Here is a 144,179-nt window from a genome sequence, read left to right on the forward strand (position 1 = left end):
TTCAAGCTGCTCCACTTGTGCTGTAGCTTGTAACCATCAGCTGCAGCTGTAAGACTTTACTTAACAAATGACAGGGCTGAAACAGTTTGGCCTACAAGGTGGAGGAAGAGGAGGAAATAAGGATTGGACAGTAACGGCAAAGAAGTGAGGGAAGGCAGTAAAAACACTTGACCGGAGCAAAGGTTAGAATAGAAGAAATGTATAGGTGATGTGATAAGTAGCTCCTCAGTTTAAAATGCAGCCATGATACATGTAGAAAGGCACTTTGAAGAAAGGAGGTTATTCTCCACATGTACCTGGAAATGTAGTAAACTGAAGGAAATACTGAAATCTTGCTCAAGCATGAGAAAGGTACAGAGTTGGGTTCAGGACCACTCCTCTGCCTGTGCCACTTGGCTGCAGTGCAAGAGTGGCTCCATCTTAAACCTAGGCGGGCTACTTCACCTGCCAATGCCGGTCCCTAACTAAAGACGGTCTATAATCCAGCTCTTCTGATATTTAAACATATTCTTCTAATTAACAGCCTGAATTTATTAATGGTCTGTTTATACCCATTTGTTCTTCTTTCAGCATTGTCCCTTTGATTTAATAGCTCTTTTTCTTCCCCGCTGTTATGCCCCAATCTACTTATATGCAACAATCGCCTCCTCTTTTTCAGCCTTCAGTTTTGCTTGGCTAAAAAAGCTAAGCTCCTTAGTCGTCTCTTGTAAGAAAGGATCTTCATTCCCAGACCATAATTTAGTATTCTGTTGTTTGAAAAACGCCTGTCAAAAGTTCATTATTTTGTCCTCCTTTTCCTTGGCAAAAATTCAACATTTTGAGCAAAATCAGACGTAGGACTTTTTCTGTCTACCGTTACCACCAGCAGCACAAAGACTGACTCAAGTTACTATAAGGAACAGCACAGGCAAACTGTGCAAGCAATTCAGTCATCAGGGGACTTCAATTCTACCAACCCACCTGAAACCTTTTTAATTTGCTTTTCAAACATATTTTAAAGAAGTAAATCCTGCCTGTGACAAAAACACACAGGTATTATTTGCAAGAAAGAGTGTTTATTCATCAAAGTCGATAGGAATTTCTCTGGTTTATATAGATCAGGTCCTATTCATTTACAGATGGTGCAGTTCAGAGAATATCCAGCCACAGATAAATACTGGACTTTGTTGATATGATATCTTGTGTCTCTTTCTACTTAAGGGCTTTAGAAATTGATTAACTGAAACCCTTATCAGGAAGGTAACGATTATAATACTCATTTTACTGAGGAGGAGAGCAGAGCACAGAAAAAGCTTAGCGACAGACACAAGGTTACACAGTGATTTAGTGCCAGGAATACTGATCCTATCTCCATCTCCCTGGTTTGACCATTAGATACACTCCCTTAATCAGAACCTGTCTTCCCCCGAACCCTCTGCCTAATTTTACTTGCCTTTTTTTTTTTTAAATACATTTTCCCCTGCTTTTCAACATTTTCTACTCTGGCTGGAAGCTATGGGAAAACCACTGCCTATAGACAAAAAGTTGGCCTCAGCAATATTTTAAGTATGACAAGAAAAAAAAAAGCCTCACTGAAAGTGCATATCCTCATAAGATTTTCAGGCTGAATTCGCAGCTTCAGAGAATTGAGCTAAGCCACTGAACGGCTGGGTGCTTTATATGAAGCAAACCTCTTAAGGCTTTGCATTCATGCATTATTAGTAGCTTCATTCTATATCTAAGTTACTTATATGGCTCCTAATTACACCAGTATCCTAATGCCTCATCTTAATGTATTTATCCTTACTGCAGCCCAGTGGTGCAAGACTCTGCTGAGACTCCTGCTCCATGGACAATTTTTATGTTGCAGAAGACTCCAGAAAATGCAGTCTTCGGAGTGATTATAAGCTGAGTCTGCCTCTACTTCCCCTGCTAAAGGCAGACATCAGGTTACACCTGGTAATGCTTCCATGAGCTTGGCTTTTGGGGATCTGTGTGCTCTGGCCACGCAGAGAACAGCCAGGCTGGTGTGGAGAGGTCCTTACAACGTGCAGGTTGGATAGATCAAGGTGTCTATATAAATTTTTGAGAGTTCAGGCTTAAGCACTTGCCTGAGGTCACTCAAGAAGTGGGTGGCAGAGATAATTCACCAGGGTCCTGTGAGGGCTTTCCTAGTTTAGCAACAGTGACAAATTCTGACTGAAATTAGAGTTAAATATGCAGGAAGAGGTGAAAACACCAGCACCAGGACTCCATTTCAGGGCTGTAATGCAGGAAAACTTAAAGCAAAAGTTGTAAGATAACAAACAATAGCTACGATTTTTCATCAGCCTGAGAAAAGTTCCTTCTTGGTCTCGTCTCCTAACTCCAGTTTAATGATTAAAATGGGTGTATGAGCAATTGGTGTTCAAGATTGATTGAGACCATTTCATTGTAAATCTAGAGATTGCACCCCAGTGCCAAGAAGTGTCCTCCAGGGCTTTTGGATACCTAAAATGTTGCTAAAATCTTGATCTAGCCCTTTTGCCCGGGGGCAAATTCTACCTGTAATTATTAGGACCAGGAATGCTCACCTAGTCTACGAGTCTGACTACTTGAACATTTATCTCCATAAGCTTTACACTTTAATAAATAATTTACCCCCCAAATGCACTTAAATTAGATCTATAATTCCACCATGAGGCTCTAGTGGTGTGAAGAGACCTCCTGACTTTGCTCCGATCATTTATAATGCCACCATAAGCCATCAGTGGAATTGCAGCATTATTATTTATAACACCGCTTATATTGTTCCTCATATCGTTTATTATATTCAATTGGAGTGGCCCCAGCTAGCCAGTATGAAAAGATGCTGCACAGTTACCAGCTTAGGTTATTTCTTAGCACAGAAATGCTACCTTCTTAAGGAAGCAGAGATGTTATCAGTGTGAGGATGGATATAAATTGCCTGGACGTCCTGTCCTCGTTTCTGCTAGTCCTTCCATTCAGTTTGGGTAGTATTGGGGATGGCACAGAGGCTGAATCTTTTGGTGGTTGCTTCTACTTTCCATCTTGAGGGGGACAGACTGCACCCCCGACACTACATGAACTTGTGCAGGAACCTGTACAGGAAAGGGGACAAGAAATGGTGACATATAACGACGCAGTTTTGCCCCATCTCCTCTCGTGCACTGACACACGCTATTCAGATCGGAGCCAGACCTCTGCAAATACGAATCATGTCCTCATTACTGTTAGAAACAGGTTAAAATTACTAAATCAGGGATTAAAAAAAAAAGTGTCAGATTTAAGATCACCTAGGTATCCCCAGTGGTTTTTCTTTCCAGATGCATTATGATAATTCTTAATGACATCATCTCACACTATTTTTATCACAGGTTTTCTTTCTTTTTAGTGGGTAGAACATGAGAACAATCTCCAAGGTGGTGGTGGGGGAGCAGTACTCTGCTTCACTTTATCTAAAACTGCTCTTGCAAAACCTAACTTGCAACAGACGTTCCGCATGACAAACCAGAGCCAAGGTAATTAAAAGCAGTTAAAAGCAGAGTATTTCAATGGGAGATGTTGCAAGCATAACCCATAACAAGCCATTGCATTGCCACCGCCCTGCCTTGCCCAGGGCAGTCCTAGATGAGTAGGATAAACTCTCTTAAATGCTTAGCAAAATTCTGCCTGTTTTATTCTCCCCTCCTTAAGTTGCCTGATTTTATTCCAGTGACCAATTCGCTTCCCTGCATCTCTATCTCAGTGCCGACAGGTTTCACGCTCCCCAGTTTAGCCATTAGCTGTAGGGTTTGGCCTAGACAACTTGTTCCCATAAAATACAGCACTGACAGTCGTGAGGGTACAGAGGTGCCCCTGCAGACACTCCTCTCCGGAGCCAGCGCCAACTTTGCGGCCACGCGCCCGGCTCCCATGGCCTGCGTTTTGGGGGCTGCCCTGGCTGCTGCGTGTGCCGCAGCCCCTATGGACGCGCTGCCGGAGGGAGCAGCCGCCCTGTCCCTCGGCTGCCAAAGGGACCTGTCCTACCTGCGATGTCTGCTGGCCCCGTGTGACAGGCACAAGCACCCGCTGCTCTCCCATCTTAGCAATCACACCTACAAAAAAAAACAAAACAGAAAGGAGGGAAGAGAGAGGCAGGTAAAGGATCAGCACAGCTAAAAGTGGGAATGCAGAAAATAAGGAGGAAGATTTCATATCCCTGTAGTTTATATTCCTGCACAGCCAAGCAAGGCAATAATAATGCAGCACATAGTTGGTGAATATGTCATGAACATCAGTCTGGATTTTAGGGCATAGCAGAATCCCACCAGGAAAGAGGGTTTAAATCTTGCAGCAGGAACACAGGAAATAAGGCCTTTTGTAACCCCCTCCCTTAAGAAAACATATCAAGACATTGGAGCCAGAAGGCCTTTCCAGGTTAAGGTTGGGTTGGTTTTTTTTCTGGAGCTTGAGAACACCAGAGTTTGATTAAGCAGAGCAACCACCCACCCCCCTGAAAGCAGCAGACAGGCAGACAGACTTTGGGGATTTCATTTTTCTTGTAGGAAAGAAAAAAGCCAAGGAAGGAGGGGGATATGACTGCGCTGCCATGTGGAATCATTCATTTTACACTGATCCCCGTCAGCCATCTGAAGCTTTGCTTAAATAAATGTAGGGATTGAGGCTTTCAGAGGCAGTTCCTGCTCATCCTCCCGTGCAGGCAGAGCCCAGCAGCAGGATACAGGATGCACACAGAGGGCTTGGCACAGGGTGGCGGAGAATCAGCCCCTCTGTTTCTCAGGTTCATTTCTTAATTCACTCTTTCGGTTTTCTTCTGTGTATTTCTGGAGAATTAGGAGTCAAACCAGGGACGTTAGTTAGGTAATGAGCCTGGCTCAGGGGAAAGACCAACTGTCAGAGCCCCTGAGTTTCGTCTGTGCCCCTTGTAACAACCTGGTACAAATCTGCAACACTTCAAGCTGGCTGGTATGTGTGTGCTGCTCCGCAAAGCAGGATGGAGTGGTTTAAGAGGCAAAACATGCTTTTCTTCATTAGGAAAGCATTGCAAGAAAACAAATTGTAGTGCTGGTGTCTCAATTTTATAGCTGGAGAAACTAAAGCTTGGGAAGATGGTTGTAGCCAAGGTTATAGAGAAAGGTCAGTGTCACAGTCAGCCAAATGGCTGAGGCGTCTCAGCTGTCACACTGGCTGCTGAGCAAGGGAGAAGGTTTTGCATCCTTCCTTCTTCTAGCTACCCCTGGGGAGGTCTGCCCAGGCAGCGCTTGTGCTGCCCTCAGCTTACAGCAGGATGGACCACGGACACCAGTGCCAGATGAACCGTGCGCTGCCTCCATCCCCGGCTCAGTGTCCTCTGACCAGCAAGATTATTTCCCAGCTGCTTAGTACACTGATGCTAATAGGGCTGTCTGCAGGCCCAGCTTGCTTTTAACAGGGCAAAACCCTTCTGGGCAAATGGTGCATTGTCCGAAATGTCAGAGCATCAGCTTGTGGCGGATGGAGTGGTACAGCAGAACAAACTCAGGACCTGTGCACTATGGGGGGGAAAGAAGGGCTCTGCATTCACCTGTGGGGACACCAGTGTCTGAATAGCTGAGGCGATCTGGCCAGAGAGAGCTTCAAATGATGGGGGGTGCTTTTTTCCCTCTGTAGTTATCTGCTGAATATTGTAAATTCAGTGGACTGAGAAAATGACCATCTGGGATTTTAATGTAAAGATATATGTCATTAAAGAGTTATTCAGTTCAGCCCTAAAGTTAGCTGTGTGTCACACTTTTGATGTCTTTTCTTCTCCTACTAAAAAGTAGATATATTAAGAATAAAAGATCTTGAAAATAAAAAAAAATAAATAGTGAAAAATAATCCCTTTCAGTCTCCTGTATATCAAAGGGTTTGTTTTGGCCACTTACCTTGGCTTTTTGTCATTGACATTTGCTGTGTCTGGTGTGCAGCATAGCAGACAGAGAGGGGTGTGCAAGTTCCAGTAGAAGCCATTAAGGCCTGTGAAATTGGACAATTGGCTATGCAGACATCCCTTAGAAGTATTTCTAGCACTTTTGGTTCCTGGCTGGGTACTGAAAATGGGAATGGAAGAAAGAAAATCTCTCTATATATGTATCAGAGCTTTGAAAGAAAACAAAAAGCATTGAATGTGGGACATGGAAACATGAAACTTTCAGTTTCTGACAGACTCTGCTAAGCCTTTATCCCCTCTCTTCTTCTCACCATTCAGAAGCCCAAGTAATTTTCCAGGCATGGAAAATACAACACCCCTCAGCACATGCACCTCATGAAATAGGGGCATGAGGCACTTAATGGAAAGTCAGCCACCTGCATCTACAAACCCGAATTAATTCACCCTCAGTTGACCTGGATTTAGGCAGTCCTGGCTACTCTTATACTTAACCAAGTGCATAGCAAAGTTTCACATTATGTTGGCATCAGGTATAAGGACTTTTTTTACAGAACTGTAAAACCAATGTTTCCATACATCCTTCTTTCCTCAAAACTGAGAAAGCTTGTTCCGTTTTATGAACAATCCCTGTTTGGCAAGACAAGAAAGGAGAAGCAGTTATTACTTTGCTCCTTTGCTGTCACTGAACCTTCCATGAATTTCAGTCTTTTCCTCCTGTTGATGTATCACTCCTCTTGAGATTTCAGCCCAGCCCAGGAAGGGACTGTTTGTACAATCTGTGTCCTCTATATATAAAAGGAATGGACTAGATTCATCAGCACTTTAGTGCTTTTACTCCATAGCCCTAGTCACTTCAGTGTTTTTCAGATTATGCTATAGCTGTTTAGACCCTGCCCTTGCTTTGCAGGTGAACTTTGCTGTCAGGTAGATGGAAATGACTGAAAAGTTCTGGTTATTTCTCAAGAATTGCAGGCTCTTTTTGTCTGTTCATCTGTCGATAGGTACATTTTCTCTCTTGCTAACATGGTATATTCAGACAGGATGACATTTTTTCCCCTGAAACATTACCCAGCCAAATCCTCCAATACACGGCTATATCTTCAGAAGATTTCGAGATACTGATTGCAGAACTCCTGAAAATCTCTCTGGAAGGAGCAAAGGGTTTGAAATCACCACTGTGATTAAGCAACTGACATCTGCTCTCTGCTTTGGAGTGCAAAGGTACACAAAAAAAGTACCGTACCTTGTAATAAAAGCTATTCAGTGATTAGACCTTTGCAGGTTTTTTTTAAATTACCTGAATTCATATTTAAATTCATTAAACTTCACTCACAAGATCAGAGAGTAAAGGGGTGCCTGCAGTACAGGGAGGCCATACAATTGGCATGGACGCAAATACAGCTGCATGATGTGCCCTTCAGGCCACAGTGATGAGTTTGGGGCAGACGACTACAGCCCAGAGCATGTGGTTTCTGGTGGAATCGTGATTGAGGGGCTTGAAAGGCTTCCTTGTGAGTACTGAGGGTCTGATCTCACTCAAACCGTTGCCTATTCTGGAGTGAAATTTCAGGTGACAAGAGGGCACATTTTCCCTGGAACATCTGTATTACCCTGTAGTCAGCAGGAATGAAATTGTCTGACTATGTCCTCCCCTTGGGGACCCCGCTGAAAATGAGATGTATCTCTCATGAGGACCTCCCAGCAAGCACAATTGAAATATCTTTGTGACTGCAGTAGCTCAGTAATGAATGAATTAATTGGTTTCACCCTCAGCTTCTTCTTCATCGACCCTGCTGGCCCCACAGAGGGGAAGGAGCTTTGTTCCAGTTCCAGTTTCCCTCAAAGCCCTGTTCTATTTAAAGGCAGGTGAAATGGCTTCAGAGCTCGGGGTGGGAATCCCAAAACTTCAGCTTTGGGTGCCAGCCAGATGGGTCATCGAACTCCACACTGAGTCTGGCTGGAAGGATGAGAACTCTCACCTTTCAGCCATCCCCGAGGTCTCCGTTAACAGACAGACAGAGAGTGGGTCTGGCAAGTCTGACATCCTAACAGCGCATCTACCTATATCTGCATATTGCCTGCATGACTGCCTAAGGAGCTTGTGTGGACGTCTCTGGGTCTCCAGGCAGCCCTGGTTCTCCCCTTGCTGCTTAATCTGAATTATCTTGTGGGAAAACAGCCTGGGACTCACGCATCTAACAAACTCCTCCCCACCTTCAAAAGTGTGATGTGTCCAGCTCTTCCAACCCCTGTGACCAGCAAGGTGACCATAGGCACCACACAGACGGGGCAGACTCTGACATCTGACCTGGTAAATGGCAGGACTGTGCATAACAATTCTGAAAAAAAAAAGGTGAAATGATTCAGCAGTGCCTGAAAAGAATGAGTGCTATTCTCATTTACAGGCAAACAGCTCCCCCTCGAGTCAATGCCTGAGGGTATCACCTCAGGGTACTTCGCACAGGCTGCTCGGGCTGGGATAACCAAGCAAATAAATAGCTACAGAAAAATGAGCCCATGGGACTCAGGACACTGCGGGGCTGTTAAAAACCTGAGATTTTTCTTCATACCCTGGAAAGCAAGTCACACAGTGCTGAAGGTCTTGTACAGGGCATCAGATACAACAGGTTCTACTTGGTGTGTTCCAGTCAGCAGAGAGCAGCTCTGAAAGTTACGGCCTCATGAATTTTAACCGCGGCTCTGAAGTCACTCTTCTATGTCTTTGAGCAAGTCCTGTGGCTTCTGCTGTGCCTCAGTTTCCCTGTTGTGTTCTCAAGTTCTAACCAGATTTTCTGTCAATTGCAAAATATGCGGTCTCAAATACTGCCTCTCTTCCAGAAAATATTGCTACTATTATATCTCCAATTTAAATTTTTTAATGGAATATTTTAATTAGCTTTTCAAGGAAACATTTCAAACATTTGAATGTTCAGAATGTTGTTGTTCCACCTTTAATGAAAGGGTTGAGTCTCTTGATTTTGTCAAGTGGACGTAGACATTTTGCAGAGTTTCATGTTTTGTGGAAGTTAAAATATTTCTTCTCAATTCGGGGATGAAAACAGATATTGAAAAGTGGATTTTTTTTCTCCTGGGTAAAGTCTGCCTTATGGAAATCTGAGATATTAATTTCTGAGTAGCCGTAAATGTCACTAGCAGCATCATGAAAGGGTTAAGTATGATTGCACAAGATCTTGAATGCCTCTTAAGCAATGCTCCTATTATGTAGGACTTCTGGGTGAGCCAGTAACAAAGGATTAAATCCATCTTTTATTAGTAGATGCCACCTGCCTCAGGACATAATGTTTAAAGCACACAGCTGTATTGTAATCATTTTTACCATGGTGACATCTGAGAACTGCAGGTGTGGATGAGATTCCACTGGTATTGCTCATTGTGAGAAGACAAAGCAAGAAGTCAAAGCGCTTGTAGTGCAGATACAGCGTGAGTGGACACAAGGGTGGATTTACACAGGTCAGGGAAGGACACTGCAAAGTACGCTTGGTCCAGCTCATGGATTTGCCCTCAGCCTCTTCCATTGGTTTAAGGACCCAACAAGTCCCCGCAGCAGAGGCTGTGGGCAGGAGGCTAATGGGGCACCCAGAAGCAAGGTTTAGGTGGAGGAAGGTGTCCCACCTGCAAACATTCTGCACACAGAGGAGGAGTCAAGCCCCAGACTACTGCCACTGGAGGAATGGATGAATCTTAGGGAGAAAGTTTTAAGGAAGCTTCAGCGTCTTCAGACGCTCACTACGTCTCAGGCCTGCCTTCACTCACGTTTTTCCCTTGTCCCACCTGAAGGGCTGCGTTGCAAGGCGTGTTGCTAAAGCTGCTATAGAGGAAAAAGACTTTGTGCCAGTATTAAACAGGAACTAAGAAAACAGTAAATGAGATGTCCGTGTGAAGGAGGGAGAGGGGATGCCAGAGCCACCACTAGGTTGCCCGTGTCCCCTCTGAACTCTGTTTCCTGATCCATTTCCAGCTGCGCCATCCTCAGACGTGGTTCAGATTCAGGATCCAGACCTGAGCGCCCAGGGCCAGCTTGGCACCTGAGGCGGCCCTGGGCAGACATCCACCTCAAAACAGGAAAGAGCTGCTCCTCAGCACAGCTGAAATACTGCCCAGTCTCCTCTCACTCTTTCTTTTCACTTCTTTTTCTGCCGTGTTTCACTTTGATAGAAGGGAATTGTTTTGACTGTATCTTCCTTGTAGACATTAAATACCTTTCAAAGCAAGGTCATAGTCCCTGGAGCTACGACAGCACACATGAAGATAACGGTTCAGGCTGGGTTTGCTACCCTCGTTGCAGGCAGGGAGCTGCCACTCTGTGTCACGGGGGTTTCTCTCAACAGACAGCATCACAGCTCAGCATTCTGCGCTTCCACGGGGAAGAACAGCTCTTGTGAGCCCTCTTTTCCATCCACGTGCACACCTGCGGTAATAGACATGTCACATCTCCCAGGTAATTCAGGAGCTGGACGTCTCCACAGTTCTGGGGTTTTTAGTATGCACCGTCAAATTATTGTGTCCAAGGAGAAATAATGCATCCGTTGCATTGAGACAGCACGGAGAGGTAGAGCCTCGAAACAGGAACACGTAATGATCTGTGGCAGACAGGCAGGGCCTGGACAAACCGCTGCACAGCATCATACCTGCCAAGCGGGTTCCTGGCAGCTGGTTCATCTTTCCATGTCACATCTGATGTTTGAATAGAGGAAAAACACATGAGTTTATTTCCAGTGCCTCTCCCTGTTAGACAGGTGACCTTTTCATACCTCTGGAGGGCGAGGGAGAAGGCAGCCTACGAAGTGTTCAGAGGGTGCTTGACAAATGATGATATGTAAACGAGGTGAGGGACAACAGCCGAGCGAGGAAGGGCCAAGCACCCTCAGGCGCGGGGAAGCCTGTCTCACAAGCGGGGGAAGCGTTTGCTTTGGCTCCCATGTTGAGGAATGGCGGCGGGGGCTAATAGCTGGGATCAGACAGCGCACGGGTTTGGATGGAGCACTGCGGATGGCTTACCCCGACTGGGGAAAGGAAGCCAGCCTGGCAGCTCTCCCTCTCACTGGAGCACAGCTCTGCTTACAAAGCACTCAGGAGAGCACAGAGGGTCTCGCATTGCTTCATGCTGCCCCCTGCCAAACAAGGAGCAATTTTTCCCCCACCAACACCACCCAGCACGCTCTGAGATCCCACCTGTTATCACCCGTGCACGATACCCACCACAGACACACGCAACAGCCAGGTCCCAGAGCTAACTCTGCGCTGGCATTCGGTGTTGTGGAGCCTGTAGAGAGCCTGTGGAGGTCACAGTTGCCTGGTTTGGTGTCTTCTGGTCCCTTCAGTCATCACTTCAGAAAAGACTGTTAAACCTGTAAGGGCAGAACGGTTCCCCCTTATGTCTGTAATGTCAGTTTTGCGCCAGTGTACGCAACCCACACGTATGCCTTAATCTCTGCTTCAGAGCATTTCAGTCTCCGCCTCCCTTTGCAGCTCCTTTGCCCAGAGCAAGCAGAAGATCCCAGCTGGCCCCTTTCAGACTTTCCCTGTTGGCTGCTCATAGGCACCAGCCTCCTCAGCCAGCTTCTGCATTGCTCCCACTGTGCCGTGTTGCTGCTGATACGGGACTCTGGGCTAGGAAAGGGCTTCCTGAAGCCAACAATAACTGTCTAACCCCCTACTAACTCTGAGAGGGAACCATTCGGTTCTGGACTCCATCTCATCTGATCCATCTGAAAGCAGAAAGAGTTTGTAATCTGTCTGATCCTGACCATAACCCCTCAGCAAGGCTTGAATGTGGTAGATACAAACAAGACTTTCTGCTGGGTGAGCTAAAAGAGCTGGAAGCGATGACTGCTTGGATTACACTACACAACAGCTTTCTGATTTGTACACAGTGACAAAATTGGACTGGGCTTGGATTTGCAGCTATAGGTAGCTCAGATTATTCTGCATCACTCACTTCTGGGAATGGTGAGACAAGGTGAGTTTTGGTTGAGTAGTTCATGTTTTCTAAAAGTTTTCTTGATGCGATACATAGGTTGTGGATTTTCTGACTAGATAAAAATTTTGCAAACAGATCTGTTCTCCTAGAAATCTCTTCCTGGATTGCTTTTGTTTTAAAATAAAAATCAATACAATGTTCAACCCAAGCTGCAAGGCACTTTTTCATCAAAACTCCCTCTGCCCTCCCCAATCCAAGCACTTTTGATGACAGATTGGGGATGTTGTTCCTTTAAACTAAGAAAAAAAACCCAAAACAAAACCACCAACAACAACAAAAATAAAAAAGGGTTTCTATGTTGGTTTTCCACAGAGGATGGGCAACCAACAAGTTTTTCTAGGTAGCTCTAAATACAATACCCCTCTAAACACAATACCCCTTAATTTCCACATGTGAACAGGTGGGTAGATATCGTCCCTTACGCACACTTCCCATGTTCAACCCTTGCAGCTTGGGTTGAACATTGTATTGAATTTTATTTTAAAACAAATACAATCCAAATTTAAGGACCCACGGATTCTTTCCTCAACAGTGAAAGACTCATTTGATTTCCTCCTCCTATCCCTTTCATTGTCTCTCTGCCTTTTGGGGTATAGCCAGCACCAGAAGGAGAATGAAATAGAGTGAAAAAAGCTATTTTGTCTCTTGCCAGCTCAGTTGGAAACAGGAAGTACTGGAAACCTCCCAACTAAGCCCAGCTTTGGAAGACCTCCAGCCCACTTTGTCAAGGCCTGAGGCTCCAGGGGTTCTGCAAAGTGGCTGAACTTCTGGGAAATGTCACATACAGCTCACAGACTTCAGCTGTGCCGGTGAAGAGGTGTTGATGGGGACTGCGAGAGAGAGTACCCCTGCCTGGAAAAAAATTTAGTCCGGAAGCTCTGAATTTTATATGTTCCCCTAGGTTCATGCTCATTTACATGAATGCTGATAAACTTCATTGCAGGTTTGCTCATGAGTAATTTGGGGGAAGTCATGGAATAGTAATTTTGGGGAATAATAACTTTGGGGCAGTCTGCTCTGAATCTATTGGTAAGGATGAGGAGCAACAGGATGCAGGAGGATTGGTAGACTGATCTATGCACCAACACAGTGTATTAGACATATATACATCCTGGATCTAGATATCCACAGACCTTTAAACACAGGACTACATAGAACTACAATTAGCTCAAAATATTAGACCATGAAGGCTTTTGTAGACACCAGCGCTCCAAGCTCTAACCCCACTGCTGTTCCAAATAACAAACCACTTTCTGACATAAAGCCCTCAGCAGCCGCAGACTTTGTGCTGGTGCCAGGTGCACAGCGGCACAGCAAACACAGACCCTTGAGAGATACTGAAAAGGCTGCAACTAGTTTTTATTCTCTGGCAGTGTAATCTAGATTGGGGAATTAACAGAAATTTCGGTTTTTGGCTTCTTTTTTGTTGTTTTTGTTTTTTTTTTTCTTCTGCTGGCAGCTCCTGCTGTCTTTCTAATCATGGCCCCAATCCTTGCCCAGGCCAGCCAGGAAGGCTCTGAAGCTGCCTCCAGTTTGCAGTCAGATAGGTCTTGAACACACGGCCACTGTTTGGATTCAGAGCCTGGAGGTGACAAGGAATGGACAGCACATGCACCTGGTGGGAGTTTTCCATCCTGTTGCAGTGTCACCAGAAAGCCAGGTCATGCTCCCATCCCCAGCCTCTGCAGCTGAACTGTCTTTTAATGCCAGGATAACTCATTATAGCGATGATTGCACATGGCATTATCTCAGCATGACAAATGCAGGCCACGTGTGCAATGCATCTGCAGCCCTGGACTGCAATCTCTGATGCAGTTAACACTTCGTTGCAATCAGGATAACCGTTTCCCGAGGTTGGCTCAGCAGAGACACGTGGCTCCAAGTTCCTACCCTCCACTTCTGTGGAAGACTTGCTCCCGGTCCCTACCTGTGGCCATGGTAACAAACAAAAGTTCTCCTCACCAGGAACTCTCCATCTTATCGATTCCTTGGGAGATTTATGGCAGAGACCTGATCTCATTGAAGGAGCTAAATCCAATTCACTAAGGAATTACAAGCCTGTCCGATCAATAATCTATTTATCTCCTTCACTTTGCCATCTTTAAACACTCCAGCCCTGTCAAAATAAATTGAAAGCTTTTTAAAAATGAAATTATTGAACTCTGGAATGGTTCTGCTAAGGGTTCTGGAAAGGATCTTGAGACTAGGATGGATCCAGCTCAGATCCAGCACTTAGGAGAGGTCTGTCATAGCTCCAGTAACTTGACAGCAATCCAGCATGCAGGCTGGGATGGCAGGGGATGCTGACACACAAAGAATCCAGCCCAGGAGATCACAGGTAGCATGGATACACAGCTTGCAGGAGATCTCACTTCGACATTAGTGCCAAGAAGCAATATGCGTGTGGGGGGAACGCAGCAGAGTGACTCCTGCATTCCCTTTAGCCAGCTGAAACTGAGGAAGGATCGTGCATCCTCTGCTGCACTGGCAGAGCCTAGGAAAGGCTCGTGTACCTACATAGAGGTACTAGGAGCTAAGAGAAAACTGAGGTGTGAAGTGCTAACCCCACCTGAAAATGCATTACCGAGGGCCCTGGAAGCTGCAAGCCGCATTCGTTCATGAGCATGAACGTGAATTAAACTTCATGATCATGAAGTTTAATTTAACGAGCACACGACTTCAGAAGCAGTCATTATGTCTCCCAAGGGCAGAGGTGTGCTGCATCCCAGAAATAATGTTATTTTTCAGCTCTCATGCAGCACTTCTAATTAATAGATTATAAAGTAGTTTGCATGGAAGAAAACCCAGGCTCAGAGAGGAAGCAGGGCTAGCTGAAAGCCAGCCAGTGTCAGAACCAAGAGCAGAATCATAGTCTCTTTGAAGAACAGTTTCCACCCTTCTCCAAATTTCGTAGCTATTTTTATCTAACAGATGCAGGTCTTTACAAACACAAGGGAGGCTGCGGGATCAGTTCACAGATGTGAACTGCCTTCATAGTAAAGCTCCTTGTCAAAGAAATATTTACGCACCTGTTTAAGCCTATCTTTCTTCATACTAACTCTTAAACCGAACATTATTTGCAGTCCCAGTGGGACTGAGCCGTATATTCTGCTGGCCAAAAGACAGGGTATTTTCTTGGTTGTGTAGAACTGGGGAATCACAGCCACAGTTGCTCTATGGGAACAACCGTGCTGGAGAGCAAGCATGATGTTCAGACCTGAAGTCATAGACGTTTGGGTAAGTCAGAAGTTCTGCTGACATTAATGGTGTTGCACCGGTGCCTGTGTGAGATTTCCACCATACTTATGACATTGCCTGCCGGGTATTTGCTCCCCAGATTGCCCCATTTTTAACAGATTCATGTACCTAGTTTTCTGCACCTGGAAATCCAGCACTGAAGCTGGAAGGGGCTAAATTTCTCTGGAGATGAAGAGGGGCCAGTTCCTCTCACTTCAGAGGTTAATGAATGGAGTCATTAGGATAATTAATGTTTTACTGATGAATTAATCACCCTCTCAAGCAGTTTCTGCCTTTAGCTGTGCAGAGAGGCAGGGCCCTCTTGAGATCTAACACATCCCTTGCTAAGGTAGCTACCTTGTCCTGACAGCTGCCTGTTTTTGGAACAGGTTACCGTGCATCTGCCTTTTCAGCAGGGGAGTTGCTTTCCTGTGGGAGGGAAAACCTCAAAGCCAAAAGCTGTGCTGGAGCTTGAGAGACTCCAGGCTGCCAGCTGCTAGGATTAAGCTTTTTTCCAAACTGTACTAACACTTCCAGTTCTGACCTGGGGCCACCTTGTCCGTCCTCATCCTGAGCCCATTTCACTCACCACCCATCCAGCCCTGCCAATAAGCCTCACTTTTCCTCTGAAGAACCATCTATCCTTGTCCTTCAGTTCCTTCTCCTTTATGCTTTTCCCGTCTTCTCCACCCCCCCCCATGCTACCCTAGCCCTGACCCCAGGTTTGCGTATTGATCCCAAGCCTGACTTGAATCACACTCTTTTTTCAGGTTCTCTTTCTGAAGATTGTTACTGAAGCACTTCACTAAAGAGCAAATGCCCTTGTTGTTTTCTTGTTATTGGAAGTGTGAGAAAGCGCGTGGTGACCATGCCAAAAAAAAAATCACTAACCTTTCTGTGGCAGTCTATACAGCGCAATGAAACACTGAAAAGAGCTGCTGTCACACAAGAACTTTCTCCCTTGGCTGCAGGCACATTTGAACTGTGATTTCCAGGGGATGGAAAGCTGAGAGTGATTTCACAACATTGCTCCTGTAATAATCCCAGTAAAGTCAACAGGGCTTCTTGAGCAGAGCCCTCAGAGACACAGCAGCATCTCCAGGCAGAGTCCCACATACAGGCCAAGGCAAAGCAAAGACACCCCTCCTCTTTAGGGTAAATTGGCACCCTTCAAGATCACAGACTGTCATTCTGTGTTAACATGAGTTAAGGAACTTCATCACTGAATGTCTTTGGCAAAGAGTATTTCAGGCAAAGGATTTTGTAAAGACACCTTGGATAGGATGAAGATATCCCGTAGAAAATATGTAAGGTCTTGGATTTTCTGGTTGGTTCTTATCAGAAGGAGAAGGCAGAATCGAAAACTTGACCTTTTTAGTGAAAAATGAATACTACAACAATTTGCTGCTTCACAAGGGAAAAAAAGGTAAAAGTAATTTAGAAATGTTGAAGTGTGGCAAAACGGGATTGCCATCCCACGGCCTGTACTTCTCAAAACCCATACCTTTTCAGGTCAGCTTCTCCTCTTACTTACCCTGCGAGCATTCGGCTCTGCCCTCAATGCTCAGACTTCAATTCTCAAATCCTATTTCCTCCTCCCACTCCGGCTGCTTCGTCTCCTGACTTGTTTATGATTGCCCCTCGGACAGTCCCCTCGCTGGACATCCATCCATCTCTATGTGGCCTTTCTTCTTGTCGGTTTAAATGCTGCCTGTGATTTATGGCCCAGCAGCTCCCCAAACACATCTCGGGCATGTTATATGGCACTGGCGTAATGCTAACTCTCTTAAACCACGGAGGAAGCAAACAGCGCTAATTTATGCCTGGCTTTTTTTATTCCCTAGCATAATTCTGATTATAATGTTCCATCTACACCACATCAATATCCTTTCACTGCTAGCAAGTAAAAACAAAAAGTAAATATTTCATTTCTCATTCTTTCCCTCTTAAAAGGTTTTGCCTAAACCAGCTCACCCGCCATGCCCTGAGGTTAGACAAATAGGAAGCGACTGTGGTCTGCCACAGGGGTGCTTTATGGGAAGGGCACTGCCCACAAGTGTCAGCTTTCTGGGATAGTTGCTATCTATTCGTGCATGAATATAACAAATGCAAGCATCTCCGGCATCAGGTTAAATTACTAGCCTGAGCAAATACAAGGCTCTAATACATCGCTAATTTATCAGCCTGGTATTACCATTTACTTCATGCAGCTATATTCAGAAAGCACAAAGTGCTTCAGGAAAGCAGAATTAAAAAAAAGGAGACACAGAGAGAGGTAGAGAGGAAGAAGGATAACAAAACATTATGCAAAAATATTAAAAGGCTAAAATAAATCTCTGGCCAAAGGCACTGACAAAATGACTTGGCGGCTGAAGGGATTCGTATCCTGCTGGATCCAGGATATCTGCCACAAGTCTTTGCCTGACTGAGGAGCATCTAGATTCCCACTGGTGTTCCAGCAGCCCCACAGGGTTCTCCACACTAAAATGCAAGCCCTGTAGTCCTCGGTGCTCTTCACATCTCCCTAAAATTTTGGGTCAGGGAAAAACCATACCCATATTTTCAGGGAAAGGACAGAAAGACAATGATCTTGCTAAAATCCCAGTTGAACCCAGGTCTCCAGAGCACTCTGGCTCCTCATCTTGAAACACAGAAGAACATTTCACTGATCCAGCCACCCCAGAGTCTCTACCAAATCTTGGTCTGGGAAGAGATTCACTAGGTAGACACTCTACAGATGAGACCTTTATGCACACATAGCCTATAGGTTATGAAACTTCAGTGACTCAAAAAGTAGTATCTCTAAGGGGCACTTCTGGTCTTCTGCTGCCTGTTTGCTCCCTAGAGAGCCTATCTTCTAGATGGCCACCGTGCAGACTCCCACTGGAAAGCTGGCCCAGGCAAGGCTCAAGGAGCACATGAGGGAGGAGATGTGCAGAGGGTCTTCCCTCTAGCATTGCCTGAATGCAGTTACACTCACCAGGTGCATGAAAAACACACCTAACGCTTGTGTTCAGCACCCTGCAACGCCTTTACCTCACTTTGCTCTTCCTGGTGACATGAAATGTCACTGCAATGGGATTATATCAGGGCCAGAGACTTCCTACACCCCAGTGTGTGTCACCACGGTGCTGAGCAATGCTGAAGGGGGGTCACAGCCCCCCATGCCAGGATAGGTCTCGAGACTCCTCCCTTCCCTGCTGAACACAGAGCAACAGCCAGAGTCTCCACTGGAAATCAGGTTCCTACCCTGGAGCTACTTAAGATCATAGTTTGTTTTCCTCCAAAATGAACTGTTGCAAGACAAATACCTCTCAAGACGATTGAAGTAGGTCACATTAGATGGTGCTCTGGAGAGTCTGCCTGACACTTTCCCATCAGCAGCAAGCACTGCTCTGTTCCTTTCTTTTTTTCTCCCTCTCTCCCCCATCCTTTCTCTCCTTCCGTTGCTAAAAGTCCGTGAAAAGGGAACTCTGTGAAGGGGAAACATCTCAAGCAAAATCTGTGTTCTGGTTTGGCAGCTGGAAGAATCAACACTAACATGGCCCATGACTGCAGACAGCAGCTTACACTCATGAAGAAGCACCAGATGGGCAAAAACATGATGGAGATGAACGGAGCAAGTCAGCACTGTGCAGGGAGGGAGCCCTGCGGGTCTGCAGGGAACAGGACAATAGTATAAGGACTATAGTATAAGGTCAAACGTAATTTAAATGAAAGGCATCAGGCACTGGAATAGCCTGAGGGATTCTATTTGCTGTGCTCTAGAGCACAGGCATGAAGGGTCTTCTGCTGCCCACACCAAGGGGAGTGCCCAGGGACATCCCAGCTGGGCTGCTGCCTTCCCTCATGCTTGAAGGGTGGTCCTGTCTCCTCCCTGGGTGCACCCTGAAGACTCCCGGCTCCAGCATCACCTCCCTGCTGCCTGCCCCTGCTCCCTCCCAGTGAGACTGCTGCCAGCTAATGATGCCTCACCCAGGACCCCCCGACTCCGTGCTTGTTTTCCAACTGGAAGTGATTAGCGCAGTGGCACGTTCAGTCAGCTTAAGGCTGTAACACTGCAGGGATGTTGCACCCCACCAGCTAGCCCGGAGGGACAGAATGAACGTTAGTTAAATTTAGTTACTCATTTCAGTTCATAAATTAGCAGCAGGCACCCCTCAGCCCATGTTCTGGTCAGTTAAAGCAAAGTTCGTGTGATCAGATAATAAAATCTAAGCATCAGATAGTAAACTGGCCCAGACATCAATTTATAATTGGCAAAAGCCATTTGGCTGGAAAAAGGCGACAGGAGATATTTTTTTCCCCCTCTCTCTTCGCTGGGTACTCCACATAGCTCATGAGATGAAGCCGCTCTCTTCTCACTGCCAAGACACTGTGGCTGTAGCTCGATGGAGCCCCGCTATGTCCCTCCAATCCAGCACTCCCTACAGCGCTCCTGATAAATGCAGGGTCATTTCGAGCATATTTAAAGGGCTTAAACAGAGCAATAGGAGAAAGTGAGCCCAGGATGGCAGCTGTCAGCAAATGCCCAGCTACCAGCTCCCTCGCCTGTGCAGCCAGACTCTCTGGTGGAAAAATGAGACGAAAACCTCGGGACCTCCTGCCTGCAAGAGGGACCACAGCCACAGTGGCGGTCCTGCTTACAACAGTCAGCTGAAATCCAGTTTGAGACTGTCTGGTCATGAACAGGGCTTTGCAGTTCAAAGCCTTGAGGAAATGCAACTGGGATATACTAACAAAAACCAAATTAATTCACTGGTTTAACGCTGTCTGAATTTTGGAAGAATTTTGAGCTGGATGTTTAGAAAGCTTCTGCCTCTCGCAGATGAGCTGCATAGATTGCCAAATGTATGTCCTCTCAGAGGAAAAAAATGAGTTTTATTTCTGTTACAAACCTACAGGACTTCTTTCAGTTTTACAAATTTCCTTTCTAAATGGAAGCATTTTAGAGGAAAAGAAAGTGCTTCAAAAAATCCTTAGAAAAAATCCTTCTGAAAATGTTTTATCTGATTGATCCATCAAGCAGTGGCTCAGGGTAAGGAAAAGATGACAGGTGCTCCTTTTGTTGCATGCTGTTCTGATTAACTTCAAATAAGACGCTCCCTGTCACCCATGGCCCTCTACATCGTGAGTGCACAGAGCTCTGTGGACTCTGCTGAAAACACCTGATGCTGTAGCAGATCTCCTCCTGCCAGAAGGACAAGATATTTTTGCCCAGGACTGTTTGGAAAACCATGATTGGACTTGAACTCATAAAAGCAATAATAAAAATTTAGAGAAGCTTTAAGGAATCTTTCCAAAAGTGTCCAAAGTCAGCCTTAGTCTGCAGTTGTGATCAACACTGGCTCTTCTGAGAGCAGAATCAGGAGCAACCACACAAGGAGGAACTGTGGAGTTTCTGGTTTCCCAGCATCCATCCACCTTCCCTCGACCCTCCATCTGCTTTGCATTGACTGACTCACCTGCCATTTTTTCCAAGGACATTATTTACATTCCTTTCTCATATAAAAAAAGCTGTGCCAGAGCAGAGAGCCACAACCACAGAAATCCAGCAGTGTCCTCCCTTGAATTAATGATACAGGGCAGACTGAAAAAGGGAAGAAGGCTTTTTTCTAAGACTATAGCTAAGAATAAGCTTGCACACACATCTGGTGTTCTTATTGATATGAAATATATATTCACCTGAATCTTTGGGATTCTTGCTAGATGTTTGGAAGGATTTTTCTGTCACTGGGGGAATGTAAAATCCTCTCCTAGCTGTTTCCAGGCAGCGCAAACTTTCTTTCTGCGCTCCCTTTTCTAGGCAGATGAGGCCACTGATGGGAATTATAGATTGTTTTTTGGTGCCAGGGGGTCTGAACAAAGGCCAGAATGGAAGAACTCAGCCACATCCCCAAATGAGAAATAAGTTTGGCTCCAGCTCAAAACTCCGCTGCCCAGGTCTATCCATGTCACTGAGGATAATCAGACAAGTAGCATGTTGGAATCCTAATCCAAAAAAACCAAAAGCCTGAGCTAATGGCTAAATAATCCCCACATTAAATCCTTCCACAAAGCTGAAAGAGAGAACCGAGTTTCCAAATGCTTCCAATTAAATGGAACATTAAGGTCAGCACCCGGGTTGAAGGCAGAGGGGGAAGCAGCCTGGGAGTCTCCGAGGGCAGCTGGGACGAGCAGAATTTCCAGGGCAGCATTTCTGACTCTCTCATCTCTGGCAGCGTTAAGCACTGACACAGCGTTAGTGAAATGTGGTCTTCATTGGTTCATTTTCGTCTCTGTACGTCTGTTTGTATGAGTACAGGGGTAGCTATTCAATGACAACCCTGGATGGACAGAAAGGATTTTTCTTTGCTTCTTTTCCTTCTTTTTACACCTCCTCCACCCCCACACCCCCTTCTCCAACCTTAGAGCAGCGGGTAATTTGTGTACTGGCTGAAATAAAACCCACTTAACGATGAAATCCATGGCCAAAGCCTGTGGACATCAGTGCAGACTTAATGAAATTTCTATGCCTGAAACACATTAGTAGGCAAGAACTGAGACTGGAAAAAGATTAGGCTGCTGAATAGCTGGCAGAGCTGGAGCTTTCAGAGTGAAAGTCAGCACAGAGAGCAAGGGAGAAAAAGGAGACAGTCTTACAAGGGGCTGCTCTGGCTGAGCTAACCACCTGTCCACCTGAGTCACAAGCCTTCCCCCACGCCCATGGCCACCCTCTCCTCAAACCCCTTCTGATCTGTGGGCCTGCAGAGCCCTTACAAGCTCCCATAAACCTCCCCATCCTCAGTGGCCTGCACCCACCGCACCCAGAGCTAGCAGAGAGGCTGAGCTCCTGTGACTATAAAGGCCTGCTGGTTGTTTTGTCAGGCTCCCTCAGTTCTGCAGAGATTTAGATTCCCTCGAAGTGGAGGCTTGCATACTTTTGCTTGACTTCCATTCCAATTTTATTCTTGATTTTTGTCCATTTTACACCTAGGCAGCAGAGAGATGCCCAAAGGGCATGTTTATGTGCCGAGAGAAGAAGGCAGTGGGGGTCAGATACAGGGAAGCCCTCAGGTTGTTTAAATTTCTCTCAGAAGACAGGTTGACTAAGTAGATGGCATCTCGGAGCCTAGAAACGTGCTCACATCAGCACGTTTTATGACCATGCATCATTCAGTCAGTGACATCATTCAAGTCACCTCTCAAATTTACACAGGGCAGCAAGGGGACAGGGGAAACAAGGGGAGAGCACACAGAGGGGAAATACATCTTCACTATTTTGAGACCCCAGTTGGCAGCTTTTCCATCCAGTTTCCTGAGATATTCACAGCTGAGGCTGTGCACACTGAAACCAGGGAGCCAGGCTGGGGCTAGGAGCAGTACGCCTTCCTTCTTGGAGACCTCCGTCCAGGTGGCTCTGGAAGTGTTTGGTGCATATAGGTGCGCGTCTGGAGGGAGATTCTCTGGGGCTTGGGACTAACAAATGCCAGAAGTTGACAAATCTGACTAACAAATTGGGAGAAGCTCCCCTGCACCCAGCCCCATCGGGTGCAACGCCAGCAGCTGCGCCCCATCCAGGCCATTCAGCCATGCTGGTGAAGCTGGCTCTGCTCAAATTGCAGAGGGACCCTGACACCCCTTGGGATTTGACATGGCCACGAGCTGCACTCCAGTAGCAGCGTCCACTGACCCCTTACCCTGAGCATTTACATTATTTCTCTGTGCCTTGAAAGGGTCATAGCCATCAGACTTTTATTAAAAAAACCCAACCAACACACAAAAAACCTTTTGAGATCTATTGCTTTTTAAGAAAAAAAAAGAAAAAACAAGAACAATAAACCCAGTGAATAATTATCAATACTATTGCAGGATTGGTCCCTCAGTTGCCATATTTTCCTTTAACTCCAGTGTAATTTTGCTCTGTCTCCCAGAAGACGAGTGTTTGACTTTTCTGCTGTGCCCTTTCAGAGGTGTTACAGACTGTGATCTTGTCTGTGCTCTTAATGGCTTTGTCAAGAGATCATTTCTGCTCAAACCTTGTTAGCCTTAATAAAGATAAAATAAAGTCATAAATACTTTTGCGGTTTCCTTTTTGCTGGGCTGTAATTTGACTAACAAATTAAATTACTTTAATTTGGAAACTAATAATTATTTCGTTAGAAGTAGATTGAAAGAAGTTTAGTTGAAAATGGACTTTTCATGGAAGGAAAAGGGATACCAGTTCTTGGAAATATAAACTAAACGTAGGAAACTGGATGAGTGGCATTTTGAAAATCTGTTCTCATTAACCAGCTTTGGCTTTTAATATGTGTCATTTTTATCCCCATTTGTAAAACTAATATTTCTTTCCGTCACATCTGTTGGGCAGACAACTCCACAAAGCTAGAAAACTTTGGTGATGGAGCTATAAAAGCAAAAAGATCTCATCATAGCGATAAAGGTCCATTTCCAAAGTTCATATCCCAGACTGCATTACTTTCTCCTACAGCCTCCAAAGCCACATCCAGGAAAACAATGCTCAAGCCGTGCTGCTACAGGGTTTTACCGATGAGCTGTGATCTAAGTGGAGAGAGTGTTCTGGTACTCTGTTTTCATTTGTTAATTGACTCCTCTCTTACTTAAGATAGGAATTGGAGTAGTTTGTGATAAATGGATTACACAGTCCCCTTTGTTCCAGCGCAGCTCCTGTGAAATAACTGCCAATTCCTCACTGCACCAGGTAAAGGGGCGGAGGGTGCAGTTTGGGACTCCTCCTCTCGATCGGTAGAAGGACATGTTTTTTAACTCAACATTTATCTAATGTAAGATGAATAAACAACACATGAGGCACAGTCCGGAACCCACAATTCCCTTTTCCTGCAAGCCTTACGGTAATTCAGCCCTCCTTGCGAGGGCTCACTGAAGCCCCTGGCTCCTGCATACTTCGCACAGCAGGTCTGGCTTCAGCAGGAAGGATGGAGAGTCTCCACCCCACTTTCTGCACAGTGGCTAGGACCCTGCCCGGCAGGGAGAAGGTACTGGTATGATACTCTTCCACCCGGCCGGATGAAAGGGACCGAAGGCCTTCCTTTTTCTAAGGGAACTTTTCCACCGGGGAGGTGGTCTCATGCACACTACAGCAACAGCATTTTCAAACAAATGAGGGAACCTCATGCAGGTCATCGGAAGAAAAACTTTGGCAATCACCCTCAGAAGAGGTCTTTGGTCTCTCTAAACTTCATCAGAAAATCACATTCTTTTGTATTCCTCACAGGTTTCCTGTTTTAGCACTGAGATTTTTAGCTCCACCTTCTAAAACATGTAGTTCACTTCAGGTGCTTAAAAAGAAAGCAAAACTGTCTAACTATGTCCTTTATTGGATCTGGCCCTCAAAAAACAGAAGGTGTTGGCAAACTCTGCTGCAACTCCATATGGTTGCTTTGTGGCTCCCTCTGCTCTTTAAAGGGGAAGGAAGACGTGTTTCTCACTCTCATCCAGACAGGCTCTGCTGCCAGGCTCTGATCTTCCAAATTATCACCCCTACAAAGAGGCAAAGAGACATTTAACAAGGGCTGGCTTGTCCCCTCCGCTGGCTCTCCAGCCAGCATTTCTTCAGTGTCAGAGCTGTAACTCTGCATCTTCCTACCTCTTCATGTCTGATCTTTCTGCTTCTTACTCAGTCCTCCTCCTCTCTCCCACCATACCTCTCCTATCTTTCAGCTTACTCCATCACCAACACCATTTTCAACAAGGAGGATCTCTCTTGTGCTTCTTGCTGCCAGCCCATGTTGTCCTCACACGAAAAGGTAATTATTTCTCCAATGGGGATTTACGACTGCAGCCACATTCTCAGCTTTATGTGGGATCAGAAATTGCCAGAAAACAAGAATTTATAAGAAGTATGGCCGAGTTACAGTGGAGGGAGATTACAGTTTCTGGCACATCAGGGACAAATTTTAATTTGGATTGTACTGAATGAGAGCCCTTCTCACCGATCCCTGTGGACGCTAATCACACTGGGTAGTAAGAGCGGTTCTTGGAGACGGACTGACAGATGTGGGTGGCAAGAAAAGGGCTGAGAACAGGCCCCACTTCAGCTTACAAACTATTTACCTCTTGGAGAAACTGGTGTCTCTAGCTCATCCATGTGTGGCAACACTATGGACATACATATGCACGCACACCATCCACATGTGTTGACACACACACACACTGCTCTTGCTGAGCCTGTGAGGCCGTTCTCTGCCCACCTGGTTGAGGCAGGGTAAGCAGCAATGCACAGGCACAAAACTCCACCTACTCTCAGAGCTGCAGCCCTGAGGCCCATGGCACAGGCCTTTTACTCCATTCCTCCCTTACCATTCAAGTCCTTATGTATCCTAAGGATTTGGACATGTTCTGCTTTTTATTTTACTACTCATCGTCTTAATTCCAGCAAAGGCTGAGTGCATGGGTAATGAAGTTTCCTCCTTGCCATGCATATTTCCAACTCTAACTTACTTTCTTCAAGAGGTCTTTTATAAAAAACAACAGATCCACCTCCAAAAAAAGCTTTGCAGAACAAACCAAAAAGGAAATTCTTTGTTATTTCCACCAACTGCACCAAACCAGTTGAGAGAGGAGGCAGTGCTTTAACTCCCTAAGGGATGCCTGATGTGAGAGCAGGAGCAAGGCAGAAGCAGTGGTGTTGAGAAAAGGACAAAGGTTTCTGCATTTAGGAGGGAGCCTTGTGTCAACATTCGGACTTGTTCTTGCCCGCAGAAAGGAGACGTTAGAGCTCCAGAGCTGAGAGCATGCTCTGCTCTCAACTTACACCAGCATAAATCTACAGGCAGGGCTGTGATATCACTGAGGAAAGAAGGAAGAGACACTTGCCTGTAAACACCTTCACTTCATCCCCTAAAGCCTAGATGAAGGTGGAAGAGCTTCAGAAGGTGCCATCTGGCTGGCAAGCAAGCTGGCATTGGGCAGAGCCTTGGCTTCAGCTTGAGTCGGCATTTAAATTCAGAGGAAACTTAGGCAAAGTCTCAGGCACCACCTTCTCCCTCCTCCCACGCTGCATGACACGTTGCAGCTGAGCTTCGTGTAATGACCCATGAGCACTGCTAACACCCCCAGCTCCTCCTGCCAGGTGGTCCCAGGCAAGCCAGGGAAGAGGTTTGGCCCTAAACCGCCTCTGATCTCCAAAGTCATGGGAAGCTGTAATTTGTTACTCACTACAGCTGCTTGCTGCAGACACACAGCCTGGCCCACAGGCTCATCCTGGGCTGAGAGCCTTCTCCCCTTCTTGGGGGATCTTGCCATCCCTTTCCTCTCTCTACTACTTGAAGTTAAAAAAAAAGGTAAGAACAAACACTGGGGAAAAATACCTCTAGTCAGATCAATGGATTTTATTTTTACCTCAGTCTTAAAAGTTTCCTTCTACTTTTATGCCATTTGTTTTGATTTTCTTTTGGTTTTCATCATAATAAAGTTACAACCTGAAACAAGGGGGAAAAAAACAACTTTCAAGCAAGGCTTTTCTTGGTTTCTTTTTTCACTTAAAGCTGCCGCTTTAAGTTGCTAAAATGAGGAAAAATTGCCCTTTTATTCTCACAGAAAACCTGTTTCAAAGAATCAGCATTTTCTGATGAAAAATGCTTTGTTGAAAATTTCCCGACCAGTGCTTTTACTGAGCATAGTCCTACTGCTACTTCCCTTCCCTGTGGAGTGTGCAGATCACCCCCTGAGAGCTATGCTGTTGTGGGTATCAGCTGAGCTAAACGCTGCACCCGATTTGGAGCTGGGTCATGAGAGCAGACACTCATCTTGGGCTTCCCATTTCAGAGACTTCTGCGGATATAGACCTATTATCACATATTCAGCTTTTCTCCCTGCCCCAGACGTTATTTTTAATCTACGTGTCATGACTATTAGTGGAGGTAGTCCTGCGTCCAAGGTCCCAGCAGCAAGGCAGCATTGTGCCTCCAGCAGTACATTTTGGTAGGCGTCATTCTCTCGGTTGTAGGACAGAGCAAATGCCGCCCTCTTTCCTCCATTTCTGCCAAGAGTACGGGCATGATTAGACTTCCCTGAAACAAAGTGCAGACCTGTTCTCAGGGTGACGAAGGCCACTCTACCACTTGGCAGCAAGGTACAAATATGCCATAGAAGCTCATAGCCCAAACTAAAATACTTCTCTTTTGGGGTGTCTGTTAACCATGGGACGTTGGAGTAGCTCAAAACACACGCTTTCTGCAGGTGATTCAGATACCACTGTCCATTTTATAGTGCTGTTGTGTTCAAAAGAACAGCACTGAATCATTGAAACAGCCTTGCTTCCCTGCCTAGGCCCCTTCCTTCTGCCTCCATGCGATGCGGCTGCTGGCAGAAGATGGAGCCAATCTGCAAAATGAGCATCTCCATGGAGATAAGCTGAGAGCACGAGAAGGTCAGAGCCAAAGCGTCAGGAGCAGCAAAGGAGTTCTTCAAACTTCATTTCCTTCCACAGCAATCACTTGATGGAGATTTGTTGAACATGACACCTGGCTGCCTCGCATTGCCGACTCAAATGAGGAGACAAAAGAGGAAACTAATTGTTTCCAATGCATTCAAGTTTAATACAGTGCATTTTTAATTAGGGCTCTAAAGGGGAAGGGAATCAATTACCTCTTGCAGAGGCAGACTCCACTGGCAGGTGATGCCGTGCGGAGAAAAGGAATTGCAGCAGGATGCTAAGGCTCCCTGATGAGGAGAGGGCCAGTGTGCTCTTTGGGGAGCCCTGTGCACTGGGTACTCTTGGTGGCTCCAAGGAAGCTTGCCACGAAGTGGCACTGTGACACCATCCAAGAGGACAAGATCAGGGGAAAATGCTGTTGATCCACCCTGCTTTGGAGGTGCTTTTGTACCTGGGAGTCTTTGTAACCCCTAGGGAACATCTGCTCTCCAGGACCTGAGGAGGAGATAAGGACATCTGAGAGACCACACTGTGAACATCCTTTCCCACAACTCTGGTGAGATCTAGTCCACTTTAAGACATCCTATTCCTTATTTCAGCAGGATTGGGGAAGCCCAAAAACTACTGCTCGATAGGTGCTTGGTGACCCATTCTGGGGGAGGAGGAAACAAAGGCACTCTTATGGTTGGGATCCAGATCCCTGGAGAATTCTGTGCTAGAAAAGCAGTCCCAGTGAGCTGAGGTTGAAGGGACACCAGTGAGCAAACACAGCAAGCCCAAGGACTCCCTCTAAGAAGCAAATCCTTATAGCATACTGTTGAGACACACGCATATACAGCAAGGAGCTCGTATTTCTGAAAACTTATGTTCGGTTTGTTCAGCAGACCAAAGCTTAGGTCTCCAAGGAGCTCAATTTCATGCCTCTAATGAGAATTACATTTCCTAAAGGAAGCAGCCAAAGTCCTTCAATTCAGTGTAACACATTGCAACAGCAGAGAGGTCTCAGGATCCTGCGTTGTCAATACCTTCATATTCAGTCTTTGCCAGGCAAAAACCACAACCTTTTTCATGTCTTTCAGCAGGACACTTTGGGATGTGTCGAATTTATTCTTTTTGGATATGAGTGACTTCAGTGTCTATTGCTGAAGTCTATACCACAGAGATTTCTTTGCAATGCCTAAGGGGACCAATTCAGTTGGCTAAAAAGAAGATTAGTAGCACCACCTGAGGGACCCTACAGCATCCTAAATATCTGCATTGGGCTGGCAGAAACAGCACAGGACCAAGAGCAGACTGACAGCCTGGCAGCTAGCTGGGATACTTGATGGTTTCTCAAAATGTACTAGACACCTCTTTTTAGCCAACTGAAGCAGCCAGTGTTGGGCCAGTTCAGTGGATGTTTGATACAAAAGCTAGTTCAGTTGTAACAGAACAAGGCCTTCACACTGTGCAATGCTACTTTGCAGCAAGTCTGAGGACAGAAATTAGCTCCTAAAAATAATTTGGGACATTTTGATTGTGAAGCTGGAGCTAAGTTAATATATGGCATTGTAAAGCCAGGAAGTAAAACAAGAACAATATCCATTAAAATAAAATGGTGAGTACAGACTGAGTGCTAAAGAAATAAATCCAATGGTGAAATTCAACTTACACATATAAGATTGAGATCAGGACTTTATTGCCAGGAAGAATGTGGGGCTTTTTTTTCCACTTTGTGTCTTTTCTATTACTTCATATTTTCTCAATGAATCTCTGGAAGATGCTGTTTATGGGCAAAATGGAGCATGCTTCATGAAATATTTATTAATCAGAACTGCCAAATTCGTAATTACTTTCTGGGCACTAAAACTGTTTGGCCTTATCAAATAAATGAGAATAACCACTGATTATTGTTTTTGGAGAAAGGAGTAGCTGGTAATAAGGAAAAAACATGCACATATGAGAAAGAGAAAGATAATATAAAAGGACATAGATGTGTTCATATAGATGTCTGAGTGGTCAAATGACTCATCTGCCCTAAAAAAGAAACATAATTTTCATATTATGAGGCACTCAAAAAAGCCAGCAGTACTATCACTCCAACACGATAGATGGACGTCATTCATTTCCCTGTCCCTCTTCTTCCACTCTCGTTTTATGGTTTAGAGGCAGTTGGATTTTCCTTCTGTTGTTTCTAGTTCAAAAATAGGAACCTCTGTTCAATAGACATCAGTGACATTTAATGCCAGCAAGAAACTCATAAAGACCTCAAGCTTTTGCAGTTTTTCCACCTCCAGCCATAGACTCCATGGCAAAATAGCCGCATCGCATACGCAGACGCAACCCTACAGCAATTTCTTCATAAGTGCTTAGGTTTTGTTTTTACACAGGCCCTGAAGTTTCTGAAAGCGATAAAACATCTCAACTTCTGATCAGAAAACTGTCACCATACACAGGTGCTTTTGAAAGTGCAACCAGCTGCCCAGATATCCAGGAAACCTTGTCAGTAGGTATGGGACACCCAGCCTGGCGTGAAAAAAATTTCACAGTCTTCAAAGAAGGAAGATGCTTTTGCCCGCCTGCCCTTTAAGCACGGAAAAAAGACATCTGTCTTTACTGACGGGACTTCAGGTGCTCTTGAAAACGTTTCTTGGACTTTCCCAAAGTTGCTCTGTGTGTAACAACCAACCGCCCTCCCCAGCTGCTGGCCCCGAGGCTGCCCCGCCGTGCCCCTCGCCGCTGCCTGCTGCAGCCCCCGGCCCTCGGCTCTTCGTGCTCACGCAGAAGCCTTGCAGCGCCCAAGTGAGAGTGCGGGAGCCACTCTCGGCTCTCTTTCAGGCTGCTAACTTGGGGATTCCTCTCTCGCCCTCTTCCCAGCTTTTGCAGATTTTCCCCCTCCACTCCTCCATGATGATTTATGGGGGGAAAGTATAACTCTAAAATGAATAAATGATATTCTTTCGAAGCTATCTCCTTTACTCTACTTGTTCTCTTAATTTACTTGGTTTATACCAACTGATGACAGAAGCCTATTGTTTTGCTGAAACATTAACTTCACAAAGTCATTCTGCTCCCATCTGCAGCACTAAAATTAATGATTCCCTCTGCAACATCTGTTTAATTAACTATCGGCACCATAGAAGAGGCATCCAAATACCCCAGCGACTAAATCAGCCTCAAATTAGGGAAATACAATGTTAAATTGTATCAGAGAGAAGCAGAGATTATCCTTTTGAGCACTGACATTCATTAGCTACCAGCCACCCCATGTATCTTCATAATGAAAAAGTGTCAGCAGCTCTTTGCTGTAAAGTTTTCATTTGAGGGCTGCTGCTCTTTCAGCCACGGTGATTGGAAAGAGGGGGTGGAGGGAAATGAGCAGGCTTAAGCCAGTGCTCCATCATCCTCGCTGAAGGATCTCCTGCTGGGATGAAAGATAAAGGTAAAACAGTGCTGCCATTGAGCGCTGCCTCTGCTGCCCTCACGCCTGTGGGAGGCTGGTGCCACCTTCCTGAGCAACAGGACAGTCCCTGCAAAGACAGCAGGACGCACTGCAGAAGCTGCCCCTGAGGTAGTCTAAGGGATGGATAGTACCTGGGGGTATGGCCAACGGTAGCAGTCTCTTGGCTACCCTCTAAAAGAGAGGTGGGAGAAGGCAGCTGTAAGGGGGAAAAGGGGAGGGCGCGTGCTTTGGACTCCAGTGAGGTCTCTGAAGTGCCTGGGGTTATTAAAAAGGTTCCTTGCAGGCTCTGTTGCTAATGTAGCTACCCGTCCAGCTTTGTATGGGGAACGCACAAAATAAGGGCAGGATTCAAGAGTTTTTTGGGTTTTCTTAACTTTTTTCCCTCCTTTGAACTCCCCCCCCTTACGTTGCTATGGCAACAAATGCAGCGTGAAATTGCAAGTTTGCAAAGTGCACAAAGTCCGCAGGCACCCTAAAAGCACGGGTCTAGCAAAGGAAAGGAAGCAGGGGAGCAAGGTGGGGAGACGGGCAGGGAAGGAGCTGGGCTCACACAGCTGCCTGCAGAGAGGGCCAGGCAGGCAGGGGTGGGAGGGCATCAGTAAAAAGAAGGTGGTGCAGCTTGGGTTCCCACTGTGTAGTTATACTTATTAAAATACACATCTACATCCAGACAGTCTGCCCTCTGTCCAGACTTGCTACCTGCTATGAACTTTCTCCGAAAAGGGAACTCTCTGGGGTTTTTTGCCATTTCTTGGAGAACTAGCAAAGCATTAGGTTATGCACTTTAAAGAACGAGCCTGAACTCCTGGAAGTACTGAAATAACTCTAAGGTTCTTCTCTAATGCATGAGCTCAGGTCGGAAAAGTGCACCTACTGAGTCCTCTGGGGTGAGATTTTTCAAAAGCATACCAAGCCTGAGGCTCAGTGCCCACAAGGGCCAGGCTTTCATCAGAGCTCAGTTCCCATTTAGGCAGCTAATTAATCTTTGCAAACACCTCAAAGTATCTAAACTGCATCTGTAGCTGTGGTGTTGCCCTGAAAAATGGCTGTGGCTAAACAAAAACTTCTCAGTTTAAAAATCCATTTCTTCTCTCTTTGGAGCAGTATCTGCTGGCTTCTTGGCGAACCATTTCTGACTGTTGTTTCCTGGCTTAAAGAACCGATGCACATCTGAAAGGCCACTCTGAAATCTAGCCTTTACCTTGTCTTCAAATCAGACATATACTTAAGTACCAGGGAGGAGCTGAATTTGGCTCCTTTATACCTGTGCAACCAACACAGAAGCAGTGTGTTAGCACATTGGGTGCGTGAATAAGTTTCAACGGGACTATGGGAAGACAGAATGAATGAGGCTGCTGTTAGACAATAGGCAGAAATACCACCCTTTATTCAGGAGTGGCTGAAGGTCAATATACATAACGACTCTTCTACCAAATCTTTGTTACCCTCACCTTTCACTGAGGATAAGTGGTTTTTAGCCCCTCTCTTCTCACCTTTTCCCAAAGATCCTAGCTGTCCTCTGTGTTCTGCCATTGGTCTTAGTGGTTGACTCCAACTCCATCATTAATTCTGTTTTTCAAAGGTTGGTTTCCACAGTCATGCATTCTCTTGTTTCCTAGCAAAGATACGATGGTTGAGCCTTGGCTTGGTATAAGGACAGCCGGGGGCTTTGTGTCTCCATGGAAGATACTCCTGAACACTCCTTTGAATTAATTTTCAGAGTGGGTTTGTCAAAGCTCGTTCAAGTTCAAGATAATTCATGGTGAGAATGTTTAAGACCATTACAAGAAGCTTTGACTCGTTTGCTTTAAAAATTAGTTCAAACTACATACTCAAGCATTTCTTGGGAGGCATGGCCTGTTGTTACCTGTTGCTCAAGGCAGGATTGCAGGTGAGTGGCCCAGTTGAAAAAAATGCTGCCTTGTTGAGAAGAGGCTCCCGTGTGGCTCCAGCAGCAGGACAGTTCCTTCCCATGCAGAATGTATCTACATTTGTGACATCCACACACTTCAGCAAGTAGTTGCTTTCCTAGTGCTCGTGTGCTGAGGTTATTGGCAGAACTCTACTGACAGAGCATGTAGAGAATTTACCAAACCACATTTAAAAGTGTGACATGAAATTCAAAAGCAGCCAGGGGAATTAGAACACTCTGTAGCAGGATAAGATGCTAAAGGAGCATGAAACACATGCTATGCTTAATGTGATTTTTTTTTTTATAAGACTGTTTCCTTTCCAAGCTTGCCAAGGAATACATTGCACTGTCAGAGTACAACTTCAGACATGCACAGCCATGGCAATAGTGGTGAGATGGATACAGAGCCAGAGACAGCATGGCTTCTGCTTCTGCCTAGATAAGGGAGTCAGATGAACACTGGCTATAGTGCAACACAAGGAAACCTCTCAACACACGGAAAGATGAAGAATGAAAGTGTTATTCTAGGTGCAGAGGATCTCAAACCCTGGATGTTACTGATAATGTAAGGAGAAGGAAGATAAGGAGATTGAAGGCTTTAGGTGAGAGTGCCCCTTGAATAGCCAGTACTGGGAAATGAGGTATCAATATTTACTTGGCAAAATGGCACATGGCTCTGAAAACCAGTAGACAGGGAATTAGAGATTGCTTGGATGATGCACAGAGAAGCCAGCTGGGGCTGGATGGCCAGTGTGATAGGGACTGCCTGCACACAAATAGGATAGGAAAGCCACTGCCATATTGTGCTTATAATTTTAAACAGATATGGTGAAAAAATAGTGGGAGAAGATATAAGGGGGAAAGGTGGCCCAGAACTATGTAGCAGATCGGTGCCAGAGCTGGGAAATGATTCCCAAGGCTCACAGTCCTTAGCCCACTGTAACAAAATACACTGACCATAAGAGGAACAGCTATGAGTCTCTGTCTTTCCAATTATCCTCAAGGTTTGGGTTTATGTATTTATTTATTTGCCAAACACAGAATGCGTAAGAAGGTTCATAAAAATCTTTTTTATTATCTTTAATCCATCATGACTAGTGTATCACCCATACATTTTTCCAGTTTAAAATAGAATAAAGATGTCCCCTCACATCCTAATCTTTCTCCAGGCAGCTGTGCTCCTTACATCAGCACAATGACCCAAACAGTATGGCTGTATTAACAGATATGATCTAGTCTTTAATGGAGCTCAGCAACTGGGATTAGCTACCTGTAATGTAGTTTGGGCTGTCAGGCACCGTACAAAACTGCTAACACATTACAAGTTATAGGCATCAATTCTTTCTAAGTGAAAAGGCATTTCAAATTCAAAACTTCAAACCTAATAACAGGAAATTATCTTGATGGATCCCCTTCAACATGTAAAAAACTAAAGAGATGAGGAGAGAGGGTCAGGCATCCAATCAAAACAAAATCATAGCACCTTTTTTCTCTCTCTAGTTCAGAGCAAAGCAGAAACGTGGATTTGGCCATCAAGGAAGGAAGAAATTGTGGAAATGTAAGTGCAATGAGAAAGAAAGTTTGCAAACTACATTATAACAGGAGAAAGGGAAAATTTAGCTGCCTGTTTCAGTCAATGTGTACACCAGAAGCATCGGTCTGACCTGACAGGGACTTGTCGTCTAAGATGACTGTTTGAAAAGTCCCTTGCAGCTCCTTAGGGCATTTTTCCAAAGAAAGCTGAGTTGGGAGTTAGTTAGGGCTTTTTCTTAGCTTTCATATTTTGAAGATGCCCAATATGGACATCCTTAATGAGACCTGATTTTTCAGATCAGAAGACACTCAGTGCTTCCTGAAAAGCAGGTCTTTGTTAAAAGTATCTTTGAAAAAGTACACATTTGGAATGCACACTCCAAAAGTGTGCACAGTGTCTGAAAATATTGTCCGTTTGCCCCTTTAATCCTTGGCAATGATCCAGGGCTAGAAAACCTCTGGCAGGCTTAGGAGGAGAGGAGGAAGGGTCAGAGTTCGAGTGATGAATGCTGACAAGCTGAGTCATTGATGAGTTGCATGCTATAATCTATCATTTTTAAACCTAGCTTGTCTGAAAGCTTTCTCTGTTGTCAAGCTGAGTCATTTCTGCCTGTGAAAGAGAGGGCTAGGGAAGAGAAATTTATTTCATCTCTCAGCACTGTGTCCATGCACCAATCCTGCCGCTGTCCCGTTTTCTCCACATCTGTCTGTCTCTATCCCTGGCACGTGAATTGGCCAAGCCACCATCGGACATCCCAGAAAGAACAAAGCTTCCCCAAGTTGGCAAAAGAGTCCCTTAAGGAAAACAAAAGGGACTGAAAACAAATTGAAAGCAAGACAGACAAACCAGAAGGCAGATTTTCCTTTTAGCACATTTTTGGAGGAAGAGTGGAGAGAAGTCCCTTATGGCCAGAAAACCACACTGCCACTGGATTTCCAGCTCAAGTCGGAAGCCCAGGGGAAAGAGAGCTCTTCACCACCTGTCAGGAGGGATTGCAAACACAACAAAGTATCTCATAGAAAAACAGTGCAGGATAGTCATTTGAGACCGCCTCGTTAGTCATACAGCATTTGCACATGCTGATGGCTGAAGGCAAAATATGACCTTAAGTTACATTATCACACCAAACACAATGTCTTTTTTTTTTTGCAAGGGGAAAACAAGAAAGAGCGAATGTACTGCATGAGATGTGAGAGATGGGGCTTTGATGGCAACAGGATGTCACAGCAGCCATAAATGCGGATGTCCTTGATTATCATCTCTGTTGGGGTGGTAGCTCAGACCAGGGGCGGCACAAGGTGCTGGATAAAGGCACTTTGGAATAAACGTGCTCTGATCCAAAGAGCTTTCACCCTAAATATCTAATGTCTCACAGTGGGTGAATATTATCAGCAGACAAGACAGTCCAAGGCAGCAGTGTGATGACATTAAAGCTGTTGGAAATCTAATTCTTCCTGAAAAAGTCAAAGCAGAAACTAGCCCTGACTATGGAGGGAAGGGAGTGTTTTACAAAGTGCAAAGCATCTAGTCCACTCGAATGGAGAGTGCTCTCAAAGTCCTGAAAATGCTGCCTCCATGCCCATGGAGGGTGATATTTGTCTTCATGCAGTGGGTGAGTCCTGCATACTGTTCTATTCAAAAAAGAGAGTGTGACTTAAGTAGCATGAAAGGCTGTGTGCTGGTGATCTGCACGGAGAGCAACCTCACGTGCAACTTTGTCTTGTCTCTTTCCTGGTTTCACATCCCACCTGGATGAGTATGGCTTTCTTCTAGCACTCAGAAAGAAATTGAAGTGCTAAGTGTGCCTATGGCTTTCCATGAGATGACCCAAAACTTGTTTTCTTTTGTGACTGAAGAAAACAAAAACACTTTCTGTATTTGAAACCAGAACTAGAGTAAGATTCTTCAGAGTACTTTCTGACTAGGGTTGCTAGCTCAGATCACCTTTCGGTCTGCTGACCAGATGAGCAGAGCTCTGTTTGAGTGGTCCCAGAGCTGCGCTGTGAAATTCTCTAACATTCGTTCAGTCCCTCCATTTTCTTATTGAAGACTAAATGCATTGGATACAACAAAGAGTGTAAAGGAAGCTATGAACACAGGTTTAACCTAGCAGAGTGGATCCCAAAGTGCTGAGGAGGGATTTGTAAAGACTTCCTTAAAGTTTGCTCATCAGTAACATCTGTGTGCCTCTTCTTCTGGGTCTTGACATATTTTACATCTATTTTGAGGGCTTGTAACATAGGAATATTGGGTTTTAATGGGAACCACTGGCCTCCTGCTTCTAGGAAGGTATTGTTAGGTTGGCTCAGATGAAGAAGGATCATCAGCACGTTCTCAGAGCTTCTTGCTTTGGCACTGAGGAAGATTTAGCACGTTCTGATATCCATTTCCTCCAGAGCTCTAATCTTAACACCCACCTACTGCATGCTAAATGAACATCCCAGCACTTCATAATGGAGACAGGAAATTAATTCCTCATAAAGGTTTTTTTCTTCTGCCCCTCTTATTAAGGCCCCTCAGCCCTGTCAACAGCCAACTGAGCTTTCAAAAGTCATAAAGGTGCATTTCTGCAGTCTCATTTCCTCAAGTCTGTTACTTGATGGATTATGCCCATTAATAACCTTCACATTGGAGAAGAGCAGCTGCCGGGGATTGAAGGTACCTTGTTGAATGGTGTAACTCTGACCCTTTAAGCAAGGCACTCAGGAAAAAGGAGACATGAAGCAGGGACTCTGATGATATGTGTCTACTTCACTCAGTTCCTCTTAGAGGCAGCAACTATAAGATGATGACCCTCCCTGATCTTGCTGACCTAGGGTTCCCATGGGAACCAGCAGAGCTGGACCACTACCCTGAGGAGGACAACATCTGGAACAAAGCCCATGGTCCTTGAGACTGATGCAACTTTGAGCATTTCCACATCTCCAGCATCCACTAAGTGGATGCATCCATGTTTCCACCATACAGGAAGTCCAGAACAAGATTTTAAGAGGACAAAGTCCATGGAGGTGTCTAACAATAATCTCCTTCCTTGACATATAAATGAGCTAGGAAGTGTAAAATCCCTAAATTTGGTATTATAATTTTTCTCTCCAGCTCATAGTCTGTTGGGAAATCTCTTTTCTTTGGTGGATGTACCTAATCTTTAATTGTAAAAAGAAAATCAGTTTAACGTGAACATTAAAATGGACTAAGTTGCATCAGAATGACAGATCTGGTTTAAAATTGTGCCATTTCACCCAGTTTTGAGCTCAGCAGCATCATACAGGTTGAGATGATGTTTAGAGAGATGGATCCTAAAACAGCAGGCAAAATTCTTGTGAAATGAAAATGGATCACATCCGTATGATATGGATTTGGAAGCAGCAGAGTGAGAATTTGGAGCTGGTATCAAAAGCTGGAGGGCAGTGTAAAATAAACACACAGATTGCATCCCCAATTTTGGTAGAAACCTTTTAAAAAATTTCATGCAGCTATCAAAAATAAAAGCACAAGACCAATTCAGTGATCTCAGAACTGGAGAAAATATCCTGGGAACATGATGTTTGGAACTTTCCTTGGTTTCCTTTTCAAAATGTTATGTAACATATAATTTTGATTTTTTTCACATACCTACGCCATGAAAACTATGGAACAGCAGCATAATGTGACTTTTCACAGGATTTTTAAGTTTTTCAACCAGGCCTATCATCAATGTTCTGTAGGAAAGGACAGTTACGCTGTTGCTGCCTAGTAAAATGTCTGTGAGAAAGTGTTTCTGTTTAAGGAAAAAACCAAATTAAGTATAAACCTTCTGCGAGGGCATGCTCCCCTGGGACAGTAGATTTCTGTAAGACTCAGAGGCCAAATTTTCAGAATCTCTTGTTAAAATATAGGCAGCACATCACAGCCACAGAGACCAGAGATATTAAAGTGAAAAACCCTGGTAGTTCTGGCTCAAAGTCAGAAATAGCCGAGTGCTTCTGGATCTCTTGACCCCAGGGAGTTATTAGTAACATTTTTTTAAGTCTTCTTTAACATTCTGTGTCTTTTGTTTTTAATACATTAAGAAATTACACCCCAAAGGGGAATGGACTCCTGAGTTTTGTGTCTGTGCCTGAAACAGTAAGTTGGCATCTCCAACTCCGCAGCCAAGTCTGTGCATCCATGCTGGGAAATATGCCCTATGACTACTTCTAATGAGTATTAAACTGCCTTTGGGAAAGGATTAATGGGCTGTTTTGGCTTTTAAAGTTCTTTCTTATTTTGCTGAAATATTTCTTAAAAATCCTTCAAACTCCCCCTTGCCCCTCCAATATCTTTTCCCACGTAACAACAAAACGGATCAGTTGGCAAGGTGGAGGCTCTGTGATAATGTGGCTTCTGCCTCTCACTCAGGGGGATCAGATTAGGGCCATAAAAGTTCACTAGGGATTGCATTTCAAGAGAGGAACACAGAATAACTTGTAGATGGATGTTCAAAAACATGACCCTCGGCGCCATGGAGTGGGAACTGGAGAAGAACGCAGGACCTGTTACTTTGGACTCCTTCTGCTCTCACCCATCCCCCTCCAGCTCCTCTGTGCCGCACACACTGCTGTGCCACAGTTGCATCCTTGCTTTCCGTAATGACTAGGTGTGCAGTCCCTAATTAAGTTAGAGTTAAACCTGATTGCCCACCCAATAGCAATATATTCCTTAAATAATTTTGCCAGAAGTCCAGAGAGAGATATTTCTTGAGTACTCATGGAGAGGCTTGACCTGTTAACTACCTACAAGCCCCTTCCAGTACAGATCAACTCCAAGGACTATTTATCATTTAGCGGGGGACTGATTTATCTACCCGGGGACTAGGTTCTGAACTCAGATCATGAAGATGGTGTCTGTCAAGGACTATTGCACATATTTCATGCATTCTTTCAGAAGTAGGGGATAATTTTTTGACCTGGGTTTCTGAGACGTTGGGACAAGAGTGAGAATGAATATTCTAATTCCTGATCATTCCAGGAGAGTTTTAATTTACACATTCTACATCTGGGAGTCTTTCCAATCCATAAGCAGCTTGTTGAAAGGAAAGAGTATCCTTTAAGCCAAGGGACCCAGGGTAAAACAGCTCTAGGAAAGACCCTCCACATACCTTCCCCTATGAGCTGTGAACTGCATTATTAATGGAAGTTCTGGAATACCTCTTGGGAGAAAATCTTGAATATGCGAATGAGAGAAAATGGTATGAACAACCCACAGGGATGCATATGATCAAAGCGGTTTCATACGTGCTTGCGGGACAGATACAAACACAGACAAAGCAAAAGATTGCTTAGAGCAGGAGACAGTTCCCTCATCTGTGTTGACCTGTCACACCTGTAACAGCTGGCAAGTCCCAGCTCTGCTGTGGCCTCTGGGTCTCAGGATGGCCTGGAGGAGGCACCAAGCCGACCAAGCCAGGAGAAAGGAGGCAGTAGGGCAGGTGGACGAATGGGGCAGCCACCTCAAATGCGTGCTTGGTGGGCTGTGTATCCCTCTTCAAATCCATCTCTTCCATGCTTCCCTGGCATCTGATATTTCCTGCAGGCAAGACTCATGGCCAAGTTCAGACCTGGCTTGACTGCTGTGACTGTGAAAAGGGCTCTCCACACATATTACTGAATAAAGGCAGGACTTTGTTGTCTCCAGCCCCATGACTGAGGCAGTTGTCACTATTGGGCCTGTCCTAAACCCAGAGGAGGCACTTATCAAATGGATCATTATTGCAGAATGGCCTCACTGGTTGGGTGGGCACGCTGGAAGCTTCTTGCTTATGCAATACAGTAGCAACCAAATGAATTATCTTATTATTGTAAATACCTATTTCCAGGCTGGAAAATTGTTCATCAGTCTTGTCTGAAGTTTCCGATCTCAATTCTCAAGCTCTCCTGGCTTCCAGTGGTGGCAAGATGGAGCATGCAGCATATAGTAAAAGCGACTACATGTTAGTCTCCTTCTCAGCTATTTGCAGAAATGTTTAGATGTAGGGTGAGTTTGATTTATGTGCCTTATCTTCCTGAAACCAGATAGAACACTTCCCTTCCATTACAAACATTGCTTAATGGATCTCTAACAGCCTTGCTTTCACAACATCAAATATACAAGAAAATAAAGGGGAGAAGGATGAACCAAACTAAAAACTCTTTATTGTTTCCAGGTGTCCCTGATTATGGTTGGAAGAAGAAGTGGAGAAGAAAGGAGGAAGAGAGATAAAAAAAAAAGTAATTGGGTCCTTGGCACAAGCTCGTCATATATAAACAGACAAAAAAATTGAATGTTAAAAGGAGTTGTTCTTAACTCCTAAAGATCCCGAGTATTCAAAGGATCTCTGAAAACAGACTCGCAGCTCCTTTTCAAGCCTGTTTGCCTTCTCAAAGCTCTGCACTCAAGAAGCAAATAGCCAAGGTAGTGTTACCCCCCACCATGGAAGGCTGCTTTCCATCATGTTGCAGACCAGTTAGGGGAGGGGACGTACTGGAAGAGTATATACCAGCTGGTGAAACTCTCTCCCCTTCACCCTCAATATCCAGACTACACAAAAAGTAAAAGTCATCCAGTAGCCTCTCTTTTGGGGTAATACAGTTGTTCCGCAAGCTTAGGTGATGGAGGTTGCTCATTGCATACATTTTTATTGATCTTGTGCTCCTTCCTGCACAAAGTTATGCTGAAATCAGGTATAAAGAGTGTAATTTCATTCACACCAGCACCATATTATCTGTCTCCTATGAACTGGACTGGCACACAAACCAAAGCGATCCCAACCTCCACACACCCATGCGTGTATGAAATGGGCTGCCCCAAATGAGTTGAAAACATTCATTATATTATAACAAAATCTTCTGCTATATTTTTTTTCTGTCTCCTGTCGCCTATACAATCCCATGCTTTGCTTCTGCTTTTCTTACTTTATAACAGTCTCCATCCTTATTCTCCTTTCTGATCTTTTTCTTCACTGACTGACTGTAAAAAACACTCAGTTTGACAGCATTCAGTTTTGAAAATGAAGGAGTCCATAAATAAGGCTCAAGACAGACCCAGGATAATCTCTAATAGAAATGATAACTTTTACAGGGCTGGGCAGCAACTTTTCAATAACACCTTTTGATAGGCAAATATCACTGAATGGGATGTGATCACAGAGAATGATATTTTTAAAATGAAAAGTTCAGGTGTTTTTGCTCAAAAGCATTACATTTCTCTTGCAATGTAGGGGGAAAGTGGGGAAAGAAAATAGAACAAAATATGAAAAGGTCCAAAGAGAGTATTACACCTGATGTGATTCAAATCCTCCCGTCTATTTCCCTTACACTCCAATTTATTTTTAACTTTACCTGTTACCCTGATTCTGGATAGCAAAAGATATTGACAAGTCTGTTGTTGTAGAGGTGAGAGGGGAGGAGATGGGAAGGCTTCAAAGCACCTGGTGCAGTCCAGGGCCCAGTTCCCTTAGAATATAAATGAGAATTAAATGCTTAATTCCTGCTGGTGGGGCCTGAAGTCCATCCTGGCTTCCTGCTGTAATGCAGAGGAGGAAAGACTCCGATGGGTCTGTGCTGCACTAGTATCTCCTGAGTACAGAAGCAGAGATTATTTGAATGTTTCCTTAGCTGGCAGCCTTAGATCTGTGCACTTCAGGGAAACCTATGTCATACAAGTAGTCCTACAGCTTGTATAACAAGTGGGGTCTTTTCCCCTCTTTCCTATGGCTTCTCTGGATCTGAGCTCAGTCTCAGCCTCTCCATCAATAAATTCCCTCATTTATTTAGATTTCTCTCTGTTACTCACTTGTTTCTTTTCAGAAAACGTGTAAAAAATCAATAGCTTTTAGGACTCCCATCTTCCTGTCATTTTTTTTTTTTCAAATAGGACACTTTCAAATGATAATCAGGAGAAGCACACAGCCAGATGATGCTCTCAAGCAAGCTTCATTTTCTTAGAGAAATAAGCTTTAAAAAGTCCTGGTTTATAATGTACTTTCTACAATATAGGAACTAAAATCATTACGTTTCACTTGTCCTGGCCAAAAGTTGTTTTCAATGAAGAGGTTGGTTTGAGTCCTTCTCAATGATTCCCAAGATGAATTTACTGTCAGAAATGTTGATCTTTGGACATTTCTTAAATTTATTCTGTAGTGTCATCCTCATCATTCCTCTTTGGTCTATTGTGCACCTACAACTCACCAATAACTTTGTTACTTGTCCCACGACATCACTCCCATCACAGACAACAAGGGATGAATAGTGCCTGCTTCACTGGAGCGACCCTCTCTGAAACACTCCTGAATGAGATCAGAGGAGAGACATAATAACCAAAGCAATCAGAAAACCCCTTCTAACAAGTGTTTGAAGATATTGTCAAGTTGTGCAGGAAAGCAGCATCTGGCAAAGAATTTTCTACTTGGCAGCCTGAGATGCTCAGCTTCGGGCAATGATGGGAGTCACCTCTATGTGCGCCTGGGTCTTCACTGCTGCTTGGAGAGATTTGCTTTGTAACTATCAGAAATTATACAATATTATACTGTATTAGATATATTATACTGTACAATATTAGGGAGCCAGCTGGTATCATGTCCCCTACGAGACAGTGAGCATTGCTTGAGGTCCTTCCTTCCCTCTATCATCCTTCAGATGACATAAAATGTCATCCCAGATATGTGGAGATTATGGCATTTACAGAGCGGAGGGGAGTTCTTTAACACGCACAGACTGGCTATTGCTAATAGCAGGTTACTGTGCCAGTAATATCCAAGGGGCAGCAGGTTTGAACTTCCCCTGCAAGGTGCACCTGCATGATTTTCAATTCCCACACATGCAGAAGAGATCCACATATCCATTCAGTTGTCCTTGATGGTTTAATTAATACCTGAACCGTTCACAGTCATTTCTTCCCTTGTCCTTTACATCTAAATGTCACCTCCTGAGCTAGTATCTCCCAAGGAGGTAGAGAAAGGGGGAGAAATATCAAATGAAGGAAATCTCCCCTTGTCTTCCAGATTAACCACCCCTTTTAAATAATTTACCTATCAGATGCTGGAAGGGGAAGGAACAACCCTAATATGAGATATAAAAAGGGTGAGAGATGGGACACAGCAGAAGAAGAAAGTACTTGAGCAATATGCAGGATAGAGATAGGGAATCTAGTGTAATGTGAGACCTTGAGATCCTGAGAGATTTTTACTAGTGGTCTCTGCGAGTCTTATTATTTCATACATACTCTTGTATCTCTGACAAAGATGCTGCATAAATTACTTCCCCTTGTCCCAGGCTGACCCCTTAACCTCTGAGAGATAATGAGACACTGTACCTAGCATCTTCTAATGCTGCCAAGATCTATATCAAAGAACATTAATTCTCCATGATTATGTCTCTATTTATTAATGCAAATGCCTTTAATCCCTCCCCAGCCTCTGCTCAGCAAGCCACCTTTACTTCTATTACTGAAATTTCATTGGAGTTAAGTAAATTGGCTTAGTGTCCCCAGAAGGTGGATGCCACTAGGAGCTGAAGTCTAATGTGTCCCTCTTGGCATTGACACTCACCTCCTGGACAGATCAGCTCCCAGACTCATTACAGTTGGCAGGGGCTACATATTGGAGCTTCCTGGAGGTGCTGCAGTGTTTGTATTTTCCCTCAGAGTAGAGGAAATAATTAATAAAAGTTTTAAACTTTTGCCCCCTTTTTTGGTAATATTTGCCAGCTGTCTGTGAGCAGATTGTGATTTCTCCCTTTCTTCCCTCTCCCCCACAATTTCATGAGCTGCTAAAGTTATTTTCAGCTTCTCTCTGGGGAAAAGCCTTGCAGTGCAGGTTAGCTCTTCCTGCTAGCTATCAGATGTGCCAGGCCATTTACTCTTCTTAGGACTGGATCAGGGAACTATTGCTGGTTTATGCTAAATAATAATCTTTTCCAACCACAGAATCTCAGGGAACTAGGAAAAAAGCCTTAAGCTCTCACAAACAGGCCAGCAAAGAGAGAGGCAGCTCCTTCTGTTTAAGAAAATACGGTAGGAAAAAAGCTTGTGGATCTACAGTTCTGCCATTGCAGGATCGTGATCTGACAGTTCAGCTACACAATCAGAGGAGAGAAGCTGTCACCTTCTGAACTACAATTAATCACTAGCGCTTGCCTAAATTACATGAAATGATAAGTCTTTAATTAGCACAGCTACATGTACAGCCTGTCCCTAGCTCACCTCTGCCACACCTGCCTATTCCGCATGAGCAGCTGCCCCAGCAAAGGTTTCCTTTGGGCACACAAGAGAGGGAGTTATCCGGTACCTTGGTGCAGCAGACACAAGGCAGTATTTCAGCGCGGGATTTCTCTGCCACAAACTCACGCACACACATTCTGGTAGACTGGACCTATAATGAAAAATGATGGGGCTCTTACAATCCCATCCTACCATATTCAAGTGGGAAACCACTTCTTCTGGGGGTAATGCCTTGTGGCAGGAAGGTGAGAATAACCTTTTACACTAAAGGGGGCTAGGAAAGGGAACAGAAACCCCCGTCGCATGAAGAGAAGGGTGCAGCCACTGCAGCGGCAGCTGGCCCAGCTCTCAGCAGAGCAGCAGTCTGGGGCGGATGCTCAAGAGCTTCACAGGAGGTCAAAGAGGCAGGTGAGAGAACAGGGAACCCCACAGTGTGAAGTGTTGGCACACTGCTGCACCAAAGCGTGACTCTATGCTCCAAGAAGTGAAGGACCCTGGAGAACAAGGTGACAGGAGGCTGCTAGATCAATCCTGCATCTCTTCCTCCAGCTGGTTCTGGCTGTACCCTCAGGCACAGGAGTGCCTGGGGATGGGCGTTTAGGCTCTGTTCTTGCCAGATGACCCATGTGTAGCATGAAAAAATACTTTGCTTTTCTTGCTCAGTTCCCTATCTGAAAGAGAATTTTATGAAACTTTCCTTCTCGCGTTCTTTGGCTGGTACATTTATCAGGACAGGCACCTTCTGCTATTATGTTTCTGTACGGAGAGCGGCACCGCAAGGTTCAGACCTCAAATTTAGTCTTTGTATGCAACATCAATATTAGTTACTAATAAGTATTAGACATCAGCCTATAAGCAGAGAAGAACAAATGCTTCCCTCTTATGAACTGGTATTATTGTCCCATAAGGCAATGACAGACAAAAGTGGAAAATCTATGTAAGAAACTGAATATCTGGACTGAACTCCAATTTGTCCTACGGTCCAATCTGGCACCTATTCTCCTCTTGCTATTCAAGCTTAAGTCCTGTCAACATCAATGGAAGTTCTTTACAATTATGGCAGGAGGAAAAAAAAAATAACACACTCTGTAAGGTTGCAGTTCTATCACCTTTTCGATTCTTGGCCATCAAATGCTGAAAGAGTGACCTTGTTTTCATTAAGAGGAACACCTTGTGAATGAATACAGGATGTCAGATGGAAACAGAAGCAGACAAGGCAAAGAATTCATTAGACAAAGTTTCAATACTGCAGAGTGAGACATTCATTATTTTACAACTAGTTCATGTGAGTTTTAATTAAAGAGACCAAGGGATTTGTATATAATATGAACCGCCTAATATTGTGCCTTAAAATCACACTAAACATGAAGCCAAAGTTTTCCTGGTTTAAACAATATTTTTATCACTACACTCCACCACATGGCCAACTCCACCTGGAAAGCTGGGAGACAGAGCAGTTTGAAGGGTGCAGGTTCACGAGAAAAACCTGTTCTAGGAAGACTCCTGGCCCTGTTTTGCAGCCGCCGGAGATTTATATAATTCAGGACAACCACCAGAGTTTTCACTGTGTGTATGTACAGAGTTAAATCTGCAAACACTTCAGGCTCCCTGACATTGTGAGTTGAGAAAATCACGATGAATAAAGCAGCTCTCTGGAGCACTGAATTGAATTGCGACACAGATGGCAATTTCTGAAGCGTTTGGATCGATCCTCCTCCCAGACCCACCACCAACTCCATCTTGCAGGAAGAAGTCCATTGACTAGCAATGAGCTCCTCTGAAGCTAGGACACTTGCACTTCGGAGGCACTAGGGCTATTTTAAAGACCTAGGACAGGCAATGATATTATATAAAGTTCTTGTTATGGGATTCAAGAACAGGATTTGACCCTGCGTAAGGAAAACCTGCAGCAAAACTTCTGCGGAGTGTGCTATGCAGAGCAGGCTCACCTGCCCTGAGCGCTGCAGCCTGCACGCTCGGCATATCGTTGGCTAGAAAAGCTTGAACCGATGCTAGGTCTCCACGTGCAGGCAGCAGCGCTTTCCTCAGGGGCCTTAGCACACCAACACCTTTGCAGGGACATTTGCATTTACACTGCAGGGGCCCAGGGAATCTGGTCTGTTAAAACAGCCTCAGGCTCACACTTATCTTAACCCACACAATTAACTTCAACAGTCACAAATCCCTGCTGCACATGCAAGAGCAGGACAGTTCCCTGCGTGCAGCGGGCGTGCTGGACAAGTCATTTGCAGAAAGCAAATTCAGGACTTCTGAATTGAATAATATGAATTTCTACAACCTGAATTAACTGAAGAAGCATTCCATTAATCTTACACATACGTGACCTAACCACTAGTCAGAGCTGTTTGCAGTTAGTAAGGATCTTTTCTTTGTCCTGGTGACTGAAATTACGGCAGCCACCCTGCAGCCCTGCCCCTCTAGGAAGTGGTATTTACTTGTGGATAGCTGCTCAGGCACACATAGGCAGGGGATCCAGGAACATTTTGTCAAAGAAATGCATAAAGGAAGGATTATTTCAGGCTGATCCACCTCCCTGTGTGTGTGCGTGTGTGGTGTGGGGGTGTATCTAAGTCTGTGTGTGCATATGTGTGTCTGTGTGTTTGACTTGACTGAATGAATCACCCTACCTGTTACAGTGTAAAACAGCAAACATTAGTAAAACTGATAATAAGCCTAGTGGTGGTGATTCAACCAAAGCTAGCACATCTGTCACTGAGCAACAGACTGTCAGGTTTTTCATCAAGGGAAATACAATTGAATAATAATGTAGTAAAGGTAAAGCAGCTTCAACAGAGCTTTCTGCCAAATTAAATACAAGGTACGCTAAAGAAAAAAAAAAGCAATACAAATACATAACCTAACCCTTCTTGAATACAAATCCTGTAGTAATGGGTACTCGATGGCTAAAGACATCACATCTGCAGTCTGAGCAGCTTGTTCAGGAGGTGGGGGGTGGATGTGGGTGGATGGGTGAGTGCCGAGGATCCTGACAAGCGTCCAGCTCTGGGAACATGAAATCTTCTCTGTGCCAAAAGCCAAATAAGGAATTGAAGGGGAGGAGGAGATGGGCTTTTTGACTAATATTTTGAAGCCCAATTCTCTAATGCCATCTGGTCACTTGGCAATGCTTTTGGCGATGCAGAGGATCTGTAACCCCATCCAAAGTGGTCTCAGAGGAATTTCCCTATGGCGGAAAATCCTTTGATGGCAAAGGGCTTCTGCAGTGTTTGTAGGTGACCCTAACCTGGAGAGAAAAGACAACATTGCTGGGGTTGCTCCACTCTCCACAGGCCCTGGCTACTGGACTACCTTTCCGCAGCCACCGGCAGCCAGTCAAGACTCAGCAGCCCCGATCACAGCCCGACCTGGCCAGCACCTGCTGCTGCTGTGACCAAATATCCACGTGTAAAAATCACCCTGAGATATTTAGTGCCAGTCCTCCTTCCCTCAGCTCAGGCTCAGCACAGGTCAGACGGGTGAGCAATTTGCCCCATAGTGTTTTACAGTAGTCCTGCAGCAGAAAGTATTTTTATAGGCTGTTTGTAGCCTGCAAATAGGATGGATAATAGGCATCTCAAGGGTGCAATAGCTCTATATGGAGCTCTTCAAGTTCAGAAGTGAAATCCTAGGGGATTTTTTCTGTTAACTTGTATGGACAGGTCATGGGTCCATTCCTGGTTGGGTGCATAGTAACTGCCCGAAGGGCCTCCAAGCAGCATGGCCTGTCTGCCTGCAAGGTAATGTCAGCACATAGCCCTGCAAAATTAGAGCCTTGTCTCATCATATAAGCCAAAGGAAGGAAAGGATGGGGTGAGACATCTGGTGAGATTACTCCCTTGCTTGGGCAGGTGAAAAAACCCCAGAGACCCAGGGGACAGGAGTGATGAAGCCAGGACCTGTGGGGCCAGAGTGGGATGGCCCTTCTCTCACTCACAGGCTTCAGGACCCAAAGCTTAGTCAAATCTATAAATCCCAAGGACTGCAATGGCTGTTGGAAGAGGCAGCACTAACTTGCAGGAATGAGCCCCCGAAAAGGCCTGCCAGATGTTTTAGGAGTGTGTTATGGTGGCAATGGCACTTCTCATAGGGGCCGGGAACCAGCCTGATTTCCATATCACCACATCCTTTGTGTATTGCCCTGGTTGTGTAAAGAGCCTTTAATGGGGGTGTCATTGTAAGTGCCCCTGACTTTCTTCTGCCAGAGTGTAAATAAGAATAATGGACCATCAATTTGTCGGCTACAAAACAAACATCTTCATAAAGGAAAGAAAAAAGGGAAAGGGAAGAAAAGCAGCTTATAGTGTAGACACTTTTCTGTCTGCAGAGGAGCTGTTTTGGGGCATTTCATTTTCCACATCCTATTTCTTTACATTTTCTGTTTCCCTTGTACATGGAGCAGTTTTCTTCTATTCTGTTTTTGTTCCCATTTACCTTTTTCTTTTTTAACCAGAGGGGCATTAAAAAAAACCAACACCTTTTAAGCATTTGTATTGAGCATTTGCTTGGCTTTTGAAACTGCTGCAGGGCTGGAGATAAAAACACACACGCACACACACAAATATTCAGACCCCTTCTGGCTGGAGCGGGAGGTGAAATAAACCTTTTGGACTATTTCGAGACGAGACAGATTTGCAAAAGCTACAACACAAAACCCACGACAATCAACACAGCGACAGTTCTGCCAGGCTGAAAGGAAGCCCTCCTGCAAATTTCATTTTAAAACATGCTTTGCAATTGCCTCTCCTAAGCATGTAAACAGCCCTGCCAAGCAGTTCTAGCTGAGTCACCCTTGCAGGCCAGCCGATGCCTCTCCCTCCCCTGCTTCTCCCCTCTTCCCACCGCCTCTTAACTGAAAGAGAAAAGATCAATGCATTCTGCCCAGGCTACCAAACATGCTGCAAATATTCAAGCTAAAGAACAGCGTTAGAGGGAAGTGGGGGACAATAAAGCTCACAATGTTAGTGCAGCGCAGGGGTGGGCTGGGTTTTTTTCACTCCCTTCCAAAGTTGAACGATAAATAGCAAGCAGTCATACAGAGGCAACGGGGCTGCAAAAGGTGCGGCGGCAATTGGGTCGGGGTGGGCAGGATGGTGAAGGTCCCCTAGACCAACCACATCAAAAGAGCAAACTGGCTGAAAGGCGAGGAAAAGGATTTAAAAAAGCACCAATATTTGTGAGTGGTGTCACAGCACCGGGTACACCCACGAGGAGCTTGCCGCTCATGTTTACGCGTTACCGTACACTAACATTTCGTACACACACAAATTACCCTTTACTGCTCGTGCTGAATCCACCTGCAGCAAACCGCTCCACTGCGCTTGATGCGAAGGGGCTGCGCTCTGCCAGACCCATGCCCACCCCTCCCCTTCCCCGGCTGCAGCCCACGGATTTATTGCTCCGGAGTAGCCAGTCCTAACACACCTACCTTGTGTTCATCTAAACCCAATAATAATAAAGGAGAAGGTCTGGAGCAATTCCATACAATTCCTGAGCCAGAAAACAGCCGTGCGTTCGGCTCGCCAGATTTTCAACGCTGGGTAAGGTCATCGGTACACAGTGCCTGGTTTTCTGCCTCGGGCAATGGCCTACATCTGACACTTCAGAAGAAAGTGAAAATAAACCCATAATGCACTTAAGTCAGCTGTGCGATGCTGTACTTGGGTTGGGAAGATTTGTCTCTCGTAATATCCCTGCAAGAATCACAGCTGTGGGAAAGCAAACCCGAGGCAAAAGCAGTGTCTCCTTCCTGAGACTACGCACCAAAACGCGTCGTCCACCTGCACTGGTCGTGGAGAAGCCCACTGGCAGAAGTTTGCAGAGTATGACAATTTTTCCCTTACCATGGAGTCTAAAAATTGTTTAAGGAGGTTTTTTTTCTTAAAATCTTTCTGCCGTTTGTTAGTGTGTTGGTGTTTAAAAAAAATTTCAGGAGAAAATGTTATTGCTACTGCTTTTTCTCCTTCCAATTCTTTTTAGTTGGATAGTTTTCCAACAGAAATATTTCAAAATAAAATGGGTTATTGAAGACAAATAAAAAACCTACATATGTTTTCAGAAGAAGATGCTGAAACAATATTTTTGTTATAAAAAAATTTGAAAAAAACCCAAATTGGACGAAAAAGGAAGGAGAAACAGTGATATTATTTGTGGGTCTCCTTCCCATCCTAAACTGAATAGTTCTCAGGAAATTCTTATTTTTAAAATATTGGACTGCCTTCATTCCATGCCACCAAATTGTATGGCTTTTCCTAACAGGAATGAGGCCGGCTGTTCTGATCAGAGATCTCCGCCGTGCCTTCAAGCATCAGCTGTTGCGGCCATATCTACCGTTGGGAGGTGGCCTGGGATTTAAAACCCCACATTTTTGCTCCTTGCCATCAGCGCCTTTCCACTGAGTAAGCGAACTTTAGTTGGGTGGCTTATGCTACCCAGACTAAGATCACCTTCCAAAACCAGCCAAGTACAGTCACCAAGCCCCAGGCTGAATTTGAGCCAGGTTTCTGGAAGGGAAAGGTAAGAAAAGTAGAAAATGGATGCAGTTAGGAGAAAAACAGCAGCATCTTGTCTCCGTTTTAGAGCAAGATGATTTGCCATGAAATATTACTTCTTTAAGACACATCATTGCATCATTCAGCAGTGCTTTCAGACTATTGGCCTCACCCATTTATTTCCACACAGACTATAAACCTCTTAGGGGAATAAAAATGGAAAGTCTGTTTTCCTACCAGTTTTTGCAGATGGATTTTACCTCTTTTTTTGTTCTCAAAAAAAAAAAAAATCCGCTTGAGCAAATCCCTTACTTGTACAGATAGACTTGGGTACATCTAGGTGCAAATGTGAGCAAAAGGCAACACTGGAGGATCTTATTGTGCCACGCATTTTGCCATAACCTGATATTTTTAAGCCAAAGTGTTAAAGGATTTTCTATTTCTTTTGCAAAAATAATCAAGAGCAAAATTCTAACCCTCCTTGCTTCGTAACAGGAAGGGGAAAGGCTTAAAAATGTAGCTCCTAAATTTTCAAATGCAAGTGTGCCAAATAAAAGGAATCTTCCATATGCTGTTATTTTCTTTGGTACATTTCATGATTTTGATGTTTTCTGCCACGATTTCCGTATGCTCAGGATTGGCAGTGTTGCAGTAGGGATGCGTCATTGTCAGCCCAGAGAAGCAGCCTTGCTTCGGACCCTGTTCTAGCCTTTCCCTAACTCCAGTGGGATCCAAAACTCCACCATCAATCCCACCCAGATAGCTCCTAGTCTACTGCTGAGCAGGTACCAGAACTTGGGGGTCTGACCCCTTCTGCAAACCAAGCCTCTGGTGTTTTTCCACAGCATCATGGCACAGGATTTGAGCAGCATAAGGGGTCTGCTATTGCATCCTACATGGCCTTAGTGCATTTTAAATATTAAGTAACAAAAGTATGTTTAAGTAAAGAATACATTCATAAATAAAGCAAAAGTATAACTCAGTAAATTAACTACTATTCCATTACCAGCAGCCATGTTCTCTAACAGAATAACTAAGAGCAGAATTTTCTCCTGACTTTGCTTCTCATTATTAAAATACTACCAACAATTACTTGCAGAACATGCATTCCTGAGCTAATCATTTGAGGATTAATTTTATGTATGCATAAATAACTCATGTTTTGACTCAGGGTCTTTCAAGCAATGTACTTGACAAAACATGCTTGTGTTTGAATAGCACTGGCTCAGCGAGCATATATGCACACAGAGTTTGTGCTTATACAAAGGTACAGGAGTATTAACGCCCTTTTGCTTTCCTAGGAAACCTTTTCACTCTGCCATGTAGCTGGGGTTATTCTCTGAAAAGGGCTTGAAACTTTGTCACCATCCTGCCATTTAAAAATCAGTACATTTAAAATAAGTGCGGTCGTCAGTAGCTTTTGAAATCAGCTCACGAGTCCCATATAATTTTAAAAAGCAGCAACCTCTAACTGCATGTGCCCGGGGATGTCACGGCTGAGATACACACGAGGCCTCGGGTGATGAGAAGACAATTTTTGTTCTGCTGCAAAGCTGATGAGACTTCAGGCCACCACAGTGCTCTATGCATTGCTGTTACCTGTTAGAAGGAGCGAGCAAACACACCCCTAGCACCTCCAAGATATTTATTTTTTCGATGTCAGTACGCTGGCTAAAGCCAAAGCCTTCGTATCTTTACCGCTGCTGCCTGTGAGCGCAAGCTTGTGCCCGCAAAGGTATATTAAAGCATGTCACAAACACAACTGCATTTGCCTGTGTAGCTATATCTTTCCTTTGCCTCATCCACGGAGATTTTAAGTTGTAGCAACATGCAATATTTAGCACAGAAGGGGTCTGATGCCAATGACAAATACGGTAAGTGATAATACACACCTTCATTCACATGCGCATATGTGGCCTTATCCTATCATTTAATTTTGCGGAAGAACAAGTTCCATCAGTTTCTAATCTGTTGAATAAGTTACTTCAGAATTGTCAAGTAGGTTATTTCTCACCTCTTTCTCTGATTCAAAATTACTCGGGTGGGAGAATGAATTATATAGAAAATCGTCTGTCTTTTTAGATCTGACTCAGGAAAAAAGTTGAGATTTTCATATTTCTCACTGAATTAGAATTTTAGAAATGATTCGTTACTTAAAATATTTTATTTCAATTGTGTTGCAACACTACATTTTAATAGGAAAATGGTCCATTTTTGTTACATCTAAGTAACACAATGTATTACAAAACACTGGCCATAGACATTTGTATTTATTATACTGTGAACTGTCATAATAAATGCAGTTGGCGCTTTTTGTTTTATCAAAATAGTGAAGTGATATCAAAACAAAATCTAAATGATTTGTTTCAACCATTCCCAGCTGGAACTATCATTGAAACAGACTCCTTCCAGCAAAATATTTTGTTTTTGACAAACCCACAATTTTTGGAATATATACCATTTTCTCAAGATGTTTTTGGTGTCTTCCACTCTGTATCTCTAATATTGGCCATGGTCTGAGCTCTGATTAAAAGGCAGTGGGGTAAACCCCGTATTCTTACTAGCTTCAGTTACAGGGAGGCTGCTATAATGCAGGCTGGCAATGCCAAGACCTCCATGAGATTCTGCTCCATGGGTTGGGGCCTTGCGGAACTGCCCCCATGACTTAATTCTTGCAGACCTTCTGTTTTTCCCATTGGAAAATTCTGGTTCATCAAATTTGTTCATCTCTTCTCTCAGGCGACAAACACCAGGACCTGAGGGAACGGCAGGGAGATGTGCCAGGGGAGGGTGAGGCTGGGCATTAGGAGAAGGTTCGTCCCCCCGAGGGTGGTGGAGCCCTGGCACAGGCTCCCCAGGGAGGCATCACTGCACCAGCCTGGCGATGTTCCAGAAGCACTTGGCCAAGGCCCTCAGAGACACGGTGTGAATTTGGAGTGTCCTGTGCGGAGACAGGAGCTGGGCTTGATGGTCTTTGTGGGTCCCTTCCAGCTCAGGGCATTCTGTGATTAAGGGTGGGACCTTCCAGACCCAGCAACAGCCTGGTAGACTAATTAGTCACCTGAAACATGAGATGCAACTGACATCAGGACTGCAGATATGTGCAGTGTGGGGATTGTCTGACACTGGGCAGTAAACTGGCAAAGTTCACAATGCTCCACAAAAATTCTCCATCTTCCCACTGCATTAGAATGAAATCAAAGCTCTAAATCTTGATATTTCAGGTATGGGGAGGGGCAACAGAAAGCTCTTTTCTGGTTTTTGCACCACCCTTATTTCAAATCAAGTCCTTTCTTGTTCTGCACAAGCAGTGTCTTGCACAGAACTGCCTTACCACCATGCTCCTGGGAGTCAGCCACCAAAAAGGAGATTAAGTTCCCAGTTAGAGGATCTTTCCCAAGACATCTGTCACCACCACCACCATTTAGTGCCTGTAAGGCAACTGGACTCTGCAACCTTGCTTATCGTGCAGACATCTAGGCTGAACCTCATAGGTATGGGCGTAAAGCACAACAATGGGTATAGATGCTTGACTCCCAACAGATACATTCACTGTGTTTCTTTTGTATGCCCAAAGAGTCCCACTTACACAGAAGTGGGCTGCAAAGGTTTAAAATCCGGGTGCAAAAGATAGTGCCTCGAGAAGCTTTCCTCAGGCAAGCGGTTGTGGTCCTTGGATGGCCTGGAGCAGCCACCTGCCATACTGAGACCACTGGGGTCGCGCTGCAGCTGCGTGACATTAACAGGTTGCTGCCGCTGCAGCCTAGCGCTGCAGGACCTGGTCTAAGCCAGTGTCGTTTTACACCTGACCAATTAATGTTTATATAGCAGTCCGGAGGAGCCAAGCATGCTACCTCTGCTAAGCAGAGTCAGGAGGCACGAAAATTCACACTTTCTCGAAGTGACACACTGTGGCTCGCGGTTCTGCCAACGCCTGCTGTTCGGTTCGGTTACACCCAACCAGACCGGAGGGGCTATTCATGTCCCAAGCCCTCCCCCTCCTCAGCACCTCCATTAAACGCAGGGACACCGGCAGAATCTAGAAGGCTGAAAAATTAGAATATCCACACACCTTAAAGGCTACGGACTGCTGCTGCTTCACTTCCAAGCAGTCTGTCTCCGTGCCCCTAGCCTTGTTTGTTCTGAGCAAGGGCGAGCAGGGAGCTATCAGGGGAAAATGGCCTTTGTAGTAAAACCCTTTGTGTTTGCTATTAAAGCCTCATCTGCAGACCTAAAGCGAGGGGCCAGTGGATAAATGGAGTGAGCACCCACATCCATTTCACCGCACCCAAGGCGGGACCTGCCACAGCACCCACCTCTGCCCCCCGCCTCCAGCACTCCTCCGCATTGCTTCTCCCCGCTTCCCCTCCCTCCCGGTCACTGCTTTGCCCATGGGCTGCACAGCACGGGGGACCGACCTCGGGCGGTGCGGCAGCCACTGCCCCGCAGGGCAGGCAGAGCCCCCCGCGCCTCCCCATGGCACAGGCTACCTCTGTGCTGCTCCGAGGGGAGAACCAACGCCATCCTCCCCACCGAAGAGTGGGGGTCACAGCGTTTTATGGCTCTCCTTCCACCTTCATCGCACCGAAGTGCCCTTTTACCTCAGGCTGTGGCAGCTCTTGGATTTAGACCGGTAGGTCTGCGAGTTCAGTCCCCAGCACGGATGACTCACACAGCGCCATCACGTTATAAATCCTGGTGAACTTTTGAACGCTGAGCTGTTTGTAAGCTGCAAAGCAGCTCAGCCGGCCTGGGGCTCCCACCAGCAAACACAGGCAGCAAACTAGGGACTGCAGCGGGGCCGGAGGAGTCCTCGGAAACTGTGGATGCACTGCCTATGTAACTGTCCCGTATTTCTGCTGCAGCAACACCAACTGATGCTTTCCCTCTCCTTCCCTGCCACAAAACAGAGCCAATTCCTTTGCTTGTTTACTGCTACCTGCGCCTTTGCCCCAGAGATGGTGCCTACGGCAAATACACAGCAAATAGAAATGTTACATGTGAACAAGGACAGCCAAGTCACCGTAGAAGAATATCAAAGAGTGAGGCAGAGGAGTGGGAAAAAAAAAGGAGGAGAAAGAGAGAAGACTAGAAATGAATGCTTCTCCTGTCTCAGTGTCCCCATGGTGATGTGAAAAGTCATTAAACACCTCAACAGACTTGCACAGTAGAGTAAACAGGACCAGCTAATAGGACAAAGGCACTGGCACTTTATCTCTTGCCTCTCTTTGGATTCAGAGCAATGAAGGCTACACATTCTCACGGCATCCTCCTGTGTTTTTAATATTCTCCTATCAGCAAGATAAAATGCTCCTCACTCCTTTCCTTGAAAGAAAAATACAAAAAAGAGCGCCTTGCTCTCACCACATGAGGAATTTCAAAGCCAGAGCCGCTGGGTTTTTTCTCCCTGCCCCCAGTCGAGAAGACTAGTTGCAAAACAAACTGTTTCACTACGTGTTCTTGGCCTGGACTCCCTACAAAAAACCAGCAGAAGAGGAGCACGGATCGCCAGGAGAAAAACTTCTCTGAAAACCTGCAAAGTGATTCCCTCTCAGGCCTTCTGTGAACAACGGCGGGAGGCAGGAACAGAGGAGCAGGGAGCGGTACTGGACAGAAAAAGGCTTCACCATAGAATGGTGGTGGTGTAAATAACAATAAGGATTTCTTTTTTTTTAATTAGAAGTTACTAAGCAATTACAGGTGAACCTCCACTGTGCTACATCCTGTGCAAAACTCACTCAGAATCTAAATCGAACAAAAGCCCACTTAGAAAAATAAACAAGTAAATACCCACTGAGAGGGAAAAGCCTCCTGTTGGGAACTTGACAGAAAGCACTGGAGGACCAGAGTCCAGCAGCACAGACCTCTAATGTCAGGTTACGCACACTTCTTTGTGAGAGAAAATGGGTATAAACCTTCCCCCAAATCCTTCAGAAAGGGAATATAATGTCATTTCCCCCTGCAATACTCCAGAGAAAACATACACTCAGGTAAATCCCCAGTCCACTATGTCCTTACTTTATCTTACAAATCTCCAATTTAAGCTACTATTCTCTTTTAATGTAGATTTTCGGCCAGCTCCTTCTTACATTCTCCCTTTATACTGGTCGAAAGCCACCTTTAATACTCTTTCTGGTGAGCAGAACTTTGACAGGGGAATATTTTTTCACTGCTATACTATACAAACCAGGCTAGATTAGAGCCAACTGTGAAAGCCTTGTTTGCAGATGATTGAGACAGCTGGCATCACTTACACACTTTTTGCATTGAAAGTGGGGTTCATCCTAAGTATAAAACCATTTTACCCCAAAGTGCAGGTGCTACTGGATGTACTTCAGCATTCATTCCTCTCCCTGTCCTTGAGTATGGAGATGATTGTCCAGCTGGGACAGCTGGCCAGTGAGCAAGGTCCACAGACAACCCTACTCAAGAGCTGCCACCTGCTCTTCTGCAACAAACCCGAGCACTGCTGCCTTCAGAGAATAGCAGAGACCCAGAGTGGATATTTCAAACCTCTCTCACTACTTGTTTTAATGCTGCTTTTTAAGCCAGTTTTGTCAGCAGAGAAATAATTTTATCTCCAAGGATGTATATCGGCTCTGCCTTCAATGCAACTGTCCCTCAGTCGCGCAGAAAGCTGACTCCGAGCGAGTTCTGCTTCCATTCCCTACCAAGGACAACGGAGGTTTAGAAGACGCTGATGGTCCTTGACCAGCAGTATTAAGACACTAAATTACACTGACATGGCCCATAAATCGCTAAATGAGGGACTCCCAGACAACGATGTGGCGTGAGCCGAATGACTACAAGGGCTGCCCGTTTGCTGGGGTGCAGGCTGGAAAACTCAGCAGACAACAGATGCACCGAGTGCCGTGCACAGCACCGAGCCATCCTTGTGCCGGGAGAGGAGAACGCTCTTTACCACAGGGCTTTGTCACTGCTGTGGTAATGTCCCAGTCGTGCAAGACTTAGGAGGCTTCGTTCTATTTTCACAGTAATACTGGCTGTTATTTACATACGTTGGGTAAAGGACAACTCTCTGGGTAGATATAGACAAAGACAGTCTCCACCGCTAAAAATAGAATGAAATGACTATTTCTAAATGGGGGAAAAAGCCTTTAATCTCCTTAAGATTGTGCCACCTGCCCACTAGCAGGCAGGAAAACATTATTTCGATATTTCCATTTTATTTGGATTTATACGTAAGTTGATACATAAGACCGGAGGCAGCACGGGTTACATTTCCCCACATGAACATGGTCTCAATTTCCAGAGGACGCCATCTACATCTCGCACATGAAGATGAAACAGAACCGATCTTGGCTAAAATCCTACTGACTGAACTAGAAGCAATAGAGTGCAAAGCCCAAGCAGCTATGACGTGAGCTAAGAAACAAGCAGTTCTAGGTGGGAGTTACCCATAATTTCATAACTTCTGGGGCTGTGTGAATAATAGGCCACTAACTGACCTTTATGAATTTCCTCCTTAATTGATATCAAAGTAACAACTAAATGTTGAGGTGACATGAACAAACGGGCTATGCTTGCTATAAAAGCACGCTGTGCTCTGAGAATGGCATGCTCAAGAACCTCTTCTCTTCAAGGAAAGCAACTTTTTTTTAAAGTTACTTTCAAATAAATTGCAGTGTCTTTTCTCTTTTCAGTAAAGTATCAGGGTCTTATCTTTTGATGCAAGAATGAGGCAACACAGAGGGTTTCTGCTCCCCCAGGGGTTTACAGCATATAGCTGATCAGATGGCTAGGAGTTTCAGTGACAGCATGGTACTAGGTGAACATAAATCACTATTTATACCCAATAGTTCAATAATACTTCACACGATGCACAGCGCTTCACCCTGTACTTCTGTCTGCTAAGAAATCAAGTGAGTTAAACTTTGCTTTTTAGGATCTCTTATTTGCTCTGTCATGCCTAGAGAATACCCTGGAGAGATAAAAGACAAATTTCCTATGACCTGTCCAATTGGCACCTTGTTACTACTTGTAACTGTCACCTCCCAGAACTTGCTCAGGATTGAGTTGAGATCTTTTTTTTATTAAAACAGATGCTATAAACAGTCCCAGTGTCAGGATTTCACAATCAAAGCAAAGACATAAGGAAGGGGGATGCGGGAAGACCCTAAGACATAAGCAAATCAATCATGCTTGGTTCCTCCCGGCCAGGCTTTCAGATGAGATTCCTACGCTTTACCTGCGTTTTAGGCTGGTAAATGATCCTTTGACAACAAACATAAGTGCAAAGGGAGAATAAGCCATTTCAGTGACAGTAGAGTTATGCTTCCTCCATCCGAGGTACACAAAATTCAGATGATCTCTACTGCTTTCTCGTAGGGAATTGTTTTGTTTCATAGTGTTTAAACTGAAGCAGATAACTCCCCCTCCTCTCCCCCCAGCCAAGACTGAAAATGGTATGGGAAAGATGTCCAGATAGCTGATAGAGTCTGGCATCATTTACTCTGGATACAGAGTGTGAGGAGGAATAAAAATGCAGACTCAACAGTTTCAGAAAAGTACCAACACAGCAAGAAAGGCAGGCGGACAGATTGCTTGGATAGACTCCTTTTTAGTAACAAGATCTATAGCAGCACGGGTTTTCTGTTTGTTGTACAGTTTTAAGAAGGATGTATTTTTGCTACAGGATTAAATAAAAGGGAATATTTTGCTTTCCCTAATTCTCCGTTCCCCTCTATCTTCAGAGGTTTGTGTTAGGCTTGAGTAGAAGGAGAAAGATTATTTTTACGCTCCAATTTCAGAAAGCAGCTTTCAGTTTGGAAACAGCTGCTAATAACTTCAAGACCTGCGTGGAAAGATTTTTGCTGTGGGAGGAGGGAGCTGATCTGGGTCTCAGAAACTGCCGGCTCCGTTTCACCTGCCATGCATTCACTAAGACTTATTCAAGGTCGCACAATTTGAACGTTTACATTTCCCCACCCGTGAAACCCAGATGAGGATCAGACTACTTATTTTCACCGGTGGTTGTTCATAAGGACTCAAATTGCTGTGCTGGATTGCAGACGCTCAGTCTAACCTGGCTTCACACTTCTCGGCAGCAATACCCCCAAACTTCTCAGGTGCCAAGATTCTCATCCCGAGTAAATATCAAAAAATCTACTCGAGGTGGACCTATCCTCCTGCTGGGTCCTGGGCCAGGTTGTACCACCTACAGAAATTTTACGTCTCTCGCTTTCCAGCCTATGTAATGCACTGCTGAACCTTTTCTTTACACATGGAATAGCTAGCCTTGCTACGAGTCCAAACATCTGGTAACTTGACCTAGACACCATGTTCTTTCTTTCTTACCCTTGTGTTAAAGTATTCCAGTATTTTACATGGAAACATGGACACTAGAACCATCTCAGGTACCCTCAGCTTTAAAGACCATTTGACACAGCAGAACCCAGCTCCACTCCCACTATTAAACCCGCAAAATTCTTTTTTTATTCTCCCATTTCAGTTGCACCCCACAATATAGTGTGACAAGCCATTAAGCAGTGCTTGTTCTTAGGGTAGAAGGAAAGGAAGAAAGAAAAGGGGAAGAAAAAGGCGACAACATAACCAGCTATATGTTGGCATGTATGACTGGGTACAAAGCAGAAAGCAGCTTTCCTGAGCTGCTAGCGAGAACGCCTGCAGTCACTGCGTTCAGCCTGCCCTTCAAGTTCTATACACTAGGGCAGAACATTTCATCTTTCAAGACCACGGACAACACGCGTGATCTCAAATAGAAACTGTCCTTCCTTTTACACATCCCTCATAATAATCTGATTTATCCCAGACAGCTTCTTCCATAGTATGTATCTCATGCTGACTCTCACATTCTCTTTTGAAGGCAAAAAATCATATTGCCCCTGTTATGAAATATTCCTTTGATCTAAGGGAAATCATGAGCAATTTGTGTGTGACATTTACTAGCTAATGTGCTGAGGGAATATTACTTCTAGAAAAACACTATTTTCTGGTAGTTTCAATATACTGAATAATGCTATGCCAGTGATGATTCATCTGGAAAAGGTAACTATTTCAGCATGATGAGCAATATTAATAACAACACATTATACATAGTGCTTCTCAAGCAGACAGATCCTAAAGCCCACTGCAAACCTTTTATATAAGGACCACTTCAGTCATTCAGTGAATTGCAGACACCTGTGAATAAAACAGGAGCCCCATTTCTGCACCAGCCACAATACACAGCATACAGCAAAAGGGAAAAGGGAAGTGTGATTTGAGTTGAAATACTAGAAGTGGGAGAAATGAATAAAACAAATGGCCCCAGCTGAAATCTGACATTGAGTATGATGCTCCCGCAGCCTTAAAAGAAGTGTATTGGATCATTAATCGTCCAAAGCGGTCAGCGTAGGGTCTGTCAAGGCAGAGAAGAAACAGGGCTGAGCAGTGATTAATGCAAAGAGAATTTTCTATTGAAGTTGCTGCACACCGACAGTCCTTGCTCTCCTGGCTCCCAGGATGGCTATCACAACCTGCTGTGCGTGAGTCACCAGAGCTCCCCAAGTCCTGGCTTGGATCCGACAGCCACAGACAGCCTCAAAACCACCTTATACCAGTCACCATCTCACCTGCAAGGACATGTTAACCCCTACCTGCAGTCACACAGTAAGTACTACCCCAAGGGTGGGAAAAACCAAAATCACTGATTTCCCCCTCCCCTGCTGGCAGTCCCCTTTGGGGCCATCTCCTAAATGCTGACCTGGCTCACCCGTGCTCTGAGAGCTGACAACAGGACGGTCTGTGGGGTCTGCAGGAAATACAGTGTAATACTTGATTATCACTTGCTTAAAATTTAGGTTTTATCTATATTCCATAGTGACATCATTACTGACATACAAGACATTTCAAGATCCTTAACAACTATACTGTAACACCAAAACACCCAATAGAAATCTGTTGAAATATTAGAGAACACATGAATGTATTAAACTATTGTGTAGAGATAAAAATATGGACACAACCCTTGCCTACAGTAACGTTTTAAGCTTTGATTCGGGAAAGCGCTTAAACACACACTTTACGTTCAGAAAAGCACCGATGCACTTCCTTTGGGGCGTGGCTACACCACGGAGAAATTCCCTTTTTCCTTCCCCCTGCTGTGCTCCCATGCTTGCAATCCTTCTGAATTCAGCTGCTGCGATTGCACAAATTGGATGAACCACCCCAGAGGCGGATTCAGTTCATTTTGGAGTAAAGTGGTGCAGACAGCTGAACTCACACCAAGATGACAAAGCTTCCACAGGCATCCCGCATTCAGGCTTCATCCAGCGCCCTCCCTCCTTTCCAGAGTGCACTCTCTAGCCCCGGGGCTAAGTCAGGTAGATGTTACTTCTGTGCTTCAGAGAGATGGTCATAGCCAACACCACCGTGCCACCACGTTTTCTGAGGGAATATACACAGAATCAGAGATCTTCCTTGCTTGTATAGGGTTGCAGAAAAAGGCAACCTGCTTTGTGCACCATGGTAAGGCATAGGTTTAGATGAGCTTCTAATTCAGGACTGGGGAGAGATGGGTTAAAGTTTGTTCTCCGGGCAAGTCACTTCATTTGCGTTACTTTGTACAATGGGACAATAGTAACATCTTTCTCACGTTGGCTTTTAGAAAATATATAAAAATTCAAGTCCATTAGGTGCTCAGTGCAATAATCATGTCTTTGAAGACGTACAACACCAAGCATAATGGGAGCTACACTCAGCTATGATCTTCAGCTGCTGACATGATACTGATCCCTAGTAACAACCCCGGGTATCCAATACCACATTCTGTTTATCCAACAGCAAGCTCTTTTCAGGCACAAGATAGTTTCAAAAGATCCTTAGGCCGGTTTTGCCCCTCACCCACAAATTTCACTCTAAAATCGTGTTTGCTTTTGGTTCTCTAATAGGAACCCTGAGCTTATTTTCCCATTCCTTACCCCCCAAGGAGCTGTTCACTTTGCATGCTTAGCATTGTTCTCCTTCTATGGGCTGCTGTACCCTCCAAGGAGTTGTTAAGCTGAACATGTGTTGTAGTTCTGCTTTTGTATGTTAATTGATACAGTTTTTAATTTTACTTTTGCATATTATTTGAATTTGTTTCATTGTAAATTAGATTCTAAAGAACCCCTGTAAACAATTGCTGCTTGCCAGCAGATCTCTCGAACAAGCAAAACCTCCTTCAGAGGAAATGCTGATGAAATTCAGTCTTGCTTCTGAATCACTGATGCAATGCAAAAAATGCCACCTTTAAGAACAAAGAGGGGAGGGGGGAGCCTCCATTAATATAAATGCCTAATTTCCACTGACATTTACAGGGGTTATGACAGCTTCATGGAAGCCAAATACAACCCAAAGGATTATACTTAAAATATCTGCACAACCCCACCTGATGTTTTCTAGCACTTAAACATTAAGAAATCTGCCTTTTATAAATATTAAAAATGAACTCAGGGGAAAGTAGAAAATGATTCAAAAAGATTTGTTTTCAAAGTTATTTCTTCACACTGGTTCATAAAAGGAATGCTAAAATACACAGGATTAATTGTTCTATCCAAACTAGTATCTTACATTATCACCTGCCAGCCTTCATTTTTCCAAATATTTTAAACTTGGAATTTATAAAAACTAAATAGAGGATTGGTTGAAATGAAAATTCTACATTTTCTTAATTGTAACCTCAACAAAAAAAAGACAAAATTAACTGTTTCAAGAGCCACCATTCCTGTAAAATACTCCTGGACTGAAGCACATATTGTCAAGGCTGTGGTACAGTGTAGGCTGCGTGCCAAGCTGGAATACAAAGCCAGCCTTTTGAGGTAGGCTAAAGCTGGTGCCTAGCCACAGTTCAGCTCTGCTAAAACTCCTCAAAAACAATGCATTCATACTTGGTATATGATGAAGTCACAGCTGGTAGTGGACCACGTTCTGGATGACAGTTTAATTTAATCTGAGGGAATGAGAGAGAAAATTGCTCAAAAAGGAACACAAGAAGTAAGATTTCCAATTCAGCTTTCCTATCAGACTTGCAAGAATATTAAACATGTAAAAGAATGAAGCTTCCCTCAAAACATGTCCTTCACTTCCTTAATGGACCCTGTGCACTCTGCAGGGAGCAGCGGTAGAGGCAAGCTCTAGCCAAGAGGGCTGCCTTCCAGCAGACCTAGCAAAGGCACTGATTTACTCTGACAAGTACTAAAATAAAAACAGGGAAAGAACAAACTTTGCGAATAACAGATGTTTTCCTTCCCTTCTCCACTGTATCTTCCTCTTGCATTGCTGTATTCAAGCTCACAGACAGTGGAGATGGGGAATTTGTCCTCAGTGCTAGTTCTTACCCTTAGTATTTTGCTTTAATTTTATTTTAAAGTTCACTGAAAATCAAAGTCAGTGGAGCTTGAAGGAAATGAGGTTAAACTAGAAAACGTTTTGAAACTTAAGAAACAAAAGCTTGTCTTGGTACCAAAGTGTTTTATCAGCTTCACATACCAAGTCCTCCGTGAAGCCAGCTGAACTGTGTCACTTGCTTTATTCTAGGTTTAGATCTGCCATATAGTCCAGTGCTTTGACTCCCAATAAGACAGATGCTAGAGAAACTCTCAAAATACTCTGTATATGTACTGGATGCAGGAAATTCAATAAAAGAACAATTGGTTGAATAATTATTGAACTCAATTGGTGTCTGAAATCAGATGTTCCAATAAGCCAGAGGCTTTGGCTTGCTTCTCCGCAGTGAGCCCCAGTAAATCTGAACCTGGGAGCAGCATTGTGGTGGCAGGTCAGGCTGGGCTTCAGTCAGAGAGTGAAGAATTTGGGTCCTCTTGGTGCTTATCAATGGGCTGCGTTGTTTGCAGATGCAATTAGACTTTACTCCATAGCAGTATTGGCAGCCAGGTTAGTCCTATAAATCTGGCTTAAGTCTTTAGCTCCATGTACCATTTTCAGGTCTTGTTCTCTCTCAGAAGAAAGAGTAACTGGAATGATTTCCAGCACCCGTATTGTTAAGAGATAACTAGCTTTTCCTCAGCCATTTTTCCTTGATCTCCTTTTTCCTTTACTCCATTTGTAAAAATATTATGGCTGGACAGACTCAGATTTGCAACATCTCAAAACTAGCTGCAAAAGACAAAGTAGTGAGTGAAGAACTTATATACTGCAGGACCATATTTTCTCTGTATAAATATTGGATTGTCAGAACAAAAAGACTCCCTGGGATTCAGCAGCCATACTGGCATGAGCTGAGGACAGAAGAGGGATGACAATGCAAACAAGAGTGGAAGCTCTTCTAGAGCCATGCTTACTAACCAAACTTCCTTCGCCTCAGAGGCAGCTGATCCAGTACGTTATTTCCTTTGCTTTTCACCTCCAAGATCAATAGGCAAGCTTTAACTAGGTCACAAATGAGATACCTGGAAAAAAAAACTGCTTTCTAAGGAATATTTTCTTCTCAGCAAGTAATTGGCAATTTCTTTGCCAAAGAACCTGAAGAGGACAATAAGGAGCATCACAAGCTGATCCGTCATTTTGATGGGGTAAAGAATGGAAAACTAGCTTAGTTTCTTCTCCTTTTAATTACACTTTTCCCTAAATCCATATTTAAGTTACCTTTGGGGATAAATCCCAAATACTTATTTTCATCCAGCTGAACTTCGAATCACACATGTAATTCCTCTTCTAGGAGGTCTCTAGGCAAGGATTTCTGCCAGCTTCATTAGGTCATCCAGAGCACTTCATTGTTTCCACACTCCTTTTCTGCTTTTCTTGTTATCAATAGAGGAAGGGAGACTACTGATTTCTCTAGGTGTTCGTACATAAACAGAACAGGAACCTTCTATCGAGCAGAGAGGTTTCTGCAGGTGTGGAGAGATATAAGAGTCTGTCTCTCCCTAGGTAATGTTTTCATGGCTAGTTTTCCCTCCATTTTTTCATGTAAAAACAGAACCTGCCACATTCTCTGCTATTTGATAAACACTTTCTCTAATACCATGTTCTGTGTCCCTGCTTTTTATTTTTAACACAATCAATACATCACAAATCAATTCTTCCCCATGGATGCCACAGATACCCTAATTAAGCCATTATTGTCTAGCCCTTCATTAACTTTTCAAAAGCTTCCAGTCAAAACTACTCACGCTGCAGACTCAGGTTCCACTCCAAACTTCTCGGTAACGTGAAATGGTGAATATAGTGAAGGGACCTAAGAAAAAAGCCTTTTTGCTTTCACTCTGCCACATGAGATACAGCCCAACATGATGACAACGCAAGTTCCAAACACCAGAGGTTAAACCTGAAGCACACTCATCTTGCTTGAATCCCACCTATATCTTCCAACCTTGCTGGGCTGCAGGATACTTCCATCTGGATAGGGCAGTAAGTAGAAGCCCTCCCATTAATTTTGAATGATGCATTTCTATCTTCAGCTATGAATAAAGCAGATCAATGACACCAGCATGTTTTATTGGGCCTCCTGTGCAATGAATTGGTAGCGAGACAGCCGGGGAGATGGAGTCGACATGCAGATGAGATTTGTAAGTGAGGACATATTGATTATTTCCATCTCAGTTCAGGCAGTAATTCCACACAACGCCTCTTCCCCTGTTTTAGCTCATTATTTATGCCATAAAAACACTATCTCAATAATAATAACAGGCTTCATTTACAAGCCAGAGCATAAAGCATTGATGCTTAAGGTTTCAGGAAGTGGGTTAAAGGAAGTGAGAGAGATTTAACAAGTCCTGGAGATGCACAAAACTGCTGAGGCTGATCCTGTGGCTTTTTATGCCCTCAGAAAGGAAGATTGAAAGCAGGTGTTAGATTACCAGGCTTTTTATTAATAACTCAAGGCTTGTATGAAGGCTGATTGATAGCACAGTCAGCACTTTCCCAGTGAATAAAGCTCTACTCGCTCTGTGCCGTCTGTAGACGTGTCTCTTCTCAAAGAGAACGTATCAGGCATGCTCCTGATCTCTCAAAGGCAGAAGGCAGATCCAGAGCCAAGAGGATCTTCCCCAGGAGACCCTTCACTGGAGAAGATCCCATGTGATCTCTGCAACACAGCTAGGGTTTATAGCTGTGTTTTATCCCCAGAGGTTTTTTCATTCATTAGAACCATCACCAGTGAGCTACTAACCAGCATGACTTATCCAGCAACAGCCTCATCATCCAGACCATCCTAGGAAATTCCTCTACTAGGATGGGCCCATGATAACACCTATGCTTCAACTTGCATAAGAGAAACATCACTCCATACTTCCACACATGAAGCAAAACACATTTTAGGAGATAGAAGTATTTATTCTAATTGTTTTATCACATCTGTCCTTTGCAGCTGTGTTAAAATAGCAATAGCATCAACCTCAGCCTGCTTCCCAAACAGCCAAGGGGCACCTGTGGTTAACGGCCTGTACGAAAAGTCTCATGCCTTCAGTTCTCTCTCTTAATTGCTAGGAAATGGTCCTTGAGCATTAAAACATGTCTGATACTTCTATGTTTAAATATCTATAGAGCTATCATGTGCAGAAAAAGAATAGAGCTGGCTACCCAGCCAGATAGCCCAAAAGCCTTTGTTAAGCTATAGTTAGGGTTGCGCATATGTCAGATAAGTCAAGAGAAATAGAACAGCAGGAAATCCTCTTAAGGCAGCAAGAAATTGTTCACTAAGGCAGGATCTATTAAAACACAGAAACAGAGTTAAGATGTTCTAAACACTCCTCAACAACTGCCATCTCCACACCCAGCAAAATATTTTATAAATGCTGTAGTGCAGCACGGAAGTTCTAGTGCTCTGCAGAGCATGGGGGTCTGTTTCCATCTCTGCTGCTTCAGTTATGAGCCTTTAAGTGCTTAATGAGCCTAGGTAAGAGTAACCAGGCTAAAATATTTATAGATACAGGACTGAGTAAGCTGAACACACATGAGCGATTAGAACGACACTGGAAGACATTATTTGCAGAAAGTCATTGCCCAAGTTCTCCCATATTCCAAGACAAAGTATAATATCTAGCAGCATCAGCACATTACTGGACAATATGTGTATGTATTCAAATTCTTAATGGATTTATGTTTGATATGACTTTACGAAGTCTTCTTCCAAGATACATCAAGGGATGCCTTTTTAACCTGACTGTTTCTGATTAGGAGAGCCAAGGGAGTCCCTAGATGCTCTAGGAGCCCCGTTATCCTCACACGTGACTTTAGGACTAAGATGATGTTCAGATGTTCTTAAAATGTTACCAGCCTCGGTAGTCCCAGCACAACCTAGGAAACTGCAGCAGGGGAGGAAGACTTTTTTTAAATATTTAGAGCAACATGGGAGAAAAACATCCCCTAATATAAGCTGTTATTTGCTCAGGGCAGACTGACAGCAGAGGCCAGACATAGCTAAAGTGAAAGGGATGGCTTTGTCACTTTTCAGGGATGAGTGACAACCCTTGTAATGAAGTAAAGATAAAAGCTGACCCAGAACTTGTCTAGGAACCAGAGATGAGTTCAATCTCAATATTCAAGAGGCAAATACCACATTTCGCCATAGTCAGGAAAATAGGTAGAAATGTATTATTGATGAAGCCATGCAGAAACCGCAGCAGGTTATAAATGCAGGCGGTCTTATTTAAAACCTTTGTGAACATAAGGGATATGCGGAACAAAATTGAGAAATGCTAGGTTTTATTGTGCCTGTGCTAGTCACCTGGGGACACAACCTTACTTCTTTGAGTCCACAAAGTTAACAGGAAACAAAGGCTCACAATATCTTTGCCCTTCCCTGGTCTCTAAAACATCTCAGGTCAGCAAGGCTCTTCAGGACATGTCACCAAACATACTGCTAGGCAGGATGCTATAATTATTCAGCTTCTGTGAATTTTTAAATATGAAACCTGTGTGCATGTTATTACAGCACATCAGCTGGAAATCTGCCATCCACAAAGGCCAAGAACAGCTATGAGCTGAATTATGAGAGTAAGAGCAACAGAAAGGAACACCTCCCTGTCAGCTTCTTCACTTACTGCAGGCTCATGCAAATTGGCCAAGTAAAAGCCAGCAGTTCTGACCCCAGTCACGGAATAAATCCATCTTCTATAAGGAAGGAGGGGGAGGCAAGGGAAGGATCTGGACTAAGGAGGAGTTGAGCAGTTTATAGGGAAGCATATATAGTGCGGCATGCCTTGAGAATCCTTCCCTCTGTCCACATCAAGATTTTCTGATTCATTAAAGCTCCTAATCTGCATCATGTTTAACTTTTGTGATCTTCACTGCAATCAGTGGCGAGAGGAAAAATATCTCTGGGGAAAGGCACAGAGTCAGCAGAAAGGATAAAGCCTTTACAGCTCTATGAACCGATCCTCCCTTTTCCAAGGGAGGGGCCAGGTAAGATAAGAGTCACAAAATGGAAACGAGAGGAAAGAGAAAGGGGAAATGGAGGCATAAAAAATATGGCTATTCACCCTTCTGAGCCACCACTATCCCCTAGACCACACCGCTGCTGCCACGCTGTCCCAGTTCCCTGCTTGTCCACAAATGCAGGGGCGCAACCATCTTTGAGGTCTTCCCTTTCTCCCTGGCTATGCACAGGCTTGGGGAATGAGAGATCGTGTTCAAAAAGGCTTCGGAGGAGAGAAGGGGCCATTGTGACTTTGACGTGGTTTATGACATCTTTGCTACCTTTCATCGGCTGCCAAGGGGCAACTTCTCCAGTAATTACTGGAGTCTGACTTTTTGATTAGGCTATATTTAACAGTTTGTCAAGGACACACAGGCCTTGGGATGGGTGGCTTTGTATGCTGCAGTATACAGTTGATTATGATTAATACACACCTACTAAATACACAAGCAATACAAGGACAAGCAAGGGATGTTCTTTCGCTTCCTCTGTTCCATACCAGAAGAGTTGCCTCCTGCTTTAAGAAACAAAGTTCTATTGTTCTTTTCACCTTTTTAAACACTTGCACAGCAGCTCCTTCTCCTACCTCCGTCTTCCCTTTTGAAAGGAAATCTGTGAGCTAGACTTATAAAAGAGCTACAGAAGCGGAATTATTGGGTTGTCCTCTGGCCTCTGATCTTAGCCAAATCATTGAATTACAGCTAAATACCCAGTTTGTAAAGCAGGTAACCAAATCACAGTGCCGCTCAATTCATAAAGAGATTCCACAGAGTGACAAATAGCACAATATTTGTAGTCTGCTTTGTTGTTACCCACTGGCACATCCAGCCTCAATTAGACAAGTACAAGTCAGCACATTAGCTGCAACAGTGCTTCTTTTGTTTCAGTGTTCTCATGTCTGCAGTCACAGCACCACACAGCAAACTCCTGGGTGCAAATTTATCCTGCAGTCCCGCCGGGTTCAGTCAGTTCGCGCCTGCTCTAATTAACCCGCGTGCAATCATCTTCATTTCCACACCATCTAGAGCAAGAGAGAGAAGTCACTCAGCACTGGGCTTCGCTTTCCTGCGTTTTAAGCAACAGATAACTTGTTCGCTGCTGTGTAATATTTGCTTCGCATAACGTTTCAGGAGTGCGTCATGAGTATTTCTACCAGTAATCACCCGCACACGACAGAGTGCATGTGGGCACGCAACCTAAAATGAAAATCCTGTGCACACAGGTCGCTTCTCCACATAAAGATACGGGTTTTTTTTAAAGAACAGAGACGTTCCAGCCCACATCCTACTTGCACACAAATCTCCAAGGTGTCTCTGGGGTTAACAATCCTCCAGGAGGCTCGGGCTCGTATGCAACGCAGAATATTTCGGTAGATGCCAGTAAATTTTTACTCCCCAGTCATCAGACTCCCACGATGCTTGCCAATTCCTCTTTTTTATATTAAATACTCATATCTGTAAACTGCTACTCAGTCTGGCCCTTATCACCACAGAAAAAGAGGAAGCCTCATATCTGCTGCCTGCTGGCCTTCATATACCTCCTCTCCTGAAAGCAAAGCAAACTTTTCTTCACCTTATTTCTATGCAGCAGTGTCAAAGGGGCCTCTGCTCAGAATGACAAACCAGTCCACAAATCACTTGGGAATCTTCTACACTCAATTTGCTCCAGCTCTGCCTGGCAAACAAGAGGCAGGAGGCACATATACATTACTACTGATTAGTCCATGTCTCCAGTATCAGCAGCCATGCACACAGGCTGACCGTAACTTTAAATATTGATAACCAAACTCATATATCATGGGCCTGGGAGAGTGACAGTTTCAGTGCATAACAACAAAGGTTTTCTACAATAATCAAATACTCAATAATTCATGAAAATATATCCCCCAAATCAAATTGAAAGCCATTTTGTGTAATATATTATTTAAAATTCAATATTATAATGCACACAACTTCTGCTCCTACCACAGAGGACCATTTCAAAATGTGATTATGTGTGGACTCTATTTAAAAGTGACAATTTTGCTTTTCATTTGTTTAACAGCTTAAATGGAAGAGCTCAACTGGAACTAAGTCATCTGACAATGAAACCAAAGCCGACATAAGCAACTTTGCAAACTTCATGACAGCTAAAAAGAAGTATGGCTCTTCCTCACCGGTAGCACAGATGAATTCCCCACTCTGACGCTCACCTTTACAACTTGTTCAATGCTTAGTGAAAGGAAATACTCAGCAAAACTGTCTGACAAACATTTTCACAGTTCTACTAGTCTGTCACTCTGGGCTGGTCAAATAGTGAGGAAAAAATATTTACCCTGCAATCCAGGGACTCTTGCATAGAAAACAACTTTGGCTTTGCATCTGTTTATTACCGTTGGAAAACCCATTTGTGTAAGGGAAGGTTGCCTGGTGTAAAGTGCCAAGAGAAGAGGTTTTTGCCCTTGTAAACAGAATGCACCGGAGCATAAAATGCAATCAAGATTTGTGACAAAATTCATCCCAGGCAGACATCACTCCTCAGTGGCAGCAGGGAGCGGGGTGAAATGGCACCGTGTGATTGAGGGGACCAATCTTGCAAAGTGATCGCAGAGGGAAGCTTGGCAGCGAGGAGCCCGGGCAGCCGTGGCTGAAGAGAGCTGACTCCAAGTGCACGGACCAGCTTTGAAGGATAAAACTATTTTGCGAAGAGGAAAATCTCAGCCTATTTATGAAGTGTTTACAAGTACAGTCTGCAGGAGTTCGGTGTCAAACAGTTGCCCACCCATTCATCCCGTTCGAATGCCAATCTTTTCTTGTAACTCTGCTGCAGATCAAATCTTTTTTTTAGTTCTCTCAAACCGTGGTTTCTAATGGAAGCAAAGTTGAGGGAACAAACATTAAACTCTCTCAAGTTATTAACCTGTAGGAAAAAAGATACTGTCTTGAATTTTCTTCAGTCTGTGGCTTTTTACTGACTCCTTTCCACTTGTGATATTTGATACCTTTTGACCATTTTATTCCTTTTGCTCTGTGGTACCAAATCAGGACACAAAGGCTGCATCCGAACACTGCCTCCTTTCTACAGCTGCGACGGGGCAGCTGAGCAGGGCTGCGCCTTCCATAGGTGACAAAACAAATCAGACTTGGAAAGGTCCTTTCACTGGTGCTTGGGAAAAGGGACTGAAGTCCTGGGGCAAAGCTGGTGCCCACGAGGACAGGAGAAGCTGTTGCAGATAGTATGTCTTTGTTCAGGTTCTGCTCCTATCCCTCAATTTTTGAAAAGTTCCTAAATTACTGTGTATCCGTATCTCAGCTGAGGGCACTGCTCTCATGCACAGCAGAGTCCATCAAACTGGTGTTCTAGGACCAGTTCTGTCAAATACTGCAGAAATTTAAAGTGTCTGCTTGCACCAAGAATATTTGCTTCTGTTTCACTCTAGTTCAGTTTCCTATACTCCATGTATTATTAGAAATAAAGAATTTAAAAAACATTGGCTCGGCCTTTTGTTTCTGTTCACCCCCGCCCTCAGAGGTTCTCAACCTTGTATCACAGATGCCTGATGCTTTGCCACCGACAGATGCTGACATCATGTTAGTGCCCAGAAGCAAATGGAGAAGGCACAGAGGGGTCATAGCGCTCATTTAAGGGACTAGTTTCAGAGCAGCTATAGACAATATGTTAAGCCAAAACATTAAGAGGTGATGCCATGACAGTGAATGAAGACTCATAATAGGGAAATGTCAGGTATGAAAGAACTTCTCTGGCAGAGAAAGGCAAAACAGAATCAGTGACTTGAAGTTAAAACCTCAAGTTCCCAACAAAAATAAGTCATTTTTGAAGAAGATATGAATCACCACCTGCTTCAGAAAAGAGATGAGCTATTCAGTACCCTGATCTCCCCGTGGATGCTTTGACAGCAGCAGTGACTTAATAGGGGGGATGGCAGAGAGGAAATATCAGGAAAACACACTCCTGTGGAAAGATATTACAAGTTTGAGTCATATTCTGGAGGTTAGAGTGGTTCACATGAACACACAGGCTGTGTGATTTTTATCAATGAACCTCCAGACTTCCCATGATCTGAAACAGCTGCCTCGGGGTTTGTGACATGAACTGCTAGCTGAATTCCCTCCCATTACGCTTTCTAAATTACCCAGAGTATGGCAAACCCATACCTCAAGTACCATAACCACAAGCATGTTTCATGCAACTGTCCATTGCAACAGGACTTTGCAGGGGCACACATGTGGTTAGAAATAAAAGAATGGGCAACTTTTCTTCTGCAGAGTTCCAAAGACCCAGGAAACGGCAATAGATAAATATGAAAAGGAATTCAGAATCTTGGTCTTTATAGCAAAGTCCACAAACAGCAGGTATAAAGAAAGGGCTGTAGACATGGCAAGATGCTTGCAAACCTGTGCCCAACCAAGCTGAAACGACTGGGAAGAGGCAGTTGATTTGGGTACCAGTATCACCTTAGGTGATGTGGTCAGTGTGGTGAGTGAAGAGCCTTGTCTCTGAAGGGCTGACCACAGATACCTCCCCGAACCTGAAACAGGCTTCTTTTGGGGAAAAAGTGGAATCTGCAGCAAAGTCACCGTGTGGGATGTTGAAATTCTTCAGTGTGATATGGCACTTCAGTATATATGCAGGCATTCACACATGGCTGCATCTCACTTTTAAATGTCTCTCAAGAGTTGTATATTAAACATAAGAAGGATTTTTCCAGGAACTAACACAGTTGGCAGCCTTTTGTCTCTATTTTTTAAAGTAATTTATTAAAGAAGAAAAGTAGCAGAGTCAATTTACAAAAGGCTGCAGTCTGGACTTTGATAGATGAACAGATCTGCTAACAAAACCTCTCACTTTTCACTGAGCACTCTATCTTCTTATCTGTTAATCCTGGTGAGGAAAGAATAAGGAAGGCAGGCAGCTGACTAGAGGAAAGACCTAGGTAATGTTTAAACCAGTGAACAATCAACCAAGACATCAACCTCCCTGCTTTTTTTCCAGAGCCAACCAGATAATCAGCTATGTATTTCCTCTCATATTTTGCCTCCCTTTCAGGAGGGGCTGAGTACGATCACAGTGATTCACACTACAACCTGTTGAAAAGGTCCTATATAATTCCTTGACAATCGAGGACATTGTACTGGGGAGTAATAACAGTTCCAGCAGTAATATCAAGGAGGTGATAGCAAATAACAGCACTTTTCCCAGCTGGTTATGTAGGCTTGCTCTCAGGCAACATGTAGGTTTGCTTCTGAGAACGTTACTTCAGTAGAGTTACTTTCATCAGGAATCAACACAGATGTATCTCAGTCATGAGCATACTGTAAATTAGAACAGAAAAGCATCAGAATTAATTAGGGAAAATGCCCTTTCAATTCCAGAAAGACATGGAGGAAGCCTGGGCACCTCCACTGAAAATTGTGGAGTGTTTCACGTGAAGGCTGGGATGGATTAACATCTATTGGTACACGTGAAGAGCACCACAGTCCTTTCAGTGCCAAGTATGCACCTGCCACTCTGGAAGTGTCCGCTCCGTCAGCAGTTCTTGTCTCCCTGCATCCTCAGTGGAGGTCCTACCCACTGCACAACTTGATACCTTCACTCTGCTGTCTCATGTGGTATTTTTAAACACACTTCCCATTTGTCTTCTAAGTTTAAAATGAAAACTAACTTCCAAGCCTCAACATTTTTTGTTCAGTGAATTTCTTGATTTGTGATGAGTGTTATAGGAGGAAGCAACACTCTTTTTGCTTTATCTGTTCCTGTCCCTCAAGTACAGCCTTCCCCTCCTAAACTGAAATTTGTAACCCATTAGTCTTTAATGCAGAAAAACCCTGTAGAGACTTGAAAGGAAACAGAAACCAAGTGAAGAAGAATTATTACATTCTCCTGACTTCAAGTATGTTTCCTGCAATTTCTGCTGGAGCGTCTCACAAGCATTATTAGCACCAGACACATAACAAGCAAAACAAATACAGATTTAACTGGAAAAAGAATCTTTTTGATAAGGGCCTCATGTATTTCTGTAGCAAAACTGTGGACATTTCCTTGTCCAGTAAATCCATTCCATCACCACATTAAGATAAAAGAATCTTAGACAAGATGAGGTGAAAGCCATTTTAAGCAAAAAAAAGGAGTTCCTTGAGCAAAATATAAACGTAAGTGAAAATTGAGATTAAAAGGAAGCAATCACTCAAGTATCAGATGAGCACAGTTCTGCTCCTGCTGTCATTGTTACTTTACTTCCTAAGCTTAGATCTGCAAATCCCATCATTCATTTTTTTCCTAAAGCCCCAGGTCCTGGAGTCACATGATGAAAAAAATCACCTTTCAAATCAAGCTTCACCCTCTCAGGGAGTAAAAATGCTTGGAAAAAAGCAATCATTAAAAGACTCAAAAATAAAAAATAGTTTATAAAAGCAACCATTTTTGAGCCTGACCTGAAAAATATTGCCTCCCTCCTGCTCTGAATGGTAGAAACAAGTGAATGCCGAGAGCTGCTGTGCTACTGCGTTACAACATCCAGACAGTCTTTTGCTCCTTCCCCAAATCCTACCTGAGCTCTAGGATCTGCAGCACAGCTTTCCTCTTCCTTGCTCTGCACTGCATCACTACACGAAGCTTCCTGCATTCCCTCCCCATCTCTGCACAACTACTCTGCACTGCAGCATTACCAGAAACCTCCTTTCCCTGCTCTTTTCCCTGCAGCCCTGAGGCAGGAGCATCACAGCCTGCACTGCTTTGCCTCCCAGCCCTGTGCTGCAGCAGCTCAAGGGCCTCCCTGGTCTCCCACATCCCTGCTCGAGGGTTCAGGTTTTGTACAGCAGAACTGCAGAGATCTCCTGGCTCTGCCACCTCCCTCCAGAGCTCTGTGGCACAGCCCAGCCCGGAGCATCAGACCTCCTGTTTTCTTCCCTGCACTGCTCTTCCCATTCAATACCAGGCTGCCTCACTGCTGAAGCATCCCCTGGCTTTATTTTAACCATCTTTTTTGCTCTTTAGTCCATACCTGTGGTGTTACAAGCATTCCTCTCCTACCCCAGTATGCCCCTCATCTTCAGCCAGATCCTGCTTTGTGGTCCCATAATAGGGTTCACCCCTCCCTCCATCACTTGAGCACAGCTTTATAGTCTCTATATTTGTGCAGAAGTCTACATTCGCTGCTCAGGGACAATATTGGAACACACTTGGCAAGTACAGGTTGTTTAGAGAGTCATCCTAGTTTTAAAGGGAGGTCATGCCTAACAAACTTGATTAATTTCTTTGAGGAGGTGACAATGACAAGGGACAGGGTGAAGAAGTAAAGCATAATTCAACTGGACTTCAAGAGCCTTTTGATACAGCACCGCATAAAAGGCTAATTTATAAGGCTAATACATATGGTATTGATAGCATAATACTTAGCCAAGTAAATATCTTTTTTTAATTTCCTTGCAAAGAAAATAGGAGGCAAAGAAAACAGTGGCTAGTAGTGGGAAGGGGGAAGGAAACTATCACAGGAACTTCACATATTTGTGTTCTCGCACCCCTGTCTTGCGGGCATTTTTCTTCCAGTACATTCTAAGAAGGTGTATATCAGTCACTGTAGAAACTACTTGTTTTGGTGTTCAAACAGGCTTCACATGGTGAAGGATCAAAGTTACATCCTTACTGTGCCTCTAAAGGACATCTAACATAACACAATTTATAGCTGGCTACCGCTTAACGGTGCTTAATACAAGGTATCACGTGAGAGGAACTGGTGGCGTTACAAGTACATGTGACCATCCTGATATGCAGGGGATGTTAAACAGAAAGCCAAGAAGGAAGACAAAAAGCAAGACTCAAAAGTCAGAATACAGCCTTAGGTCTACCAAGGCAATCATACCTTTTTGGTTGCTCCGCAGGAGACATGTTGCTGCTACCCTCAGCCGTCTTGCTCCGAGCATTACTAGAGGTTGGTGATCACAACAGCAGAGTTTATGTGCCTTCACCTACAGCCCATGCGCTCCTTAGACTTTAGAAGACCATCTGACAGAATAAGTTTACCCTTCATATTCAGAAACTACCACAGAAGAAGGTAATTCTCCCTCTTGACATGATTTAACTACAGTTGCAAGCAATCACAAGACCTCTGGAAGGTCCCTCTGGAGGAGCCCTGCACCACCTTCCAGCTTCTTCACAAACTGGAGACTACAACCTGACCACTGCTCTCTACTGCCAGCACAGTCAATATTTTCCTCTTTTTCCCAGAAAAGCACATCTGTTTTCAGTAAATGCTGTAAATTAGTTAATGTTTGTAAAGTGCTCTGATCATGTGAAGTGCTAAATAATTACTATGTATTATCAATATAATTTGGCTAGATTGTGCCACAGCCGCCTCCTCTCTTCATGACAGTTTTAAGAGTTTTCTTAAACATCAGCTTTTTGGGGCAAGGACTTGTGTGCCATCCATCTCAAAACAATCTTGACCTTGCCTGAAAAGCCCCAGAAAATAAATAAAACACATCACTGAAGCACATCTCTGGAGTCACGCACCTACCTGCGTTTCTCACTAGGTCAGACTGATAGGTGCCTCGCAAGGAGGAAGAGCTGCTCTTCAGAAGTTACCACCTCCCAAAACAAGTGCATGCAGTCCACAGCTTAACAACCCAAAGAATACATAACATATACTTAAAAGTATCCCAAATCCTAGGAAAGACAACAGCAGCCTCTGGTGATGGGCTCACAACCGGTAGAGTCCCTAGTCTAGCATAACAGGAGTTGGCTATTAAGGCACTAACAAACCCCTCTGGTCATCTTAATATATCCCCTAGACCTTCCACCTAGGGCAGGGAAAACAAGACTAAACATGAACTGCTTTTCCCAATTGCCTGTTCCCTACCACCTTCTTCCAGGGGATCCCAGATCTTTATGGCCTTGAAAAAAGGGCAAAACCTATGTAAAACACTTTCTAGTTCCAGGCTAAAGTTTGATAGAAAAAAATTCTTTAACATAAGAGAAGTGAGCTTAATAACAGGCAGTCTAACTCTCCTTAAAAGGTAGAGAAAAAGAATCAAAAACATCTTAAAATTTATCACTTGTAGGAAACAGAACCTTAAAACCAATTAAAAAAAAACTGAAACCAAAAGACCAGGTAAATGTTCTATGTACTTTCTACCCCTCTAACATAACTACCATATATAAGGCTGCTACTCACCCCACCCTAATTTAAGGGGCTCATGGGCAGAAGAGGTGCCTCCTGGGAAAAGCTGCTCCCAATAAAAGCATGAACCATAAGCTGCTTGCTTTAGCTGGCTGGGACATGGTGCTGGTAGGTAGGGTTAGCTCTTTGTATCTCAGTAAGCTAGAAACAGTTATACTTCCTAAATGTAGTTCATTTCTTCTGTATAGGCTATTGTTGGCCTTTTCTAGTGGAAACCTGTGTAGTAGGATTCTAGGCTGATACTATTCAAAAACTAGGTTAGTAACTCTTGTAGTCTAGGCATAAGTAATGCAATACAGAAGTATAATGGTAAACTTGTGTAAGTTGTTAATCTGTAGTTTTTCTGGAAGTGTTAGTGTGGTGTGAGGCTAGTCTTAAAGTACACAAAGAGGTGTGGTTAGGAATAAAGCTTTCAGTACATTAGTATAGTGAGCCTTCATGAGCCAGAAAAGAAAAAACTAACTTTGTTTAAAGGCATTTTCTAGTTCTCTTTCTCATTCCTAGGACAAATAATCTAACTTCAGGGTAAAATTCCCCACAGATCTGAGATCACTGAAGAAAGAGAATGGGGAAAGTATTTGGCCTGTGACAAGAGGTATTTAAAATTGCTGAAGTGAGGAAAGGAAAAAAATGTTACTAGACTATCAGATCTTTTAAAAAGTGAAAACTATCAGACTATGAAAAAGGTGTGATTGGAAAGCTGAAAGACTTCTAGAATATATAAGATACTTTACAAAGGACTAAAAATGCTTGCTCACACTTGAAGTCAGTGTTTCCTAGAGGTGTTACCTGAGAAAAATATTTTCTAACAGGTTCTGTATTTCTATGAAATAGGAAACTGTCCTATGTGCAGACTCTCCTGAAGAGCAGAGAGATGCTCGCTTACAGGTAAGCATCCACGCTGATCTAATTCGCCCAATGTTGCCCATGTTCAGAATGAAATCTCTGAATTAAGCTGTTAAAAATCATGGAGAACCTTATTTCTAATCCATGGGTCACATGCTATGGGTTTCTCTTTTAGGAGTTTTCTATTTCAGAGGTTTTTACCTTTCAACTTTCTGTTTCTGAGAGCCTTCTCTCTGTGCTCTAATGGGGTGGATGAGAAGCCTCGATTCACTCCTAATGTCAAAATGATGTACATCAGACTCATAGCCGGTTCTTCTGCTTGAATCTGCAGCTAATAACAGACTAACATTAGAACATTCAGAAAATTTAAATATAATATTTAAACAATTGCTCAAATAAGCATGGAAATACATCGGTTTTATGAAGCATATGTTACAGTGGGACCTGGAAGGTCTGTCTTTTTCTGGCATTACCACAGATACTTTTGTGTAACCTGCATCTCTTCAGCTTCTGTCCCTGTTCTCAGTGTCAAACGTGTAAACTGGAGGAGGGATGGTGCTCGCAAATCTTTCAGAGATAGACTAAGACACTAAAATATTTTTGGCATGGGTGTGATTATAAGTCAATTGCGGGGGGGAAGGGTATATAAAACAGTGGGCCAGGTCATCTGGAAGTGCAAGTGCTTTTAGCTCTGCCGAAGCCAATGGAGCAGTGTCAATTTACAGCTTCTGAGGCTTGTGCTCAGTCTGCACACCTGGGCCAGAAATCAAGGCACTGGAGTTGAAACAGCTGGCTTCCAAATCCTGAAGGAATAGGTTTCATTGTAAGTTCTTGCTTGTTAGGGTTGAGACAGAAGGAAAGATTCCTTCTTGACCAAGCTTTACCTGGTTAGAAGGAGAAAGAGTGGGATTAAGTTTCTATTTAAAAAACAAGGAATGCTGGGCAGAGGCAGACCTGTCTGAGGTGGCCTGCACCAGACCCCCTTTCCTTGTCTCTTGCATGTTGTCCAGCATTAGCTGTCAACTGCTGGTTAAGGTTGTTCCTTTTTCAAGTATATTCCTTGCTTCTCATCTTGCAAAGTGAGAGGGGTTGCTTTAAGGAAACAAACCTCAAGAAGTTCCAGTAGTTAAGGTTATAAATATATTCTATTAAGGATTCTTTTTCTTTCCTTCTAGACAAAAGCATTTCTGCTTCCAAGCTTGATAGACCTCCTGACCCTGCTGATGTGGGTGGATGGCTCTGCATGTTCTGAATCATTTGCTTCCCTTTCAAGTGTTACTTTCTCCTTATTTCAATTACCCTTCCTTTATAATTACATGGGCTGCTCCAATGAACGGGAGTGCTCCAGAGCTGACAGACCGTCTAACAACAGGGCATGCTGGAGGCAAATTCTACATCCTTATCTACCTTGGGCAGTAGGGAAGGTGTATGTTTAATAGCACAGGAGAAATTGTCTGAGGATATTCAGACCCAAGCACTCTGTAGTGGGTTCACTACCCAGGCTTGCACCAGGCTGGACCGTGTGTAATTGTTCTCCCCGTCCCCTGGAGAGTTATAAACTATATGTACAGGGATCACCTCCCCTCATTCCTGCTGAGTGATTGCCTCTGACAGCAGGAGTCAAATGCAGCTTGATCTGATACCATTTGATCTCAATGGGAGCCTTTTAAGTAAACCTGAAAGGAATTAGTTTAGCCCCCAAAAGGTGCAACCACCAATGATGTGGGTAGCACGGGAAGGGAAGGTGGGACACAGCAAGTCACTGCCTGGCTGCACTGCTGCGTGTGGCTTATGGATGAACTGTGGTGCGACTTCTGGGGCCAGGGATAAATCTGCATAGAATCCAGTTTTGTCCTATATGTCTTTTCACGAAAAACTTGACTTTTTTGTTCTGATTTTTCTTATTTGCAACCAAAATTAAATGGTTGGTTTTGTATTGGGATCTTGCAAAGTGGCACACTTCTGCAAAAGATTAAGCTTTATTTAAGAGAAAGGAAGAGGCTTAACTTCTGTGTTACAAGTTTCTAGTGAAACTCTACCCTATCTGTTCCAAGAAAATGCTTTGTTAGGTAGTTTCCCAAAGTTAATAACATTTCTGAGGCTTCTTCCTGACTTCTGTCCCTGTAAAAGCCAGTTTCATTGAATATCCCATCCAAACAGTGTGCTAATAATGGGAAACCTATTATTAGCACATAGGGATATTGGAAAAGTATCTATTCAAAAGGTCCTGAAACTTATACCAAAATAAAGGCAGAAGAGCTACTGCAGCTGTTACAGTAAAGGCACACCCAGTGAGGGCCTGCAGCTGACTGGTGTTTATTGTAGGGAAAGGGATTTTTTAGCCACCTAATTACATATTTCAAATTTAATCTTAAATAGAAATTCTAGGAGGCGCGTGTGTGGGAACAGACTAGGGAGAGGGTGTCACAGCCTTCTTTAGCAGCATTTAAGTTTCTACTGAGAGTCATGCAGAGTGGGCCATAACTGCTGCCACTGTTCTGTGCACTCTAGTACAGCTACCTGTTGGTTATTCATGAACACATTATCTCTTGTATTATTTTGGCTCTGTATGAAAGAGATTAAGCCGCTGGGGTTGACTGGCTGAGCAATACCACGGTACCAGAGAATAAGAACATAGGACTGTTCTTTCCTTTGATTCATCTAGGAATTAAAGGTGTAACAAATAACTCGTGAGACTGCAGATTGTACTACAAAGCGATTTTGTTTTTTGTACCACCTACATGCACAACTTTCCACTCCATCTGCATTTCCCTTGCTTCTTCTTGTTCTGTGCTCAGCCAACAGGTAAAAGGAGAGGCACGGATGCTTGCTCTCTTCAAAGAGTCAAGGCTACTGCTTTGTTACTGGGGGCAGGGAAGCAAGAGGAAGGCAGTCTTCCCTTACATTCAATGGGAATCAGAAAGACATTAGTGCATATGAGCATGTCAGGGCTATTAGGAAGCAGATAAGTGTGATTGCAGACTAGATAGACTTGTCTCTGCAGTGCTTTTAGCTGAACTTACAAGGTACAACCTTGCTGCAGCAGTTACGGTGACTCCTATCTCCTTTCTCTCACCCAGAGTCCAGTAGGTCCAGAAGCACCTGCTGCTGCTCCACTCGCACAGCAGATTGCCTGCTGAAATACCCCTTTCTTTGCAGCCTAAGCTTATGGGGGCAAAAAGCAGGAGAGAAAAAGGAGCAGGGCTACTGAGAGGAAAAGCAGAATAGCTAGATAACAAGTTTAGGGGTGGTTTGTTGTTTTTTTAGAAACTTGAACGTATCTAGGTAAAACAAAGAATGGTGAGGAAGACTGTTCCACTCTGGAGTGGGTGAGACTCATTTTTATTTGACTTTTATTGGAGCTGCCTTAAGGGTAATGGATCGGCACTGTCTTAGACATCTGTACATAGCAATGCAAGGGAGCAAAGAAAGCTACAGCTTCCCCAACGCCACATGGGGACATGACCAAGTATTTTTATCTAGGGACTGTATTTTTAACCACACTTTTATTTTTGGATGCAGCAACAGAGGCAAGGGACTGCTTAAAATTTCCTTTGACCTTTCAAAGCATTCCTGGGAGCCAAAGGTGTCCACAGGAACAACACATTAAATTACAACCTAGATGCTGTAGTTCAGACCTCTAAAAGGATCTGGCAGCTGCTGGAAGCAATGGCAAATAATACCCAAGCCTCTCAGAAATGGCCCTGGATCTTGAGACCTTCCTGAAAGCTAAAATACTCCTTTTAATGCAATATAAACAGATTAGATCCAAGCAAGTCCACCACCATGTGCAAATCTGGAAGTAAAAGAATGATTTATCTTAATGCTTCCGTCTTTCCCAATCGCCTTTCAAAACCTGGAGTTTCATAATTGACAGTGTGTCATACCTGCAAAGGATTCAAATGATGGATCAGAGGAGAGAAAATAATCTAGCATCTCCCTTATTCAAAGAAACTTCAAGTTATGGCAGGAGTGAAATCTCACGTAGCACAGGCTCTGTAAATAACGGAGTTCAGCTCTCTATTGATGGGATAAGAAGGGAAAGTGACTTCCAGGATTTTCTGAGAATGGAAGATCACTTCTCATTTGAGACTCAGTGAGGGAGGGTAGGAGAGGGCTGTTGCCTTGGGAAAGGGTAAGTGGTCTGTGGTCTGCAAACCTTGGCTCACTTAAGGAGCTGGGTTTTTCTGAAATCCCTTGGCTCCCTTCCTGAGTGACTAGGGCAAAGGCTTAGCAGCGTACTGTATTTCTGCCATAGAGAAACTGCTTGTATCAAACCATGTTTCTTCTCTTATCACCTGTGTCCAAGCAGAGGGTTGGTATTACAAGCACAAAATAATGAAACAACTTAGAGTTGTCTCTATATCTTAGTTTCTAGTAAAGACTCCACTGCCACAAGTTGTTTTTTTCCCTCAGAGCAGTTGTGCTCTGCCCTGACTCAGTCCTACCCTGAGGAGCTTCCAGCTTCACCTGACCCTGGGAAACAGAAAACGGGCTACAAGAAATATGTGATTGTTCTTTCTGGGCCTTCACTGATTCCTGCTGCTTGGTTCTGCCCTTCCATGCATTTTCAGCCTCATTCTTCAGCTTTCTCTGGCTTTTTGCAGCTGTCATTCTTCAAAATCCAAGATAGGATTGAACTAAAACCTTGACCTAACAGTGGAGTGCCAGACCAGCATACATTTTCCTCCCAATTAGAATGGATGAAAAGCTTGGTGAGAATATTTGTTGCATCTGTATCACTTCTATTTACATCATGAAATCGTTGTGTGTGTCTTCACCCCATGAATTGCCTTGGCTTGACTGACCTTTACTCAAACATCAGAAACTCATGAAATGCAAAGTCAGATAGCTTTGAATGCTAAACCACATGGAATGTTTGTTCTTCAACTGGACAAAACTTTTTTATAATCGGGGTCAGAGGCAGGTGTTTCCTAGATTATCTTCTCTCTGCTGTGCACACTGTGTTCTCTGCTCCTAGGGCCTGGGAGATCAGAAAGCTTGCTGGCTTGACAATTCACAGAAAGCTGCCTCAACCAAATCAGAATGAAGAAACATATTGCTTTACTAAAATCTTCTAAACTTATCCTGTAGTGCAATATTACCCAAAAAAGTGAAGTAGAAATAGAAGACAGATGAAGAATGTCTTAATCACAAACTTGCGTTCCTTTTTGGAAACAAAATCTTCCCTTATGTGTGTATGCACTTGTGCCCATTTGTAGATCATCTGCTGTGTGTGCTGGGGCACCTACTCACTCCTTTGTCTTCCAGCGCAATAGGAACCAGTGGGCACCAAATTTACTTTTTGCTGGCAAGTGTGCAGTGCACCTGTAACATGTTCTCATGCAAGCTCTGAGATACAGAAAAAAATACAATAAAAATAACCCCGAGAGCTGCCAAAAGATATATTTTCATTTTGGAAGGCTTTGTCCCAGCAATTCAGTTCACTGTGTACCAAAGATAATTAGGGCATCTTATTTAAAACTTACGATCTAATTAGTGCCTTTAATGGTAGTTAATTACACAGAGAGCAACAAAGCAGTTATATTTCCTACCAGGCTTCCTCTAAGTCATGGTGCAGGTACTTATCTAGGGCCATAAAGGAGAGTGGCTACCACACTTAACATCTAATTACACAAAATTGTCCGCAGTAATTATGAGCAATGTGATTTTATTTATCTGGCTTAATTACTGGGGCTACGCGCAGTCTCTGACCTGGCACGGTGAGAGGGAGGACAGAGGGAAGACAAAGCGCCATCCCTTCGTGAGCACCGCGGTGAACTGCAGACTGCTCATCCCGAGCACAAAGAGTCTGGTTGCAGACCCGTGGTGCCCCTGAGGACTTGGGTACCCTCTGACCCCGGAGGCTCGGAGGAGCCACGCGTGCATGTGACATGGGCAGAGGAGTGCGTTTCCAGAGCGCCATGAGGTACCTGAGGTGGAGGAGTCATACCTCGAGGAACCCACTGTGAACAGCGAGTACAAAAAGGACAATTCTTCTTTTTATTCAGCAGAAGAGACACTCTATCCCCACCACCAACATCCTAAATCTTTCTGACACCATCTGCTGCTTAAACTTTGTAGAAACTTTCAGGGCCTCTCCAAAAAGTCAGTGTCTTGTAAAGGATCACTTTTTACTCTCGGGGAAAGCATAACAAGTTCTTTTTGTCTGACTTTAGATTCTTCTTGCTCATCTCCTTAGCTTTTAACATCTGTGTGCGTGGGCATAAACCCAGGTTCAACTTAAACCTTATAAGTGCCCGTCATAAAAGAAATCTGCTCTATATTCAGATCAACCTCCACTATTTGCAAATCCCAATAGAATGAGTAACTATAGCATGTTAGTCCTTGAATCATTAAAAATAGTAATAGGTCATGAGGAATGAGTGAAATGTGGTTATCTGATTTGTCCTCTTACGCCATTGGAGCAGGCGGACATGTGTTAGTGAGAGATGTATTAGTGCTGTCATCAGAAGAGACCAAAGTCCACCCAGCCTGTTACACTTGTGAAAATAAAAATGAGTGTTTAAGCAGGAGTATAAGAAGAAGGGATTCTTCAGTTTATATTAGTAACTTCTGCTGCCCAGTCTCTATCTTCTTATTAATTACATATCCCCTGATGAGAGGGGTAACTCTGAGATGTAAAATTTAGAGATACATCGTTTACGTGCCAGAAAGATAGCTGGCCTTATGCCCGCACCCTTGAAATATTGCATTTTCAAATACTTCCACTTTATAAAATTGCAAGCAGCGGCATGTATAGCTCTGCTTCTCAACTCATACCCCCAGGACATTTGCATGTTATAGCAAATCACTTGTTTAGTGGCTCACTAAGATTTCTGAATTAGTAGTAAATACATTTTGACCTTATTTTTCTCCTGATAATTGCTCTATTTATAGAGAAGTCACTGATTGTCATGCTAATTTCTTCCATTTGAGTATTAGACTGGCTCCATCAGAAATAATCTGTGGTATATCCCATTTATAAAAAAGAATAGCCAAAAAAGGGAAAAAAGGAAGCTGTGTCCTTTAAGAGTGGATTTGCTCTTGTTCTCTTTTTTAATGAAAGCTAGAAAAATCATACTCATTGGTAAAAAAAAATGATAACTTTCACTGACAAGTTAGGTCATTCTCCTTTAGATATGGTAGCTGTATTTTATGCCTTTGTTTTCCAGAAAGTATTTGAGTATCACCTTAGAGTAGAATGGCCTATCATAATAAGATGTTTTATAGTCTTCGCATAACCTATCAAAATATCTGTGGCCAGATTTAAATAAAAAATACCCCAAAATTCTGCTTTTCTGGTTTCTCAGTATTCAGGGCCAGAACTCAGATCTGGGCAGAGGCAAGACTCTTCTTTTTTTTTTCTCCTTTTAAGAAATCCAAGAATCAGTGCTACTTTATTTGATTTGCTCCATCCCTGAGCTTATATGAGCACAATCATTTTGCGATGCCTGAGCAAGGAGTTCTCGAAGCATCCGACCTGCTCGGAGCACAGAGCACATCTGCAGTGCTCTCCTTCCCTTTTTAATCACACAGCACCACGAGTGCGCCCTGTACTTGGGCCACCTTTGCACCCTGACGCAGTGAATCACGGCACGGCTTGGTGGCCGCTGGCTGGGAGGTCCGCCTCTGTCGGAGACAGCCTGGTGGCTGCAGCTTCTAGTTCCTACTGACACAGCAGCCGGGCCGGCTGTAAATCTGGGAGGTTTTGTTCTGCGAGCGATCAACTGGCCCACAGTCTGCAGAGTGATGGCGGGGCCTTGATCTCACTGCGGCTAGTCACCACCGCCTGCATCGCTAGGAGGTTGCTCGGGCTTGAGTCACTGCAGGTTTTATGGTTCAGTACCACAAAGCAATTAACATCAAGTGAGTGAGCGTTCCCAACCTTTGCTAAAAATCGTAGCTGTTTATCAATGTGTCAGGCTGTTGGCGGATTCAAGAAATCTAAATTTAACAGGTGACTGGTTCCTCCATGCCTGGCTGCAGCCAATGGATCTTCAGGATACGGTGTCCCAACTGGGCAGCCGGAGCAAGCTGGGGAAGAGAAGTGAATGAATGGGGCCAGTTCCAGAGTTCAGTGCAGGGGAGGCTTTTTTACACCACAGCTGCTTAATGACTTTTTCAATTGATTTCAGCAGTGCTGCTTTTCGATTACTGATTCCATCCCAGCCATTGGGCAGAAAAATGGGCTTAGAAAAATAATAGGAAGGAAAGAAGGGAGAAAAAAGTACTGAAAAACCTCTGCACCTACCATAACGCGCTGACATTTTCCAGATATTTTATGCTGAATTGGAAAAAAGAGAGAGAGAAATGGCAATTTCTCCCATCGCTCAACACATGTTGTGGAGGCGAGTGTGCGTGTACTTGCTTGCTTTCAAGCCCCAGTTCATCCATGCTCGTTGACCTGCTCCTTGGTTTGGAACCAGCTGCAGAAAGCAGCTGTCATCCTCTGTTACTCTGCCAGCCCTATTCTTAAGGCAGCCATCAAAGTCTGGCACTGACTGAAGGCAATTCAATTAGCTGTGACGGTCAAACAGAAACCGAGGGTCAATTGAAATATCTCTTTTTCTTCCCCACCACCCCCATTCGCTGCCTTGCTCTCTCTATTTTCATCTTGAAGTCTGGAGATGCAGAAGTCTACCCCCACCTTGGGAAGCCTTTACGGGGTAAAAGTATGGCAGAAGGATGGTGCCTACACAAGAGAAGCTTACTACAGCGAGGCGAAAAGGGCAAAAGGCGGGGAGTACACACCGGGGAGAGGGGTGTGTCTTTCCTCAGTCCTGCTCAGCTCTTGTGCAGCCTCCTTAAGACGCAACGAGCTCGGGAAGTGGTGCCTTGTTGGATGGCTTGTGCTGTGCTTTGGCTGAATCGTATAGTAATAATAAAACCTCTCTTAGCTTTTCTGCTGCCATCTGCTCCGCGCCAATCACAGTGGCCATTCCAGGTATTTATCAGACCTGGGGGCTTATTCCCAGCATGCCCAGAGGAAGAAGGGAAGGTCAGAGGAGGATGGGGGGAGGAGGACAGAAAGGTAGAAGGCGAGAGCCGGGATGTGGTGCCAGGCACAGCTGCTTTCACAGCCCCCTTTTTGCAGCCAGGCTCCACAGCAACTTGCTAGCGTGCAAATAGTTGTAAAAATAAAGGTCAGACAGATAATCTTGATAAATATTTAATAGTTACTGGTTTTACGCCTCCTTTATTGTTATAGATTGAGTGTCTAACGCTGGTGACATCTGGCACGCACCGAGCTGGAAGGGAGCATGTACAGTCTCGCCTGGTGCGGAGGGAGTGGGCACAGGGCACGGAGGGGACAGCCACCGTGGAGCCTGCTGACATCGGGCCACCAGCTCGGCCACATCCATCAGCCCTGCAGAGCCTGTCTGGTGTTTGCTCAGGAACAACTGCTTCCACTAGCAGCACAGGCCCATCTTTTTTACTCAGTGAGGCCTCACATGGGGTTCAGTAAATCACAGCATTGGGACTCTGGGTTCCCTCATCCCTCTCTGAGTTAAGTCGTACTACGGACCATCTGCACACAGGTAAATCTGATGCACCATGGCTGTGATTAGCAGCTCATTAGGTCACTGTGGGCCCTCTTTCTCTAGAGGTGCAGGTAGTATTTGGCTCAAAGGGTTTATCACAGGACTGGAGACAGATTTCTGCCCCTGTAGTTTCTTGCTGGACTATTTCCAGGCTGAAGCAAGTCATAGGGAGACTAAATGAGACTTGTGGTGATAACTTTGTTGAGCTCAGAGTCCTATCAACCAGCCAAGTTGTTATGGCAGAGCAACTGCAAGCTGTGCTTTTAAGGGATTGCTTGGCAATTAAGTGAACTGTACGTTTCCGTTTAGTGGCTGGTAAGAAATCATCCATCTTTGCACAGCAGATGAATACTTAATATATTGCGGGAGCTTTTCAGTTGTCCATGCATTAATTCATTGTGATCAATAGAAAACTCAGGGTGCCCTGAAAATGGTGTGTTGAGAAAGAGGAACACATTTTAGACACTTTTAACTCTCTGATACTGTGCAGCACAAGGGTCTCAATATAATTTTCACTTTATAGAGATTCTGTATGAAGCATTTCACTGGGCTTTGGAAATAGCTGGCAGTAATGGATCTCCATATGGAAGAATAATGACCCTAGATAACAAATGAATCAATGTGACAAAAGGAAGAGAATCCAGCTCCACAATCCCTGCTTTGCATGACCTGGGTCTTTGTACAGCAGATGAGAAATGCCAACGTAGTGGCCTGGCTATGCATCACAACCCCTTCTGCACCGGAGCAATCAGTCCTAGTTTGGACAGGGCAGCCCAGAGATTTAGATCCCCTTTTCAGCAGCCTAAAGACCCTTCAGGTTGTTGGTTTTGTTCTGAGTACAAACTGGTCTTGGAACAAATAACTTCCCTGTATTCTTTCAGGTGGAATGTGAGATTTTTTCACTTTTTTCCTTTCAGCCTCTGCCTCTAAAAATTCATCTATACTCAGAGCTTCCCACACCTCCCTCCTCCCCCTGCCCCAACCCAATCTTTGTCTCATTCACAATGCAAGGAACATGTCGTTAACATTTGGCAGTCACTCCTTTCCGTCTCCACTGCTGCATTCATTTTTTTCTTTTGTTGAAGCTTTGCCTCCCTATTTTACAGGCTACACAATGTGGAAAGTGACAGAAAACCAGGTTCAGATAGAATTCAGAACTGACTCTACTTGTGAATTTAAGAGGTGCCAGCATTGGGGTAGCACATCATGCTCCCAAACCACCTGACACAAATAGTGTAAGCATTGATGGCAGTTGAAGACTCACTCAAATACTGTTTAAAGTCCTTAAGAAAAAAAAGAAAGACTGATGGGTTTGACTTCGATGGGAAAGTGTCTTCTGTCAATATTTCAACAGGCTGCTAGGAAGACATGGGCTAGTACTGCAAACTTAAATTACACCACAAAGGCAACAGGTTCCCCGCTCAGCAGCTAATGAACAAACACGGTATCAGGGCAATAACCTCAGGGAGATGCAAGGCAGGAGCTATAGCCATCAAAGCAGTGTAAAGCAGTAAAACCCAGAAGGTCTGGAGATACATATAAAATTATGACTAATATTGGATCTTGTGAAAGGGAAGGGGACAGCAGCTCTTTGGGATTAGCCTAATAACAGACATCAGCAATGTCTCTCATCAAAACATCACTTCAGGAGCACAAGTCTGAATAGTAACTCCTAGGTCAGCAAATAAATCTCATTTTCCAGCCTTTTTGCAAACAACTCTCTGAACCCAGCTATGCAACAATCGCTCCTGACAGAGTATCACTGGCTGTTTCAGTTGTCTAGTGTTATTTCTGCTCTGACTGGATGGTCAAAAAATCTCCAATTAGAAGAAAGTCAATCAAATATTAAGGTATCCTTAAAAAGAAAGAAAGGTGAAACGCCCTTTTGCCTGTAAACCTTTGCACAAATAGTCACGAAAGTGCTTGTGGTACTTTTACCTCTTCGAATATTCTTGAAACAAAGGCAAAAAATATCACTCAGTGTTCACAGAATAACAGTAAAATAGGTCAGAAATGCAACTGGAACAAATGTGTTTGAGTAAAAGAAAGCCAAGCAAACACTTGCAGATACTAGAACTGTGCAAACACAGCAAATAACGTAAAGCTTTTCTTCGGGAGAAGAACAATATGCAGAAACCTTGGTGCTTTGGTTCACTTATTGCAGAACCCAATAGAGAATGAAAATGGTTGTGTCCTACTATTATACACCTTTTAAACCCTGAGGGAGTCCGTTATCGTGGTTTTGTGTGCAGGCTGTAAGGGACATGTGGGAGTCAGCGGTGGCATTTGACTTGTACGAGTTAGAGCAGGCTCGTGGCAGCTCTGAATTGGGCTGTAATAAGAACTTCGCCAAAGAGCCGGGGATCATTGAAGTGTACGCTGCGATAGCTGGGGCTACAGTGTCACCATCCACAGAAAATGCAGAAAATCCCACGTACTCTTTCAAGGGAATAACTTCTAGTAGGTGCCTACCTTCCATCCCTGACATTATTTCAGGCTCAAAAGGCCACATGCCAGATAGATCTTCCGCAATGGTCAAAACGGCCTCATGTCCACGAAAATGTGCATTTTGATGTAAAGCGAGCCCACGGCCTCTGAAGCGGTATGCTTTTGTCCCCTGCATTGCGGACCCAACAGAACTTCCCTTGCCCAGCCATTCAGGATTGCTTCTTTTGTCCCGATGGAGACATCAGCTGCCCTTCCCATACTGCATCCTCACTGCTGGCCCTATTCAAGAGTTTTGAAGGCTAAATCATCACACGGATATACATATGAACCTTGTACTTCTACATCTCCTGAAGATATTTTACAAAAAACCTGCCGAACTCTGTGTTTCTTCCTGCCTTTGTCCCCATGACTTCCTCCAGTGGACGGCACCATGCAGCAGCCGCTTGCCCTGCCTGGGAGGGGGAGAGCTGCTGAGGGGCTCACACTGAATCCTTGTCTGCAACTCCCTCCGAGCTTGCTGGCTTTCGCTTATTGAATTAGGATAAATTGGAACTTTCATAAAGGGTGATATAAATCATTATCTCAAGTTAGCAGATGCGGACTCACCAGGGTAGAGCTCTGTTAATAACTCCTTCGGATTAGGGCTGATTGGTACAATTTGAAACTTGTTTCTCTCAGCTTGATCAGTCTAGTTGTAACTGTGGCAATTATCCCATTTCACTTTCAATAGCTCAACACAGAGGAACTGCTGCCTCCAATCCATCCCTCTTTAATGACTCCGGTGTGATATGTTCATTCCTGCGGACAAATATACCCCGTTTCCCCCTACTCCAAAATAAGCATTAAAAAAAAATCCTGTGTCCAAATGACACATAAGTATGTGTTTTTTAGGGAGTGAGATGCTAGGTGTCCCTGTAAACATCATTTACATATTTGGCTGCTGAAAAGCCTCTTAATTCTTACACCATCATTTGCACTTTTTGGCAGACTTCCTGCCTGAGAAATTAGACGAAAAGACAGGGCTTTGTCCAAGCACTGAAGCTGCTTGAATAGATTCTGATGAATGTGTTACACGCTGAATTGGTGGCGTTTTGTTAAATAACTTATCTGCTGATTTTTTTCTTTTTTTCTCCAGGAGTCATTAATAAATGATTTAATGAGTGAACACAGAATTCTCAGAAAGATGTTTGACAAGTATGTTCTTTCACTCCTCCATTTGTCTCCAACAACAAGTCTGTGTCTCAATTTAAAAGACCCTTGAAGAACACACTTACCTTAGACAGTAGTTATAAATTCATCTCTTTTTAGAAAGGCACTTGAACAAGTGTTTGCTTTAAGCCCATGTTTAGATCTTACCTCTGATATTTTGCTGGACCATGGGCTTCAGCAGTAAGGTTGACCTTGTGCTTCAATCATTTCAGTAGTGCATTATTTGCAGTTATCAGCTCTGCTGTTGACTCTTTATGAACTTTCCAGTAACACATATATATTAGAAGAGCAAGTTGCATATGATTTCCACATTTCCTGTGATTAGGAGCTGCACAACTGTCTTTGAACCCTCCCCAGCCCACTCAGCTCTCAAGCTATAAAATGAGTATTCACTTTCCTTCCAACCGTTGTCTTATCTTTCTGGTTGTAAATTCTTTAAGCCAAGACTGTTGCTCACTTCGTGTTCATACAGCACCTCATACCATGTTTTATGAAACCAAGAAAATGTTAGCGATTAAAATACATGGACTGATTTGTCTCCCAGCACCAAAGCTGTACATCTAAAGGAACATTGCTGATGCCCATGGAAACGTGCCAGTGAAAGCAACAGCGTGATCCCACCCAAGCTTTGATTTCTAACAGTGGGAATACGAGAGCTTTCCCATTTTGAATCCAGACCCAGGGCACATCCGTTCCTGGAAATTGAGGGTGCAGTGTAAATAAATGATGGTCTCCCTAAGTTTCGGAGGAGCAGCCACTCCCTTCCCCCCGCTCTTGCCAGCTGCCTCCTGCTCGGCTCTGAGTGCTCAGCCTCTTGCAGGGGCTTGGACAGCTCTGAATCATGCAGCTTGCAATATGTTTCTACTAAAAATAATAGTAGTAATTAATGCTCTTAGTTTTAGTGCTGCCATCTGCCTTGGTGCCAGCCACAATGGCCATTCTCCTCCTTGTTCCCCAATGCAGGAAGGAGAAAAAAAGGACAGAGGCGGCTGCTTGTGCCTTTCCTCAGCACCTCTGCTTCGGCTGGCAGTGATTTTTCTGCTATGGGGGTAGCTGTCTTTTGCAGAGACAGAAAGAGGCACTGAAATTCCTCAGAGCTAAAGGTAATAGAGCTTGAAAAGAGACGTGCATGGGAGAAAATACTCACACAGAGGTATAACTTCCCCTGAAGGGTATACTTATACAACTAAATAGCCCAACATTTATAGGAGAGGGTTTTTTAAGAATGGGAGCTCTACAGAATAGTTTTGGGGGTATCTATCCAGCTATAGGCCACAGCTATATCTCTGGAAAGTGGCTGTCTTGCCTGGGCTGTGCAGATGCCAGGAGCGCACAGGCGGGTTGGGGGATCGACCAATAGGAAGTGGCAGAGTGTTTAACAAACAGCATCACAAAAGGCATCTGTCACAATGCATCACTTTCCGTTCCTCCGAGGCTCCCACCAGAGCCTTTCCCTTTTCTTGCCTCCTTCCCCTAATTACAGAATTTACTTACTGTCCCACCGGAGAACAAAAGGGCCACCTCAGTTCACAGGATACGAAGGGTCCATAGAGGCAAAACCACCCACCTGCATGCAGACAGTAACCGCAGCACTAAAAGTAATCTTCACCCATGCTAGGAAGATCTGGGAGATCGAGATGGCAATACCGTGTAAAAGGCAGCCAGGACCCCTTTAGTTCTCCAAGAAAGGGAAATTTCAAAGGCGGTACAAAACCTCTTCTCCCTGATCCTTGATTAGCAAGCTGACGAGGCCTTTTTCTTCTATGAGAGGAGAAGAGCTATCACACATCAGCCAGCCACATCTCTCCTTCACAGTGAATGACACTTCAGAAGGCAACCTGTTGGTCCTAGTCCTATCTGCCACGAATGTGCTCTGAGATGCTTATTTTGTCTAAAGCAGGGCAAAAATGGTTGTTGAGGGTTAGGAAAAAATGTGAGGAACTGCAGCAGCCTGGATTTTGATAGGGCTGGCCTAGAAGGAATATTTTTGATAATCCAAAACCTGCGCTGCTCCCCCAGGCTCTCAACCCTCCACAGCCGGAGGCCCCATGTAGCCTCCACAGGCCAGAAGCTTTAGCTCTCAGGCACTACTGGTAACGCTCGGAAAAATTGCAGGGTTTTGAGCAGTTTGTGTACGTGGGGCTTATATTCCTTGCTTACCTCCTTCCTTGGATCTGACCCTAGTGTCTTAAATGGGAGCACTTCCCCAGTTCCCTTCTTCCTCCCCATCCCCAGATGGTGCTGAAGGGATTTAAGGTGAGAGTTTCCACCCAGAACCATTTCATACATCCCAGAAGTCATCTCCATCCAGGATCTGGGGTGAGTTACTGGGAGGACCTAATAGGTCTGTAGCTCTTTCATCGATCCTCTTTGATATATGCTTGGTTTTCGCAGGACAGTACAATCTCCAATTGCAACAATACTCAACCCTGTGAGCCTAGACTGAGCAGCTCTGATATAAATTCAGATAACCATCTTAGCAAGCCATGATGCCCGTGCTAAGGCTGCTCCCTTCTGCACAGCTAGCTAAGCACTTCCCTTTAATCCAAATATTAGAGATTGGCAAGAGTGTTTCTCTTATTTTTTCAGGAAAATATACGTTTTGAAGGTGACACAGTAAAGTTCATGGTCCACTAGTCCTGCAGACAGTAGGTCATGTCTTGTTTTGGGGGGCTTTTCGGGTTTTGCAAGGGTGCCTCTGCCAGAAGCAGAGCAGATGGTTATATTTCAAAGGGGGTTCAGCCTAACAGGCAGCCCCGCTACGGCCGGGCTGTGGCTGTGGAGAACACATAAGTATTCATGTGAGACGAGATCCCAGAAGGTCAATATTGACTATTCATTATTCACTTAAAATATTTGCCATGCATTTTGGGACTGAGACAAATTCCCATGACAGAGGTGACCAGCCACACTATTTCGCTAAAAAGCATTATGTTATCATAAACAAGGACTGAGCCAGTTTCAGAAGAATAGAGGAGAGAAAATTATTCATCCACTTCTTTGCCAGAATTCTAAAAAAAAAGTCTGTATAAAAATCTGGATCAGATAATAAATTTCTGCTTTTTGATCAAAAAGGAAGAAAAGTTATAAGAAATGTCAATTGTGATCAATACTTCAAACAGGATAAATGACATTATCATGAGTGTTGTATGGAGCTGAACAGACATCACCTGGCATTTGCTGTCATAGCCTGGCAGCTATCCAGGTAGGTGGCTACTTATCTTTAAAGGTAGGAAAGCTGTTTCAGTTTCAAAGTTTTTCCTTTTTCTTTTCCACTTTGAAAAAATAAATTATAAAAGTCAAATATTACTGTAAAGCAAAATTCCAGACAAATATAATAACAATAAAAAAACCACACAAAAACTACACCCAACTTATTTTAAAAAGGAAAAAATAAAGCTGATCCGTTTCCACTGGGAAATAGTAGCTTTTAATTTGTGGACACTATTTATGGTGGTTTTTTTACAAGTTGCTGTCTATAATGCAGAACAATGTGACTTTCTTGTTTAAACCAACGTGCTCTGGCAAGCACGGTGTGATCCAGCTGCAGTACACCTCGGAGCTGGTACCCAGGAGACCCGAATCATCTCCTGACATAGCTGACTCCGCGCGAAGAGATAAGGCACGCAAAAGTACACAAGTATTGTGGTAGGACAATCACGAAGGAAACATGTCAAGGAGCAGCATTTTCAACAATGCAGAGAGCTTGTGGAGGAAGCAATTTGGGGCAGGGGAGGGGATTAAGGGTCCTTTAGAAGAAGCAGAAGGACATTAGGACACCTCCAGGGTCAGAAAACGTCCCAGAACTTCATGGGTTGCAGGGTGTAAGAGTGTAAGAACAACCATACCAGGCGAGAGGGAAGGCCCAGCTAAGTATCTTCCCTTGGCTGGTGGCTAGCAGTGATGGCTAAGGGAAGCATATGGCTGTGAGTGATACGTGAGGACTTGTCACTCAAACATAGTCACCAGTCTAATTCCCATCATCACCACATATTCTATAGATTCTGGATTGAAGATGAGAAAGATATTTTAGCAAAATGTCCTAGAAAAAATAATCAGACAGCAGACCTTCTGCTTCTCAGAACAAGCAAAAAGGGACAGCTGTATATTTTGCTGGTGAAGATGCTTTTTCCTGCTCTCCAGCGCGGGAATTGGTTGAGCAGGGAACACGGGGCTGCTCAGTCATGTGCAGGACCCACGTCTCCACCCCTCACATTGCCTGGTGCTATTGCACTCCCCAGGGCTCCCTGCTTCCCAGACCTTTTAATGCTGTTTTAGTATTATACAACCTTTGTCACGCAAGCAAGAAAACAAAGGTAATTAGTATAACTGAAATGTGTATTATAACTTGTCAGTCCCTCCAGTGTCCCTCTGCCTTTGTACTTAGAAACAAATGATGAAGGTCATGGGAATCTTGAAGTAGCCCAAATTCCCTATCTTCAAACCAGCTTCCTCTCCCCCTCCCCCTGCCCTGGCCCTGGAAACAAGAGAAAGTGTAAACAAACATAAAATCCTCCAAAGTATTTCAATAGCAAAATAACTAAAGCAGTTCTCCTAGGGGCTGGTAAATAGCAGGCAAGCTATCAGAGCCCAGAGGGGGAAAGTTCAGCTGAAACTCTCGAGATGTAGTGTGACAAACTCCAGCCTGCTCCTGCTCTTGCACAGCGCTGCTATTTTCCCGCAGAATGACAGTTTTCAATTACCGGACTGTAGCTAAGAGCAAATTGTGCACTTCAGCAGCTGGAGTTCTCTCTCCTAGATTTTCAGACGTGGCTGGGTAAAATGTACAGGGGCAATGAAAATGGCTTTCTCTGCACAGCTAAGCAAACAAGGACAAGCCCAGAGACTGTCAGGAGAAAGAGAAAGTGAAAAGGGACAGCAAATAGGGAGGGGGAATGGCTGCTGGGTTAATTTACCCCCCTCTCCTCCCCCAGCAATGAGGCTTCAGCTCTACATGCTACAAGTGCAAGCCTGTATCAACCTGTCTGCCTAAACTTTAAAAATAATTTAGATTTTTTTACCTAAGCAATGGATTCTCTAAATAGTCTAAGATCTGGACCCCACTATCTTCATTCTTATACATGTAATAAATTTCCCCTTTCCCCCATTAGAGTCTCCCATTAGACCAAAAACTGGATTTCTGAATGTAAGGATGTACTTGAGCTAAAATCCATCCATGGGGGTCAACCCCTTTTGTAAAACCCAGGCAGGAGAAGGAGACAAAGCTAGGCTTAACAGGGTACTAGAGATGTTGCATTGGGTACTGTTCAACTGAATTGTGGAATAAATTGGGGGAAGTTATCCTAATAAAATATTTGTCCTAATAAAATCAAACCAGGAGAGACTCACAAGCCTTTCTCCCCCTATTCCGTGCAAGGCAATTTCATCTAGATAGAGACCCACTGAAGTCTGGGGCAGATTTTTCCTGTTTCCTCTGAAGGAGCTTGGGTCCGTAACCAGCTGCAAATCACACAGCATGAAGGATCGAAAAGTGCTGGGGGGAACAGGCTGGCGGCACCCCGAGCTTGTTGATAGCTGCCTGAACGTTGTCCACAGAGTGGTCTCGATGAAATCTTTACTGCTGGGCACCTTGGGATCAGTCATTTTGATGGTTTGGGGTTGTTGTTTTTTTTTCTTACAGCAAATCAATGTTTTAACATGACTGCATTGCTTTTCCTGCAGAAACCTTTGCCCTGTGAGAGGGGCCGCCCCTGCCCAGGGCAGCTGTGAGTGCACTTGCTAGAGAGGACAGTGATTCCCACTGCAAGGCTCAGCCACGGGCTAAAAGGCTGCTCTGTACTTCTCCCGGCATCACCGCCTTTCCCCTCCCATCAGCAGAAGTGACGTTGCTTGGAAAAAACAAAATGTTGCAAGGGCTCTGCTGTTTCAGGTGCTCTAAGGAGATCCAGTTCTTGGCTGAGCCCCGTGCCGCCCGTGATGCCTGTCCTCCAGCATACCACCGTCACGCTTCGGACAGCCACCCCCTGTGCACAGACCCCTGGTGCAGGGCAGGACGACTGAGCGCTCAGCTTGGGAGGCTGCCGGTCTCCTGCACCCAGAGAGTCAAGATAAAGCTCGTCTCTAAACAACATTAAACATCTCTGACAAAGGCAAAGAACCTGGAGAAATTTCCAGTCACGTATGGCAATGTGTAGCAATGCATTCCTGCCGAATGGGAAGGGGGAAAGCAGAGGGTAGGGCTAGATGAGTACACTTAGTGGTGACATGCCGTTTTTAGATGTAATTATGTAAATTACATAACTCATCTTGAAATATTGAGGGTTTTTCTGTATTTACTGCAATTACGTCAATTGACCTATTTATGTTATCTGACGTGCTTATCATTAAAATGGGACAATATATCCCATTAGATCCTCTTACTACATTGAATAGAATGATGATTAATTATATCATAAAAGGAGCTGTGCTACTCATCTCTGAACATGGGATTTGAAGCTTAAAATAAAACAACAACCTACCATCACAATTTCCTGCCTTAAAACTTTATCTTACCCAGTTGGGGAATAGGCTCAGGGTTCCCCACAGAGGATTATTCCGGTCCACGTTTAAATCAATAAGATATTTAGAAAGCCGAACATTATGATTTCTAGAACCTATTGCTGTGTGTTATGCAGAGGCAGTGTGCCTAGAGAAAAATCTAAGGAACTTGACTCATGTATATGACTTAATTACTATGAGTATCTCCTTTCAGAGTGGAGGAAAGGGTTTTTTCCCCAGCTACATTTGTTGTAAGTTCTTAGAAACCACCTTCTGCTTTTCTTGTGGATTTGAGATCTCGGAGTGATCTCAAAGCGAGGAGAGGCCCGGATCTATGGAAGAGTTGGGAACAGTCTTCTCTCATTGAGCACGAGTTAAACACAAGCTTCTCACGACTGGTGCTGATGACCTGCCAATAACATCACTGATGAGGCTAGCACACAAGAAAGAAGATAAGCCAGCCAGCACCATAACAAGAAACATAGAAGGGAATCAGTGCTGACCAGATGGAAAATGGCAAAATTAGAAGGGGAAGAACAGTCTGTCTCCAGGGTCCTTGGATGAGGCCTAGAGCAGAGTGAAGTCCAAATTGAAAGTGGAAGGACAAAGCAGGAATAAGGTACGCCAAATTCCCCCAACACCTTCCCTCTCCTAAGACAGGCAGAGCAGCTGGACATTCAGTTTAATTCTGTAACATAAATGTTGAGTGTCTCAACTCAGGACGAAGCGAAGTCAGCTTCACAGGTTACCCAGGCACCCTCCGACAGGATGTGTTGCACAGGGTGGTGAATGGCATCTACACTGCTTTTTGAGATTCTTGTTCTGAGTTTATTCCATCAACTCCTCTTCCCAGGGACTGGACCATCATCTAAGTTGCTGTGGTGATGCTTGCGTCCCTGAACTACAAACTAACAAGTTTTACAGTCTATTCAGCTTAATAATTGATAGCCTTTGAGAGCTCTAATTCCTTTTCTTCCATGTGTGCCTCCCAGTGCATGGAAGATATTTTTGCCTGTTCGCCTCAAAGATTTTCTTTTTATATCTGACTTTGAAGGAGTCTGAATATTTCAGGCCATGTTATGGCTAGTAACACGGTGGCTCTGGGAATGCAGCATGACAGTGAGAGATGTAGTTTTAATTTCTACTTTAAATATGAACTTGAAAGTGTAAGACAGAGTCACTTACTTGATCATGTTTTTCCTAAATAAGGGCTTCATCCCCATCCTCACTTGAGCCAAGCTCTGCCTATTTCTCCTCATCTAAACCTTGTCCTCCTTCAGCCAATGGTACTCTTCAGCAATGTCTCTTTTCAGCATGGGCATGAAAGTTTAGACCTGAGCATAAACTGGGCCAGAGAGAAGACAATGTGTGGTGTGTTGGATGTGTGCAGGGAGCCAGGGTGACCGCTCAGAGGCACAACTTGGTGGCCCCATTCTCCCAGGTGTTTGCTCTGTTGGAAGCTTACAAAATGCCTTTAGCTCTTCATTTTCTGGACAATGATGCAGTCTGGTATAGGCACAGTTTTTTAGTGACTAACATGAAAGTCCCTATGCACTGCTATCACATAGTTCTTCAGAAAGAATAATGACCATATGTCCTTAGGGGACTCAGAGCTATGGAGACAAAGGCTCTCAGAAAGAGCATGAAAGGGATACATCCTGTGGATTGTACTGGAGCTCGGGTGCCGGTGAGGACTGTCTCCGCAGAGATGTCTGTTAAGTTTCTTCATACTGTTCCTACTCAATCCCTAACCATCTGCTGCTCCTTTGAACAGGCAGAGGTGATGGAAAGAAAAAGAGGATTATTGCAATATGCCCCCTCTTAGCTGGTCTCGCCCTCCATCACTCGCCAGCACACAGTCCCAAAGGGAAATGTTTCAGCTCGTTTTAATCCAATGGAAAGGGCTCGAGTGCATCTAAGGAGGGTTTCATCGTCATTTGTTTTACTCAATTAAAATCCTGCAGACACAGATTAGCTCCCTGCTGCTCAGTGTAGGAATTCTTTTAACACTACAATGATTTACGATCTACCAGACAGTGTTTAACGAATGTCATCCAGAACCCAGAGATGCTTAACATAGGACTGGTCACTCGTGTTAATGAGAAATGGATTTGAGGCGACAGTCACTTGCGTGGCTGCATTTTGATAACAAATGACATTGCGGGGCCAGAGCAGAGGGAGACTTTGTAATTAATATTACAGTAGAATCAGGTATGTAACCGAGAGCTCGACTTAGAATTAAAATCAATACAACAACTGTTGGGACGTGTCACTCCTGGTCCCTAGGCCCTAAGATATTATACCAGATGGAGGAAAGGCTGATAGGGAGGTGATGACACAGAGTGCATATCCATCTTGTGTTAACTTCAGGCAAGAAATTATGCTTAGTGGAATGTGTTGGCAGTTTGGGGATATTTTATTGGTTTTTTGTTAGATTTTTTCTTCTTTTTTTCCCTTTTTAGTGGATGGGTGAACAGGAAGTATTATGGACAACTGTCTGTTGCTATTGCTGATTTTCTTTTCAAACAATATTTTACACAAACCAATTACTGTGTTGCTGTGGTGTGGCAGGTTTTTGGTTTTGCTTTGTTTTCCAGTCTTCTTGCAAGTCAGAAAAAATCAAGTCTACAGTCAATGATGGTCTTGGCTCTCATAAAAATATAACGCACCTCCATGTTTCTGACAAAGCACATTGTTTCTTGCAGCAACAGGGACGTCTCAGTCTATTTTTATCCTCCCTCTTCCGTCACCTTCCTTCTCTAGCCATTCAGATGGCCATCATCATCTCCAGAGTGGCTGTCATTCTAACAGAATTTTACCTTGAGGCATCACGATGTGAAGATGTGAAAAGGTCAAGTGGTATCTGTATTAAGCTAGCAGAGAAATTGTGTATTTCTAGGAAATTCTTCTAAAGAAAAAACCACTGGAAATTTACAATTTAACAGTTTAACCACGATCATGAGCAAAAAGTCTGCAGCGGGTAGGGAGACAGTTTGTACTTGATCAAGATATATGATGCTTTGCATTTCACATCAATGCTGACCTTCGTCCTCTCTTGCTTTTTTTGTGTTATAAGCTAGAATTTCAAAACTAGAAGTGTAAATCCATTTTTGTTCAGAAATGCCGGTGGGGATACTATGACAATGATGGAGTTTTTCTGCACTTTCTTAAATTCAGTTATATTTAAATGTGATTATTTAGGAAGCTAGGCTAGTTTTACAACTGGTTTTAGCTCCAGCAAAACAAAATAAAGCCCATGGATCATAGTAACACTCCAAAACAACCTTAGACAGCATCTTTTCGGCCATGTTCTGTACAGCTGCAATCTTTAAACATTATGGTTGGACACTGTAGCAACCAAATACCATAGCAGCTAGTAAATGAGCAGCAATGTCTATATATCAGATGAAGGGAAATCCATTATCTGTATACATTGCCCCGAGGCTGGAGTTCAAAGCTCGAGCCAATCTCAGAACAAAAATCGACTCAGAAATGATGCCCAAATTTCTGTCAGCGCCTGTGAGTGTGACAGAAGTACTTGTTAACATCCACCACCAAGATCAAGGGCTGTAATTGTATCCCTGCAGCGAGGTGCCTAAATTAAGGCCTCCTCCAAAGTCCACCAAAGCCAGTAAAAAATGCCCTGACTGATTTCATTAGGCTTTGGAGCTCCTCTTAATGAAAAGCCCATCTGCTACTCAATTCACAGGCTCCTGAATCTCTCACCTTCTCTTCCTCTACTTCCCACAAAACAAAATCATCCCTCTCATGTGACACCAGTGAACTTCTCAGCTTATTTTTGACTAGGAATACAGAGGACAAATGAAACATGATAGTATGCAATTTGAATCACCGTAGTAGGGTTCATTATGGAGGGACTGTAGGTTTCTTGCTGTAGACAGAAAGCTGGACAAACGTGCTCAGTTTGGTTCCTGCTCCCTTCAGCCACAGTTCATGAATGGCTTAATCCAGCAAGCCAAGCTATCCCCATTTATTTTAATCTCTGAATATATGGAATGACCCATAAGGAAATTTTAACTATATCCTAAGACTAGCAAATGCACTTAGAAGTGAAGGTGACATTTCTTATGCCTTCTAATACCCGTCTTCATCATGCAATCTGACCATGTGTACGGGGGATAGGAATGGCCTCCTTCATCGCTGGCCTTTAAACGAATGAGTATCTGCCAAGCATGATGGAGGAAGAGGTGATCCTGCCTAAGATGACCCTTTGAAGGTCTTTCCAGCTCTACTTTCTACAGTGCTGAGTGCCCAGGCATGTGCAGGCAGGCAGAGTTTTCAAAGAAGGAACGGAAACACCTGGTAAGCCGTGTCCAGACCGTGCTCACACGTGCGTGATACAGCCCACAGTCTTCAGGGCCAACACAAAATTCTGAACAAAATGCTTTCCCATGAGAGACACACAATGGGATATATGTCAGTTTAAGACTCTTGAACTGCAGACTGTGTTGAAATCCATTTTTCCTTCACCATATTTATAAAGAATGAGCTTCCCCTCACCTATGACCAACAATTGCACAAGACTGGGACCATACTATGAGGCTGCAAATAGGGAGTGTGCTTTCCAGTGGGCCCTTTCCATGCTTGAATTGTTTGAGCCTCTCATCCTCCAGTGCTGTCTCAGACCATCTCCTGCTTTTCATGATTCTTGTGTCCCTGGCTGGTAGATCCCAGTTTAAGGCGATTAGAGACACTTAGGACACTTCACCCCAGAGTAAATGAGAGGTCCTGCTGCCAACTTGCAGATGCATGAAGTAGAAGGCTTTGGTGGTTTTGTGTTTGTGGAGAAGGAAGCAGAAGGTGGCACTCATCATGTGAGATGATCTGTGGACCCTGTGGACCTGGGATGCAGACTCCCAGGGAAAAAAGGGAAAGGGAAGGACTGTTCTGCTCTATACCTTTGTGCAAGCACACTTTTGTGGACTATTTCCGCACAGGGCTAATGCAACTGATGATCAGCAACCCCCATGAAGAAAGGTTCTGAAGGCAGTTGGCCATGATGCAGAAAAAAGTGGAAATATTTCCATAAGTGGTGATTTAGTGAACACTATGAAATTGAAACGTATTGCAGGGAGGGCAGAAGGGCTCTGTGAGAAATACTTCCACAATTACTGATGTGACTGATGTATATATACGTATTTTAGGCCCACCAGGTGTCTCCAACAGTGATTGAGGGTCTAATTCACCAGGGATAATTACCTTCACCCCATAGGAGGTGAAGTGTGCTCACTCGGTGAATAGCGCTGATGAAGTGCCATGCAGGGACGCCCAAACAGATCAGTGGAAGCAAATTGTTTCTTAATAGTTTTCAGCCTGTGACCTGTACATTTCAGTAGTCTTAAATGCCACAGGAACACCAGCTCTAATGTGCTGGAGCTGCACCACCCAGGAAGGCTGGTTCGGAGAGGCAATCGGCTGCGAATGCCATTTGCTATTTGTGGTAGTTACAGGCAAGGAGGGGAGCAATGAAACCTGTGGATGAGAGGGGCACAGTGCATCACTTACAGAACAGACCTGAGCCATATGTGAATTTTTATCCAGATCCAAGACTTTTCCTATGGGTTTAGGACTATTATTGCTGTTCTAATTCTTTCTCTTTAACGAAATGCTTTCATTTTCATTACAAGAAGACATTGTTACGCCTAAGCTGTCTGGACTGCCTACTGGACAACTGGCCTCATCATCAGATCAAAGCTCACGGCTCCTCAACCCTTGGAAATGTGGGAAAGGCATATGTTCATCAGCTCTGAATGGCTGCCGTGGCTTCATCAAGTTGGCTAAGAACCACAAAGAAACAACATGCATTAGCACAGACCACTCCTGCCTGCTCATTGACATCTCCTAATGCACATTTACACTTGTGCCATCTTTAATCAATGGTGACAAATTTATCCAAATCCTTGGCCAGATTTGAGAGCTTTATACGTGAGAAATGCAGTTGCTCTGTTCGTTTCTATAGGGCTCAACAAACAGGAGCCAGTGACGTGAAGCGCAACTGAGCAAGTAAGTGTATGCATGTACTCACACAGAATTCAGGTATTTAACCTCTGGCTGAGAGAAAAAAGGACTAGGGTACTTATGAGAAACTCATGACTGTACAGTGGCATCACTTGAGTGGTTATTGAAATAATGATTTATTTTGGAGGTTTTGTATACAAACAAAAGAAGTCTGTACCTAGAATAAATTATTTCCTTTCATGGGTTAAGTCCTAAAGTGTCTGGAAGCAGAGTATTGTTAGCTGAAGGAACTGGCAAATAGATCTGAATAACGTATGAAATTTAGAGAACTTTGTGATCTCTTCAGACAATATGTGAATATGCATCAGTATGCCACGTTCTTTGAATAAATTATTCCTTTTAAATTATTCACTCAGTTCTAGTGATTGTTAAGATGAGGGGATTTTGACAGAAAGTGCTAACTAGTGAGGTTTAAAAAAGCTATATACTTCTTTTTTTCTTTTTTTTTAGAATTTTCTACCTGCATTAGCATCACATTTCTCTTTTCAGATAACTTTTTCCTTAAACTTGTCTCTCATTCTCTTCTCTCTATCCATCACTTTCTTCCTCTTTCTTTTCAGAACAGCCTGAAGACAAAACAATTTCTCTGAAGGAGATCCTTTTAGGCTGTAATGGGATTAGGCCTTGGAGCGGAGATCTTGTTTGGATCAGCTGTTGAACTCACAGGAGTCCTGTTAAAGGCCTATTAAAATTCCATGTAATACCTCAGTAAGTAACATGCGAATCCCCAGCTCATCTTTGGGAATTAAAGTGTGCAGAGCTTACTTGGCTGCTGTCAGGAAGGTTACACAGACCTAGGACTCATTTGTTTGAAGAATAAGAGGACATCACCTGCCTATTTCCTACACCTCCAAGCATATATCAGAGTTAAATATTGCAGAAGAAAACTGTTCGTTCTTGAGCTAAAAGAGCTAGAGCTCTGAAGGGACCAGACTGAAGATAACTCCAACACAGACAACTGATCAGTGACCACAGCCTTTCCAGGGATGGCACAGAGATACAGGTGATGTGCATCTAAAAGGAAGGTTTGGAAGATTAGGTTTAATTCAGATTATTTTATCAGAAGCTCTCTGTACTATAAATTCCGCAGAGTATCTCAGGATGAGTTGAAATAGCTCTCGGCAGGATGGTATCAACCCTGAGATCTCCTAATTCCGCGTAGACAAGAGACACCATAAGAACAGACTTTTTCTGCCCTCTGCAGACACATTTTTCCTGCTTAGACTTGAGACCTGAAAGTCCTTCCGTTTCTTCAGTTGCTTGTCATTTTCAAAGTTAATAAGTTAGGGATAGCTCTCAGAATGTGCTTGGGTAAACACAATATTAATACATTCTTATAATGTATTGATCACCCAGCACTGCCTCAAGCTTTGGTGGTGCTATTATCATGCCAAAGAAATAATTCCTTCCACCCTACCAGGCAACAGCAAACTGCCAGAGCCAGAGGGGGCAAAGGAAAGGAAAGAAGGGGTGAAATGTGAATTCAGAAATAAATAGTCCTTGGTGTCTCTGAAATTAGAAGCAGCTGATCCAAACCCTGTCAAAAGTAAAAGCCCTTGCTTGATGTAAGGCTTGCACTTGCAGCTTGACAGCCGCTTCCATCTCAGACCTTTGTAACCCAAGCATGTCCTCCTTTCCCATGGCACGGCCAAGTGGTGCGCTTCAACACCCAGCCCTGCTTCAGCATTCACATGTTAATGGGGCAGCTTGTACCTCCCCTCATTCATTAGTCTTGGACGATGCTGAAACCTTTTGTGGGCATTTCCTTTTTTAAGAAGATCTCAGGGCTTTTTACAAATCTTTATTGATTAAGCATCAAAACCTTCATCTGATGTAGATAAGTTTAATGCTATTATCCAGATTTCATGAGACAGGTTTTATTGAAGACATGAGAAGTTAACCAACTTGGTCAAGGTCAGACATCAACACGTGGTAGGACAGGGAACAGAGATGGACTTATGCGTCGTCACTCTGTGCTCTTCATATACATCACCTCATAACATTGTATTTCTAATTATTGGGCTTTTGGAGTATTTCAGGTAATGTTATGGATTTTACTAACAGATATGACAAGGGAAATATATTTGCATACACAGAGAAATAATTGTACAGAAGGGTGTTATGGCAATTGAAGGTGGGAACTGGCTGGCAGGATTTCTGTGAGATATTTCTTTTTTTCTGTGATTTATATAGAACTCAGGCTGTCTGTCTTGGCTCCCTTTTGTAGTTTTAACCTGACTGAGGTGAATGCTCCATTCAGGAGGGCAGGATCTTCTGATAGCTTCTGTGATTGGGAAGAGAAGATTCAGAGATGGGATAAGGTCTAGGACTTTCATATGGTTTGAAACCCTTATTTTGCCCCTGATCTTGAGGGAATTACTGTCGCTCTCTATGCCTCAGCTTTCCACCTGTAAAATGGGATAATTTGTGACATTTAGCTCTGCTGCAGAGACTAATATGTCCAAAAATATCCGTGGTGATACTGGAATGATGGAAGTTCTTTGAACTGGCAAACTATTGGGCCAAAATTTACTGCGAGCCTGGCCATAGAGCTGATGCATGTTTCCGTGGTGGGCACAGACTCTGCGAGGAGGGGCGGGGGGGGATGTCTGCAGCCTTGTGGCCCAGCCCTGTGCCATTGCCAGTCGGCTGGTCCTCTCCTGCCCTCCTTCCCCTCTCAGGTCTGCTGCTGTGTCTGGGTAGGGCCTGATGTCCATTTGAGCAATAATTTGTCTGGAATGACCCAAATGTGCAGCTCAGCCCTTCCCACCTGCTGCTTTCCAACTGTTCTTGCTTGTTGAATTTTACCATGTATGAGTGCTGCAGAGGGAGGAGGAAGAGAAGGCTTTCCTCTCCTCATCTGTCCCTCTGCAGAAGCTAAACAGGGCAAGTTAGGATTTTTGCGGCTTTTCAGGAGCAAAAGCCACCTGAAAGCTTCACAGCCTTGGTCAGGCTCCCTGAATGGGCTGGACGGGGGGATATGGTTTAACTCCAAAAACAAATGATCTTGAAGAGCATGGTCTAAGTCCTCTGAGCCAGCCTTTGCCCTAGGCCCCTTAGTGCTGCTGTGCAGGAGAAGGCTCTGCTGGTACCTGCCAGACAAGTCCTACGGCCGAGTGCCCAAGAGCTTGTGCTCGGGACGAAGCCCACCCGGCGCTTTGCAAGGAGAAGGCTGCTAACTCACAGCACCGGCGGTGCATCAGCCCTGGGCTGCCTCGCACCCTGCCTCCTCGGCTTCCCCCGGACATCCAAGGCGGGTCCTCAAACTATCAGAAGCTGGAAGAAAATGTTATTGCTCACTAGCAGTCACGCTAGGCAGCTGTTTGTGAGCCGTGCCAGGCTATCACCGTGCTAGGCTGCGAAGCCGTGGAGCTGTGGGCATCCACAAAAAGGAATTTGCGTGCTTTTATCCTCAGGTACAGCCTTGCCTAGAGGATAAATTCCTTTTCCTCATGCCGACAGGGGAGGCGCAGGAAAGGGCAGAGCCTTTGCAGCGAAACGCGGCGCTGAAGCAGCGACCGCCCGGGCAGCCGCTGCCTTCAGCGCTGCTGTAGATCACAAATGCCCCCTTGAGCCCAGGGAAGGGATTGTTCACACAGGCGTCCTCTGTCATCCTTCGACCTTCCTCTAGCCTTCCGGTGAATGAAAAAGGGCCTTTTGTGGTAGAATTTTAAGACATATTCCTATTCTTTCCATCCCCCCTATTTTGGTGGCTAGCTCTGTGGGCAGTGCTGTTTTGCAGAGAAAAAGAAGGCACAGTGGTTTCCATCTCCACCACCCCATGCATCCCTGCTCTGCCATGGTCTCCTCACCAGGCAATACACAGAAAATGATTTTCCATTTCCTGATCCTTTCTTCTTTGCCTCTAGCTGTGCACGGTGCTGACTACGCAGTATTTTAAGGGCAGCTTAAATGCAGCTTCTGTTCAGAAAATGTTTTTGTGTCCCTTGTAATAGTCAGGGGGAAAAAATGCATAATTAGAAAGAGTCTGTCAGCAACTGTGTAAGGCATAAGTGATCTCCTGTCGCCTAAGCCTCATGCAATTCATGTCACCTGGGCCTTCTCTGTTCCTGCAGTTTCTGTGAAGGGCTGGCCATGTGTCATGCCTGACTCTTCTTTTTCATGAGTTTATTCTCACCCCACTAACTTCCACGAAAACTTCAGACCTACTTCCTCTCTTATGCCCAGCTAGTCCTAATAGTTAATTTGCTAATGCTGAGCTGTCACGGAGAGACCCCAGCGTGTCAGCTCCCAGGAACTTAGCATTTAAGTGCTTGCAGTGTTTGCATCCTCCAGCAACCAGCCACTGAGCCTAGCACATCCCTGCTGCCTGGATTGCTGCATGCCACGTTGTACATTTTGATGAAGCAAATGATGCAGCATTCTGCAGATCATCAGATACAGGGAAAAACTGAATGGGTATGCTAAAACCAGTGATTTAATATGATGTCTGCCCTGCTGTTCCCCAGTTTGGGGGATTCAAGTAAGTGAGGAGCAGATGGGATCTCCAGAGGGAAATTCTAGGCTTGCATTACTGAAACCAATGTAAATTTAGTACTGTATTTCTAAAGTGTTTCTGGAAAGCAGCCAGGAGTCTGAAATCTGTCCAGGGTTTTCACCTCTCTGATTCATAGATATACGCACATATATTTTTTATATATAGTTATATATACACTTATTTATTCATATATTTCTCATGGGTGGGCATATGGGGTTTCATTCTCATATGTTTGTGGTTCAGCTTGCTTTAAATGTCACCTGACTCTCCATTTGCCCTTTTTGGAATGAGAGAGAACATCAGACTCTTGACCAACTGCAACTACCAAGGAAATGCTTGCACTTTTTCTAAGAACAGGCACCGGTAACGCCAAATTTTAACTTGTATAATAACCTTCCAGGTCCCCAAATTTCTCATGCAATTTGCAATGGATAAAGACATTTGTCACTCTTCCTTTTGTGACCAACTGCCTGACACAGTGTCACCGCCAGCTATTGGACCATCATCCCTCTTCTGCCCCTTGAAGATGGCTGCACATAAAGACGCCCCCCCTTTGCTTCACAGTCCATAGTGTACGTTTTGCAAAGCCCCTTGAGGAAGGCAGGAATGCTGTAAGTACAAAATCCTTTTCTAGAGGTTGTTCGGGTTGCACCTGGGATGTGGGACGTCGCTGCTTTTCATTAAAGCCCTCTCAGGCCATTCTAGAGGCAAGTTTCATCTGGCACGTTCTGCATCCTGTCCCTATGGTCACTTCCCCAGCAGTGCACTGAATGATTTGAAAGTACTACAGCCAAGAGAAATCTTGGCCTTACCCTATCTAATCTGCTCAGTTCAACAGAGCAAGAGTGATTGATAGAAATCCACAAACCCCGCCAATAAAAAGGTTTTCTTTGGCCAGGGCTGACATTTGGTATCATCTTTATCTGTATGTGAAAGTGATTTAAAAAACAATCAACAAGAATGGCCCTTAAAAATCAAAACTAAGATTGGATAATATAAAAAAAGAAGCTGACATGAAACAGTCTTTAGCAAGGGGTGTCATGTCCGCCGACATTCCATATTGATTTCAGGAAAAGCCTAAGGGTGGAAAGTCTTCGTGTGATTACTTGCTACTTACGCTCTTGTCTTAAGGAACCTGCATAGCACCAGCACCTCCAAAGCAGCAGCGGCCTTTCAACCTGCCCTGGCAAACAGCATTTATAATGCTGTCTCATAGGGTTTTTCCTGGGTAAGAAGCCTCCTATATCTTCAGCTGAAGATACTACAGAAATGCTAAATGTTAGTGTGATCACAAGTTTGCCAGCGTGCAAGCGAGATGCCGTAATCTGGATTTGGAAGAGAAAAATCAACATTTTTCACATCTCCTTCAAAACTATAATTTAGGATTTATTCTTCAAATTCGGCTTAAATGAATCTAAGGAGTTAAATTTGGCTTCTTGTTTTGTCCTGCATTGCATCTTGTAACTTTTACTGAAAGTCCTCAAAAATTTTTAAGAAATCAATTTATCCCTATTAAACTTCTTGGTTTCAATAAATCAGCATTTTCCAATAGAAAATCTGTCTGCCTATTCTTATTTTATTTTTGATCAGTGTTATATTTCAGAGAAATGTATTTTGCAGTGCAGCCTCAGAAACAGGTAAATTACTGTGCTGGCTCAGATCCATAATTCGATTGGATTCATATTTTGCATTTGACAGTACAGCGGAGAGGTCATTTCAGAACCCATCGCACGAAGCCCGGGAATGGAGTTACCTGCTCTGGGTGAATTTTCTCCCCAGCCCACCCTAGACAGCCACGATGTGGCTGAAGCTTCCCGAACAGTCTCACACACACTATGGCCTCAGCGACCCTGGTCCAAGTGATTTCCCCCTCTTACTTCCCATAGGAAAGCTGTTCACTTAATTTCTTTATTTAAATCTGATTCTCCCAACAGCTTCAGAGGCGACATTGATTTACATCCACGCGCAGTGAGCGGTGTAGAGAGAAGTACTGGGCTCCCCATGAACTGACCCCTCGCTGCCCAGGGACTCTGACTCCATGGATAACCTTTCTTGCCCTACTTCCTTGGGACAGCCATGACCTTCCATTTCCTACGGGGAGGAGACAAAAAGGCAGCCGCCTCCCTTTGGATGGAGCTGCTGGATCAGCCAGCAGATGTCTGGTTGTGTGCCACTCAGAAAATGTCACTGCCTGCCGGCAGCTCCAAGCAGGTGATTAATGCCAGATTGAGGATTTTTCTGAGCTACATTTGGATCCTTCTGTTCGTTGCAGCTTAGTGAAATGACAACCTGGCCCTCGTGCCACCGGAGGCAAGCATAAAGCCTGGCACACAACAGAAGCAGGGGATCTTCCAGGTCTCGCGTGGGGAGGATGAAGGTCTTACCAGAGGACTGGTGAATTACAGATGAATGGGTGATTCAGCTAGGGGCAAATCCTGCAGTCATGGCTCCAGCGAGGGCTCGTGGACATCATCCCTACTCTGTTTGCTTTGCCTCATCAGCTACAAATTGGTCATTAGAAAAATGGTGCTAATTATTTGGCTGCTTCCCCCAGAAACAGATGGGTTTGAGCAGGTGCCATAGAGTTTCAAAAACATTTAGGATGGAGACGTTGCAGAGTGCAAGTGACGGCTGGAGTATCAATGTGTGTGCAAGAAAGCCTTCAAGGGGTGGAAAGAAATGTGCTGTTTGAGAGATTAGATTTTTATCCTGTTAGAAGTAAGAAAAGAAGAGGGAGAGGTGAGAGATGAGGGAGGAGTGAGCATGAGAAAATGATGCCTTCTTGAACCAAAAGATATCGTAGGAAGCCTCTGTGTGCGATCGTAGGGGAGTCGTCTACTTGTCAGACCTCCACAATAGGAAGATTGCCCAAACAGACTCAAATGGGGGGTTGTCCCTTCAGGGAGTTTCTTTCCAGTCTAAAAGGGTCAAACATGATAGTGTGATGTCTCCTGATAAGAGCAAAGAAGATTCTATCCTCAGTCCCTTTAGAGGCTTTACAAAACAATATTTGTTTTAAAATACAGGTTTTAAGCAAACAAACAAAAGAATGCATTACCCTGACCATCATTGCAAGCACGATCTCAGCCTTTTTTCAATGTCTGGTGTTGAAAAAAGGGAAAAAAAGTCAGCACCTGACTTTCTTTCCTCCCTCTTCCAAACTCCTCAATATATTTATCTTTTCTCCACTTCCTCCACATCCTCAGGCTGGTTGCCTGCACTGCCATGTGAGGGGCTGTTCCTGCAGGCTGACAGTTCCTTTTTGCAAAGTGAAGCATTCCTAAGTTGTTGGTGCTGCTGGTTTCTGTATTTTAAATCTTTGATCTCATGACTGAAATGAGAGAAAAGAAAATCAAGGCTTTGGCTAAATTCCCAGCCCTGTCACTTTCTGACCTTGAGCCAATCACATGAACTTCTAATGTCAATATTCCCATCTGTTAAGCCTCACAAAGACGCTGTAAAGCAAAATTAATAAATTGTATTGGGATATCTACACTTACAGTCAGTAGCATTTCTTTCATGAGTAATCCCATCGACTTGTGTGCAATCACATTGAATAAAGTATTACTCATCATGAGTAAGGGGCTAAGAATCCAACCTTTCATATTTGTAAAAAGCTTGGGGATTTTTGTAGAAGAAGTTGGAGAGAGAGGAGTTCTCTCGGATCCAGGCTGTCCTTCAGAGAGCTCCCGAGTCCCTGCCCGCAGCGCTGTGTGTACCCTTGAGGAAGATGCTGCCCTCGGGAAGAGACAGCTTGGCTGTTTGCAGAAAGGACAGTGTCAAACTTTGACAGCGATACACTCACAGGAGAGGGTGCGGTGGGAAAGAGACAAGGACATTAACTTGGAGAATGAGAGGCTTTTCTACCCCCAGTCCACCTGCTTATCATGGTGAGACAACAGCTAACATAAGCAAAGCTGGAACAGCTGCTGACAATTCCCTGCTGATTCTTTGCTGTCCCTCTACACACAAGAAAATATAAGAAATACCTGACTTCGATAGCAGCTGTCAGGCACGGGTCATCCTGCCAGATAGAGCTCTTAAGGCTTTTCCCAAGGCAGACTGTAACTCTGGAGGGGGGCGAGGTGGTGGAACTGGGAAGGCAATGGAGAAGGGCCGTGCAAATGACCAGCCCCCAGCAGTGATGTGCTCTGGGGCTCTCAGTGTCACCTCTTTCCCACGGGCATCCCTGTCAAGACCTTTTCACAGGGAGTTACTCCACCTGTGCCAAATCAGATGCCAATAGTGCCTTAATCTGTGCCTATGGGGTGTGTTTATGCTCTGGCAAGCTACATCAAAATGCAGATGCCCACTGATGAGTTTTTGTGTCTGGCCCAAGCCTGGTTTCTGTTCAGGGTTCTCCTAGGACTGAGATAAGCTCATGGAAGTGTGGCTGTTTTGGCATCAGTATCTCACTTCGTTGTAACTCCTGTGCAGCAATCACAAATTTTGGCTGTTTTCAGTATCTCTAGTATCTGATGCTGGACAGACCAGGCCATCACCTGGAATTCAACTGACAGCATTTAAAATTGCACAGATACATCCTTGCCACAGCAGAAATAAAGTCATAGTCCCCAGGTCTGGGTTTTGACGCAAGTCATAAAACATCATCCATTTATATGAGCAGAGGGCTATATCCCATCAGACCTGTTCACAGGAGAATTCAAATGGATTTGCATCCCTCCCACAAATAGAAAAAAATTGATAGGTCCTCTTGTGTGTTCATAATTTTAGCAAGCGTAATGCACTAGTATCTACAATCAATATGCTATGCCCTGACAGCGCATGTGATAAACAGAAGGGAGCCTACCATGGTAACTGATGCATATTTCATATATTTGGCCTGATTCTGATAGCTTTTTTGCTTGTGTTATCCTCCTCTCATACCTGTTTGAGTCCATGTGAGATCAGAATTGGGTTAATTGATTTGTGCTTCCACCAGCATAAGCCTGGAAGCTTAAAATAATCTCCAAGATCTGATGTCTAACTGCATTGGGCACCTAGCATACCAGTGTCTCCTATAGGCTTTGGAAGAAGACCTTAAATCACTTGGCTGATAATTTAATTCTAATAGCTCACTTAACAGCTCACTTAAGAAGTACTCTTTCATGGATATATATCCCTCATGACAATATCTAATGTTAAAGCGGTGTTCTGAAGCATATAGGGGAAGTTAGGATCAGAGTCAGAAAATGGCGAGGTTATATGGGTCTCAGCCCACTCCACTAGCTACAGGACAATTTTGGCTGTGTGCAGAAGTGCTGCTCGAGGTACTTCATCTCTTCGAATGACCTGGGCAATTTCCTTCCCGATTTCCCCGCTACTGCAACTCTTCAGACTTAGATGTGTCCTCTTTAAGGAAAGTATTGCCCCATTTCTTTCCTGTGGGTGCAGAACTAACACAATGAGAAATGACTTTATTTAAGCACTCTTCAGAGGCTTAAGGTTGTCATTACTGCCCATGCTTTCTTCCTCGGAGAAATTCAGGAAAATCCCGTCGTTATTTGCCTCAAAGCAAACGAGCAGCTGGAAATGGCACAGGTTAGTTTTGTTTAAAGAGAGAAATTGTCTCTTTTTATTTACTCTGTTTTCTTCTTAATTTGCTTAAGTGACCTTTTTCTCCATTTAATGCTGTAAAGAGCAAACAGAACAGGTGATTGACCTGGATATCTTTTATTCTTAGATGTTGAACTCCAGGTACTCACACGCAGTTCAACTCACTTCTCTGGGGTTTCGGTCTATTTTTTCAGCATAAGCGAAATAAGAAAAACAAGACCACTGTTCATTTCTTTACCTTTTCTTTCTCTTGCTCTTCTACCACCCAGTTACCCCTGCAAGATGGTGACACCCCGGTATTGACATTTTTCCTATGTAAGACAAGAAAGCCTGCCTTACCTGCAGAATTTCTCATTCTTGTCCTTACCTCCTTTGGCCCCTATCTATTTCTGCGATGCTTTCCTTAAGTTGCTGCTCCCAAATTATTGTGTTTTCCAGGGCAAAAAAACCCGTGCAGCTGATGTTACAAAACAAGGGAGGAAATATAGTATCTCTCAAAACAGCTTTACATTTCAACCAGGTCTTTGATAACCACTGTGCATTGAATGCATATCTTCTGCTGTGCTCCCCACAGTAGCACACATCTTCTTTTGTCCCCTAGAGGATATGATTCATTTGTATATGAATAGTTTCAATTGTTCTTCCCAAAGCATGTTATGCATGCAACAACCTCAAAAGGATTTTATTTGCCATTGTATGGCTCACTTACATCCTTCTCTGAGGTCTGTCTTAAATTAATTTCTTGTCATCTTCTCCAGACCTAAGTGACCTAAGAAGAAGATGGGGGAGGGAGGAAATCTCATTCTTTGAACAAATGTTGCCCTTTTCCACTATACCTCCCCATCCTCAGGCCCTTAATACATTTCTGTAACAATGCTTGTCCTGGGAGTAGTCCCTGGAGCACCTCCCACTATTAACCTCTTTCCATGCTGAGAATTGGACTTTTTATTACAGCTCTTTGATTTTTATGTCATAGCTTGTTTTCAATCCATGAAAGAACTTTTACCTCTTACCTCAAGGTAACCCACTAAGCTTTCCTTAATAGCTCCTTGTGAGGGCTTTTCTCAAAAAATCTTTTGAAAACCTAAATAAATCACCTCTGCTTGTTCAGAGGTATGCATTATTTTTGTTAACATTTTGAAATGCTTTAAAATAGACTGAGAAGCACCACGATTTACTGTGACAGCCTCTGTGCTGGTTTGTCCCAAGCATCTGGGGGCATTGTAACTCTGTCTTCAATGGTTTTTCTCTTATCTTTTCCTCAACTGAAGTAAGGCTTGCCAGCCTGTAATTCCTTCATCTCCTTTCACACTTTTATTTAAAGATGGATACAGCACTGGACACTTTACGACCATCTGGCATGAGTTCTGATTTTAATGAAAAAAGTGACAGGCTTTGTGCTAATAGCTCTACTTCTTTGCTCTCTCGTGCCTTCTGAATTTGTGTCTGGTCCCAGTGACCTATAGAAAATTGTTGGTCTCATCCAGTAGTCTTTACGTGTGTGAGTATGTCCATTAACTTCAGCAGCCCCTCGTTAACTTCAAAGAGCACATCTGTAGAAATGAGTGCTCTTCGATCAGGTCTGTTCCTCCGTCTATCGTACTAAGCATGAATGTTTCCATGCCGACTTACACTTCATGAATTGTTTCATTTTGGGAGGGTTTCTTCTGCTTCTTCCCCTTTTCTTGCCATTTTTTGTTGAGGTTTGGGCATGGATGGTTTTTTACTGCATATGTGTGTGGTCTGCATTACGGCAGGTATCTAAGCCTTTGTATGAACTGTAGACTTCCAGCACACAGCCTTGTCCCTCCCTGGCAGTATGTCATCTTGAAAGGAGAACTACAAAATGGAGACTTTACCGTCTTCCCCATGGAGACATGTATGTTTTTAAAAAAAAAATTACTGTTTCAGTTTTGTCTGATATGTTTCCTCTTAGGGCTTGAGGATTGAGGGAATTCAGTGAAGCAGAAAGTAAATGCGATTGCATTCCGAGAGTAAAAGGTATAAAAAATACAGAAAGGTATAAAAATACAGGAGAGTGAAAAGCTATTTAGGTTAAGCAACGCTGGTAGCACAGTAGTTCATGGGTATAAAATGTCACAGGTGGACCAAACACTAAAAGAAGTATTATAAGAATAAGTGGATTAACTCTTCAAATAATGGAAAGGGGACAGAAATCAGGCTGCCTATAAGTTGGTGTTTGATGTGTTTCAGATCAGGGTTATATATGTGATTGCCTGAGATGGCAGAGAACTGGATTTGATGACACAAGAGATTTCTTTCACCATTTTGTCCCAAAGTTTCTGAGACTTAAGTAAGGATGATGCCCTCAGTGGCAGCTGATTTAGACTATGGTTAAAGAAGAATAGTTGGAAGACAGACGTGTCATTAGTTCCCCTGGTATTATTGCTGCCTTACATGCTACAACCTTGTTCAATTGGACTGAATGATTAACCAAGAATGTGGATAATCCTCTCCAGTTTGCAATTTAGGATGGATGCAGCCAACCCAAAGCCTTGAGCATCTTTGTGTCAAGACAAGTGCGAGGTCTGCAAGATGGTGACCTGTATCCCCTAGAAACAACGCGAAGAGTAAGAGAGTGTTTTACAGCGATAAAAGAGTAGCTGAAGGATGTCACCAGAAGGGAAGGATGAATCACATTTCCTCTCTTGCTGGTCCTTATCCTTTTGTCTTGACAGACTGTCAGGAACTGCTTTTCTCCTTTCCTCTCCACTTTCTCACATGGCATCTTCACAGTCAGCCCTTGGCAAAGGCTTTTTGGTGGCCATTCATTAATTCTGCCGTGGCCTTTAGTAATGTCATCTTGGCGCAAACGTTTTCTTGAAATACAGTGCTGCAGATTTCCCCAAATATCGTTGGCATGTTATATGGCACTGGGGTAAAGCTAACTCTCTTAAAACATAGATGAAGCAAACAGTGTTAATTTATGCCTTGCTTTTTATTTCCAACATAATTTTGATTTTAATGTCCCATCCTCACCACGTCAATATCTTTTCACTACTGGCATGTTAAAACAAAAAGTAAATATTTCATTTTCCTTTCCTTCACTAAGATGCTCACCCAGAGCATCTGGGAGTATGCAAATGAGACATGACTGGGGGATGCTGCTTGGGTGCTTTATGGGATATCGGGGCATGAGGATATAGCCCACAAATGTCAGCGTGAATGGAAAATTAGCTACACTGTGTAGTGATGTATGATTTAATATAGCAAACGATATTTACAGTAAAACAACAGCTCACAAGAATACATTGCAGAATTGTAGACTCTGCCCGAAGGATCAGAAAGGTTTATTTATTTAAGATATAAAAATCAAGCCGCCCTTCTGCTTTATTCTGCTGTGTATACGGAGCAGGGCAGTGGCCTGTTGCTTTAACAATGATGTATTCTCCTTCCCCACAAAACCCCTACACACTTTAAACAGTAGGCTATCATAATTCTGGATTTCTCATAATTTGAACTGCAGGTGGTGTACAGAAATCCTGCATAAGTGGCCACTGAACACAAGTAAGGCACATTGCCTTGGAGGGGCATTGAATCTGGCCTGGCTGCAGATGTGCAGCTCCTGTGTCCATCAGTTTCATCATCCTTTTGACAGGCTACGGATCTGACCTAGTCCCAGAAACTGGGACCAAATTAGTGGTGATTCTGATGTCCAGTTGAGATGTTTTCCCATTATATGCTGCCTCTAAGGGGTTTTGAAGCAAAGCTTAGAAGCAGACCCAGGACTGGGCTTAGTCACCTGGAACTGGCTTCTTGAAAAAACTTACTTCTGACAGCCAAGATTCTTTTGGGCAAGAAACCCACTTCAGCTGAAACCTTGCCCCTGTTGGAGTCTACAGCACTCACACTCCAGTGGGACAACGGCTTACGAAGAAACACTGGAGTCTGTTTCTGAGGCACATTTTCCTCCTGAGGAGCTGGATTTGGCATTCCTTTCTGCAATTAGTTCCTATTTTCCACCTATTTATTATCTTAGTAATTGAAAAAACAGGGCCAGGCAAGCTCTAGGTAGTGCTGCCAAAGCAAAGCTGATAGTTTCACATGTAAGCGCACATGCATTTACATGTAAGCAAACACTTTCTGCTGTGATATAACTTGAAGAACAAGACAAAACAAGTATAACCTTGAGATTTTCTTTGTTTTTTTAATAAATAAGTGACTTTAAACAGTGAGATCTTGTCTATCCTTCCCCCCAAACCCACTGAACACAGCAATTTATTATCTGTGCAGCCACCTGCCAGGATGCTGGAGAGCCATGGGGAGAGCCTGGGTTGGGGCTGCTGGAGGAGCCCGGCTGCCAGCTTATGGGAACGGGGCGCAGGTCCCTTCCACTCCATCAACCTGCCCAGCAGGGTCCTGGCTCCCCCTCCTCTTGCACTTTATTTCAGATTTTAATGTTTGCCAGTAGTGTGCATGGTGAAATAAAACATGAAACAGCTCAGTATGTGCTGTAGACTGTTTGCTGGGGATCCAGCACTCAATTTGTCTCTGTACTTGCCTTGTACAATGGGTAATTTAGTAGCAACACTTAGATACTGAGGTGATAGATGCCTTGTAAATACAGCAGATAGATTAAGTTATTAGTGTAAATGTGAAAAAAAAATCACAGATAGGGAAGGCACTGAAGCTTTACCCCTCATACGGTCCATGGAGGATGTCAGTGAATGCTCAGCAATCCTTTAAAAGCGGTGCCCAGGCTTGGAACTGAGTCCAAGAATCCTTTACATAAACTGTACAACATAAGGGAAGGAAGCTAGCCCATATTTTCCCACCTTTGCCGCTCCTGGATTGGTTGTGTCTTATCACATCTGATGTAAGCTAGACCAACCCATCCCCAGAACTGCCACCTTCCCCTGGCAGCTCACAAAGTGGTGCACAGAGCTCGCAGGAGAGAAGCGGCCTGGGGGAATCTCAATAGCGTCATGTCTTAGTGAGAGGGCAACGAGAAAGGTCTTTCTGCTAAAGCAACCATAGTCTTAGGAGTGAAAGAGAAGGAGATGTAAAATAAACCTGACCCTAATCTGAAGCTGTGGGGAGGAACTGCCTCTGTGCAGTAGCTTTATGCTATCGAGTGTGCAGCTGAAGCCTTTGCAGTGCGTGGCTGGGCCCCCTGCGGTGCTTTTCAGCTGGCTCTATGCAGCAACAGCGAGACTGAACACAGCGAAGATGCTAGCCCTGCCACCCACTGCAGGGGTGAGCCCCGACTTGGCAAAGGGGTGGGGAAAGAGTCAGCTTCGCTTCGTAGAAAAAAGGAAGATGCCAGGGTCTGCCAATAAAGAAAATCTGACTTCTGTATCAGAGCATCCCTCCGCTCCGGAGCGTGCGTAGTGGGACTTCCTCAGGGGGTAACTCCCCATTTCAAGCTCTCGGGGCTGGGGAGGAAGCACGTGGAGCATGCATGGCAAAGTGGAGCTCTGCTTCACGTCAGGGCATTGCAGTGACCTCCCTCTGGGCTCCACACCAAGACCAGGGTCTCTCGGGCCCCCAGGGAAGGACCTCATCAGCAGGAGATGGGTAGCAAACCCTTAGAGAGGATTATGGAATAAGCTGCCACAGGGGAGGGAGTCTCACAGCTCCCTGTTAGTGAGAAGCTGGTTTGTGCCCTTGAATGACTCTCTTTGAAGATTGTGGGGAGGACTGGCTGCCGAAGAGCTTCTTCTGTTCTGACAAATCTCCGTTTCTTCTCTGAATCTTGCGCACTCACTCACTTTGGCGCTCAGCTCCATGTGCTTCTGTATAAATGCAAATCATAACAATTTTAAATTTACCACCCTTCTGTTTCTTGTTCACTACTACTTTGGAGACAATTCTGATTGGACTTGAAGCCTGGGAAAACTTTGATTCCCTTGAAAAAATAATAAATATTTCTAGGATATATTCATATTGCCCTTCTTGTTGCAGAGAAAAAAGGAGGGGACTGCAGAGATGACAGACAATTTTCTCTCTTCAGTATGAAAACTGAATGGGAAGCTACTTTTCCTGTTTGCATACAATAAACGCCCTTCTTTCATGCAACTCCTTTAATCAGGTTTTGTGATCAAATTCTGGCCTGTTTTGTTTAATTCACAGGGCTGGTTTTACGTATGCTTTGCAGTGAGAAAATGTCAATGACACATGGAAATGCTGGTACTTGCAAAGCAGCCGTTAAACGTTTGCTGGCTGTAAGCAGAGACAAGCAGGGCAGCAGTCAGTCCGGAGGAGTGAGGGGATGGGGGTCTGTGTTGTGTCCACAACAGCGTCACACGGCGGGGAAAGGGACTATATTGAGTGAAAAATGGGAGCAAGAAGTCACCTTCAAAGCTGCATGTGGGAGAAACTTGGACTCGTCAGCAACATCTTGTGAAGCTTCCTGGCAGCTTTTTACTCCTCCTTTCCACTGGTGTGGTGACTTTGGCTGTCTCAGGACTGAGCAGTCAGGCCCTGGGTGTCTATCAGTAAGAGTATTTGCCTGAATGTTTTCACGCTCCTGACGTGTGGCTGAGTGTAGGGATTGTGCTAAATGTGAACACACACAACAAATAAAACAGCCTGGGGGTAGGGCTGTGAACTGTGAAGTTATAGGGTGTGAAGTTACAGCTAGGACAGTGAATGAATTTGAATGGGGAAGAAAACTAGATGTGCACACATACAGCTTCATTTAGCAAGTCGCAATCAACAGAGGTGCTCCAAAATTTGGGCGGACATCAGCACAACTGAAATCACATCGAGGCAGTGCCATTACGTTCACGCTTACCCTTGGATGGTGGGGCGCTCCTGTCAGAAAGGGCAAACTCTTTAGAGTGACCCTGCATCAGCCCGTTAGCAAGAGTGAATTTTCCAGGCTCGTACAGATTCTGCCCAGAACTTAAAAGCAAATAAAGAAGCCTGAAGCTTGCCAGAAACTGATGATACCTCAGGGAAAGAAAGTGCAGAGGAAAAACACAGACACTCTACAAAATGACTGTGAGAGCTTTCCAGGCAAATACCTGTAGATGAACAAAGACTCCCTGGCACAAAATAAAGATGACTCTGGTGAGTCTTTATGACATTACTGTGCATGGCAGGAATTACGAGGAATGTACAACTATATGTTCCTCATGTATATGTTATACGTATTAAAAGCAAGTGCTTGCACCATTAATGAACAAGAAGAGAGGAGAAAAGAAAAAAACAGAAAGCGGGGACTCAGTTGTTCAGAGCAATGAAGGAGAATGTTCTTATATCAGTCTCATCACTTCATAAAATAGAAGGGAACTGTGGCAGTTCTTCCCATCCCAGGCATCCTGGGATTCTGATTCTGATAATTTGTGCGTCATTTACACCTATTTATCCAATCAGAAGATGAAATAAGTTGAGATGGCAGCTAGACCTATTGATGGGGGGAAAAAAGTACATTAATTGCTAGGTGCACAAGCTTAGTTCCCTGCATAGTACCCTGAGTAGGGTAGGTACAACTTTGAGATGGGTTTATGTGTCTAAGCCAGTTTGCCCATCCTGCCAAAGCAGTCCTGTATGCTCCTTCTCCTCACCCGTACCCTGGGAACGTGCTTGGGAATCGTAAATCCAGCACACTTTGTATGGGCAGTGCTGCTCACATGTCCAGGAGACACATCCAGTCAAATAAACAATTCAAAATCACTTAGAAGCAAGCAGGGAAATCAGTAACATCCATCATGGATTTGTCATGCACAAATCATTTGAAAATCAATCTAATTTTCCTCTGTGGTGGGACAACAGGCCTTGTAGATAAAGAACACGGAGCAGCTGTGGTATACCCTGACGTCAGTAAGGTTTTTGATAATTCTTTTTCATGCAGCGTTCTTGGAAGCAAACTAGGTAGCATGAAAGCAATTTAGATGTCGTGCCAACGGGTATCTAACCTATACTCTGAGTGGCTGTCTGTCCTGAAGCAGAAGGATTCATGGGAATGGATTCTGTAGAAATTGGTCCTGGCAGCAGTTCTGCTCTATGATTACATCACTGGTCTGGATGAGAGAATGGAACCCAGTAGTTTAATACAAAAATGAGACTGAAAGGGCTGGCGATGCATAAAAGCACAGGAGTTTTAAATGAGTTTGACATGAGGGAGGTGTGGTCTGAGAAGGACATACAGCAGGTCAGTAGGGAGAAGTGTAAGGTTCAGCACTGTAATATTCAAATGCATAAGTGCATGGGGAAAATTAGCAAAGCAGAAGTTCCCCAGGCAGGGCCCTGGGGTTTACTGTCTATCAGAAGCCAAATATGACACTCCAAACATCATGCTACACTATGTAAAGGAAGCGTACGGCTGATGAGACACAAAGCGATCCTGTTGCAGTTAGCTATGGTAAGACTGTTAGCTGGAGGACTCTGTGCTTCCAAGAAAGGTGTCCGGGTTGAAGACAATCTGGAACGGAGCTATGAGGCTGGCTAGAGGTTTGCTAAAGCCTGTCTTATGTAAAGACAGCATGATATGCCTGGTTGTCTTCCAGAAGTGAAAGGGAGTGCAGCATGATGGTAATTCTTGCACTTAGATAAGTTTGTTACAAAAAGGAAGGGGACATACTATTCTCCATGTTCTTATGGGATGGCTAAAGCCCCAACATTCCCATAAGGGAATTTTTTTTTCTTTCTCATAGGACAGATTGAGAGACTGGAATGGGCTGTCTGAGTGGGGAGCATGGGATGTGACATGCAGGAGATCATGTCACAAGCATGACTGCTCTGCCTTGTCACAGGGACAGGGATAAGACAAAGTCCAGCAGCCTGTTCCTACCCTGTGATTCTGGGACTATAGAAGTAATGTTCTTGGATTTTGTTGTTGTTGGGGTTGTTTTGCTTGGCTGATTGTTTCCTGGAAGACATTAACTCAAAGTAAAACACCAATAATCACCTTATAGTATTAAGAGTTTACCAAACTGAGGAATTTCCTTTCAAAAAACGTCCTTAAGGAGGACACTCAATGCAGTTTATGAGGATAAGAAAAGCCATCTAGGGAGAAAGTACAGGGAAGCTGCTCCTGTGGCTAGGATGCTAACCAGGATATAAGTGTTAGGTTTTATTTGTGGTGTTCTACCATACATGTCTTGCGTGTTCTTGAACAAGTCTGCTCAATCAGAAAAATGTAACTAGTATTACCTTCTGGTTTGGATATCATGCTTAAAGCATCTCTGAATTCTGCCAGGGGCTTACATGTTATAAAATGAGGGTTCATATAAAATACCTAAGATAGAGAAGTGCAGATATAAGACTCTGTAATCATTTTTACATGGAGAAAACATATACCTAGCCTGATAGTCTGTCTCCAAATAGAAGCTAAGTAAAATGGTTTATTTAGGATGATTGATTATAGGAACCCCACTCATACATCCCAAACATATTCTACAATCACATCTTCTTTTCATTTGTAATGGCTGAAAAGAATTTTCATCTCTTCTCCCCCTTGTGATTTATCATTTCTGAGGCTAAGCCTGTTATCAACATGGGCTCACTCTAGAGCTCCCATAACACATTAGCATGTCTTATTAAACCAAGGCTGTGGTTAGATCTGCAGAAATAGCAGTGCTCTGTCTAAAGAAAAAGAAATAATAAAGGATCGAATTCTGCATTTATTATTTCTTCTCCTGCCAAAGATCTCTTTGGAGGTTGACGGGCCGTCTGCTGGACTATCAAGGGCCCCATATAACAATTTAGGTAGCATTGATCTAACCAGGCTTAGCCCATCTAAGATTTAGGTACTTGGTCTAAGACAGATTCTGCCAGTGGACAGCGCTAGGTATTTCATCCCGCTTGATGGTACATGTTCAAGATAGATCAGAAGAATTGTCCCAGAAGTGCCCATCTTTGCAGCTGCTTTTATAGGAGTCCAGCTGCTCAGCCTGGATTTAAGCTGACCAGATTTTAGACAGCTAATGTCAAGTATGATTAAATTAGTGTTTGACTCAGAGCCCATCAGCATAAACAAGAATCTTTCTGTTGACCCAAGTGAGCCCTGGGCCAGGTTTTGAAGTCATGAAAACATGTAAATCTAGTACCTTTCCTCCTTCCAGATCAGGGTGTCAAGATGTTGTTCTTCACTTATACCTGTTATTCCATTGCCTTTGGAAATGATGACAAAATGGCCCAATAACCGGAATGAGAGACTTGTCTGAGGCAGAGCAGCAAGACTGGGCCCAAAGAGCACCATTTTGGAATTAATAGAATGATAAATGACAGCTTGCTCTGAACCCCATCAAAAGCAACAGAAAGATTCCCAATGGGAGTTAGTTCAGATTGTATGTTAGGCAACAGAGATGATCATTTTACCTTTGCAGATGAATCATGGTTCCTGCGGGCTTGATTTTACAAACTTCCTACAGAGATCAAAACTAACTTATCTGAAATGTGATCCTCTGCGTGATACTAACTGTGCCAGTTTGCCCCAGTGGGATATAGCTTCCTGTTCATTATAAGGGTCCTTCTTCTAATCCATCTCTACAGAGGTGTCTTAAAGAGCTCAAATGAGTGATTAGAGGTATTCCTGCTGTCACTTTAACACACTTCCACAATCAAAACGAAGTCCCAGGTTCCAGTCATCTAAAACAGACCCTTGGTGCCATGGGAGTGGGCAGGCTCCAAAGCCCTCTGGGAGATAGTATGTACTTAGAGCAGCATTAACACCCATGCTCTTCTTGATCTGTCTTTGATTTTGTTTTAATTTTTCTTCCTGAGCCAGGTATAATGCAAGTTAGCATGGTCTTCTGGCTGCAGCTGGGAAGAGTCTGCATGTCCAGGGGAGGAACTGGTATCAGGAGATGCTAAAGGTGTGCACATTAGTGGTGACCCCCTTTGAATTGCAGCCCAAGATGCTCTATTGCCCAATTATCTCTTGGGACCATGATGTGTTTGTTGCCCACAAGAAAACCCACTTTAGGAAACACCAAGGGTTTCTAGATAGTGGAAAAGCAGCCAGTTAGAAATCTCAGAAGCAGCCTCATCTTGTACGATTGACTTCTCACATGCCAGAAACCTGTGATCTCCAAAGAGACCTATCCCTTGCTGGTAATGATTATCAAGAGGAGGTGGGTTGTGGCAGGAAATCAAAGCAGAGGTGGAAGGGATATGCTTCAGTTATCCACCTCTGTGAGGGGACGGAAAGACAAAATGATTGAACAAAAGGCTGGCTTCCCAGGGAGGAAGGTAGCATTGCTCCATCCCTTGTGAAGCTTAAGATGGCTGGTGCAGAAAATATTTATCACCATAATGACAAGGAAGAAGATGAATGGATGAGAGACATCCTAGCTTATTCATCTCCCATTTCTCAGAAGAGAAAAATACCTAAAGATGGAGGAACCAGGTGTGTAGCAGCTGTAAATAGACAGGACCTAGTCATCCCCTGCAGCTACACTGATTCACCCTAGCTCAGAACTGGGTGTCCTGGTGCTTTGTTGGTGTCAAAGCTTTGCCTGCAGAAGGGAGCTAACTTCTTTTCCTGGGTGACACGGGGATGTGAATGTCAGGATGCTGCTGTCTTCAGGAGTAACTGAACTCCAGAACTGGGCATGTAAGACCCATCTCACACACACTCAGCTGGGCTCCAAATGCCGCAATTCCCTTCTCGCTTAAATCCCCGCAGAACAACACACACACTGCCTGCACAACGCTGCTGGTTCGGGCTCAGCCAAAGAAAATAGGGACCTTTAAAAACTGAACCAGATAGGGCACATCCCAAGGTAAACAAGCCTAGCTATTACTGGTTTCTAACTTTCAATGGTCAAAGGCAGAAAAAGGAGCACCTTTTCTACAGCATCTCCTTCCCCCTGTGTAGATGGGAATGTTAGCAGCTGCCAAAGACCCTACAGCTGATCAGAGCCTGGAAGCTGCTGACGTACTTTGTTATTGTAATTTCTTGTTCATTGTTTCCTGTGGAGCACAACCACGCTGTCCAATCGCCTGTGGCAGCAAGCAGGTGAAATGAGGCATCAAGGTGAGAGAGAACAGAACATCTACCAAAAAAAGTCCCACCAGGTGAAAATGCATTAGTACTTCTATTTCCCCCTTTCCCACACTCCCTATTCGTGTTCATCTTCCCTCTACTGCTGCCTGGGCTTTTTGCAAATGTGTTGTGAATAACAAACAGCCCCACAGGCAGTGGTGTTCTTTTGGACACAACTGGTAAGAGGTCCCTGAGTATCTTCCACAACCAAGAGAAACCACCTCCATGTCAGAAAATCAGGTCCTGCTTTAGAAACCAGCTTGGCACCCTGAAAAACAAGTGTGTGAAAGGCTGGTCTTCCTATGGACCTGCTCCTTGGGTATGGGAGCCAGCGTCTAACGTAGCGGTTGCTCCTATCCCTCAGCAACCAAACCTTTTCCTATCCGTACTCTATCCAGCTGCTGCTTTGTCACGCAGCTGCTGGGAGTGTATGTTTGTTTACTCTACCTTTCCACTCAGCTGGTTGAAATTTGATGCTGAGGCAAAGAAACAGATAAATAGGCAAATTAGGAAACGTTATTATTTAATCTTACTTCCTTAAGGAATACTCCTCACCCCTGAATCTGCTTCTATCCCACAGCACTCTTGTTGTTATTTTATATCTCTTTTATACCTGTTATGTAAAGCTAGTCATGATTTTTCTTCCCCTAACTGAAAGGATAATTTCTGTATTGGCTAAGTGCTATATCTGTGCCTCCTTTCCCTGCTGAACGATGATGCCTGGTACAAATGGGTACAAATGGGCTTAGTTCTTTCTTCTCACCATCCCGTGCTATGCACCAATGTCCTCAGCACTCCACTGTAGTTGTCCTTGTGTGCACACCTACCCAGGTTGTATAAGGAAGTTTGCCTTTCTCTTTTACTCTCATTGTAGGGCAAGAGTGCGAATGAAAAGTACATACTGGGAGAGCAGGGGTGTGTAGGATCTGTCTCTCTGACCAATGGCTCATGTTTCCTGAACTACTTCATGCAGTGACTCAGCCCACACCACTGGCATGTGTTACGCAGGCTTGGGTGCAGGCAGGGTTGGATGGATAAGCAAGAAATGTGGTAGGCATGGACCTGGGCAAGGGGGACGCACCCCTTCAGAGATGGGAAGCTAGGTCAGGCTGTGAGCATTCATAGAGCAGACAGAGCAATCTGCTTTCTTTAGGGCAGTTTGGAGTTTTGCTATCGTGCAATTTGCACATGGTAGTGTCTGGAAAAAGAGAACGGCTGCCCATGGGTCAATGCAAGGCTCAGCTTCCTTTTGACCCTTCAGTCCTTGCCTATGGTTTGAGCTGTTGCTTGAGGACTTGGGGTAGTACTTCCATCCTGCTGGGAATGAAGTTCAACAACCCATGGGGACTAACCTGCTCCAAGGGAAGTCCTTGAGAGTTGAAGCCTCCTGTAATTTCCCAAGTTGGTCCTGTCTTCCTGGCTCAAAACTGTTACATGAGGTACTGAGGAGGAGGAGGAGGGAGAGGGAAAAGAAGGGGCAAGCGCATCAAAAGTTTAATCCTCCACAAAGGGTTCAAATGCAAAAATCTAAAGATGTATCACAAACAAAATAAAGCTCCCTGAAGTATTTGTTTAATATTTATCCAGTTCTAAATCCTTGTCTTGGCAAACGGTCTGTTCTCCCTGTGAAGTGAAAGGGCTGTGACTGCTTGCCAAGCGTTTGAAGACTTCAGAACAGTACATGGGAGACTGTATCTCAAGGATGGAAGCAATGCAAAAGCCTACTCCCTGCATCCCAAGTCACAGGTGAAAAATGTTCAAGTTCAGCTAAAAAAACTCTGGTATCTGCATACACTTTCATATGGGTACATCTTGCATCTGTTCATTTCTTGAAAGAAAAGCATCCTGGCAACTGTCTGTAGAGTCCCTGCTGTTTTGTATCTTGCCATCTTTTATTTCACCATCATCATCAACATCACCACCATCATTATTATTAATACTAATATTAATATTATTTCCCTATAAAGTTGCAGCTAAACTGCTGGCTCTGAGATTTAAAGTCTTCATTTCTTCAATGAAAAAGCCTCATGGATCTGAGCCAAAAGCCAGCAACTGGGATTTATTTAACGGATAAAGTTCTTTTGCTCTTTTCAATGCAACACGGGGACATTGAATATTTGGATTTGAGGATGTTAGAACTTGTTTTTAAAAATTCATGTGCATACCTACGTTCTGTAGATATACGCATAGCTTCAAAATATGCACTCATGTATCTATAAGGGCTGATCTTATTGTTCTACACGTGGTTGCAGACAATACACTTCCCTTAAAACCACTTTTTTAAAAAGGGAGGAGAAAAAAAATTTAAGAAGGCTCTCACTTTACTGAGAGCTGGTTTAGAAGAAGTTATTAGTGACTATTGGCTCAGGTCAGGATCCTTTGCACTTGAATGTCTAAAGGAAAATAAAGTTCCACATGGAAATAAACCAGGATAAGGGAACAGGTGAGAAAAGGGATATTTTAGCAATGAAAAAGGGCAAAGCACATGGCCTCAGGAGATGGGAGGGATGCCTGGAGATCTCAGGGGATTGGTAATGAAACATAAAGTCTTTCACCTCCAGGTCGTGGTTCAAATCCAGCTGAAGACGAAGAACGGGTTGATGGTCTGTATGCAGGGAGTTGATGATCGTCTCAGACTGGTTTCGGACGGAAAGGGCATCCACTTCTCTGCCAGCTCTTTCAATGGGACATTCTGCCTAGCACAGGAGGTGTCTAAGGCACAGAAAGCAAATTCCTTGCTCAGTCCTGACACAGAGCAACCAGAGGTCAAGACTGAGATACACTGGACCCAGTCACCATGTGCAGAGGCTCCTCCAGCTCTTTCATGCACCAGGGCTTTCAATTCCACAGCCTTTCTGAGAAGTTGCTTTTTATAGAAAATGAAAATAGAGTCTAGGTCACTTTTTTATGGTATTCTGCCATTTCTGTAAAGACCTGTAAAGTTAGACTGATGGGGTGTAATTTTCTAATTTCCAGTGGTTCCAGTTATTTCTGTACGTGCAGCACCTGGAATTATCCCATCACATTAATGGGAACATTGTATTTAATGCACATAATGTGGCTATATATCGCTATCCTGCCTTCCTCCTGTGATCCTACGTGGAGGTTATGCGGCAAAGTCCAAACCATGGCATGGGTGTGAACTGAGGCTGACAGTCATTCCTACCTATGCACACTGCCCTTTTTTTATCTTTGTTCCCCAGAGCAAGCAATATTTCTGGGAGCACTGCTACCCTTTTCGGCCTTTTACCTGTTACTTTCATTTTTTCCAGCCCAAGAGCCCTTGCTTCAGGCCACCAGTGTTGAAGAGCCAGGTCCACCGTGTCCTGCCCTTATTTTCTGCTTGGTCATGGCTCTTTGACCCCCATTCTGTCATTGTCATCCATGACAGCAAGGCATCTGGGACATTACTGAGGGTTGGGAGATGGTCAGTATAATGGCCGTAAAGAGGTGGGGTGGGCACATTTCTAAAAGCATTTCATTCTCTAGCAGGCTGCTTGTTTTCCCTGATGGTGCAGCTGCAACCACCACCAGCTTTTAAAACGGGCTGTGAACCGTTCACTCAAATCCCTTAGTGGGTCCCTCCGCAAACAGCAAGAAACTCCATCAGCAGTGGCAAAGCCCTTCAACATACCCTGTGGTGTCTCCTTTTCCTTCCCTCCTCCCTTTCCCCCTCTCCAGCACTCCCAATTAGGTCATTAATCCTAAATCAGGCACACCAAATCTGCTGCCATGGCAGTGTAAGCGTCCCTGCCATGAGGGAAAAGTGGGCTCAGCGTGGGAAACCAGCAGCCGCTCACTTCTCAACTGCTTTGTGTGTTAATATAACAGCACTCTCAGGAGGATCCTGTCTGGGGAATGGAAATCTAGTATTTGCCACTTGTTGACAAAATTTTTCTCCATAAGCCACCTGTGTGTTATATAGATACACATATATATTTTTTCCTGTTTTCCTCTGGCTTTCCTCCCCCTGCTAACTTGCGTGTAGCAATTATTCTAAGTGAGAGCTGAGACCAGGACTGTGATTGGAGATCTGGAGCTGATAGCCCTCTTCTTGACACTCAACCATTTCTTTTGACTTCAAAGCAAGAAACAAAAGATGTTTCAAGGACTTCTTTGGAAAATCACCATTAGATATGATGAGACTTAGGGCTGTTTCCATGGCAATGGAGCCTTTTTACATTGTGATCATTGCTGCAAAATGGAAATGTTCTTTTGTCTCCGAAAGTCTGTTCACTTATTTATATATATGCGTGTGTACTTCTTTCAGCAACAAAAAATAATAAAAGGAATTAGATCTCATGGCAGGTTCCCTAAACTGAGTCACCTTCTCACCCTGTGAAGTTTTTCTTAATACTTTAAAATCCCGCATCAAAGCAAAAACTTCACAAGGGTTTGATTTAAGTGAATATTAGTATTTAGGCCACCAGATTAACAGCCTTTTAACAGAGGGTACTAACATCCAATTGTCCCAGTAGACTGGAAACATGATGAACAGAAGGTGCTCTGTTGACCCAAAATAGCAAATCAAACGGTTCCCTATGACTGTGACTATCACCTCTTTTGTCCTACTGTGCTCGATATCTTGTATCTGGTGATTCATCCTACTACTTTGTCACCACTGATCAGAGTTTGCTTGAAAATCAATGATGCAATCAAAACCCAAGGCTTCCCCAAAGCTGTATCACTTTCCTGGAGTGCACACACTTCTGTCTTCATCACACATGGAGATGGCTATTTGGGCACACCGAAAATGAACCCTAGCCTTCAGATGAAAATATTTGAATTTCCTCTTTCTGATGACCAAGTTATTTTTGGACAGGGTAAGAGGAGAGCGGTGGGGCAGTGACAAGTACAGCTCGGGGGCTGACGAGTATGCAGTTCCCATTTTTGCAGGCATTGTTCTGCTTCTAGTTTTTGCCTGTGACCAGAAATGCCAGGACCAAAATGCCACAACCAAAAGCCACATCTGGCACAGCGTTTGTGTATACTTCTCCATTTCAGATGGCCCATTCTGAACCTTGCTGAGGTTATTACTAAGAACTGTGCATGGATGGGAGCTGTGCTTGACTGCAAGCTCTGTGATGCAAGGGAACCTTCTGGCCCCTGTGCAAGCACCCGCCGTACAGCTCAGGGCCAGATCCTTGCACAGCTCTGACTTGTGTCTAATGAGCAAATCCACTCCAGAGGCTTTGCTCCCTCCCAGTGCCACTCTCTTTTTCCTCTCCACCCTCAGATGTGGACAATGGCCTTCCACTTGTGATAACAACTGAGGAATCTGCCCATAAAAGCTAAGGTTTCTCTCCTGCCAGTTTCCTCATTTGTTGTTTTATTGTCATTTCACTGTCAGTTAAATGGAGTTTTCTTCCACTCTCTCCTCACGATCCTTTTGCTTGCATAAAACATGATGCTGTATTGTGAACAATGCAGGAATACATTACATAAATTTCTCTTTGATATCCAGCGTGTTTCCTGCTGTAATGGAATCGGAACAGAGCAACCTCTCCTCCCCGACATGTCAGATAACTCTCTATCCACTCTCCATTAGGACAAATGTCTGCAAGCCTTTGAAGAGCTAAAACACCATAAAGAAAAAATAAAATGTTAAGGGTGCTCCAGTGGGTATCACTGGAAATAATTGGGTTGAATTAAGCGAAGGGAAAATTTAGGCCAACTAACGGGAATAAAAGAGCAAAGTCTGTTATGCTGAGAAGTTGTCTCTGAAGCTATTAGCCTGGGGAATAGTCTCAAAGGAAGATGGTGCAAACTTTAAAGAGCAAAATGTATGATTTAGGGAGACAGTCTATAAAGACAGTTGGTGAAAAATGTATGGCTTTGAGTCATTTTAAGCTAGACTGAAACGAAGCACTTCAGACCAAAATGCAGTAGAGAACACTTTGTTAGACTGTGCAGAAGATGCTGACCTACTGAAACTCTTCCACATTGACTCCTTGTGCCTTGATAATTCAGAGAATAGCTCCATGTACACTTACACAGGATATCTGCAGACTGGCTGGCAGCCGAAGTGTACCAAAGCAGACCACGAATCCTGGTTGTTACGCAAGATGAACTGGGGGAAATTATATACGTCACTATCTTCCTGGACTGGTTGCTTATTCCCTGTTGGAAAGCACACACCCTGTCAAGTTGTTTGTCGGCGGGAACCTGAAGGCAAAATTCTGCTCTTTGACTTATGTTCCCTTAACGCTCTCTCCCACGCTGCTCTGGGCTATGGTATAAAACAGGCTGTTAGATGTCACCGAGACATGCCTGAGCAGGTTGGCATCCCACATGGTCTAATCCACACAGATTCAATAAGAGACTGGAAGAAAAGTGCTCAAGTGCCACCCACACTTCCTGATTCTGACTAGCAACTGAGATTGGAAATGCTACAGATACCTTTAGAGAGTGATGAGAGCAAGATGCCTTCTTTCATTCAAAGGTTTCTGCTTTGATTCTTCTTACTACTTCCTTCTGATACAGCAGTAGACCATATTTTTATGTTAAAAAGCCTGCATTTATTTTTTCTGAGAAGAAACTAGAAAACTTATTTTTCTCCTTGGATTATTAGACTTCCTGACACACTCTCCACAAATCCAGTATCTACAACCTCATCTCCATCTGGTGACGTTCCAGTTCACAGTTCTTACCTCCATATCTTTGTCCTTCACTGCCAATCTCTCCTTATGTTTCTCTTAAATTTCTTATTCCAAAGACAATTCCTAAATGAAAGCTGCAGATCAAGACTGGAAAATGAAAGGCAGGCTGGGGTCATTCTGGATCACACATCAGTCACGACTCGGCCCCAGCTGATGGGGCGTAACTCTCGGTTCCATGTTTCTCTCCAATCATGTGAAAGCCATGATTCTATTCCCAGCTATTCATATGAGTGAGTTACATCCAAGCTTTGCTTTCTGGGACTCTTGTATCTGGACATTTTTTGACCAGTAACTGCATTCATTCATCTCTAGTGTCATGCATCTAAAGCTATTACTATACACGCTCTTTCAAAAGTCCCTTGCTCTGGGACTCCCTGTCCCCTTTGCCATCATAAGCACTCAAAAATTCTTCCAGTTTACTGCTTTCATTCTCCCTCCTGGGTTTTTGCTGATCAGATCTTCTCAATGACATGCTAAGTTGTTTTACTGACATTGATGCATTATGCTGGACTCCATCAGCCTAGCAACCTTTGGGACCAGTCCTAGGAGTCAGGCAGCCAGACAGCTCAACTTGTCTCCATCAATCAGGAAGTGAGACTGTATTGGCCACAATGAGGGCTACAGGTGTACGCCACTGTCACAGTTTTAAATAAACATGATCAGTTTGCCCAGTGCTAAGCAACTGTTTCTGAGAGCGTGTTGGTAAATGTGTTTATAAAGCATAAGAGTCCAATCCATCAGCCCTCAAAGAGCCTAATCAATATATTCCAATTTGATCTTAGAGAAGTTTCGCCTCTGGGAAGTTTAATTTATTTCAACTCATGACCATGAAAAAATGAACAGCCACGGCACTTTGACAAAATAGAAAAAGCAGGTGATGTTGTATCCAGCACCCGTTCCATTTCAGTTTTCCATTTTGCCTGAACAAATCTCCCCTACATCTTGAATGACCATGAAAACTGATCGAGCGATGGAGAGAGACTGCAGGCCAAAGGGGAGACAGAAGGAATAAAATATAGATAGGAAACATAAAATGCAGGACTCCTAAGATGCTTGGCTGCATTAGTTTGCTCTCTGTGGAGTATAGCTGAAGTGGAATAACTACTACTTAAAATGCAAGGTAAATTCATTGAAATTGCAACTGCACAAGGCTGCACACCTGGTGTCTAACTCGGCTAGTGTATAGAAGCCCTTTCCCTGCATTGATACAAGACTATTCTTGTGTATTCTTATAACCTTTTCACTGATGACCCTACCGCCCATTGCTCCTGATCCCTAAATTCAGGAACCAACTCTAAACCCTCCTTTAAAACATTATTACAGTGGCTAAACAAAAGACCATCTGGAGTTCTTCTCCTGAACCACATCCAAGTGTTGCAGTGTCTGAGCAAATTAGAGCCAGAAATGGGTAGCTGAGGAGCACCTCTCCAGGGAATGCCTGCCTGAGCATTACAGCTGTGAATCCTGTGCTTACACCTTCCTGTCTGAAGAACTGTTTGGACAGGAACTGGTTTTCATGGTCTTTATGCCAACTCATTGACTGTCCCTTTAGCAGAACTACCAGGTGAAACCCCGCTGCCATGGATCAGGGGTATTGCAGGTAATCCAGTTGTTATTGGCAGCAGCTCACCTCTGTTCTAGAGGTTCGGACCACGGCACTCTAGTTAGATCAATGTACAAGATACTTCAAAGTGTATTTAAGAAAAATACCATGTAAAACAAATGAAACATTTATTTCACTAGCCCTTTAAGGAATTAAGCCAAGATTCTTGACATCCTTTATATTTTACAATGTGGTGGGATTTTTTTCAACCCATGCTAGTTTCCAGCAAGGATTTTGTTCAGAATGGACCATGAGACTGTGTTATAAAGTCTCATTGGTTTTCATTCAAGGTGGAGGCTGGAGGAGGGAAAAAAGGTGTTGTCCCATTATCAGACTCACTTTTCTTCCTGGGAAGCATCACTGCGTAAGCAACAACTTTTTTCTGTCCTTGCCCTATGCTGTCAGAAAGGATTTGAGGGAGGAGGCTCTGTTTAATGCTAATTTGTTAAGAATTGAATCTAGTGTCCTCAGCAAATGCAAATCAGTTGTTTATACTGATGCTAGAAAATGTAAAATCAGAAATGAGTGTGTTGATTTTCTTTCCTCCAACTGCATTTCATCCTAATGCTTTCTGCTTTGATGCCTCCTCCCCAATCTTATTTGATATAGCATCGGACCATCTTTTTTATGTCAAACATTTGCTTCAAAGCGCCTCATAGCCTGTGCTAGTTGTCAAAAGTTGGAGGCAACACGTTTTAAGCATTCAGCAAGCATTCTTCCGAAAAGAAAACCACTATTTCTAATGAGCATTTGAGAGTGCCGTACATTGCAGAAACTGTTTTCTAAGATCTGTCACAAATGATTTACTTTTATTAGTTTTAATGGCCCTTAGCTACAGGCATGGAATATAAGTGAAAATTAAGATATTTTTCACAAGATGAAAATAGATTTCAATCAGAGACGGTGGGCATTTCCCTCCCCGCACTGTTACCCTCTCTTCTTTTTGTTTCTGAATAAACATCCCTGCTCCAAGGAAATGACTTCATAGTGCTATGGAAGACACACATCCCTCTACCAAGCACGAGCCCTGCTGACATCAGATGCCCTTTTCCTAATCCCACACAACCCTATTCATCAACAGCACTTGCATCATTCCCATTGAAGCGACTTCGTATGTTCTACCAGGGTTTGACCACAGACAGGAACATAGCAAGATGTTCAGAACCATAGGTTTGTCTTTTCTGCTGTTGAACTGAAGATCTAATTTGAAACCAACATTTGTTAATTCCAAGTTATAATTTCTCCCTCTTTTCATTTCTTGCTGCTGTTCACATACTCTTCGTCTTAGATAAAAGCATATTCTTCCTGTTTGCATTTGTTATTTACAGGTTTTTTTAACTTTAAGATTGCGGTTTTTTAGAATGTGCTTCTATAATGATTTTTATCACCTCCTTTTGGTTTGTATTCAGTGGAGGAATAGTATAGCTAAGCCCAGATACTTACATTGTGAGGGCTGCACCTAGAAACTCCCTGCATGAGCAAGGCTCTGCAAGGCGTGTTGCAAACATGAGCAAAGCTCCAAAGGAAAAATGTTTCTGCAAAAGGATCTCACCATGCCAAAACCCCTACTTTGTTTCCAGCCACCATACCATGTTATTCTTATTCAGCAACAGCTTTTTGTGTTATCTGCAACCCATGAGAGTGAAGTAGGGGTCTGTGTTTCCCACTACAGCTCCTCTGTATCAAAGGGGAGTAGACTTACTGTGGTTGTCAGTTCATGGAGTTCTTTCTTTGGCATCAGCAATAGAAAAACTCACTGTATTCGTTGTAATAGTTCCAGATTCAAACCTTCTCAAAACCCCAAGAGTCATCACTTTCCTCTCTCTTTCTAATCTGTAGCAGTTCTAGAGCTCCAGACTGGATGAGATCGGCAAGAACTGTGATAACTAATGGAAGACACCAGACACCTGATGTCATGAGCTCTTCCTGTATAGTCTTTGGGAACAATTTCCAATCTAAAAGCATTATTGTTTTCCTCCTTAGTCCCAGTCCTACTTTCTACATCTGGAATGTGCTCATTGAACTGAGTCTCTCCTGCCTCCTTCATCATGCTCAGTAATTAAGATTTTACAGCTAGAACCTGACTGATAACTTTATTGTTGATTTTAAAAACAGGCTATCTCCAGCTCTGTGCCCACAACTTCATCAGTTGTGTGGTATCAAGAGAACAACCACTGGTTTTACCTGGGGAAGTAAGCATTTGGGGCCTGAAGACATGGAAGTAGGCAGACTGGGCTCTTGGTTACCCCAAAGAACATGGAGACTGACTTCACCAAGTCAGTAATTACTCTGGATTTACATCAACAGAGCTGGGAACATGGTTTGGTCAAGAGAGCAGATCAGTGGAATAAAACTGAACTAATTTTACAGGGTTTCTTCTCTGAGCACAGCCACAATTTAATGGTCACCTATAACTAGTTAATTCATTTACTACTATAATAAATGCTTTGCAGCATTTATAAATGTCCATTAAATGTGTCAAATCCCTTCCTCCTTTCCTCCACACAAGCGCAATTTCCTTGGCAAGTGAGAAAGCGTAACCAAATCAAAAGGTGAAAAGAAGGATGTTACATGAAGAGGGCATGCTTTCCCCTGTCACTCAAATTCACATGCTTGAATGAGTAACAAGTATTCTATAGTGAAGTTTTAAATGCAACAGATTCCACCCTGAAAAGAGGAAGCAAAATCTTATCCTTTTTTTGTAGTTACTGGTTTCAGTGGAGCATCACTGATTTAGCCTCATGGAGGACCCTGTTGTGGCTTTGACTGGAAATACCTCTATAGGTAAAGAATGATGAAATAGTAGAGGGATAATTGCATCTTTTCATGAAAAAGGGTCTGAATTTGGTCTACAGAGATACTTCATACTTCCAGGTTTAGGTGATCAGTGACTCTCAGAGCCTGGAGAAACACCTAACAACACAGGTCAATTATTCACCTTTCTTTCCTGAGCTCCTGCAGCTTCTCCAGCATCTGCCTCTCCCCATTGCTCCAGCTCTCTCTATTAAAACACATGAATGGTGATGTGGCGGGTTGACCCTGGCTCGATGCCAGGTGCCCACCAAAGCAGCCCTATCGCTCCCCCTTCTCAATTGGACAGGGCAGAGAAAATATAACAAAAATCTTGTGGGTCAAGATAAGGACAGGGAGAGATTATTCACCAATTACCATCACGGGCAAAATAGACTAGACGCAGGGAAATTAGCTTAATTTATTACCAATCAAATCAGAGCAGGGTAATGAGAAATAAAACCAAATCTTAAACTACCTTCCCCCTACCCCTCCCTTCTTCCTGGGCTTAACTTTACTCCCAATTTTTCTACCTCCTCCCTGCCAGCAGTGCAGGGGGACAGGGAAAGGGGGCTGTGGTCTGTTCATCACACCTTGTCTCTGCTGCTCCTTCCTCCTCGGGGGGAGGGCTCCTCACACTCCTCCCCTGCTCCAGCGTGGGGTCCCTCCCATGGGAGACAGTCCTCCATGAGCATCCTTCCTATGGACTTCAGTTCCTCACAAACTGCTCCAGCATGGGTCCTTTCCACGGGATGCAGTCCTTCAGGAACAGCCTGCTCCAGCGTGGGTTCCCCATGGGGTCACAAGTCCTGCCAGCAAACCTGCTCCAGCGTGGGCTCCTGTCCCCAAGGGGCCACAGGCCCTGTCAGGATGCACGGGCTTCCCTCAGGGTCACAGCCTCCTTTGGGCATCCACCTGCTCTGGCGTGGCATCCCCCATGGGCTGCGGATAGATACCAGCCCCACCGCTAACCTCCCTGAGCTGCAGGGCACAGCCCGCCTCACCAGGGTCTTCTCCACGGGCTGCAGGGGAACCTCTGCTCCAGCGCCTAGAGCACCTCCTCCCCTCCTTCTTCACTGACCTTGGTGTCTGCAGAGGTGTTTCTGTCACATATCCTCACTCCTCTCTCAGCTGCAGTTGCGCAGGTTTTTTTCCACCTTCTTAAATGTGTTATCCCAGAGGCGCTACCGCCGTTGCTGATGGCCTTGGCCTTGGCCAGTGGTGGGTCCACCATGGAGCTGGCTGGCACTGGCTCCTTCGGGCATAGAGGAAGCTTCTCACAGAAGCCATAGCCTCCCCACTACCAAATCCATGCCACACAAATGCAATACTGCATTTACACATCACTCCATATTTCCAGAAGCTCAAAGGTGAAACTCGAACTAAAAGCAGTTTTGAAAGCCTAAGCTCTATTCCCTTTGTTTCCCAGCTCCATTTTCAGGATCACAGGGGACCCTCTGAGTCTGGCCACCAGGACCAGGCACGGGTGAACTGGAGCAGCCCACAAGCCACCCATGATTCACTGGTGGAGTAGAGAATCGGGTTGTCCTCTTCCTCAGTGGAGTTGGGCATGGCGGAAAGTCCAATCAGTCTTTCACCCTTGCACGACCCCTTTCCTGTTAGCTTTTTAGCCCCATCGCTGACCCAGTAGCCAGGCATGTGCTTTCCCTGAGGAGTCACTGTCCAGTGTGGCAGGCAGCAGAGCCCTCTGCTCCTCTAAGACCAAATCCTCACCAGTTTAGCTGGGCCATGGGCTGGCTACTTCTGCTGGGGCGGCAGTACCCTAAACACAGTGGTGCACAGTGCGGTCTGCTCCTTAAGTCCATGGTTTGACCGACATCCACAACATAAAGGAGCAACCCTTAATCTGTCACTTATATAAATCTCCTAAATCCTTCCTTAATCCAAACTGTATGCTCAGGTCACACTGGATTCATTGACTTGCTTGCTTTCTCTATTTAAATACAGAGAACAGACAGATAGGTGACCAACAAGCAGAATCTCAAGTGGTGGGTTGGAGAACGCAACTTAATCTGGGATTGAAACTCTGTATTGAAATGTTAAGCACAGGAGCAGACATTGCTGGCTGTCCACTGGGATTCTGTTTAGGGAAAGGGGGGTCATTTCCCCAGCTCCCGCTTTCAGCATCTAATTCTTTCTCTCTTTTTGCTTCCCCCAGAGGAAGTCAGAACAGAGAGATGGCAGGAGAGTAATACAACAAACTATAACACATTGTGTAATTGAAATGGACCATAATCACTAATATTAAAGACAGTGAATCATTCTAATCGAGCCATGCTCAGCAAACAATGAAAAATTATGTGCCAGAAAAGCTAATGCTGGTTTTAAAATGAACAGAAATGAGGCGAAATGGAACCTCACTCTTTATTCATGAAGGTCAATTTAACGTGATTATTTTTCCCTGGCATCACAGCTTCGTGATTACTGTTGTATACCTCAGTGCTATTTTCTAACCTAATAACAGTAAAAAATAACCAGCTGGTGATGATTCTGTTTAAAGCAGAGACTAAATGCTCACAAAAACCTGCCACTGAACAGTTGCACATGCTAATCAGACACAGCTCAGCCAGATTCCCAATAGAGTCCATATTTCGCAAATTTCAACTGGTTGACTACATTGAGAAATTAGATTATGCCTCGGACATTCAAGACTCAGAGTGATCTGCGTTCATTCATTCCTCCTGGGTGAAATCAAACCCTCCGCAGATCCAGCCAGGCGCTTTTAATTCATCCCACTCCATATCTTCCCATAATATTTACCATCGTGCGGTACAATCGCTTTAGGGGCTTGGTGTTTCTGTGGAGGCAACGGGGTCTGATTCTCCCTGGGCATATTCTCGCTTTGTAGGGGAGAAACAACTTCGACTTCAGTGAAATTACTCCTGGTGTCAGCCAGGGACAACAAGGAAAGGATCGGTCCCCGCAGCGTATGTGACACTGGAGGAGGGCTCTGCTGACGACATTTGGAGGAAAGCTGACACCGCTAATAACTGATAATTTCCAGACTTGCCTGTGAGTGCTGTGAATTTCAAGGAGGGGGGCAGGAGGAGGGAGAAAAAAGTTAATTAAAAAAAATGCCCAAACGTTTCTCTGCTCAGAGGAAAGTGTTGTTTATACTGGAATGGAGTAATGCCTTTTGTTTTGTTTATTTCTCAGCTGTCTGTAGTCCTTAGCAGCGATGTTACTGAGGTTTATGCTATACAAACGCAGACCTTTTTAATATATAAAAAATATTTTTTTTCACTTACCTCATTTTTTTTAATTTTGCTAAAATCCCAGAGAGACAAATTAGTAAAGAGGCAGAGCTTTGCCAGGGAGCCTTCATTAGATCAGCACTAATAACTTCTTTCAGCAGCCATGGATAGCTTCTGACATCACAGCTCAAGCTTGTCTGAAAGCTAATTATTTTCCCTGTTATAAAACAAAGGTTCTGTATCAAAGGCCCATAATGTGACACGGCACACGCTCCAGATGCACTGATTTGCAAAATAAATCAACTGTGTCAGGGTGGAATTTGGAGGAGAAATTACAACAAATTGCAATTATACTTGCAGTGGTACACTATTTAAATGCATTGTCAATTTGTTAAATGCAAGACACCATGTGTGTCTTTTTCCAGGTTGCTTATGGGGGAATAGAAGAGGAAAAATTCTTATCTGCTGAAAGGATTAAAATACTCTTCTCCTCCCCTTCACCCCCTATACAGCTTCTTCCAGCCTACAGATGCTATCATAGCAGGCTTTATAAAAAATTTAAATGTTGTCATAGGAAGGCAGACTTAACTAGCAGGAGCAAATGGTTGGAGCCCATCCCTGGAAGAACAAATGAAGAGATATGTTTAATAAGAGAAAGCATTCAAAACCTTTCTGATTTTGTTATCATGTTTAGACTGCTATTTAAACCATATCACCAAGTAATACAGTACCGTGAGAGATTTGTTTTGCTTTGTTTTCCTTGTCCACAAGGAGACAATTTTCTTTCCTTTTTCCCTTTTCCCTTCCTAACCTTCTCCTCCCCAAAGAGTGCCGAAAGAGCGGCAGTGACCCGCCCTCCTGACAGGCAGTCAAAAGGCCAACGGTCGATGAGACACAAGCAGAGGGTTCCCCAGGATCCTGCCTCCACCAGCCTGTCTCACCTGGGTAGTTAGATGAGAAAGGGACAGCGAGATGATGGCAGGAAAGGCTACGTAGGTGGAAACATAAGAGGTGTTGTCTGCATGGGCTGGTGTCTCCAGAAGCTCCTCAACACTCTCAAAGCCCAGATGAAACGGGCACGTCCCCATCACACCTTGGCACCATGAGAGGTGGTGTCTTCTGCAAGGCATGGACACCACGGCGGGTAATTAGAGCCCTCTCGCTCCCAGTTTGAATCCCCTTCCCGGCCTCACGACATTGGCCTCCTCTTCTTTCTTTGTGATTGTATTTTCTGTTTTCCTACACTTTTTCCCTTCCTATCCACTCCTTCATCTATTTTCTCAGTTTCTTCTCCTTTTATCTGCTTGTGCCTGTGTATTTTCAGCCTCTAATTTCTGCCACATTTCCTGTTTGAACTTCTCCTGTTCCATCTCCTTTCCCATATTAATATCATCTGTTTACTTTAGTCTTTGCAAACACTTTTCCTTTCATTTCCAGGGCTTGTTTCCCTTCGATTTGTGTCTCTCTGTGTGTATATACACACATACAGATGCATACATATATATACACATAAATCTTGAAGCCTTAGCCTTTTGCGTTTCAAAACTAGCCTGTCTCTGGAGTCAGTTTGTTATTCCGGTCTCATTCACTTTATTGAGTTATTTTCTTTGCTGCTATCAGTCTCTAAATACAACCCAGTAAAGATACAGCAATGATTTTTGACAACCTGACCTTTCTCTGCTTTCTTACACTTGTTTAATTAGGTACCACATGCAGCTGTGACTTGATCTTTACAGTTTTCCAACCTCCCCCACCCCCTACCTGGAGGGGGAGGAATAAAAAAAGAGAGAGATATTGTTGAAAGAAGGTCATTTTTGACAGGTCTGCCAGTTATTTCAGGCGTCAGAAGGCCAGCAAGTTCTTCAGGAATGGCAGGCCGTGCTGTCTGTATTTTGCTTAACAAGTTACAGAAAACTTTTAGCTGGGGGAGGTAGGGAATTAGGTGATTTACTGGTTTGTTGAGGGCCTGCAGTGATTTAACCTTCAGGTATCCAGTTTAAACACAAATCTGACAAACAAGAAAGGAAGCTGGGTAAAGATCTGCCAGGTCTTTGCTTTGGCAAGCTGGGATCTCTGGGGTAGCCAGGCTGTGGGTGTTTGTAGGCAGACAGGAGGGATGCCCCCACAGACCCTTAGGTATGGGAGATTACTTCAAGGGGTGATGGCAGGCAACCACTACTAGCAGAACATTGCTTTTTTGTTTCCCAGGTGGAATGTTTTGGTAGTGTATGAGTTCTTCCATAAAATCAAAGATACTTTTTCAGTTTCTGGTGGATCATAGGACTTCATAGGCTTTCAGCAGACACATGCCCATCTCACGAACTCCTCAGGGCACTGTAGTGTGAGCCTGCACCCTCGTCAGCAGGTCTCAGCCAGGAACCAAAAGCCAAAACGAATCATATTCCCAAGAATTAGCACCCTCGTGGCTGTTTCGGCCAAATGTGCAGGCTGGGAGGGTATATTGCTGCTGTCCCACATGAACTGCAATGACAAATTCACGCACACTGAAATCCCTCTTTGTCTGGCGGAAAGGTTGAGGTTTGCACCCAGTGGCAATGCCAGGTCTGCAGGCCGTGGTCACACCTTCCTGCAAAGTTGTTTATAACTTTATTGTTCAGAATGATCC

General features: G+C 44.1%; 1 long non-coding RNA gene across 1 annotated transcript; it reads right to left on the minus strand.

Annotated features, from left to right (window-relative positions):
- Window positions 1-4,429: 4,429 nt before the first annotated feature.
- Window positions 4,430-55,830, minus strand: LOC135316225 (uncharacterized). Its single transcript, XR_010375660.1, has 3 exons — window positions 55,739-55,830; window positions 11,114-11,262; window positions 4,430-10,588 (listed from the first exon to the last, which is right to left on the minus strand). It is a non-coding gene; the product is annotated as an uncharacterized LOC135316225 (long non-coding RNA).
- Between the last annotated feature and the right edge of the window lie 88,349 nt (window positions 55,831-144,179).

This window comes from Phalacrocorax carbo, chromosome 18, assembly GCF_963921805.1.
Source record: "Phalacrocorax carbo chromosome 18, bPhaCar2.1, whole genome shotgun sequence".
Taxonomy (NCBI): Eukaryota; Metazoa; Chordata; class Aves; order Suliformes; family Phalacrocoracidae; genus Phalacrocorax; species Phalacrocorax carbo.